Here is a 144,179-nt window from a genome sequence, read left to right as displayed (position 1 = left end):
TTTCTGATGTTTGATGGTGATTAAGATATGACTGGTACAGGTACATGTGAGGAATACTGATACGACTGCTATAGCCATAGCTGTGCATTTTGGTTGTGTGTAATGACAGCTGCTCTGGCCCTGTTGTAGATGTTCGCAAAACCAGTGAATCTGAGTTTTATTGATATGCAATGAATACACAAGTTCATTGTCAGGTTTTAGTAGGTTAGCAACTAACAGTAATGTAATAATTGTCATAACTGTAACAACTGTAACATTGGAAGATACCCAGTTAATTTGACTAACTCAGACTGCTGAAGCCTATAAGTTTCAGTGATGTTCCCCATCACTTTCAATAAAAGCAAATCAGCAAATGATGTATTAATGGCATGCATGAACAGGACCATTGTTTTAAGATAGAGTTGAACATTTTTCACCCTGTCCTTTAAAGGTGTGTCCACATCAACTTACTCTATATATATTACTGAGGAAGTCAAACTCAATGCTGTGCCCAGTTCTAACACTGACTGAGATTGGCATATACACATTTAGGTCTATATGCTTAGACTGTTTTTGAAAACTCACCCACAAACATACAGTAGCTATTTTACAGAGTAAGCATGAGCTGCACCTTAATAAACTGGATTTCAAAAATCTTTATTTTGCATGTTGCATGGCTGCACAGACAGTGAAAAATGTGCAAATGTGCATAGAGTACAAAAAGTGCAAGCGTTTCAGTCCATGTTGGACTTTCCACAGTGCAGAATGCCGCTTACACTGTGGTTCACAGGTGCACCTGGTCAGTCATCAGCAGCTTGATTAAGCACACATGAAGACAGTTACCAACAGGCCATATCATTACAGGTTCAATAGCAAGCACTACTATGTATAGTCAAATTAATGCTGGTACACATATGTACATACAATGAGGAAATGAGCACATGAAAAGTGGGGTTCTTTGGTACAGAGAGACAATAAAATGAGTCACAGAAAACAGGTCATATCCACTTCCATCAAGCCATGGGGATGGAGTGTTTTATGGTAAAATATACATCTGCATTCACATTTGAAAAGAATTAGGTCTGTATTAGCCCCACAGTGATTAGGTACCATCATGTCAATGCCACAGAATGCCAAATCTGATATAGAATAATTACCATCTGAAAAGTGTCTGGCAACAGCTGAGTTACAATCAGTCTACAATTGTTTGTTGATCCTTCATCTAAGCTGTCTTTGCTGGAGCTACATGTTATTATTTGACTTTGTGCTCTCTTTTGGTAACAAAGCTTGCAAAGGTATTAACTTTTTTTTGCAGTTAGTTCATGCACCACAGGTGTGGCAAGGAGAAAAACCTGTGGCATTGTCCCGACACCCCTGGAAGGTGGAGACTTTCTGTGTTCCAGTACCCATACTACCATACTATATAGTATGCCAGAAAAAGAGTTAGAATGTCCCAATACATAGCATGTCAAATGCAGCATGCCAAAAATACCAGGATATTGTGCTACATCCAGTCCGATTTTGCAGTATGCAAGCCAGCATGCTTTTCTGGCTGTTCTGACCCACAATCCTCTGCACAGTGGACAATATATCACATCCACAGAGCCGCAAACATAACCTGACAGCTCACTGACAGTTTATTGACAACTGTCAGAAGTCGCAGTGATTGATGACAGCACATTCAAGTAATTGATGAGCAGTCGAACAGTAATAATAGGAATATTGATTGTTAAAGTAAACAAAATAATCACAAATAGCACACAATAGCAGAATTGCAGATGTAATTTCACTGTCAAAAATAAAATATGTTAAAATCTATGCAGTTATAACTTTAAAGTTAAACTACATACACTGCAAAGTAACAGTAGCAGAGCTATCTGGATTGATCTTTGTCTCTGACTAACTTGGTAAATGGCATTTCTTTTCATTTCCAATATAATGGGTATAAAAGCAAAAGGGTCAAAGTTCAGGGTGTAATGTTATGAGGAAGTAGTATGTCCTGATTGTGTGCAAACTGCATGCAACAGTATGTACTTTTTAAGGGCAGCTGCAGTACCTACTAAAAGAAAAAGAAAAAGAATGCGATTTGGAAGACACCCTTTGTATGTGTGTGCCTATACCAGTATGTTAATCATGTTCCCAGCTCTCTAAAAAGAGAAAAGAGGAAGAGAATTAAAACTGTCCGTGCCAGTGTCATCAGCAGATAGAATATTCCAGTGTTTTTTCACATTGCATATGTCATGTCTCTCATGTCTTTGTATGTGTGATTTTACTTGCTGTGCAACTATGCCCTACAAGGACAAAATAGATTTGAAGCTAAAGTTGAAATGGTGAACAAGCAGTGCTGAATACACAAGAGAAGGTTTGGACTTTTCAGCTTTACTTTTGGTCAGTAATTCATTTATGTTGACTTCCTTGCTCTTTTTCTGGATCACTGCCGCAGATGGATTTACACTTGGAGTTAGTTAAAAGCTCCCTCATACAGACGCTAAAGAGTGCCTTGTGAATGTGTATCTGATGCTGACGGCCACTGTTCAAGCTGCTGTGTTTGTCGCCCTGGGATTGAGAAAAGGTTGTACATTCACCGGTTGTGATTCACTTGTACATGATTCAAGGTTGTCATTAATACCACCTCCTGTTTTATTAAGTTCTAAGTCCCACAAAGTTACTGTAAAAACACCTGCAACCCTGCTGACTGGACTGAAATTGTGGAAAAAATAATGGTCTTTGAGGTCCTGTCAGGACTGTCTATCTACTCTCAGTCAGGTCAGGTAGTGTCTTCACCACATCACTGCTCTCCTTCCTGCCTCTACTGTAAACATCTTGTTTCTGTTTTCTTTCGTCTTTTTCTTCCCTTCACTCTTCCCAACATTTCCTGCAGCAACCTCCACATCTCCTCTGACTACCGCTCTCACTTTAGTGTCTTCACCTTTCCTTTATGCACCACTGTCTCACCATTCTTCATCAGCTATTCCACCCAACAAGCATACTTTGCTGCTCGGGCCCTCAGGCGTTGCCTCTCTCCTGATTTATTGTCTTTCCAGGCTTCTTTGAATGCTCACAGCTCCTCCATCTGCTTCCCTCCCCTCCTGACAAGAGAGAGGAGGAAACTTCCACCACTGGGACATCACTGTACCGTTCACCGGTCTCACATCCACAGATCACTGTACAATGCACTGGGCTGGCTGATGCTTGAAGGCTTTCTTCAGTGTGCTCTGGCAGCAGAAATCTGAGTTTGACAGATATGGGTTTTTGAAGACAGAGAGGATTTTTGTACAAAGGCTACAAACGTTTCTTTTTTCTGACCACAGGGTTGTTGCATGGATAGTGGAAAACAGCTTTTAGTCAATCAGTCGATGCTTAAAGTTTCCTTTGACAACCAAACCTGGTGGTTGGAACTTTTTGAAGAAAAACAAGTCAGATGAGGAGACTGATATAAGTTTCATCGACGTGTCCAGACCAGCTCTGTGTGCACAGTAATTTCAGAGTGTATACAGTCAGCATATTTTTAAATATAACTGGGTGAATTAAAGTTTTGTTTTAATCAAACCAGAGATGGTGATTGTTGAAACAGTGGAAAAGAGTGAATTTTTTTGTTTCTGTTGACTTTGAATAAAGTGTGTTTTATGATGATAAAATCACATTTTTTAAAAAACGGAGTCTGGTGGCTTTGATGATAGCAATGTCTGGGCTGTTTCCGACAAAAAGAAAAAAGAAAAAAGAAAAAAGAATCTTACTCTTTATCAAAAAATGTCTACCTCTGTAGGGCTCCTCTCCACAATGCTGTCAGACACTTATACCTAACAATCTGAGCTTGTCAGTGGCAAAAACAAGCGGATGTAAATTGGCGGTGACTGATGACTGTGGAGGCCATTGGAGTACAGTGCATTGCTTCTTTATTTGGATAGGGACAGTGCACATTAATGAACATTGATCATACATCTCTGTAAACATGCCGGATTGTAGCAAAGCTGCTGAGTGAACTCATTGTCATGTTCAAGAAACCAGTTTGAGATGATCTGAGCCTTGGTCATAAAGGGATGGAAATGGTCAGCAACAATACTCAGGTAGGCTGTGGCATTTAAACGATACTCAGTTGGTACTAAGGGGCCCAAAGTGTGCCAAGAAAATATCCCCCACACCATTATACCACCACCACCAGCCTGAACCATTGATACAAGGCAGAATGGATCCATGCTTTCATTTTGTTTATGCCAAATTCTGACCCTACCATCTGAATGTTTGCAGCAGAAATGGAGACCCATCATCTTTAATTGTCCAATTTTGGTGAGCCTGTGTGAACTGTAGACTCAGTTTCCTGTTGTTAGCTGACAGGAGTGACGCCCAGAGTGGTTTGCTGCTGCTGTAGCCCATCTGCTTCAAGGTTCAACGTGTTGTTGGTTCAGAGATGGTCTTCTGCATACCTTTCTTGTAACGAGTGGTTATTTGAGTTACTGTTGCCTTTCTATCATCTTGAACCAGTCTGGCCATTCTCCTCTGACCTCTGGTATCAACAAGGCCTTTTCACCCAGAGAACTGCTGCTCACTGGATATTTTCTCTTTTTTGGACCATCCTCTGTAAATGCTAGAGATGGTTGTGCATGAAAATCCCAGTAGATCAGCAGTTTCTGAAATACTCAGACCAGCCCCTCTGGCACCAACAATCGTGCTGCGTTCAAAGTCACTTAAATCTCCTTTCTTCCCCATTCTGATGCTCGGTTTGAACTTCAGCAGGTCGTCTTGACCATGTCTACATGCCTAAATGCATTGAGTTGCTGCCACATGACGGGCTGATTAGCTATTTGTGCTAACAAGCAGTTGAACTTTAACACACTCACACACCAATGGAACAGCCATTGGCAGCAATTTGGGGTTCAGTAACTTGCTCAAGGATACTTTGACATGCAGACTGGAGGAGTCAGGGATCAAACTGCCTATATTTCAGTTAGTGGAAAACCCGCTCTACCTTCTGAGCCACAGCTGCCCCAAGTGGAGTGGATTGGTGCATTAGAGAAATCAGTGTCACTTGAGCATGCTGCTGTCATGTTAAAAAAATGTTGCAAATCAACTCTGACTGACTGTGATAAAAAAAAAAATGGATAAACATTGGGCCCTTTGATACAAAGTCTGGGCTGTTCTGAGGTGCATTCACATGTGCTTTTATTTTTTGTAGGTCTTTACAGCAATTCACCGAAAGAACAAAGCAGGCATGCCTTATTGCACAATCCAAGTCTTTGTCAAAACATTACACTTTTCAGCATGTAAGTTGTCAGCTCAGGGGGTGTTGTTTCCCATAGCAAAGAGGATTTGTAAACGGTAACATGCAAATAATGGAAAGAAGGGAGAAAACCGGCTGAAATCAGTGGCCCAGTGGCAGGCCTATAGCCACAGTCTATCTGATGAATCAGACTATAGCAGATCAAACTGCTGCTCTTACTTCACTGAACAAACCAGTCAGATATTCCACAACTTGGATCACCAGAGGATCTCCCACAGTATCAAAGAAATTCAGATCCCTAACATATTAGTAGACATATCCCAGAGCAGAGTTAACACCTTGGATGTTAGCTCTTTGTCACAGAGCAGCTCTGATGCAACTTACTAGCAATACTGTTTCTTAACTGTCACTCAGTGCTCCATGCATAGACTTCATTTGCTGCTCAGATGCAAGAAAGGACACAAAAGGAGCTTGAGGCCAGTTGTTACTTGTTTTCATTTTCAAAATATTTTTGAAAATAAAAGTCAGTAGAAGGTTTGAATTTGGGTTGAAGTGCAACACATGCATGCAGTACTGTTTTGTGAATTCTGCTTGTTAGGCTAGTAACCTTGTTGATGGGTCAACTGCAACACACAAAAGTTTCAAGATGAAATCAATTATTCTCTTTTTAGATCAATATTTGGCCTTATTTATTAACTTAGAGTCAAATGGTTAATACCATGTGATACGTCCCCGAACCATGAGGCTACTGGGGTGCTCTGGATATAGTTCTTAAGTAGTATCTTAACCCCAAAACCTGCCAGTGGGTTTGAGAGGCGTGTTTGATTTAATTTAATTTAATTTAATTTGATTTGATTTGATTTGATTTGATTTAAAACAAATTAGGTTACAGCATTTATATAAATGCTACCATCAGGAAACATAACCAAATCCAAGCTTAAAATAGTGATAATTTGTCAAAAATCACTTTATTCTTTATTTCTCATTCAAAGTTTTGTCAAAAAGAAACAATTTGTACTAATCAGATTCTGTAAAAAAAACCCATTAAATTCTGTGCTCCTGCATATATAGTAGAAAACCAAAGCCAAAGGATTTTGTTTAAAAAATTTTAATTTATAACTGTCAAACATTGAACGGTTAAGTTTTTAAAATCTAATAACATCTACCATGCCAAGTTGTTATTATTAGTATTATTATGGATATTATTCTGGCCAGCTGCTGCTGTCACTGTTGTGTAAGCTGCAGTTTATTTGGTAATACTGACATTATGCACATGTTGCTAATCCTGGCTGTTACCCCTCCTCTGATACGTAAAGAATGGTCCCTTAGGTTTAGGGAAAATAAATACTTAGTTAATTTAGGAAAAGATCATGGTTTGGGATGTTAGTGATGTTAACTCTTTGTTACATCAAGTACCTTGTATAGTCGTAAAGTTGGTTTCACACGGGACATCAACAGCGGACTCCTAATTGAAAGTCCATGTTTGTTAGACCCATCCACCAACCCTCCCACTCACCCTGTGCAAATTTTCTTGCTTTTTTATACATATTTTGTGTGTCCACCATGACAAAAGGTCCTCATAAAGTTTGCATTGGGATTGTTTTCATGTTGCCATCGCATAATTTTAACACATTTTGGGATCACCACTACATAATGTGCTGTTAAGACTTCGTGTTCATTTCACATGGGCCTATTTCTATGAGACCCAGCTGTACCAACACTTCTAAAGCTCACTGATTTACATGTTGTAACTCATTTTTTATTCTTTCTGATCAGTTTGTTCAGTTCACAGAGAAATTAAACATTTTGGTGACGTATTGCGGTAAACGAGTTGTGTCATTTCCGGTGTTTCTGTGACAGCGTCTCTGTACTGCTCTGGTGAATTCTGCTAGCCTGCTTTCTCACCTCAGTTGCTTTAACGCTGCTTTAACGTCTACTTCAAGTCTTAACCCACACTGGTTCTGTTTAAGCACTTATAGCTCTCCTTCTTTCTACGACTTTCTCACTAATCTCTTAGCTGTTGTTTGCACGCTCTTAGCCTTGTTAGCTACTTTAGCTTAGCCATGGCTTCTCCTTCTCCTGCTCTTTCTTGCCCGATGTGCCAAATGTTCAGTTATGCCTCTGCCTCCTTTAGCGACAGTGGTAATTGTAATAAGTGTAGCTTATTTGCTGCGTTGGAGGCGAGGCTTAGTGAATTAGAAGCGCGGCTCCGCACCATGGAAAACCATTCAGTAGCTGCGGTAGTTAGCCAGCCCCCTGTAGCCGGTGCGGAGCCACATAGCATAGCCTTAGCCTCTGCTAACTGTCCTCCGGCAACTCCCGTGCAGCCGGGAGGCTGGGTAACTGTTCGTGAGAGGCGCAGCTCCAAGCCGAAGCCCACGGCTCACCACCAGCCTGTTCACGTTTCCAACCGCTTTTCCCCACTCAGCGACACATCCGCTGAGGATAAAACTCTGGTTATTGGCAGCTCTATTCTGAGAAACGTGAAGTTAGCAACACCAGCGGCCATAGTCAAATGTATCCCTGGGGCCAGAGCGGGCGACATTGAGTCAAATTTAAAACTGCTGGCTAAAGCTAAACGTAGATTCAGTAAGATTGTTATTCACGTCGGCGGCAATGACACCCGGTTACGCCAATCGGAGGTCACTAAAATTAATATTGCCTCGGTGTGTGAATATGCAAAAACGATGTCGGACTCCGTAGTTTTCTCTGGACCCCTCCCAAATCTGACCAGTGATGACATGTTTAGCCGCATGTCATCATTTAACCGCTGGCTGTCCAGGTGGTGTCCAGCAAACGATGTGGGTTTTGTTAATAATTGGCAAACTTTCTGGGGAAAACCTGGTCTTATTAGGAGAGACGGCATTCACCCCACTTTGGATGGAGCTGCTCTCATTTCTAGGAACCTGGCAAATTTTATTAGTAATTTAAATCCCTGACAACCCAGAGTTGAGACCAGGACAGAGAGTTGCAGTCCTAAACGCCTCTCTGAGCTTCTAGTTCAGTTACCCAGCCATAGTTTTCATAGTTTTATACAAATGGTGTCTGTCCCCCGACCACCTAAATTATTTAAATCTAAAATTAAACAAAGAGGAGTTGTGCATAACAACCTCATAAAAATTAAAACCTCTTCTGTGACAGAAAGACAAAACAGGAGAATTAAATGCGGACTGTTAAATATCAGGTCTCTATCGTCTAAAGCAGTGTTAGTAAACGAATTAATATCAGATAATCATATTGATTTACTCAGTCTCACTGAAACCTGGCTGTGTCAAGATGAATATGTTAGTCTAAATGAGTCCACTCCTCCCAGTCATAATAATACCCACGTTCCTCGAGGCAGCGGCCGGGGAGGGGGAGTTGCAGCCATTTTTAACTCTAGTCTGTTAATCAGCCCTAAACCTAAACTAGATTATAATTCATTTGAAAGCCTTGTTCTTAGTCTTTTACATCCGACCTGGAAAACCTCGCAGCCACTTTTATTTGTTATAGTGTACCGTGCTCCTGGCCCGTATTCTGAATTTGTATCTGAATTCTCAGAGTTTTTATCCAGTTTAGTTCTTAAATCAGATAAAGTTATTATTGTAGGCGATTTTAACATTCATGTCGACGTTGATAATGACTCCCTGGCTACCGCGTTTATCTCATTAATAGACTCCATTGGCTTCAGTCAGGGTGTACATGAACCCACTCACTGTTTTAACCATACCCTCGATCTAGTTCTGACGTATGGAATTGAAATTGATAACCTAAAAGTCTTTCCACAGAATCCCTTGCTATCAGATCATTATCTGATTACTTTTGATTTCTTTTTACTCGATTACACGCCACTCAGCAACAGTTACTATACTAGATGTTTATCAGATAGTGCTGTCGCAAAATTTAAGGAAAAGATTACTTCGTCGTTAAATTCAATACCAATACCTTCAGTAACAGAGGTTTCCCGTGCCGACTTTAACCTCTCCCAAATTGATCATTTTGTTGATAGCGCCGTAGGCTCGCTGCGAACAACGCTCGACTCTCTAGCTCCTCTTAAAAAGAAGTTAACAAAGCAAAGAAAGTTTGCTCCTTGGTATAACTCTCAAACCCGTAGGTTAAAACAAATATCGCGAAAATTTGAAAGGAATTGGCGATTAACCAAACTGGAAGAATCTCGTTTAATCTGGACAGACAGTCTCAAAACTTATAAGAGGGGCCTCCGCAATGCCAGAGCAAACTATTACTCAGCATTAATAGAAGAAAACAAGAACAACCCCAGGTTTCTTTTCAGCACTGTAGCCAGGCTGACTGAGAGTCAAAGCTCTATTGAGCCTTGTATTCCTTTAGCCCTTAGCAGTAATGATTTTATGAGCTTTTTTAATGACAAAATTCTAACTATTAGAGGCAAAATTCATGACCTCCTGCCCTCAGATGGTAGGCCTACCTATCTAACCTCAAACACAGCTGTAGAATCTAATATATATTTAGATTGCTTCTCCCCAATTTCTCTTCAAGAACTGACAGCAGTGATTTCTTCATCTAAATCATCAACGTGTCTCTTAGACCCCATCCCAACTAGGCTACTTAAGGAGGTCTTTCCTTTAGTTAACACTCATATATTAGATATGATCAATATATCCCTATTAACAGGCTATGTACCGCAGTCTTTTAAGGTAGCTGTAATTAAACCTCTCCTAAAAAAGCCCACCCTGGATCCAGATGTGTTAGCCAACTATAGACCCATATCTAATCTTCCCTTTATGTCAAAGATCCTTGAGAAAGTAGTCGCAGACCAGCTGTGTGATTTTCTCCAGGATAATAATTTATTTGAGGAATTTCAGTCAGGATTTAGAGTGCATCATAGCACTGAGACAGCTCTAGTTAAAATTACAAATGACCTTCTGATTGCTTCAGACAAAGGACTCGTCTCTGTTCTTGTTTTATTAGATCTTAGTGCGGCGTTTGACACAATTGACCATCAAATTCTACTGCAGAGACTGGATCACTTAATTGGCCTAAAAGGTTCAGCACTAAGCTGGTTTAAATCTTATTTATCTGATCGTTTTCAATTTGTTGACGTTCGTAATGAATCATCCTTACGTACCAAAGTTTGTTTTGGAGTTCCGCAAGGTTCTGTGCTCGGACCAATCCTATTTACTCTATATATGCTTCCTTTAGGTAACATCATTAGAAATCACTCTATAAATTTCCATTGTTATGCGGATGATACACAGTTGTATTTATCGATGAAGCCAGAAGAAAGTAATCAATTAACTAAACTCCATAACTGCCTTAAAGACATAAAAAATTGGATGAGCACCAATTTCCTGATGTTAAATTCAGACAAAACTGAAGTTATTGTTCTTGGCCCCAAACAACTCAGAGACTCTTTATCTGATGACATAGTTTCTCTAGATGGCATTGCTCTGGCCTCTAGCACTACCGTAAGAAACCTCGGAGTAATATTTGATCAAGATTTGTCTTTTAATTCTCATTTAAAGCAAACCTCACGGACTGCATTTTTTCATCTGCGTAATATTGCGAAAATTAGGCCTATCCTGACCCGAAAAGATGCAGAAAAATTGGTCCACGCTTTTGTTACCTCAAGGCTGGATTACTGTAACTCTCTATTATCAGGTAGCTCTAGTAAGTCCTTAAAAACTCTCCAGCTAATTCAGAATGCAGCAGCACGTGTACTAACAGGAACTAAGAAACGAGATCATATTTCTCCTGTTTTAGCTTCTCTGCACTGGCTCCCTGTAAAATCCAGAATTGAATTTAAAATCCTACTGTTAACTTATAAAGCTCTAAATGGTCAGGCTCCGTCATATCTTAGTGAGCTCATAGTGCCATATTATCCCACCAGAACACTGCGCTCTGAGAACGCAGGGTTACTCGTGGTCCCTAAAGTCTCCAAAATTAGATCAGGAGCCAGAGCCTTCAGCTATCAGGCTCCTCTCCTGTGGAATCATCTTCCTGTTACGGTCCGGGAGGCAGACACCGTCTCCACATTTAAGACTAGACTTAAGACTTTCCTCTTTGATAAAGCTTATAGTTAGGGCTGGCTCAGGCTTGCCCTTTTCCAGCCCCTAGTTAGGCTGACTTAGGCCTAGTCTGCCGGAGGACCCCCTATAATACACCGGGCTCCCTCTCTCTCTCTCTCTCTCTCTCTCTCTCGTATTCTATTACTGCATCTTGCTAACTCGGCCATTCTGGATGTCACTAACTCGGCTTCTTCTCCGGAGCCTTTGTGCTCCACTGTCTCTCAGATTAACTCATATCGCAGCGGTGCCTGGACAGCGTGACGTGTGTGGTTGTGCTGCTGCCGTGGTCCTGCCAGATGCCTCCTGCTGCTGCTGCCATCATTAGTCATTAGTCATACTTCTACTGTTATTATACACATATGACTATTGTCACACAAGTATACTGTCAGATATTAATATATACTTTCAACATATTGTACCACAGTAGCCAGAACTATAACTATAATATTATTACTTTCATTAATGTTGTTGTAACCTACTGTCATTACCTGCATCTCTCTCTCTTTCTCTCTCTCTCTCTCTCTCTCTGTCTCATTGTGTCATATGGATTACTGTTAATTTATTATGCTGATCTGTTCTGTACGACATCTATTGCACGTCTGTCCGTCCTGGAAGAGGGATCCCTCCTCAGTTGCTCTTCCTGAGGTTTCTACCGTTTTTTTCCCCGTTAAAGGGTTTTTTTGGGGAGTTTTTCCTTATCCGCTGTGAGGGTCTTAAGGACAGAGGGATGTCATATGCTGTAAAGCCCTGTGAGGCAAATTGTGATTTGTGATATTGGGCTTTATAAATAAAATTGAATTGAATTGAATTTGTCTAGAAAGTCCCAGTAATCTACATAACCCCCTTTAAAGTCACAACTTGTTACACATTTCTGTCTGTGTGCAGAATAGATACAACATGTTAATCAGTGAGCTTTAGAGTGGCTGGTAGATGCATTTTTTTTTAACTTAGAGCAGAGCCAGGCTGTTTCCTTTGCTTTCAGTCTTTGTGCTAAGCTAGGCTAATTGTACTCAACACACAGACATCAACCTAACCACAACAAACTGTGTGGTCACTGATTTTCCCTTTCAGTGCATACAGGCTGGTGCAGCTGGCTTTTCTACTTCCAAAATCCATGTTACTTCTCAAACATGTTTCAAATTTAGGGAAGTGAAGCAACAATAGCACCTGGTCTCCCGTGTACAAACATGGAGTCAAGTTTTCTTATGAGGAAAAATCCCATTCTCCACTTTGATTGTGCTGCAGCTGGTTTAATGGCAGCAGACACTCTCCTCTGTAATCACATTGTCCACACATGGCACAGACACAAAAAGCATGCTATATGAAAACTGATGAGGCTATTTATTCTTTATCTTTGTGAGCAAGAGGTTCATCCTGTCAGGAGTGAATGTTAATGCTCCTCTAACTGCCCAGAAATGGCCTGAGGAAAGTGCTGATGTCAGGCAGAGTGCGGGGTAAACACCAGCTATCTCCACTCCACTCTTCATTTCTTAATTACATTAACAACAGATCATACTGACATTACTGCTAGGTTAACAATTCCTCACAACATGTGAAACACTGCTTTGAGAAAATGCACACTCAAGTTATTCGTATTTGTGTGCACATGCTGCAAGCTCTGCATCACAGTCTTAAGTCTGTGAGTCAAATATGCACATATTCAGTGGGCTGGATACTGTGAAAGTAAACCCAGAACCTAGAAAACTTTTTTGTTTTTGCGACAGGCAAGCAGAGTAATAGTACATACAATAAAACATACAATGGTATCTGTTCCAGTGGGGTTTTTGGTAGATAGTGGAAGGAAGCTCTAGGTTCCAAACTGCATGCTCTGAGCATGTTTGCTATTAAAACTTTAAACATGCTAAGGCTAACCCCCAATTTCCACCAGATGCATGTGGGTTGCGTCTGTGCTCCCGAACGGCAGCGGAGCCAATACATTTCAATTGTAGTCAATGTGTGTGCTTCAACCGGCTGCGGCTGTGCTGCGATCCGGCTCCGTCACAGCTGCAGCACTCCGGAGCCCTCTGCAACAGATACGCTGGACTTCTATTTTTGCCGGAGCACAATGCAGCAATTCAGCACAGAGCAGATCGTGCGGGGCAGGAAGTGCACACAAACAAAATAAAACATCTGGTTAATTTTCAAAATAAAATACACAGTGTTCACGGTGAATCATATTTCCCTGCACTACACCTTGAAAACGTCATAATGGGCGGAGGCAGGCCTGAAGTCAACAGGTCAGAGGTTTTCAGACGTCATTTCACCCTGCTGACACCATGGATGAGGAGATGTTAATCATGGAGGTGCAAAACCATAAAATCATATATGACCCGTATAATATATCATATATGCATCTTGTTATATTGCGCAATGATGCGTGAATTCGCGAGATCTCGTGGGTCCTCATGACTCCCGCTGTCCGGCAGAGCTGCACCGCTCCGCACCACAAACGCAGCCAGTGGGTGTTGACAGACGGGGGAGCACACAGCGGATAACCAGCGCAGCCATTCCGCAATGGACACGCATCCAGCGGAATTCCGGCCTAACTCTGATCATTGCACTGACAAGTCTGCTCTGCGCTTGAGGTTTCATGGGTCTTTCATGGGTTCCTCCATTGATCAACACTCACACTACACTACTTTGTATTAGTGACATATTTCATCCACAGATGTATAAGCTGCTTAGTGGCGCATGAAGCCAAAATGGTTCAACTGCCCTATATAATATTACCCAGATGATCCGGGGAAGATCGGCACAGCTTCCGTACTGTGAGACCTGTAGAGAGGACGCAGTTGTGGCGGTGGAGATAGCTGCTTCTGGTTCTGTCTTGAATGGGGATAAAATGATTCAATTGTGCAGCTTCTCTAGACTTACCAAATGTTATCGGACCAAATGGATTAAATCCTGATGGTGAAATGAGTTATTTCATAGGGGTTGTGATGCTCAAAAAATTGCAGACGTCCCTTTCGCCATGTAAGTCAATGAAGAAAAGTCTTTTCGGGCTACAGGACATCATGTGACGGTGTAATTATACTGTTTGGCCACTATGGAAATTGCCTTTAAAGCCTGGCACACTTCCTGGGGGGTTGATCTAATCTGATGTAATCTAGCTTGCTCAGGATACATTTAAATCTCAGATTTTAGGGTACTGCACTGACATCACCCCTTCAGTAGAGGAATATGGAAACACCTCTCTGGTGACAAACTTTGCAAAGATACAAAGCAGTAAAGTCAAGGTCAGACATTTTAGGGAGCATAAAGATAAGAAAAACACCTTTTTGAGAGGAGGGTATCTTTTCAGTCTCTCATGGTTTCACAACAGTGGTAAACAGAGACAGGACTGTCCTCCACATATGGCTTAATGCATGACCCCCAACCTACGAAACTCCCCCTATCTTCCACTAACAGTGAAAAAGGGAAATGCTGAGAGTCTCTCTGCTGCTGAGGTACACACAACACTGTGGAACTGAGCAGCCTGGTCATCTCTGTTCTCTGCTTTTAATTTAGATGAGGCTGCTGGTTGAGATCTTGCTTTAAACCAGCACTCATACAGGCTTTACCATTCGCAAGTGTTAACACTGATCCTTCTGCACCACCCCACAGAGAGACAGCAGGCTCTGAATGAAACACAGCTGCAGGTTTACCATGACAGGCACAAGATAAGATTAGAGAAGAATATCAGGGATGACAGCTGCGCCCACTATGGTGGAGGCTACGGTCTGTGATGTAAATCTCAGTTGTGACTGCATGGTACAGTATGTGTAGTGATTCTCTAAATACATAATGCATGTGTAATCTTTACAGCATATGTAATGTACAGTAATGTTCCTGTTTTGCCTGCTTTGTTCTGATGACAATTAACAGCCTGCACGCCTGCTTGGACTGATGTGCCACTTACATTTGATTATATCATTTTACAGTTGATATGCATTATAAATCATTTATACATCTGTTCCTAGCTCACTTCACACAGAGTCTTTCTGATGATACAATCTGTTGGGTTTGTTGGGAACATCATCCCTGACAGCTGTTATTAGCTGTGGTTTGAAGATGGCTACTGAAGACTAATGAATTATACAACGGTGTGATTACTGCAATCATGATGTGAAACCTAACAGTGACAGAGCTAATGATTGCTGTTTGTTTGATGTGATATGCTCGATGCTTTAAAGGAATTTGCAGGCTTTTGAAGACCCTCCGCACTGTGCTGCAGCTGTCTTTTCTTTTATCTGGAGTTCATAAAAGCTTTATCTCCAAAGCCCTCTGCCCCTGCAAACAGACTTTTTTTTTTTAAATGGCAGCCACGCAAGGAAGGCAAAAAATAATAACACTATCAGCTCCCTGCAGCTTTACAACACACAGTTTTCCTAAGTTTTCAGTGATTTCATAATTCCTGGCTGCATATCATTGGGCATTCAGGATTTATTTTCAGCTTATCTTGCATTCACATATTTCACTCAAAATATGCTCACTGTCACTAGCAAATCTCAAAGAGGACAACCTTTCAAGGAACTGAGTAGCACTCGCTTGGCCCACTCTGTTTTTAACAAGCCTTTTCTGCTATGTGGCTTTTTTCTGTGGTCATACAGTAAGACATTTGTAGATAATGTTTGCTATAAAAATGGCATACAAAACTCGTGAGAGCCAAGGCTTTTGCAGGACCCTGACCAGAAAACAGCTGCTCTGTACTGCCAAAACTATCAATCAGTCATTTACTAAAATCAAACAGATAAGTAAAAAAGGATATGCCAGTAGGGTTACATAATTTCCAATACAAACCAATGCTTCAATACTTTTCTCCAATCATGTTTTTGTTTTATTGACACTAACACTAGTCCTTCAAAATGTCTTCTGAAGGAGAGGTGAACAATCTCACTCCAAAGAGGAGAACCTATTTACATACTGTGTAACCTTTTATAGCTTCATACAATTTTGGGGGAGCAGTAGAACAAACTGAAATACAACATCTGACATCCTTATGAAGTCAGCGTAATCTCACAGAAATAGATGAAATGATTCAGGATGTAGTACCTGGTCAGGTTTAGAAAATGATTGGGTTTTCAATTAAAATATCTACATTTGTTATGTACAGGACGTAAGTACATCATGAAGTGACGGAAGAACGTAAAGGTGCAAGAACTCCTTTTAAAGTTAAAAGAAGTCAACACTAACTTTTAGTTTAACACGGGACAGAAACAGTGCCCCTCTGGATTAAAGTCCTCTGTTTGTTTGAGCTAGGTTGATTGTTTAAAGAGCAGCACACATTAACATGGCTAACGTTAAATGGTTAGCATTAGCGGGAACATAGCAGCAATTCAGCCATACATGTTTGAGCCTCAGTCAGACCCAGACTCAGATGAGGAGTCAGTTGTGCATCAAAATCTGCAAGGTATGCATACCTGTCAAGTTTTGGATTTGAAAATAAGGGAAATTTTTTGTCGCCTGCCGCAAGCGCCGCAGAGCACTATGAGCCTCCGCCGTATTCCTGTGTGACCCCCATTCAACCCACAACCGCCAGGATTCGCCTTTCCTTTCTGCTGCTGGTTGAAACATGATAATAGGGGCACCCCGGCACCCACTCCACTAACTTGACGTGAAAATGAGCGGTAGTCTAGAAAACTGGCGAGTTTTTTTTTGTTTTGTTTTTTTTGGAGGGCGCATGAGCGCCCTCACATAGATTGGGCCCTGGGCGGTCGCCCACATTGCCCATAGCAAAAACCGCCCCTGGGTGTACAGGAAATCTAAAATAACTACTTGTCAACCAGACCCGCTGTCGACACTAACCTCGCGACAACTGCCACCCAGGCTACTGCAGGTGGCAGTTCTCACGAGGCTAGTGACAGAGTTCAGCTTGGAGAGGCAGAGGAATGTTGTTTTTTTTTAAAAAAATTATATTACAATACGGGAGATTTACGGGAAAATACTAATACGGGAGGACGGCGGGAAAGAGCGGTAAAATACAGTAGTTTCCCGGCCAAAACAGGAGACTTGACAGCTATGGGTATGTAGTTAGCATCTGTTATTTGTTTATGTTGTTTGTTAGCTAGTTAGCTTGTCTGAACGCACTCTTTAGCATCTCTATGTGACTCACAGCTGAAACACATGGTAAGACATGGAAAATGTAATGAAATGGTCGTGGTTACATTTAGGAATTAAAAATACTTGGTTAGGTTTAGAAAAAAGATCACATTTTGTCTTTAACTAAGTACATTGGATATGTAATGTGATGTAATTATGTCACGCTACATTACTTGCATAATACTACGTTAAACAACACTGACTTTTAGTTTCACACGGGATACAAACTGCAGGCTCCTGATTTCAAGTCCAGTTTTGTTTTAGCCATCCAGCTCCCGTCCCTCTCATCCAACACAGCTGTTGCTGTCAGATGGGTTTACGTTGGAGTTCGTTGAAAGCCTGGTGTGTCTCAGACTTTGGCATAGATATCACATGCAAAGGGGTGTGACAAAGCTGCAATATTTGACACCATGGGAATAAGAATGGACTGTTACATTACAGTACCTGTGGGGTCATAACATTAACCACTGCCCAATGTGTGAACCAGGAAATTTGTGTGTCCACCATGACAAAGGATCCTAATTGAATTTCCATTGGCAGTGTTTCTGTGGAGCCTGCATGTAATTTTAACACAATATGTGCCATCAACACATCATGCGGTGTTAAGAGGTTGTGGTCTTTTCATGTATGTCTGTGAAACCAGATTGTATTAAATAGTCATAATTAACGTGTTAACAAACAGTTTGCCTGCTGAAACAAACCAGTAAACAAAGAGCAAAATCAGCATATGGTGGCATGTTTATTTCCACCTGATGGATGTACATCTCCCTCTCTTTTAGCTCTGTATCTAATTGTAGGTTAGTCATTATAAGCAACACCTTTCACATCAATCATTTGATGCATTGTTCCTGGAAAAATATTGATTAGGGCAGCTTTAAACTGTCAGACCCCCTGTGACTCAATCTGAATGCATGTTGCGCATCCAAACATTGTTCAAGCCCACACAACTCGCTTAAAATTCTGGTGGAGATCCAAAAGTTCCCAGCGCTACAAGCTATCTGTGGCTGAACTTAGTGGAAATATGTAATACATAATGCACAGACATCGAGAATATTGCAATCAGTGTAAACATCATATATCTTAAATGGCTTCATATGGTGGACGCTGCTGTTTTTACTTTAGAAGTTAATTAAAGGACACTCACTTGTTCAGCAGTTTGAGTTCCAGCTGCTAAAGAAAGCCAAAACCCAAATGTTGTGTACACGCAAATTCCCTAAAGGCCGCCCTCAAATCCTTGTCTCTCCCCCGCAGAAATCAATACAGGCATTTGTTCTCAGATGTCTTCATCGTGACATGTCTTTGCATGCTTAATGAACTTTCCCTGTTCACTGTCCAAGGCTGTATTGATCTTCAAAATGGCTGGTATTCAGCAGAGATCTCCGTTCTGTCTGGGCTGAGCTAAAGCAGAGAGCTCCATAGATCAAGGGGACAGACAGAGCGCATTATGCCTCTTTTTCTGAGCCGGACTGTTCCAGTCACTTTTCAGCCGCCAGCCATTTATCCACTGTCTTCCACAGACAGCTGGTTAAGAGAGGTGAAAAGGGGAAGCGCAGTGAATCTTAATCTAATTAAATGCAGAGAGCCGACGGGAAAGTCTCTATCAGCTGCAGACTTTTGCTGCAGATCTCTCTCTGCTGATACCAGTGAAAAATGAGCTCCAAGGTCAGCAGTCACAGAGCCACGCCTGGATATACTCTAGTCCACTTTCACCTCGCTCTACACGAAACATCACACATTCAGAATGACAAGACCAAGTCCTAACACAGTGACTTAACATTAGTCACTGAGCATTTTAAAAGTTATCAGAATCAAATTTATTGGCCGAGTACATTGACACTGTGGATGTATAAAGAGAACTGAATAAAGCGTTGGAAGTGGGACACCATTAAATTACCTTACTCATCTGCATTGTGGGGCCCATACATCAGGCGACTTTCCAAGCAGCTCGCTTCACCTGCTGAGCAGCTAACTTCCGATTTAGCCCTCTGGTAATTTGAATGGGGATAAATTGATTTAATCGTGCAACTCTTCTGAACTTGGTGTTATCTGACTATTTTTTTAAAGTTATTGGACCATTTGGATCGACTGCAAGAGTGAAACAAGTCATTTCAAAGTGGTTGTGACCATAGACCATGTAGCCCAGTGGATATTATGAACTATTGATAATCAGTTCATAAATAGCTGATAGATAAATAAGTTAAATAAATAAGATTACGTTACATTACATTACATTACATATTACAACTGCAGTTCATTTCATGGTGTTTTACAATGAATAAATATGTGTTAATATGTACAAGTTAAAAGCTTTAATGTGAGTTCATATATGAGCATGGTTTACTTGACGTTTACATGGTACACTTGTTGCTAGACTTACAGCCTACCTTGTTTGATGCAAAATGTCATTCATTCTTTTCTTGGATTGTTATTGGGTACGCCTGTAATATTTAGCCAACCTAAATCTACTCTAAGGTAGAGGGGCGGGACTAAGACCGAAGATGTTAGGTCGCGTGAGGTAAAACATCAGAATGCTTGAGGACACGGCTGAGGAAAGCTGATTTCTGTAGCCTACTGTGAGTTGTATGTACATGGATATCGGGATCAACGGCCAGTTATTCCATTGGATGTACTTACTGGATCTATCAGAGGTAACTACATGTTCCTTGTGAACTATAACTGTCTGTTGTAGTGTCAAACGAATATTGTAGCTAATCGCGGCTAGCGGTTAGCCTAGCTAGAATGACATTAGCTAACTGTGTGTTGCTTGGTAACATAAGTTGAGTGACAGGTTCTTTCTAGTTCAAATCGAAATGGTGTTGGGACTTTGTAGCTCAGACTGTCCTGTTGATTCCGGAGTCGGACAGTCGAGGTCAAGTTTGAGAGATCAGGAAAACCCTCCAGTGGACGACTAGAGACTGGTTTCCTGTCCCGCTGCTGTGCCTTGGAGTGTGATGGTTCTTCGCGCCCTGTGTGTATGCTTTTGTTTGATGCTTGTATCTGAAACAAGTGAAGTGGCAACCACAGTTTTAAGGCCCCAACGTACCCAAGCAACATATCAGGCCTGCAGCGGTACACGCGGACTGAGCTACATTGTGTGTGAGTGTGTGTGAGTGTGGGCCCACATTTTCATTGAATTTTACTGGTATATACAATTGGTTTCATACACTGGAATTGACAACAAGGTTTTATTGGAAGCTACACATTTATTCATTTGTTGAACTGAATGGGAGTTTAAGCTTTGAGCCAATACATTTGTTTATATAAATTTGATACTGTGACATTGTATACTAATTATTATTGTTATTGTCCTTTTGAGCATCCTGTTAATAAATACCTACCTTTTGGTATTATTGGATTTAAAGCAAATGTGTTGCATCATAGATATTTAAATTAGTCAATTCATTGTGGTTATATAAATACATAAATAAGTTTGATAAGTAAGTTTGGTTATAACTAGTAATTTGCAGGCTGTTCTCATAAACTGTTCATATGTTTTCCTATGAAAAGTAATGCACCAAAATTTGTACATGTCACACTTATTTTGAGTGGCTACAATCATCTGACCAATGTACTATTGAGAGTAAACAAGGAAGCAGTCACAAGCGGTCTTGTAAGGAGGCAGGTTGGGGTGGTGGATGGGTCACAAAAATGTGGACTCTCCCCCATGAACTTCCACAGGAGATACTTGTTCGGTACCATGTGAACTCTGCATTAACTTTGAGTCATTTTAAGGTACGTCCTCACCAGAGATGGGGGACTCGAGTCACATGACTTGACTCGAGTCAGACTCGAGTCGCAAATATGATGACTTGAGACTTGCGTGACTAAGGATGATAAAAGACTCGACTTGACTTTGACTTTGTATTCATGATTCGAGACTATACTTTGACTTGAGACAGATGACTCAAAAGGTTTTTAATTCAATATTAATAACATTATTCTCGATATTCTAGTTGAAACTTTATGTGTTAGAAAAATGATTGGGCGATTGCAAAGCGCATGAACCTGGCAACCTGGTAGGACGCCGCAAACCAGACCAGAGCCAAACGCACGAGACACTGCCAGCTAATGATGCAGCCATGGAGGCTCCAAAGAAAATTTGGGTTTAAAGATTATATTGTGGATGAGTCCAAGAAGAATCTGTGGAGCCAAAATAAGGGACACCACAACGACAACTTCGAACTTTATCCGCGACTTCAAAACTCACAAGAAGAGGTAACGCTATGTCTTTATAGCTAATGTTAACTTATTAGCTACGTTAGCTAGCTAACATTAATGTTATGCTAGACTCTTTACCTCAGATCGATTATGAAAAATGGAAATGTCACAGTGGAACGTTGTGACAAACTGTGACCATTTATCACATGCTGCCAAGTGCCAACTAACATTTTCACTTAGCTAACTAGGGGGATGTCAAAATATGTCGACACGAAAATAACTAGTAGCTATCGTTAGACTAGCTAGCTAACATTAACGTTACTAGCTAATCGGGAAAGCCCTGACAGGCTGTCCAGACAGGATTAGTATGGCTATCGCCAGACAATGTCAGTAATGGATAGAATAACAATTTCCCTTTATAAATTATTGTACTTCCACAAGTTACTGAGGGGGTGTGTCTGTTTGGGTGACTGAGATATGCACATTGGTCTGGCAGAGTAGTCTAACGTTAGCTACCATTGTCATTCTGACTCAGCTGTCAGTAGCTCTACTATGAGCATGTTACTCCGCTAGCTTTTTGAAATACCCTCGCTACCCTTTTGAAAGCTGTATGGTTTAGCTAATGTCTCAGAAATATTGATGTGATTACAAAGTGGACTACTGGGAGCCGTCATGTTCTACTGCACCACAGCAGACGAACTCAGGCTGCCATTGCTAGGAAAAGTTTCACAGTGGAGATCGGGATCTATGCTTTGCTAATATGTTTCAATCACTGTTTAAAGAGAAACAGGAGTCAGAGGCTAGAACATGAGTGTGTGTGTGTGTGTTTGTGTGTCTGTGCTTTGATGCATTTGCAAGATAGTTCAGGATAATTATGGAAAAATGCCGTGGATGTGACTTCAATCTTCACCCAGAGACATCCCTATGTTGATTCTGTTAACACATTTTGTTTTCACGTATGAAAATTTGAGTGGTTTGTAAAAAAGCCAGTTATTCATAGAATTGAACTTCAGTATGTGAAATGGCAAATTTCATATGACTCCATGTTACTGATTGAGTCCTAGCTAATCTATATCGTTTGCAGTACCAGGGTTAATATTAATGAAATTTAATATACCTATGTTTGAAATGATTATGTATGCAATGAAGATCATGTGGGCTAAATATTTTTCTCTCTCGCTTCTGTTTCCTGTTGACAGATATGAAGAGTACCTCCATACCAAAGTGGTTGATGCTCACCAGCCTCCAATCCCCCAATTCATCGAATCGAGGACTGTGCCACTGTACACCTCCAACCACCCTCAGCAGAAAGCCATCACAAACTCAATACTGTCAGACCTCATTATACAATACAACATGCCATTGTCCATCATTGAACATCCCAACTTTAATCACTTTTTGACAGTAGTGGACAGCAAGTATTCTCCAGTGAGTCGAAGAACAATTACTTCAAAGCTTGACAGTCTGGTGGCACACAGGCAAACAAAGCTGAAAAAAATCTGGCATTGGCAGATGACAGTAGACATATGGTCAGATTGCAAGTTTAGAGGCTTTCTTGGAGTCACAGCACACTGGATCCACTTGGAAGATGACATGCTACAGTTGAAATCCCAGTTGCTTGCATGCAACCGCTTCAAAGGTTCCCATACAGGGGAAAGAATTTGTAAAGAGTTTGAGCAAATATGTGAAGAGTACCAGGTCAAAAAAATGTTGCCCACATCATCAGCTGCTGAATCAACTGTCCACACACACAGACACACACACACACACACACACACATACATACAGCTCTGTCATTGCCCGCCTCAACAACCACTCATTAACATGTGTAATGTATGTTAATAATGTTTGTTAAATGATATAAATAAGTAGTTTGTTTGGTTTGAGAATAGCTATCCACACTAGCTAGCATCTTTGCCATATTGTTAAAAGGATATTAATGTCCCCATGAGTCAGGATTGACTGAAAATTGTCATTTAGTGACATACTAAAACCATTAAACTTAAAGAGTTTTGAAATTAACAAGAAACAGTTCATGTAAGTAGGAAAACTATGACATGAAAAGTTGTGAATTAATCTTACATTTTCATGACCAATGTCTTGTACTAGTACTTTCTTGGAACCAGACCCTACTGAAAAGAGACAGTCCGGCCAGACGTCAACTTGTCTGGCTTGCGAGACTATGTCATATGACTATTCTATTCTACAATGCATCCTAAAATAAAAACACTATGAATTGCAACCAGAACTCTCAAAAATGATGAACTAATTTATATGTAGATAAACTACCCAAGATAATCAGAATTTCATATGACTCGATTAGACTTGCTTGACTTAGAGCAGGGACTTGACTTGCTTGATTCTTACCACAACTAACTTGGGACTTGCTTGAGACTTGAAGGTAAAGACTTGAAACTTGCTTGGGACTTGCACATGTGTGACTTTCCCCTATGTCTGGTCCTCACCATGTGTCTTTTCCTAAAGCTAGTCAAAGTAACTTTACTAACCTAAACCTGAAGACACCCAACCATGTTTCTTTTTCTAAACCTAACCACATTAACTTGCTTAAACTTAACCATAACTTTACAGGAATTCTGTAACTGTATGTTATCTACAGAAAGTAATTTGTTGGGCGCTAATTTGTAGAATATCATACAAACTGTTCATCTGCATTTTCATAGATATCATATGAACCATTCTAGGAGGATACGTTGCAATGGCAGCAGCCATATCTTGCATATTTAGGCTTCATTTTTGTACAGTAGGGGTGGGTAGTGGGTGAGACACACAAAAAGTTTATCCACTGTTTCAAGTCTTTTTGGCCCCATGGGATCACATGATATACCCAGAAGTTACAGCCAATTTCCACCAGATGCGTGTTGGTTGCGTCTCTGCTCCGGCACAGCAGCGGAGCCAATAGGATTCAATTCTAGTCAATGTGTGTGTTTCCACCGGCTGCGGCTGTGCTGCGTTCCGGCTCCGTCTCAGCTCCGGCACTCCGGAGCCCTCCACAACAGATATGCAGGACTTCTATTTTTGCCGGACGCTGGAGCACAATGCAGCAATTCAGCACAGAGCAGATTGTGCGGGGCAGGAAGTCATGCACAGAAACACAATAAAACATCCGGTTAATTATCAAAATAAAGTAATCAAAAATAATCAAAATAAAATACACAGTGTTCACGGCTGATCATATTTCCCTGCACTACACCTTAAAAACTACATAATGGGCAGAGGCAGGCCTGAAGTCAACAGGTCAGAGGTTTTCAGACGTCACCCCGTGAACACCATGGACGAGGAGATATTAATCATGGCAGCGCACCGAGATGTCTTCCGGTGGAGCTGCACCACACCGCACAGCAAACGCAGCCGGTGGGTATTGACGGACGGCGGAGCACGCAGCGGATAACCAGCGCTGCCGTTCTGCAACGGACACGCATCCAATGGAAATCCGGTGTTATAGTTACTCTGTTTTGCCGTTGTCAATTGGCTTCAAGGTTCAGCACACTTCCTGGGGGCCTGTTTGACACAGATTCCCAGAGAAGCATTTCCCAAACAAAATGTGACTGTTGTGCACACACTGAAGCTGACTTCATAATCACCAATGCTACTAATAGCATTGGTGGGCAATTCAAACCACTGTAACAAGTATGCAGAGATTAGACATAGTAACTGCTGTCCAGCTGGGTCACCACGGCAGGTTAAACTACTTCTACTGGTGCAGGAAGAGTGTCTTCTGCTAGATCAACTGATGATTGTGTTGATGTTGGACTCCCACTTCAGGTCATGGGAGATTGCAGATTCCAGAATACTACGCTGTTGAGTTTGGTTGTGATGGTAATTATGAATACTCAGTTTTATCTAGTGGGTCTCTGAGAGCCACTGAACAAGAGAAAAAGAGCTTTTAGGCTAGCCAATACTAATGAAGCCTAATGACATCTTTTTTTCCTTTCCTAAAGACTTTTCCAGGATCTCAGTGGCAAACATTTTAGTCAAAGTAATATGTTAAGAAGAATCAATAAGAAGTCAGGAGAGGACACCCCAAATAAGTTTTCAAATACATTTATTCTTTAAAAAACATCAAGGGCATAACTGTAAGACACTGTCCTGCACTCAGCATCAACATAAATCAGAAGTCTTAAACAAGGGAAGTTTTTTACACTGCCAAAATAAGTGGAACATTTATAGGGAAGTCTTTTCTTGTCATCTAACAGACATCAAACATAATCCGGTGCTAACCCCCTGAGGCCCTGTGTATAAGCGCTGTCTGTGAGATCTGTATAATTTTACATAACACACCTGTATTACTGTCAAACTCAAATCTTTGTATGGAGTCTTTGGGCTGATAGAAATCAGGCAAAGTGCCTGGTATGTGAATATTCTACTCCTGCAGCAAGAAATTGAGGGATGGCTGAATCTCCTTTGTATTTCTAAAAGATGTGTTTCAGTGGAAAAGTGAAAGCGATGATGTCTGCCAGATACAGGTCATTTCAATCAGTTTGGAGCCTTCCCAATGAGCAAAGGTTTCTCCATAAGAGTTCTTTAAATACTGGACATTCTGAGTCACAACTATTAGGTCAATAAACTTAGAATATTGATATGATATGCATAAAAGTTTAAGTGTGAGATTTCAATTTGTAAAATTGACAGCACTCTATGCCATAGAGGACTAGCCAGTTAGACAGCTAACGCAAGTGAGATATATCAAGTGAAAGCTATCTGAAGAGATAGCCACAGCTAGCCGTAGATAAAGCTAAAACTCTCCCCAGCTGTAAATAAAAATGCAGAGATATCCAGGGATCTTGGTAATTCAGTTGTTATTCTACATAACAAAATGAGGAAGCAGCTAAATCCACTCATGATGGAGAAACAAACTCAGAAAAACAACTGCAAAGAGTAGCTAGTTTAGCAGAAAGGAAGTAAGCACCATCTCAACTTTTGACTCTATTTGAATCCCAGCCTGTTGTCATGCCCAGGGCGTTGAATTTGTCAGCTTGGTCAGTGACCATCTGTGTCTGATTCCAACGCACAAGGCACCCTTTTCACATCTGTGTGTACCGGGCTTTCATCTTACTACAGTATAAACTCAGTCACAGCAATGACATAGTATAAAGAGCGAGAAAGTCCGAGCAGGGTGGCAGGGAGCAAGGGGTGATAAATGGATTGAACAAACACAGGAATTTAATCCGGGAGATAGCTGTTTGTGTCCCATGTGAAACATTACATTTTTTTAATGTTGCATACTTATATCACGTGACATATGTGTCATGTGACATATGTGTCACCTGACATATGCCACATCCCGTATGTCATTAACATACTCAACTCACATAACACATAGTCATAGTTTTATGCATAGGGTCACTTACCAAGCTGCTGCATTTGACAAACTGGGAGTGAGAACGTGTTGAGAATTCATGCAATTTGGTGTAGTAATGTGACCTTTAAAAGACAAATTTAAACTTTTATTCAATGAAATTTTCTTTTAAATATTTATTTCAGCTTACATTATATATTGTAAATATTAAAAATGCATTCATGTATTTAAAATACACAAGAATGCTGAACATTCTGTTGGTGGATACTTCATTTTTCACATGCATTTTGTAAAGACTAAAGGCAAACCTGGTTTTTAACAAAAACCTTTTATGCAACTTGGACATATCAGCAGGGATGTTATTTGGGGTCATTGGGTCTTTCAACATCACCCCCCCTCACACTGAGACCTCACATGGCCTCACACTGAGACCTCCATCTCCTGTATGGGTATTCCCCTACCAGACCTCATACTTAGCCCTCTTCCTCCTGAGAATCAGTATCTGTGTCTTGTATGTGTTATGTAGGTGCTATGACAATGATTTTTAAGGGAAGATTTTTGAGTAGAAAAGTACATTAAATTATAGCATTTCAACTTTTCTACATGCTACCACACACACATTAACCAGACAGCAGCCAAAAGTTTCATTTTGGCCTCTCTTCAAGTTACTCAAGGCATTAGTGTTAATTATCTACAGCTGTCTGCCGTCTGGGATGTCTGTTATTTCATCTGGTGAAAGTTGCTGCTTAGTGCTGGCTAATGAAATAAGGAGCCTATTGCCTGGATGTTCTTAACATTACTCAAAAAAAAGAGGGAGGAGAGAGAAAAGGTTTGATAAAAATTAATTAATGTCAAAGCTTGGCATATCTGGGCTTTTCCCCAGTTGCAAGTAGAACCAGATTTGGGCAAAGGACTTGAATCACATGAGTTGGACCCAGGCTTGCCACAAAGCTAATGACTATTCTTGGCTTAAAGAAGACTTTCACCTTGACTTTGTCTTAAACATCTATCACCTGTGATTTCACTTGCACTTTAGACTTGGAATGACTTCATATCCTCCCAAAGCTTAAGATTTTAAATGATCAGAAAGTATACAGAGAATCAACTTTTTACTTTCCTGAACAACAGGTATTTATTAAATCAGCAGCCAATCATGAGCAGGAGGTTAAGGTGTGTTTGTCAGTGCAAATCAGCAGACAGACTTGGACTACACTTGGGACTTGACGTGGAGCTTTTTGGTCTATATAGAACTTAGCTTGGGACTTGTTTGTCTGGACACAGGACACGTTGGTCTAGATGTGGGACTTGACTTTTATCATTCTTGGTCCAAACTTGAGACATGACTTGGGACTTTGTGGTTTAGACTTGAGACTTGCTGGTTTTGACCTTGGTCTTTAATTGGCACTTGCTGATCGAAACTTGAGACCTGGCTTGGGACTCACTGACCTTGGACTTGATAGCCAAGACTTGAAACTTATTATTTAAACCACCTATGTCTGTTGGAACCTCACACTACTTACACCTAACAAGATGATAAAGTGTTTTTGGACCAGAGAAACTTTCTCATAGTTGTAAGAACCTTGTTTTTAAGGTTCTTTGGTCTGCAAATGCCTACTGTTAGTTTGAAGAGACAATTAACAGAAAAAAATACTAACATGGGAGTTCCTATTAGGGATGAGCAAGTACACCATTATCTGTTCAACCAACTAGATTATCTGTAAATGTACTCAGAACGGGATGAGTTTGAACCAGATGTGGGTGTGGCTTAAACTGGAAATGTGTGGCACTCAACCAGAAGTTGTTATTTTAAGCCTGAAGTTGATGAGAAGTTGCTATATTTATTATTTGTTGGAAAACTACTGACAGAACAATCTTAGGATTGAGCTTCAGATCTGTTTTGATCACAAGAGTAAGAGATTGAACACAGCTACCCAAATAAGGATCTTCCTTGTTCACCAGTACAGATATTGACACATTTTACTTGATTGATACTTGTAGTCATAAAAAGTACATTTTCTGTAGGGGATACTCCTTTTATCTGAATACTTGGCTCAACCCCAGTTGTTGTAGTTCTATACTCTATTTCTCCCCAAGTTTCTTAAATGCCATTCATGAGGGATGCTGACAGTAACATATATCAGGGTCCTAATCTGCTGAGGAAAGTTTCCCAGCATGCCAGCCTGCCATGTCCCTATTATACCCCCATGTTATGGGTGTGTTTTGGGAATAAATTGGCTGTCCCTCCAGTAGACTGACAGGTATCTCTTTCCTCATTGACATGGCCCAATAACTCCCATCAATCTACTGCAAGGCAGCTCTGCCAGCTTTTAAATTGCTCTGGCTGCTGTCCTGAGTGTTTGGTGTGGGAGAAGTATCAGCTTCAGAGACACTGGGGGAAACAGGAAGTTACATTGGGCTGGAGTGGGGCATATGTGACTGTGTTTGCATTGAAGAGGGTCATTACTGTGAGACTGTGCTTCCTCTGCTCTCAACCGTCTGTGCCTGTTATCTGTTTGAGAGCTTGGAAAAGCAATTAATGATTGACTCCCAGGACGAGGATTTAGGGGGACCAAGCAAATTGATTATGTGCATAATGCAATGTAATGTAGCTTAAATGATGGCTGTCTGGAGACTGTGAGGACGGAGTGGAAGCTGTCATCTGGAAGGCAACAGAAGCCCAGCAGAAGCTAGCTCTAGAGTTGGTAATTAACTTTCTGTTGGTTCAGAAACACTGACACAAATGAGCACAGAACCTTGTGATTGGCACTTTGAGCTGTTAACTAGCTGAGTCACACATGAGCTGATTTCCATATATATTTACTGCTGAACTTCATTTCACGCTGGCTAGCTAACTGTGTTTGTTAATCCAACAGCATATTTTCCAAAGAGGATTTCTAACACTTTTATCACTTTGAATGTGTCTTCAAATGAAAAGGCAGACTAACAGGTCCAACATTTTGCAGCCGATCCAAAACAAAACCTAACCCAGCAGTCTGAAATCAAAAATCAGACACCCATTCTGGAAGAAACCTAATTTCAGTTAGACGTGGTCTTTTTTGGAGGCTTAAGGCTAATTTGTCTAATCCTAATGGTGGTTAACCCAAACCCTAATGGAGAGACAACAGTACAGTCATTAGAGCAGCAATATGCCTTCCTCTATGCATTTAAAAATACATACCCTTTGTCTGCAATTATTATGAGTGCTGATGTATACGATAATTACCAGATTTGTATGATAATTTAATTCAGTCATTTTAAAAAGTCGTTAATGTTTGACAGAGTAAACATTACTAATGGTGTTGCCTTCTGAGGCTGCAGATTTATCAACACGTCCTGCTGCCTTGAAATGACTTTAATAAGCTGAAGGAGAAGGATTCATGGAAAAGTGCAGACCAACTTACTGACGTTTAACCTTAAAGCCCTGTTTCCACTGAGCAGTATGGTACAGTACAGTACAGTTCAATACGCTTTTTCCTGTTTCCTCTGTGATAAGCTGTGGATGGTATCAATAGAACCATTCCTTACAGTCCCCATTTTTGGTCCACCCTCTGTTGGGGTACCTAGCACACAGATCAGGTACTAAAAGGTGGAGCTGTGAACACTACAGACCGTAGCAGACGGTCACTCTGCTCAGGGCTGAGTTGTGGCTGATTTTGAGGCTTATGTAACCACTGTTCATACCATGGAGAGATTAATTAGTAAACTGTAACTATAAAATGAAAGGATATTTTGTTGCCTCTTGCAGCAGCTGCAGTCAGAGAAAAAATAACTTCATTCATTGGGCCGATTGCCAGCAACCTTGAAGGTGGATGATATGAATTAAGTATAAATTGCATGCAAGTCCATGTAGGGCAGCAGGGGTGGTGGATGGCTCAAACAAACACAAGACTATTCATCAGGAGACTGCTGTTTGTGTCCCTTGTGAAACCAAAAGTCAATGTAGTACGTGACTTTACAGACTTTACGCAACTTAATTTAATTTAAGTCCCATTCGTAGTTATTTTAACTGAAACCATAACTTTTAAAAAATAAATTTTTAGTTTTTCTAAACTTAAGCAAGCGTTTTTCATTTTATTAAACCTAACCAAACTGCAACTGTTTCACAACAAAACTGCAACTGTTTGTAATAGACTTTGCATGTTATTTTCGGTAATAATCCAAAAAAAAAAAATCCCATAGGCTTTTTGACAGAAAAACATCATCTCTGGCGGACTCTATTAGTAGTTGGTTCATGGACATGAACAGTTGGTGGCACTAATTTAAATAAAAAACATAAAATGGTGACTGAAGTGGTGACTTACGGGCTCAGAAACTTGCCTGGAACGCAGCATTAGTGTACTGTTTAGCTGTAAAATAAGGGGGTGTAAACATGCTGCATCTTTAACCGCCTGGAAAACTTGAGGTTGGGCAGTGGATGCTACTCTTGTGCATTATCTGTGCCAGCTTTAAGAGCGCTGTGGCAGGTTGCATCTATCAAGCGCCATATGATATAGCCTACTTACCTGAAATCCTGAGTGCAGGGTTGATTTTTCTCCCAGGCGCTGTTTGTGTGTTAGCCTATTGTCTGTGGGACAGATGTAAAGCTCTGGCAGCTCTGCCATTACAAACAATGAATTTTCGGACACGAAAAAACACGGCATTTGGCCTGTAAGAAAATTTGTAACCAGGCCACCATGTCGAATACATTCAAACCAAAACCAAGCACTGTCCACCAGCTGGTGCACACTTTCTAAAACTTTCTAGCAAATGCCAATAGTACATGATTTTTTTCCACAAACCATCTGTCTCATATAATCTCATGTAATATGTGGATATTGTGATAGTTTCAGCAAATATAACGAAAAGTTATTTTCCTAAAATAACTGTTGCTTTAGTAAGAGAGGACCTCACATAGAGTCCTTGTTTTTTAAAGAAAATGCTAAATTCGATGCAGAATCATCTCAAAGTCAGTTGTTTTTTTCACTGTTGTAGGTTTTTTTTTGTTCACACCAGTGCTGTCAGAGCAGTTTGTCTTTGGGGTTGGACTGTGAATCAAACCTTTGTTGTCAGTTCATCTCCTGCCTTAGTGCTGGAGAGAGAGACCAGCAGAGTGACTGTCTCATCTGAACGATGACATCTCTCTCCTCAATATTTGGAATTAGAACTTCATCATTCTGTTTAGTTTAGAGTCCAGCAGCAGCAGCAGCAGTAGTCTCCCATTGGCCTGACAGTTTCTATTAGAATAAAATGATTAGAGTAGCGCAGCTAAAAGCTATACAAAATCACTCGTGTTTTTCTCTCCACTGAATGGTTACCGTGGAAACAGAAGAAAGACCTGTTTATTCAGCTGCTCATCCAAGGTCACGTTATTTAAAAACCATCCAGTTGTATGCATCTCGTGAGGTTAAGTGTGTGTTGTTATGAATGCAGCTTAATGATGCTAATCACTCGCACAGCGCACTCACCAAGAGCAATCATGTTGTGTGATCGGCATAATCGCTTTCAATCTGTGTCATACTCACTGTGTGGAGAAAGAGCTCCTCTTTTTGTTTCCACCTCTTTCCTCCACCATCTTTTCTCATCTCCTCTCTGCTCTTGGGGGAAGGGGTCTCTGAGGAAATATCAGTTTGTTGAAGAGGCCATGTTTTCAGTCCTGTATGATACACAATGTGTGTGCTGTCATCTCCATCAGCTGTCAACTGCTCGGTTGGCAGGTTGAACAAAGGACAGGGTTTGATAGGACATATAAAAGATCAAGTCAGGCCAGCTTTTTCTCCACTGTGTTTTTCTGCAGATCACAAATGTTACATTTGTACATTTCATATGTATCATATGAACAATTCTCAAGTGACATACTGTAATATATGAGCTGACTTTGTCATCAGGAGGTGGAGGGGATGTTGGATGGCGTGACACATAGCTGCAGACTGCTTTTACAGAGACATCTCTTTGGTTTTTTTGTATTAGATTATTTTTTCTGCATTTTTACCTTAATTGATAAGAAAGCAGTAGTTTGACGGGAAAGGTGGGAGAGAAGAAGCAGCAAAGGGCTGGAGGTCTATAAGGTATGCTACAAAGAACTCAGCCTATATGGGGCACACCCTCCACCAGGTGAGCTACAGGTTGCCCCTAATGGTGGCTTTTTAACCACCAAACATGGGTGTTTTTTAGCAATACATTGCTGTGTTTTTATTGGGGAGAGTACCACAAAAAGTGTTCAATATTCCCCCAAAAGTGGTTATTTTAAGCCAAATTGTAATCTTTTTCTAACCATAAGCAAGTGTTTTTTGTGGCAGAATCTAACCACAGTGTTGTTGAAAGATAATGTATCTGACATAGCACATAGATCAGTTTTAACTCTGAATTCAATTGTGTGCCAACATAATTTTCCTGTATTTGCCTCTGACAAGGAGGATATATTCTTGGTTCAGTTTGTTTTCTATTTTTTTCTGTTTGTCAGCAGGACAATGGAAAAACTACTTGGTGGAGGGATGAAGCATCCTCAAGAAAGAACCCATTAAATTCTGGAGTAGATTCGAATCAGGGGGCGAATACACAACTTATTTTTCACTCACAACATTGCGTGATGGCACTAGGCTTTGGCAGAGGTCTGCTCATGTTTAAAGCATGTTTTCTGGTGGCTAAAATTGAATCGTTGAAGGGTTGAAATATTTCAGAATTTGGCCACATTACACATTAAAGTGCATGTACAACTTTGGTCTGGTCTTATAGATGCAAACATTGACAGACAACATCTATCATCTGTCCAACAATTTGGTCAAAATTTTCACTCATACATATGAAATATTAACATACTATAATCTAATCATGTAGTAAAATTTACTGAGCATATTTGCACTCTACCACCACTCTAGCTCCACTGTTAGGCTGATGGGATACCAGAAAATTGAATGGGTAGTAGTGCTGCACAATTCTGGAAAAAATGAGAATCATGATTTTTTGGCTTATAATTGAGATCACGATTCTCTCACGATTTTTTTCAACATAAAGATATATTGTGCTTATTTCCTGATACAAAAGGAAAAGTAACAAATATGAATAAATAATAAAAAAATATCATTAAATAACAAAGCCTATGATTGTGCCTGATACAAGAGACACAAGGCACATAATCTCTGGTCAGCAGAGAGGGAACACTCCTGTTTTAGCTTTAGTCTCTTGTCTTCTCTTACAGCTTTTCAACAATTTTAACAATAATATCAATGTTGAACAACATTTTTCTGAGGTAGGTATTCCAGGCCTGGAATTAAGTCAAAATTAAACATTTCAACACCATTCATTTGACAGCAGTATTCACCTAACATAGCCTACATATCTTTAATTATATAATTATTTATATATCTCTATGTATATTTTTACTTAAATCCCCAATATTTTATTTGCCTTTAAAAAATCCTCTTCCTTCATTCATTTTGACAATGTTTATCATATTGTATTATATGTATTAATTCACTACAGGATCAAAAAAAACAAAAAAACAAACAAAAAAAAACCATTCTGGTGAACCCTGCAGCAAAGTGAGCCCTCTTCCTCAGAGAGGATCTTTGCCTCCCACTTTGTTCCTGGCGGCAGAGCAGAGTGATCCGTCTTTCTTCGAAGAGGATCTTTGTCCCATGAGAGCAGGCAGCTGTTCTCCGTGTCCGCAGTGTAAACAACTTTCGCTGGCGATTTGACAGTCACTAGAAGCACATTATGACCCTTTGTAAAAGTTTTTGTGTGGTACCTGTGTTGTACATGAGTTAACATTAGCAGCTAAGGACTGAGAGGCTGTCCGGTATGTGTGTGTGTGTGTGTCTGTCTGAGGAGTGTCAGTACGTTAACTTGCTGTAGCCTTGCTGTTCGTCATGTTAATGTTATCGTCGGCAGCCCTGAATAGTTTGTAAAGCTTTAGCATAGTTAGTTAACACATTTGTTATCGGCCCATATGTTTACTGCTACAGAAAATTAATAAATCTCTGGTTTATTTGCACAACGTCGCCTCTCTGCCGTCTTTTATCACGCTTGCTAACGCTAAGTTAACTTTACCAGCAGATCTGTATGAGGTATAAACTGAGGCTACAGTGAGCAGTGTGTTTCCCCCCTCTCGCTGCTTTCCAAACTGCCGGCTGGCTGTCGCTCTGCATCACGTGGTATAACGCTGCGTCGTTGGGAGCCTTGTTTTCATGCAGATGATGTCCCGACTCCTGGCACAGGCGGGGCAGCAGAATCGCCGTCATTGAAAAATTAGATCTCATATGCATATGAATTGAGATCATGATTTTATTACGATTAATCGTGCAGCCGTAATGGGTAGACTACCATGAAATGTACCTTGCACATTGGTGGTCTTCAGAGGGTCCATTTTGGTGGTTTTTCTCTAGCATCAGCCTCAAGCTTGTCAATCAAAAGGATGAAACCTGCTGATTTTGGTAATGACGCAAGATTAGTTTTGGAATGTTTGGTAAACTGTAACCTTAAAGGATAATTTAGGCAATGTTCTGTATATTCCAGCCCATTTTCATGCCCAGGTTGTCAAAAACTGACGCTTTGTCTTACTCTTTGGTGTGTTATATTGACACCAAAGTCACACTGTAGTGTCCTTATGAGACACACTGGGCTTTCAGCTAACTCCCTAGTAAACCTCTCTGCAGCAATACCTGATGCTGAGAGCAACTGACGTAGTATAAAGAGAGAAAGTCGGGGGAAGGTGGGAGGGAGGGGAGGTGGATTGGTCTAACAAAATTGGACTTTTACCCAGCAGACCACAGATAGTGTCCTGTGTGAAACCAAAGGTCAGTGCTGTTTTTAACATAACCTTGCGTAACCTACGTACCTACATCCTGTTTGAAACTGTTGTTGCGATGTAATGTTACGTAATTTACATATGGTTATTGTGCACTGACCTCATGTAACAAATGTACTGTTTTTAACCAAAAACATGATTTGTTTTAAACCTAACCAAGTAGTTTTTTGCCTGAACATAACGCAACCATTGCACAACATTAACCACGTCTTACAATGTGTTTCAGCTGTGCGTCACAAAGACATGTTAAGAGTGTTTCTTCTTGTCAACAAATCCCATGAACAGAGCCAAACCCAAAGTATTAACTTACAAGTATATTGTGTTTCAAAGCCTAATGGAAAAAACACATTAATGAGCCACACCGTTGCACTGGGTGACATGTGTCTTCATTATCATGATTACACACACTGTACATGGTTCCTGCACATTTTCGTGGACAAAATTTCAAACTTTCCATGACTTGTCAATGACCTATAAAAAATTTCCATGATCATTCACAACATGTAACACAAACAGAACTGTATAGTTTACTTCATGCCAAGTATTAAATATAATATGGAAATGAACCAGAATGCTTTGCCTTTTCCAATAGCTAAAAGTCATGTTCATATTCACTTCAACTACAGGCACAGTCAATACATTGCCCTTAAAAAATATAACAATGGTTATATTATAGAACAGGCACTTTGGCACTGGTCTTCAACCATGAGGGAAAACTGACCCGATTGTACAATCAGTGCATTCTCCATACATTTAATTATAAAATTGTGTCTGGATGCAAGTCTGAAAATCTTTGCAGCAACTTAAGTATGTAGGCATGTGCTATATAAGCCTTTCAGTACAACCAATCAATATACTTTAAATTAATATACCCAGTAAGCCTTTCAATACAGCTAATAATTAGCCTAATTCCAATGCTGTCTTAACACAATGCTGACTACAGCTGCAATTTAGCTATTAGCTAATACTGTTCAGATATGTTTATCGCCAACTTTTTCTGTGCAAATTAACAAATCGGACTCACTTAACATGTCGGTTACCATTAGGATAAACGGGCTGCATATATACATTGCCACTCCAAGTGCACTCTGGTTTAGTTTTGACCCTTCTGTTATCCAGAGTGTTCAAAGTGGAATCTGGACACTATTTGAGGCTGTGTGCAGATATGGAGCAGTAGGGGTCCCAAAGTGACAGCCAACAGTTCGGTTGGCCCACTGGTTAATTTATTCAAAAAGAAGAATGCTTTTAACTTTGAACTACCACACTCTACTTTCAAAGCAGGGCAGTTGAAACAAAATTAAAGTGTACATTGGTGCCAGCTGAACACCCTACGCTGCTCAATCTAAAAAAATGCAGTAACATTTAAAAGTTGTATTTGGGGAAGCAGAGAGCCTTGTCTATATACACAGATTGATGAGATATTGGGTGTTTTGTGTTTTATCAGTTAGATAAGGGATCATTTTTTTCTCATGGTTTTGCACAGTACTCTAATCTACTCTGGTAAGATGAGTCAATAAAAGTGCATATATAGTATATTACATCGATGGGCAGCTGTAGCCTCTATGACTTTGCTGTCCAAATTTATAGTTGCACTTTATTCACCAACTAACTCAGATTCTTACAGCCACAAGGATGATATACCTGCATAATGACTGTGGATAATAAGCAGGCCTGAAGATTTATTTAACACAGTTAATTCTTTGAAGTGGTAGTGCTCTTTTTCACTCCTATTGAGAATTTGTCTCTAATGTTGGGAACAAGCGTGCATAATAAAGAATGATACATCAAAACAGCAACTAGATTTAATCTCTTGCAGGCAGAGCTTTAATTCCACCATTGAGGGATATTAAGGTTGTGTTGTAATTCTTTACACATCATACCAAAACTAGGAAAATTGTCATTCAAATTTTGTAAGTGCAAATTGGTCGAATGTCAAGTAGGATAGTGTGTAAATGTAGAGCTAGCTGTCACCAAAACATTGAGGTTGCCACATAATTTTGTGCAGCTTCACCCACAGAGCAACAGCCCTGTCTAAGGACAATTTTGGTGATGCTAGCAGCATGGCTCAAAGGTCCATCTGTTGGTTGGTTCGTATGTTTTCAGTCTTTCAGTTCACACTGCATTATCTCAACAACTGTGGGATGGACTACCATTAAACTTTGTCTAAACATTTAAGATCCTTAGAGCATGAATCCCGATGAATTGGGTGGTTCCCTTTTTTCCCTCCAGCACCACAAGCAGCTAACATTTATTGTTTATTTATTTGATAGGGACAGATACATTAACATAGAGAAGTGCATGGCAATTATCCAATGCAATGTATCACAGCATTTGTAGCTACTGCTAATTTCCAATGCCCGTATCTAGAAGGGCTTTTAAAATAACAAACATAAAACATAAAAACACATTCACAAAAGATGAAGTTTAGCAAGGCGGTACATCCCGTTGACCCTACAGGCCAATCCTGTCGACCTTGTTGGTCAATAGAAGTTGTTGGCCTGGAACGTCAACAAAATGCACAACCCGCCAGCATACACAAAAATACATAAAATACAAATATATACAGTACACATACATACCTACCCTCCCCCGCCCCTACACATGACTTAGTTTAAAGTTTAAAATGGTGACAGTTTTGGTCTGTTTTCAGTTCAGTGGGCAGTGCATTCCAAATATTAACTCCCTTTATAGAAAAGGACGTCTGGCCAAAGGAGGTATTCCTGTATGATAACTTTACAATTCCCAGCAGACGAGTTCCTAGTGGACAGTCCAGAGGCCTGCAATGGTCGCACCATGTCGCAGAGAGCCTGAGGAGCCTGGCCATGTAAGCACTTACATATAAGATTAGCATTAGCAAATGTAATGTAGTTGTCAAAACTTGACATGTTCAGGCTCCTCAGGATGTGGCAATGGTGCGATCTTATCTGCCTTTTGTCCAATATTTTTATTGCACGGTTGTACAGCCTCTCTACAGGTTTAATCACTGATGAACTTGCCTGCGACCATGAGGTAACACAGTAATTGAAGTGTGAAAAAAATCATTGCATGCATATATATTTTAGCTGCATCAAATGTTAAACCATCTCTGATTAATCTAAATGCATACAATTTGACTTTCACATTACTTATGATTTTTTTTAACATGTTTATCAAACTTCAAGTGAAGGTCCAACATTAGACCAAGATATCTGACCTCAGAAACTTGACTAATTGGCTGACCATTGATCTGTACATCTAGTTCTGTTGATGTGGGCCGTCTTCCAGAGGAAAAACATATGGACACTGTTTTTTCCACATTAAGTGTCAAGCATGAGTTTTCAAGCCAGCTGGCTATTGCTTCCAAGTGCTTTGACAGTTGGTCTGTGACTGATTTAACTGATTTTCCATGAGTGTATATCACCGTATCATCCGCGTACATCTAAAGACCAGCCCCAGAACAAGATTCAGGGAGGTCATTTATGTACAAACTAAAGAGTATCGGTCCTAGCACCGATCCTTGTGGAATTCCTGTTTTACTCTTCATGTATTTGGCTTTTAGTGAGATTGCTGTTGGATAGATAGCCATAGAGGTTTGTAGACATTCCTGGTGCCCTGATGATGAACCCTGATAACTATGGGGAACCTCTGATGTTTCCTTCAGTGCTACCATGATGTTGACATGTTGTTCTGTGGGAAATGTATCCCACTACTGGATGGATTGACATGGATTGGAATTTTGAACACACAAGATGAATTGTAATTACATTGGTGATCCCTTTAGCACCATCTGCAAATCAAAATCTCATCTTGTTAAGTATACTTTGGTTTATAACTAAATATCTGCAAAACGAATGGCATTCCATTCACATTTTTTTTTTTTTTTTTTTTTTTTACTTTTTGCACAAAGCATAAAGTAAAGCTAATGGAATTCCATTCACATTAGCTTTACTTTATGCTTTGTGCAAATTAGCATGCTAAACTGTAAGTGGGCATGGTAAACCTTAAAGCCTTGGTAGATTGCATATCTATCACCTGCGAAAAAGCCTAGTTACAGTGACTGTGTTAGATGCCACTGCCATCTTCTATCCACATATGGCTGTTGGTAGGATGCTAATGTCAAGCCTTGATGATCATCTTTTACTTTTTTTACAGTTTCGAAATTCACCCATGACACTTCAGCCTACCTGTACCTGTCTCTGTTGGAATGTAGGCAAATGTGGTTAGAATGCAAGCAGTGCCCATGACAGTGTCAAGTCCCCCTTGAATTCTGCCTCTAATGTCCCACAAAAAATATACACAGACTTGGCATGTGCAGACTCACAGTTTTAAGATATCCTAAAACCAACATTTTCCTTGATTTGACACACACTAGTAGATCTAAAATTCATTTTAATAGGTGTGGGTCAAATTTGACCATGAACAACCTCACTTGTACAAAAGTACATTTTTTAAAGGTTTTCATTTTTGCACATTTTGGATCACTGTAGGAAAGTCATAGTTAACATAGTAATGTTAACATTACTAGTAAGTGGAAATGCACAGATATGCTACAGTAGGCTAACGTTAGCCATTAGCAACTGGATGCTGTGTTGTCATCCTCTTCACATCACAGCACCATGAATTGTTTGTGTATACACCACAGAGCTTACCAGATGATGCAGCCTCCCTGTCTACTCTATGTAGTGTTAGCCTCTTTAGCTCAACACCAGCGTCTTATGTGTCCCCATTCATCCATGTCTCAGTGAACACAAGGACACAGCAGTCCCTCACTCCTCAGTGAGTGGATCTCCATTGTCGGATGTAATCCATTTTGTGTCCTGCGAGCGGACGTTTGCCAGAAGGCCGCTGGGAACAGCTGGTTTGATGGGGTTAGCTGTTAGCAAAGAGCTAACCCCCCCGCTTCCGCGTCCTGTCACAGCGCTGCCGGCGTCTTCCCTTCGGGACAGCTCCAGGTGGAACCATGGTCATCTCAGGTTATTGGTTTATATCCACAAGTGTCCCTGTTACTAGTTTATATCCATAAGCATCCCTGTTACTAGCATATTTGTTGTCTCACAGTCTCGGGTGGAGGGTGTGGGATGTTACGTGAGCGGTTACGTCTGTCGGAGGCCTCCACGTTGGGGCGCCATGTCATTGGTCCGACATCCCATTGGTCCGACGTCCCTTTGTTTTGATATGTGATTATACTAGGCTATACTGTATTTGTGTACCATAGAGCATCAGCAAACGCAACAAAAGTAGGCTACTGGTCGAGATACATTTGTCATAGAGAGGAGAGAATGAAACACCATAACCTCCTGTTATTAACTCTGGGGTCCGGGTTGTGTGGGGAGCTCTCCGCGGTGCTGAACGGCTCCCGGTGGGTGTATTTCTGCCTTGATGGTGCGCCGCGACCAGCTCTGGGTCAGCTGGGAAAGGCTTGAGGCGAAGCAGGCTCACGGCTTATGTGTTTGCATTCGGTCCAAATGCAGTCATTGGTCTGAGTTTTCTTAGAACCATATGAGAATGGTATAATTATGAGTTTTCATCTGGAATTCACTTACATTTTAGTGTGCCATCAGCTTATTAATAGCATTTTAACCTAAACAAAGAAAAGTGTAAAATTTCCAAAAAGGTAAGTATTGCTTTAAATGCCAAATCTGGTCAGATTTGACCTGAACAATGTGTTAAAGAGTTAACACATCCTCATCATTGAAAAGCACTGATGTGGCAGCATCAGATGTCTACATCATCTCGTAATGATCAGTGCTGGATTACACTGATTGCATCAATTAAACATTCAGTATCAGACTCAACATCGGCTGAGAGTGACTAGGTTGCTGTCTGTCCTCTAACTGCTGCTCAAGTGTTCAATTTACACCAAAGGTGCAGAGGGACATCCTTAAATTAACAACACAATTTCAGGATACCAGTATTGACTCAAAGCAAGAGGAGCAGGTCAGGAACACGCTGATTGAATCAGTATGGGAAAATCTCTGCTGGCTGCTCCTCTTTTATCTGCGTAATGGAGTTAACCATCTTTTAACCTCTTCACAATGTTAATTTATAGTTTGAATCATAGTAAGCAAATTATGCATGAGGCCAATGCCTTTCGAAGAGATAACTACAAGAAATGATTCTTCGCTGAATCTAACTGATCTTTATTCATAATGGCTTTTTGCCTTATGGTGATAACTGAGTGGGGGCCTCGCATTAACCTATAATTTTTTATCATGGCATTACTGCCATTAAGCACATGAACTGATGCAAAATGGGTCCGTGTATCATTCGTTCATTCCATTTTCAATTTAAAATCAAAAATCAAAAAACGGTTTGTTTTTTCATTATTCGTTTAATAATCAAATTCAAAAATACAAAAAAAAAGGTTTGTTTTTCTTATTTTTGATTTTATGCTCACATCAAAAATAGCATATCGAAAAATGGGCCATGATCAAAATTTGATTTTGATTTTTCATTTGATCCAACTTGCGTGACCCGGAACTATTTTCTACAGAAGCGCATTGCATTCACTGGATAAAAAAAAAAATTAGACACCTTATCTCGTAATTACACAATTAATAGCCTAATTAATTATATATGTGGAAATAGCCTGTGCTGTCCTTTGTTAACCATTTCACATACAGAAGTTACTCATTTCAATGCCGCTGCCACAGAGAAGGGGGTAAAATAATTGATCCATGAGTAGCTGCAGTGCGCAACAACAACCAGCAGGTGGCACATGTGGGCAGTTGAGATGCAGCGTCCAACTGAAACTGTTAGAGAGAGAACTGAGAATTAGCAGTACTGTTATATTTTCTGCTGGACCTGTACAGTATACTAACTTGTTACATAGTCTTAATTTCATAAAGGACATTTATACTATGATAATTCCACAAGGGTCAGTGTTAGGTCCCCTGTTTTCCTAATGATCTCCCTCAACAGTGTCATGATGTAGAACTGCAAATGTATGTATGACATATAGGGTATTTATGTGTATCCGCTCGCTAAATTGTGACATTATTTTATGCATATGCTATCGATTTTGTATCCTTACAGATACCATACAGAAGCCCCCCATTCAATTTAAAGCATAACTGATTTGAGTAAAGGCACGAGAGTTGGCAGTTACACCTAGAGTAAAGCTACTGAAGACCAGCAAAATCACTGTTTGTTTTCATTTATTCTTTCAGGTGGGTAAATGTCACCTAAGCACCTTCAGATTTTATCAATAGTGTACCCTTAATAGATAACTTGTTTATATGGTTTGTATTGTGCTTCGTGATATTGTTTGAGGGAACTGTAACGTAAGGTAACTGCATACGAGTGGATGCAACTGTCACTAATGCTAGTGTAGTTCCTCAGGGATTTAAGCTGTTATTACTTTCATTTTGACAATCTAACCTGTGACAACACATTAGCTAAGGCTGTAAGGACTGTAACTGTTGGTAGCTGTCGTTGATTTTGTTTAAATATGTTGAATTGTAATTTTATGGGTTATTGTTTGTTGGACAATTGAGCTTAGCTAACTAACACTAACGTCAGCTGTCACTTAGCAACGATAAACATTCACGTATGGGCTAATACGTGGTTGCAGTGCAGGCAGTTATTTGTGACAGTGTCAAGGTCCTGCTTGACCCTTGTCACTGCTGTCTCATAACGGCCAACTTTTGCCTTAAATACCTCCTCAGTTCTCCTTTTATATTCAAAATTTTGACAGTTTTTTGATGAAAAAATAAAGAGTGTTAGAGTCATGAATAAAATGGTCAACCCAATCTAGTTGTAGTACATGGTCAAAAGTATATGGGCACCAAACTTATATGATATATGATAGCTGAACATGTCATTCCAAAGGCTTGGCTATGACAGTCTCCAGTCTTTTAGTTTCCAACAGATGTTGACTGATAAGGGTGATGTTGGCTGATAAGGTCGAGTCGAGTCATGGTCAAAAAGTAGGTCCAGGTCCATTCTGAATGAACTGCAAGTGACTCTGAAACTTGTCAAGTTTGTAAAAAAACACACTTTATTTTTAAGTACAGTGAATTTCGGGCACAGAGCTTTCATTTTGAAGTGCTGTTTCCTGCTGTAGAGTGACTGACTAATGGACAGCTACTTAACAAAGACAGCAAACTAGCTCGACGACATGGCCAAGTACAAGTATGACGCTAAATGTCTAAATGGAGAAATCTGGACCCCTTGGCTGGACCAGTTAAGAACCACTGGTCAGATGTCAGTCAGCGCTCCAGGTCATCCCAAAGGTGTTGGATGGAACTGAGGTCAGAGCTTTATCCGTTAAAGTTTTTCCACGCTGAACAAACTGGGAACCACTTCTTCGTGGAGCTGGCTTTGTGTCATGTGTAAACCAGGAGAGAGACAAACACAAACTGCTGACACAAAGTTGGAAGAACACTGTTGTCTAAAATATTATTGTAGGCTGCAGCATTAACATAACCCACTATTACACTTAATTAACCCAAACTAGAAAAAAAGTGCAGGGTGTCCACTACTTTTGGCCATAGAGTGTATTTATGTTCATATATATACCAGTAGGGTGTGCTGCCACATCATACCCGAATGCCATATAAGAAGTGCTGCCATGGGAAGACAAATCAGTGCTAATAACCAGAAGTAATACAATGTAAATACATGAGGTATAAAGATATAAAGATGGTCTCAGTGCTGAAATAAACTAAGTTTTATTTTATAGAGTAGATTTCTGTGAATTCTCAGAATCACCCCAGTGGTACCAACACTACACTGTCCCGAGAAACTGAGTGGATAAATACAGTGGAGCATAAATGTCGTATACTGCAGAGAGAACAATGATGGAGTGGGGGTTATGCAAACAAGTGCGTGCAGGCGCAGCGGGAACACTTAATTCCTTCCCTTTAAGACATCTCCATTCACACTCCAGCAGCTTAATGCATTTCTCCACAGAGATGGAAAGAACTAAATTAAACATCTGTCATTCTGTTCAAATGCTGGAGTATCGGCTGGGGGGAGGTGGGGTAAATTCATGCGTGCGTGGGGTGGAAGAGTGTTTTATAACTACACCTATGAGGACCAAATTCCTTTGTTTATCTTTGTTTAGTGACATTGAAAGTTTAGAATATAGAATTGGAATGAAGAGTAGTGATGTTGGCATAGAAATAAAATGAGTTTAAAAAACACTGCGCTGTTCGCCATGACTAGAACAAAAGGAAAATGGCAATTGTTATTCATTGTTATAAAGAACACCATTTTGGTCTGTTCTTACATCAAGAGTGAATGCACAGTGGAGTTTACAGTTTGTGCACAAATAAATGCTAAGTGGAGCAACAGGGGTTTGCACTGCAGTACCAACGCAACAAGAATTAAAGACCCCTTGTGCTTTTTGACCACAGTCCAGAAGCAGAGGCAGAAATAGCCTTAATTGCCTTGTTAACTCATTGTAAAACATACTTTAAACTTGACAGAAGCAACAAAACAAAAAAAGGCTCACCAAACCATCTAAGTTAGTCTTGTTAGTGATCTCGTTAATTACTCCTCTTTTCCTTTTTTTTTTTTTAACTCCTCTTTTCCAACAATCACAAGCTCAATGTAAACCTTTAATTTATTTAATTAGATGTAACAAATTGCCATATCTCCATGCCGTGTATTCCTATGCTCTGGCTGAGCAGTGGCTCTCACTCCTTCTGAGGCGGCTACAGGACCTCACATTTCAATGAACATGAAATTTTTAAAAAAAACCCTATTTTCACACAGCAGCCCTGTGTTCCCTTCCCTTGTGCAACAAAATGTTAGTTTGGTTGGTTAGGTATAGAAAAAAAAAAACATAATGGTTTGGCTTATTGTTCATATGGGAAGCGAACAGTAGGCTCCTGAGTGCAGGTCTGGGGTTTGTTGGACCCATCCACCTCCCCTTCCACCCACCCTTTTGGGATGCTCTAGCTCATTATACTACATTGTTACTGAGGGTGTGTCAAACTGACGCCATTTGACGATGTTATAAATTGTTATAAACCTTTTGCGGTGGTATGATACACTGCAAAAGGTGCCTTTTTGTGTTGGTATCTGACACCACAATCATTGACAAAGCGGTAGTATTTGACGAGTTTGGAATGAGTGTAGGCTGGTGTATCTCACTGGCTAGCTCATTGCCTCTGCTTTGCATTGCACACGTGGTGGATACTGCTGATATCGTGACAGCATTTTCGCGGGAACATAATGCTCACGTGATTGACAGTCAGCCAATCATGAATGCTGCTCATGGTTTCAACCTGCTACCAGTTTTGCCTGTATTTTAAAATAAGAGTGCACTGTAATTCAGGGTGAGCTGAATACTCAGACAAAATGAGTATTCGGTACAGTGAATGTACTTTTACGAGTAGGTTTTGAGTAAAATGCCTCATTATCTGTAGTCTTGATGAAAGAAAATAACCCATTTAGTTAGCTGTGTTTAATCTGTTACTTGTGATCAAAAATGGTCTGACAGTCAATCCTGACATGGTGTTGTTAATATCTTTCTAATAAATAACCAATATAGCAACTTCTGATGATACTATAGCAATTTCAGGCCTAAAATAACAACTTCTAGTTATGTCCCACACATTTCTGGTTATGACCTCACTAGGGGTGGGGAAAGTAATTGATTCGTAGATGCATCGTGATGCGGACATTGCCGATTCGGCATTGAAATGTCAATAAAAAATTGTCTAAATGTTTATTGGTAACGTGATGTTGATGGAACAAAGGAGGTGGAACTCAACTGTGAGAGCAGTGCAGCACCTGGACAATCTACGGTCACGTTAAAGTTAATTTGTACTAATTTATCTTCTCATAAGGCAGCGGTTGCAAGCATAACAATTACGTATTGATAATTAATTCATTATTAATTTATTTTAAATTATTAAATTTGTAGGGCGAATGTGAAGTGTATTGTGAATAGTTTCTAAGCCATCACCCTGAGAAGATCATTAATGGAGCGGAGCAGCAATTAGCAATCATGTTAATAAATGAGACCAGCTGACCAACACTCACTGCAGCATTATACAACTTACAGAAACTCTGTGCTGAAGAAAATAACTCAAAAACCCTGCGTTCAGCCCGCTTAGCATCTTGACTTTTCCTGGAGCTAATGTGCAGCAGAGAGACAGCTCCCCACTGCTGGAGACATAACATAAACAAAACAGTGGTGCACTCTGCCTCCCCCCTATCTTGGTATTCTCATACAGGCATGAGACTGTAACATGCTTTTAAATTCATTAATGCAGTTAACTTTTTTTAAATAAAAAGGCTGCCAACCATTTACTATTCAATAGCACATGGTAATTGCATTGTGCAACTGCAGATGGATCTGACTGGTTTAAAGGGTGTGGAAGCATTTTGATTATAAGGTTGAAGGAGAAAATGGGCCTGTACAAGCGTCAGATAGTATGTATGTGATTTCTGTTTTTTAATTATGAATCACTACATATACAGTATGCTGTGTCTTAAAGTAACAAGTAGTCACGCAGTGAATAAAATTAATCCTGTATAGAAATCAAAAATTTTGATGTGTCAATAATCATTTTATCATCTAATCGTAGCCCTCTGAAATGTAATCGGAACCAAATCGCATCTTGAGGTGCCCAGATATTCCCACCCCTAAAGCCCACCCATTCGGAGTTCAAATATGGATAAAGATAATTTAATTGGTGGAACAGATACAAATAATGGTGTACTCACTCATCCCTAAATGCCATGCCAGATAACTTCATTCAGGATTAACAAATCAATCCTCAAACTGCTTTCAAAGAACCAGATTAGGATGAGAATAAACTGAAGCATTACGGCCTGATATCAGCCTGTTAGCCTAAATTAGTTAAACTACCTTTAAAGAACAGGGCCCTGGCTCTACTCCAAAAGTAGAACCAGGGCCCTGGTAGAAGATTATAATGATGGAGATATATCTGATACCTTGTGATTGAAAGGATGTATGTTGCTTTCATGTTTGCATGTAGTCTTGTGTGATGTCACACAAACAGAGGCTGAACCTCTGTCTCTTTGCAGGTGAAAACAGGAAAAATTGACCCTGTGAAGTGGATAAATAAATAAATGCTGCATTTGTGGCCTTGTATATGTGTTATTTTGTTGTAGTTAAAGGAATACCTGAAAATCCAAACAAAAACTTGAAATACATTCATGTGAAATATAAGATTCTAAAGAGTCACATAAAATAAATTCATATCATCCCCATTCGGGGACAAAAATAGTTGCTTGGGAATATTCAAAAAACATCATTCTTCCATAAATTCAGGTCACACAAAAAAATATGTCAAACAAAGACAAATTTTAGAACATGTGTATGCATCAGATTACAAAAAGCTATAAAACTATAGAGTACACACCATATGTGTCTAAACTCACATGGTGGTTTGTGAGGCTGCCCATGTGTAACTACAATCCACTTTGCTGAAAGAGGAGAAAATATTTTTCCTTTAAAGGGATACAATTTTAATTGTTTGACATCCTATATCCACTACAGACATGCTTGCATGTGTCAGCAACACTGAATAAGCAAAATAAATATGACTGCAAAACACTGAGATTAAACCCAGGCTGTAGTAAAAACCACAGGAGGGAGAAGATGAAGTGTGCCCAGCTAGGCGTGACAACTTTAGACTTTTGATGTCACCGGAGCCCTCTTTAACGCAGGCAGCATATGTTAACAGCTCCATGCTTGTTGCATCCGGCCAAGCCTCTGTTCTACGGAGAGCGGCCGAGATAATCCTGAAATAATCTGCTGGGCTCCGCTCCGGCTGCGGCTCAGCCTCCCTGTATCCCCCAAACAGTCACGGCTAAGCAGCTTCCCTCCTTTAAAAGCCAGGGCTGGATCTCAGGCAGGAGCAGGTGTGAGTGATGGATCACAGCCAGTATGGATAAGACTCACTAAATTCACACTGCTGATGCAGGATCACTGGAAGGTTCACAGAATGTTTAAATTCACTGGTAAAGCTAGAAAAGCTTTTGTTAAGTGGCAGTTGTGACAGCATTCAAACATAATGACATTACAAGGTAAAAGCAGACAGGTCAAGTCAAGAAACACCAGCAGTCAGACAATCATACAGATTGTAAACATGCCAACACGTCATCCAGATTATCTAAACCACTTTAATTCTATGTCACACGTGTTCACCTCAGATGTTGCTTATAATCCATAACTGCACAGAAAACCTTAGTACCTGTGGGGGGCTGCCTCTTGAGGGTCGGAGATTTGAATCATTAATCAGAGACCCCTCAGTTGACTGAGATTGTTTCAATTTGAGCAGTAATTTGTTCTTTTTTTTTTTTTTTTTTTTTTGCTAGTCAACATGCTGTGCAATGTACTTCTGGGGACATTTTAGTCCCAAAATTTTGCTGCGGAGTGAGGGCTTTTGAGTTTAGGCAGATTTATACTTGTGTGTCAGCTCTATCATAACCTACACCCTTGTGAGCTTTTATACTTGTGCGGTGTTGTGTCTGTCACTCTGCAGTTACACCTCCTAAACACTAGTGGGCGGTGGGGTTTTTGTGAAGTGCTGTAAAGTGTAGTTGATTCAGACCCAAAACACACATTAAACAAGGCCATCCATTTTCGTAACCACTTATCCACTTGAGGGTTGGGGGGGTCTGGAGCCTATCCCAGCTGACAATGAGCAAGAGGCAGGGTACACCCTGGACAAGTTGCCGGACTATCGCAGGGACAACTCACTCACATTCACACATACGGACAATTTAGAGTCACCAATTAACCTATCCCCAATCTGCATGTCTTTGGACTGTGGAAGGAAGCCGGAGTACCCAGAGGGAACCCATGCTGACACGGGGAGAACATGCAAACTCCGCACAGAAGGGCTCCCTCCTGGGATTGAACCAGGAACCCTCTTGCTGTGAGGTGACAGTGCTAACCACCACACCACCATGCCGCCCTAAACATATGAAGGTATTATTGGTGAAAAAGGTTTGAGCACCTGTAACAGTAGAATTTGTAGTTGTGTACAGTGATTTGAATGTGTGTAAGTATGAGTTGTGTACTTGTACAGTGATTTGTATGTGTGTCAGTATGAGTTGTGTACTTGTAGATTTTTTTTTCTCTCCACAAATACAACACAATACATTAACAAATTCTTAATTACAGGTGCACAAATCCTATTTTACAAGTCACAGATTAAAAAACTGACACACTCACATTTTTGCTCCTATTGTTGCAGTTTATTTGGTGCAAAACATATTTGTGCACCTGTATCAAACAATGTGAAGTTGTGGAAGTTGGACAAAATTTGAATATGTGCCAATCTGAATGTGAATTTGTGCAAAAAATATTCAGTGTATGTAAAATAATTTCTCAGGAAATTATTTGTGTTCCTTTAAAACACAAATACAAATCGATAATTACAACTGCTCGAATCTTCTCCACGAGTGACAGATTCTGTTTCCTTCCCCACGAGTGACAGATTCTGTTTCCCTCAACTACAAATCGTGCCTCCACTGAGATATTTGGTAAAAAACTATCTGTGCATTCACTCTATGGAGAAAAAGTTGGGTGCTGATCTGAGATTGACTGATTCCACAACCAATCAGAGGAGAGGGGCTTCTGTCCCACAGTCAATCGAAGGAGAGTGACTTTTGTCTGCATGGCGCAGTGAGAAGGAGAGAAGGCCTGCCGGTGGTGGATTGTTTTCAAACTAACAGCAGCAGAGATAGCGATTTTGGCAACATTCAAGGTAGGTTGTATTTTTAACCACATTAATAAATAAACTGTGACGCGAAGCTGAGAAATTTAGCGTCCTGTCACTTTTTCTCTGTTTTGCTAACCCTCCTCCCTGCCGTGTGCATTTGTTTTCAATGAAGTCGTTGAGAAGCTGTAATTAAACCTCTACTAAAAAAGCCCACCCTGGATCCAGAGGTGTTAGCCAACTATAGACCAATATCTAATCTTCCCTTTATGTCAAAGATCCTTGAGAAAGTAGTCGCAGACCAGCTGTGTGATTTTCTCCATGATAATAATTTATTTGAGGAATTTCAGTCAGGATTTAGAGTGCATCATAGCACTGAGACAGCACTAGTTAAAATTACAAATGACCTTCTGATTGCTTCAGACAAAGGACTTGTCTCTGTACTTGTTTTATTAGATCTTAGTGCGGCGTTTGACACAATTGACCATCAAATTCTACTGCAGAGACTGGATCACTTAATTGGCCTAAAAGGTTCTGCACTAAGCTGGTTTAAATCTTATTTATCTGATCGTTTTCAGTTTGTTGATGTTCATAATGAATCATCCATACGTACCAAAGTTTGTTTTGGAGTTCCGCAAGGTTCTGTGCTCGGACCAATCCTATTTACTCTATATATGCTTCCTTTAGGTAACATCATTAGAAATCACTCTATAAATTTCCATTGTTATGCGGATGATACTCAGTTGTATTTATCGATGAAGCCAGAAGAAAGTAATCAATTAACTAAACTCCATAACTGCCTTAAAGACATAAAAACTTGCATGAGCACCAATTTCCTGATGTTAAATTCAGACAAAACTGAAGTTATTGTTCTTGGCCCCAAACAACTCAGAGACTCTTTATCTGATGACATAGTTTCTCTAGATGGCATTGCTCTGGCCTCTAGCACTACCGTAAGAAACCTCGGAGTAATATTTGATCAAGATTTGTCTTTTAATTCTCATTTAAAACAAACCTCACGGACTGCATTTTTTCATCTGCGTAATATTGCAAAAATTAGACCTATCCTGACCCGAAAAGATGCAGAAAAATTGGTCCACGCTTTTGTTACCTCTAGGCTGGATTACTGTAACTCTCTATTATCAGGTAGCTCTAGTAAGTCCTTAAAAACTCTCCAGCTAATTCAGAATGCAGCAGCACGTGTACTAACAGGAACTAAGAAACGAGATCATATTTCTCCTATTTTAGCTTCTCTGCACTGGCTCCCTGTAAAATCCAGAATTGAATTTAAAATCCTACTGTTACCTTATAAAGTTCTAAATGGTCAAGCTCCATCATATCTTAGTAAGCTCATAGTGCCATATTATCCCACCAGAACACTGCGCTCTGAGAACGCAGGGTTACTCGTGGTCCCTAAAGTCTCCAAAAGTAGATGAGGAGCTAGAGCCTTCAGCTATCAGGCTCCTCTCCTGTGGAATCATCTTCCTGTTACGGTCCGGGAGGCAGACACCGTCTCCACATTTAAGACTAGACTTAAGACTTTCCTCTTTGATAAAGCTTATAGTTAGGGCTGGCTCAGGCTTGCCCTGTACCAGCCCCTAGTTAGGCTGACTTAGGCCTAGTCTGCCGGAGGACCCCCCTATAATACACCGGGCACCTTCTCTCCTTCTCTCTCTCTCGCTCGTATTCTATTACTGCATCTTGCTAACTCGGCCATTCTGGATGTCACTAACTCGGCTTCTTCTCCGGAGCCTTTGTGCTCCACTGTCTCTCAGATTAACTCATATCGCAGCGGTGCCTGGACAGCGTGACGTGTGTGGTTGTGCTGCTGCCGTGGTCCTGCCAGATGCCTCCTGCTGCTGCTGCCATCATTAGTCATTAGTCATACTTCTACTGTTATTATACACATATGACTACTGTCACACATATATACTGCCAGATATTAATACATACTTTCAACATATTGTACCACAGTAGCCAGAACTATAACTATAATATTATTACTTTCAATAATGTTGTTGTAAACGGTCGAAAGTTTGGCTGCACTTCACCTCAAAACATGCAGACTCGGCTGCCTGCAACAAGTGCTCGAAGGCGATATTGTGCAAGGGAGGTAACACCTTGAATTTGATTAAGCATCTGACGACGCATGGCATTTTTTTAAAAGCCGAGCAATGCACCGTCTTTGATAGCCTGCGAGACCCCACGCCAAGCACATCTTCTGCCACTATTGGAGTTAGCAGCATCCCCGGAGAAGAGAGTCCCACTCCCAGCCCTGCCAGCGTTGTTGACGCTACAGACGATGACAGCAGCCGTTCTTCTTCGGTCGAGTAACTTAATGTTGTTAATGTGTAATTTACGTCGAGTAAATGTATTGCTGCTGGTTTTGATATGCTGCTGTTTTTATTATGATAATTCTAACAGTTTGTTGTGAATTTTTATATCGGTTAATTTCTTAGTCTGTTGTATTTATATTATTTAAGGATTTTAAATTAATATTCTGTTCAACTTGTGTGTCACAAAATGCCTTAATAAAAAGGCACCGTTTTAGGACAAAGTTTGTATGTTTTCCATTCTTTAAGCACCGGTTCGGGCACCGTTTAAGCACCGGCACTGTTTCAAAAGTACCGGTTTGGCACTGGTATCGGATAAAACCTAAACGATACCCAACCCTAGTTATGATGTGTGTATTGTTGTAGTCTTATCTGTCATAAACTGTAACAAGAGATTACGGGGCGCGTGTGTGGCGCGGTCGTGGTGCCGCTGAGAGGAAAGCTGTGACCCCAGCTCAGATCGGCTCATGCAGGGTTAGTTTTCAGACAAGACACACGGAAGGGAGAGTGTCAGATTCATATGCTGTTTTACAAGATAATCCTTTGTAGGTTGAAAACATGGATCTATAAAAATACTAGGTAATATCTATGCTTGAGAGATGGTAACGTAGTAAATTGACAATTACTCCTATTCTCCTCTCTCTGTGTGTTGCTCTGAGGTTTGAGGTGGAGCTCCAGGGTTGGGTGGAGGTGTGTGGGGAAGTTTGTGCTGTTGAACGTAACCGTTGTGAAACAGTCAGAAAATAACGTGTTATTGATCTGATTCAGCGGCTTTCTTACTGTCATCGCTCCCTCTCTTCATTCACTCTCTACTCTCTACCAGCGTCAGTGGATCCGGTGTTTCGGTTTAACTGGTGACCGTGTTAACTAGTGATTTTCTCATATTACAAGATACGTTACAAGAGGTGAATGAGTCTTCTGAACACAATTTAACTTTAGCGTAACTTAGATATTAAACACAGACGTGTATGTATTTAAAAATGATTAAACTACTAAAGGCTTATGAGAACACCTATGTGAAAGTCACCATATAACACGGTCACCACTTAAACCGAAACACCAGCTCTGTGTCTACCTGTGTAGCCGCTTAGTGACGGAGCATCTCTGTCCCCCGTTCAGTGTCCGGACCTTTTATATAAATAAATAAAGTAGCAACCGGAGAGAAATGACAGTAAACTGCAACAGAGGCTAATAATAATATGATGTTAGCCTCTGTCTCAGAGGGCGGAACTGAGTCTCCGTGTTCATCAGAGACAGAGACACAGGAGGATTACGTAGAATGTGTGCCACCACAGTCTATATAAGTAATGGGAAACATTGATAATTCATTTATTTTTAGGGGTGCTTAGATCAATTTTAGGGGTGCTGGAGCAAGAGTGACAGGACGCTAAATTTCTCGCGTCAGAGTTTATTTATTAATGTGGTTAAAAATACAACCTACCTTGAATGAATGAATGAATTGAAAATCACTGTTTCTGCTGCTGTTTGTTTAAATCCAATCCACCACCAGAGGGAACTCTTCTCCTTCTCACTCCGCAATGTAGACCAGAGCCCTTGAATAGAGAGTCGCGTCATCTACGTTCACTCCAATGGGCCATTTTCTCACAGCAATGGCGGATCGCAGAGCCTCTCAATAGTTCCCGGAAGTAAGCGGCACATGCTAGCAGTGCAATGGAGTTACAGCAGAAAAGACTGGCTGTGATGTACTTTTAACGGGTAAGATGTCCAAAGACTAAAATTTTACATTATTAGCACAACTTATCTAAATTAACATGTGCATTAAAGCTTGTTAGTGGATTATCCCCCATTAAATTAGTAGATTTATGTAATGTTAAAAGATAAGATAACAGATTAGGCTAGGACACTGTACATACTGTACTTTGTGATTCTGTTGAGTATACCTGTCTATAATATGTTACAGCTCAACATTGATAGAGAAGTGAGAGGGAAGCTTGAGGACCTGAATGAGATTTAAAACACAAGATTAAAGCAGCTATGTGGAACTTTTCGTTTTCGTTGATTATAGCGCCCCTTTGGTCGAAGCGGTATGACACCCACAGCCTGGTGTTGTAAAATCTCGACTGCAACCGGCAATTACTGCATGCATTTGTTTTGGAGAGCGAGAGGATTAACTCAGGTCAGTCCAAGTAATTAGTGGAAACAGCAAAATTACTCAGTAAATTCTCCTGTCGTCTTTCTGTTCTGATCTAATCTGTTGTGTATTTTGAGCTACTAAGGCTACCGTAGTAGTGTGAGCCTCAAGTTATTAACCGTTGTTGTGCTACTGGAAACAATGAGAAGCAGCCGTGTACGTTCGGTGTAAGGAGGAATAAACAGTTAACAAGTCATCTGCTGAGTCCGCATTATTATGTGAAAAGAATACTCCGACGTTTTGGGAGTTATGCCCTTTCTCTATCATTTTCATATTGAGACAACAAGATGGATATCTTTTTGTGTCTGTACATCCAGTGGCTGGGTCTCAGCGGTTAGCATGGCACTTGTAGGGGGTCAGTACATCTTGCGCGGAGGGATACACCAGTGAGCAACAGCTGCAGCTTGCTCTGGGACAGGTACGCTAGGTCACTTGGTAAAAGCAAACAAAGAGACGACACGGACGATATTACTCACCTGACTGAAAGCTGTCCATCAGCTCCTGCAGGCCTGTTTTGTCCAGTTTATCTTAGGTACATGAAAAAAAGTTTCAATCACGCCAGGATTAGTGATTGCTGCAAAGTTTTCACTCCTTGTGATGCACTCTCTGTGGCGCTTTTCCTCCTGATGATATATCTCCCCAATGATGGTAGCACCAAATCCCATTCTGTGCAGCAAAATGGGAGCGGAGGATACAGCCTCTCTTCTTGCCTGCTCAGCATCCAACACATGGAGTTCCTCATCTGTGTACTCCGGCTCAAACAGGTATGGCTCTGGGTCTGTGTCCGCTACAAGAAACTCTTCAAAATTGCGTTCAAAGTCGTCCATTGCAGCTACTATAGTCCGGAGATATCGCTAGGCTAAATAAACAGCTGAGTTTTGTTTACAAGCTACGTCTGTGCCTGTGCCTGCTCACCAGTGTATCCCTCCGCGGATCACAGCGCAGGACATACTGACCCCCTATAAGCGCCATGCTAACCGCTGAGACCCAGCCACTGGATGTACAGACACAAAAAAGATATCGATCATGTTGTCTCAATATGAAAATAATAGAGAAAGGGCATACCTCCCAAATCGTCTGAGTATTCTTTTATGTGAAGATACACAGTGAAGACATAACATAATCCTAACACAGCAAAGCTGTTACCTGCAGCCTTTGCTTGCAAAGCTAACGCTACTAACGTTAGGTCAGTCCAAGTAATTAGTGGAAACATGCTAACATGCTAACGTTACACACAAATTAGTAGTAAAGTAAGACCTGTTAATAAATGTTCTGGTGTAGCTCTGAATTTCTTATAAACTGAGGACAACTGCCTGCTGTATATTTGTGTTCATGGTCACAGTCACAGATAATTTTACATGATGCTCCTTCGTTATCCGCCATGACATCAAAAATACAACCAAGTCCTCATAGATACATCTCTGGTAAAACTGTTAGGTGTTATGTGTTCAGCAATGCTCGTTGCGTACTGCTTACTCGAAGAACATTGTAAACACGGCTCCTTCTTCTTCTGTGGTTTAATCGCTGCGGGCTGCTGCGGGCAAGCAGAATCACTTCCGCCTCGGGTGCCGTATTCTGGTTTGCTGACTTCCGCTGTGTCTCTGACCCGAGCGAGGCTACGCTAAATAGCCATATAGAGAAAGGCTTTTTTGTCGCTGTTGGGTTCAAATAAATATGCGGATCTTCAAGGGGGGGTGATACGAACTAGGGGCAGTATTATTAATGGTAAAAAGTTCCGCACAGCTGCTTTAAGTAATTTTGATAAATGAAACATACCAGGCTAAATGGGGAATTATTCTAAATACCAAATATATTACTGTGTTATACATATGATTATGCTAAATATATATTCTATCACAGTATTAGATACGTAATCTTGTATATTTGTAACCTTCTGTAGGAGCACTGGGTGGTGGCGGAGCAGTGATGCTGCAGGACCACTGTGTGAGAGAGGACGCTACAGATAAGTGCTGAGTCGACCTTGGTGAGACTTAAAACTTAACAAGGTGTGTTTCAAATAGTTCCAGAGATAAGGAATCATACTTAATATGTATTATACTGCATTTTATATTAATTATATAAGTAATTATATTGAATATACAATATATGATATACAGTGTTGAGCAAGTTACTTTGAAATGTAAATGTAATACATTGCATATTACCAGTTACCGTCATTAGGGATGTCCCAATCTGATATTCGGATTGGCATCGGGTCGGACTGCATGGAAAAATGCCGATCCAGAACTGCGATCCAGTTTTTCATGAAGTCTGATCCAGGTTTTCTGTCCAGCCCAGCACGCCGCAATTCAAGCAGTCCATTCCCGTGATCCGCTCCAGCACTTTCTATCAATCCACCAAGCCAGCATGCAGACACACAGGAAACAGCAGCACCAGGCTGGCACTGACACTACTAAAATAACTGAAAAGGAAAGGCTGCATTATTTGTTAAATGTCAACAATGTCTTGTGGTGTTAATCTATTTTTTATTTATTAGGGGGCCAAAGCACAAGTGTGTGGAGTCTTGCTGCTATTTTAATTTCAATGTTAGACATTTTAAAGATTTCTTGTGTTCATTTATTTTCTCTTTATTAAGGGGCCAAAGCAGCCAAAGCAAACCAGCTATATTTTTTATTTAATGTTAATGTTCAAGTTTAAAGTTTGTTAACAATAAACAGGTCAGTTTCTTATACCAACTGTTGTGGATCATTCTAACTAACCCGATTAAGTAGTTGTTCTTGTTAGAGTAATATCGCTTGATCAAACCTTTTCTAACATGACTGACAACAAAATAAGTGAATATGTATAATACGCGCTTGGATCGGATTGGTATCGGTATCGGCCAAAACTCAAGGCTGTAATATCGGTATCGGATCGGAAGTGAAAAAGCTGGATCGGGACATCCCTAACCGTCATTATAATATTATAATATTAATAGGCATTATAAAATAGAAGAGGGTCATGTTGTTTCATAGCGGTGAATCAGAGCACAGAGCTTTAATTACAGTTCATTAACTTACAAATCCAGTAGTGGGCAATATTGCATAGTCTAATGAAGGCTCTCCTCTGGAGTGCAGATCTGACTGATTCACGCATTCACATACAGTGGTTACAACTTTGTATTAAAATCCCCTGCTTATATAAATAACAATGTGATGATATTAAACAACTAAATAGCCTAGACCTTTTCAAATAAAGAGATAACTGTGGACACAGGATCAAAGTCTGATAACTTATGAGATAGGGATGAATATTTGAGAGCCAGTCATATGAAACACAGTAGGCAAATGCTGAGGTTAGCACAACAAAAGCAAATTGGCTTGCCAGTCAGTCACTATGACAAGTGCAAATTAATACACCAGAGCTGGTAGAGCCACCTGCTGGTTTCCAGTGTGCTGATCAGTTACAACAGCACCCAACACTGAAATATAAGTAAACATTTTAAGGAATTATACTGCAGTGATGCTGCGTGCCTCATGTCAGGAGTGCTGCAGGATGAGGACCATTAATGTTACAGTTCAGGGGTCCGTTTCACAAAGCAGGTTTAGTGAAAACTGTTAACCCTGAAATGAGGGAAACTCTGGGTTTTCCGTTTCAGAAAGGGAGGTAACTTAAACCAGAGAAAGCGGAGTAACTCCAGCCCGTTTCAGAAAGAAAGGTAACTGAAGCTCGGTGTCAGTTACTATGGCAACTGACTCTGTGAGCCTAACCTGGTTGGGAGCAGGTTTTCTTCAATGAACCTTGAGTTTCTAGCTGTCTCCTCCCTCTTACGCCACACACGCAATGTTATTTATTCATTCATTCATTTTAGTGTGGCGCTGGTTTCAGCGAGTTTGATCATCTGTCCTCAAGGTAAAGTCGGATCCTAAAGTGCGTTCTAGTTCTAAATCTGCTTTTTTCGACCATGGCATGTCCGTTCTTGGAGGACCCTATGGACGAAGAGGCAGTGTTACTGAGGAGGGAGTTACGCATTCGTCAGGAAATTATTCACAGGCCCAGAATTGACGTATTATCATTTCCAGAACATTTTCTTTTTGAATGGTACCGTTTCACATCACAGTCCATCATTTATATCCATAACCTCATCCGTCGTGACATAACCAGCGTCGCCAACCGTGGACGTGCACTTTCATCTACCCAGATTCTTTGTATTGCTCTTCGTTTTTTTGCAAACGGGAGTTTTCTGTATAATATCGGAGATGCAGAAAATATCAGTAAGGCCATTGTCTGCAGAGCCGTGAGAAAAGTGTCCCTAGCTCTGAAACGTCTATTAAACTCTTTTGTTGTGTTCCCTGGACATAAACCTGTGAGGGTCATCACGGAGGAGTTCCACAGGATTGCAGGTGAATGATGTAGAAATCAGTTAAAATTTATGATTATAAATCATATTCAGTTAATGACATGGTACTGCAACCTCAGACTGGGATTAGTAATTTTAATTTTTTTTAGGATTTCCCGGTGTGATAGGGTGCACTGATGGAACCCACATTCCCATCATTGCTCCTTCACAAATTGAAGGAGACTATGTGAATATGAAGTCCATTCACAGCATTAATGTGCAGGTAGATTGACTGTCTCAAAATGTCAGACTGCATCACACTGCAAAAACTCAAAATCATACCAAGAATATGTGTCTTATTTCTCGTCAAAATGTCTCATTTCTAGTTGAAACAAATCACACCTAAAAGTAACTTGTTTTTAGACCATTTTCACTTGTTTCAAGTACATTTTCACTTGAAAAATAATTAGGTGGGATTGCATCTAAGTGAACTAAATTTTAGCTTTAACACCATTCCAGCTGTTTGCATCTGTAGCCTAACATTATTGTGATTGCATAAATGTATAAAATAAATTTAAACTTAGGCTACGCATTGACTCGAGCAGTAATTTTCTCCCACGCCGACTCCCATTCCTTCGCTGCTGCAGCCATGTTCTCTTCTTCCTGAAAACAGCTTCAAATTCGCTGTATGAGTGCATTAAAATATCCAACTCCAGAGGAGTAAAAAAATGCATACCTTTTCTTGTAGCTTGTTGCCATGGTGAACCGTGGTATCGGGGCTCCATTGATGACAGCTTTTTAAAGTCGTGGTGCACGCGCTTAACTCAGAGTGAACAAACTCTGTGTTGATTGAACCGATTGAAATCACCTGTTCTGAAACCCGTAACCCAGAGTCTCCCATCTCAGAGTTACTCAACTCAGAGTTCAGGGTTAGGCTCAGAGTTTGTTGAACCTCCTTTCTGAAACGGACCCCAGGAGTGGCAATAACAATGATGTTACAGGTCCAGGGGTGCATTGTGGTGCAGGGGAGCTCACAGCATGATGCACAAAGATGGTGGGAATGAAATCTGCTCTAAGCTTTGTCTTGCCCTTTTTGGTCTTGGCAAACTGGTCTGCACTAAAATGTGCCTGCAGTGACTTCCCACACACAACTCACTTTTGTCTACCCACAGACATATCCCATAGTGGTTGAATGCATACAGTATTTGGGAACACTTTATACTTACTGAACATGTATACACTCATTACATATCCATGAGACAACTTCAAACAAATTCAATTAAAACTGATGCCACTTGTCATACTTGTGCCTTATCTCACAAGGCAACGTCAGACCCAGGCATATATATACGTGTGCCTAACCATTTCTCCTCTTTCTTTTTTTTCTCTTTCAGCATAAGAACAGGGGGATGCAATGGAGCCTGAACTCACCCCGCAATGAAACACCCCCCTTACCCTGAGTCTCAACTCCCTGGGTTTTGCAGGCCTTTCCCTGTTCCTTATTTTTAATAAACCAAACACTGAGCTTCCCAATAGTGTGGTCTTTGTTTGTGGAAATGTGCTAATGCAGTAATTGAGAATGATAACTTTACATATTTTTGTTGTTGTAGTCTGTAGTGAGTCTCAGGTTACTCCTGCTGACTTTAGCCAAAAAAAAAACCTCTCATCTCTGTGTCAATGAAGAAATTGTGCATGTGTATCTCTCTCTCTAAATGATTGGAACATCCCCACACAGCACCATGGTGGAGACTGTACGAGAGGACAACACGGAAGGACGGGCACAGACAAACTGCTTGACATCTAAGTCACATTTCTGAGTTTATTAGAAATTAATTTGATATAGTAAGTAAGTACATCGTAAAAAGACAAATATACATAAATTATATATGACTGTAAGCTGCTGCTGCTAGCCCAGTGACCAATTGTGCTGTCACTCGACAGTCATTGGTAGTCACCTGTCGTCGCTCTCCTTCTGTCCCACTGAAAGTAATTAAGATAACATTAGTTAAAAATCATTACAATCATTACATTATCAATAAATGTTAGGATGTGACTACTCTAGACAACCATACAAGACTAAGGACAGAATTGAAAAAATAATTTAAAGCAATAAAAGCAACATGCTGTTTCACCAAGGTAAGGAAAGATTAACATATTTAAACAAGGCAGACAACAATATATGTTATATACACATTACACATAGTTAGGCCTATACTGTGTAATACATTTCTATCATATAATTATGCTATGTCATTAATATACTGGCTTGTATACATGTGTAAATACATATCCTTATATTTAAACTGTGTACTATGTACATACTGTGTAATATTGCTGTGTGCAATATCTGAGCTGCTGTAACGTGAATTTCCAAGGTTGGAATTTCCAAGGTTGGGATTAATAGAGTCTTACCTAACCGTAGTAAACTAACACTAATCCTCAAATATTAGCACATTTTACTTTAAAAAACAACAAAGATGTAACTGTTTATGGCGTGCTACACATATATTATAAATCAATGTAGTTATTGTCAGCTACTTACCAAAAATCGGAGTTCTTTCTCTCACTATTATGTATTTAACCCGCCAATAACTTTCAGGAACTATCGAGTTCTACATGAGTCACGTGACGCACAAGCATTTTGCACTTCCATTGTCGCGACTCTGTTATATTCTACAGCACTGATGTAGACAAAAGCCCCCCTCATTTGATTGGCTGTGGGACAAAAGCCCCTCTCCTCTGACTGGCTGTGGAATCAGTCGATCTCAGATCAGCACCCGCCTTTTTCTCCATAGACTGAATGCACAGATAGTTTTTCACCAAATATCTCAATGGAGGCACGATTTGTGATTTGTAGTTGAAGGAAACAGAATCTGTGATTCGTGGGGAAGATTCGAGCAGTTGTAGTTATTGATTGGTATTATTATTATACATACATTGAACATTTTTTGCACAAGTTCACATTCAGATTTGCACATATTCAGATTTTGTCCATAACTTCACATTGTTTGATACAGGTGCACAAATATGTTTTGCACCAAATAAACTGCAACAATAGGAGCAAAAATGTGAGCTTGTCAGTTTTTTAATCTGTGACTTGTAAAATAGGATTTGTGCACCTGTAATTAAGAATTTGTGAATGTGTAAGTGTTGTGTTGTATTTGTGGAGAGAAAAAAAATCTACAAGTACACAACTCATACTGACACATACAAATCACTGTACAAGTACACAACTTACACACATACGAAACACTGTACACAACTACAAATTCTACTGTTACAGGTGCTCAAACCTTTTTCACCAATAATGCCTTCATATAAACATGGCTTAATAGAGACAATTTCAAACACAAGTACACAAATTGGCTTCCTTATAACTTGCAGGATTCACAAACAAAACACTTTTTACCCACAAATACAACATGCTAATGTTATTAGCACGAGCCTATGGCATTTTACATTGTAGAAATTAGCTTAGTGGCTAGCAGATATGTCCTCTACTCATATGAAGCCAGGGACGACAGCAACATTTAACAAAGGTAAATTTGCAAAATTTGGCTCCATTACAGCTCACAAGGTTCACTGACAAAACAGCTGTCTTATACTAAACACGTTTTCCAACAAATATAACATGCTAACAATATTAGCACAAGCCCATGGCATTTTACATTGTATAAATTAGCCTAGCGACCATCTTTTTTCAATCAGCCATCCTCTCTTCATCTTCAGCTTTTTTACAGATGGTGTGATGTTTGCCTCCAGAATTTACTGGAATTTAACTGAATCCATTCTTCCCTCTACCTGTGAAATGTTCCCTGTGCCACTTGTTTCAACACAAGCCCAAAGCATGATCGTTCCACCCTCGTGTTTAACAGCTGGACAGGTGTTCTTTCCATGAAATTCTGCAGCCTTTTTTCTCCAAACATACCTTTGCTCATTGCATCCAGAAAGTTCTATTTTATCTTCATCAGTCCACAGGACTTGTTTCCAAAAAGCATCAAGCTGAGATGTTCCTTTGCAAACTTATGACACTGAATTATGTGGGGAGGACACAGAAAAGGTTTTCTTCCGATGACTCTTCATCTTCATCTTCTACTTACTTAACTATTCACAGTAAACAAAGTTTTGACCAGGGATGCCCCAACTTTTGCAAGCCACTGTAGATTGACATTGTGTTAGAAGGACAGTGAACTCTAAAGTGCAGGGGAAATGGAAAGTCATGCGACTGTCTGTGAAAGCATTGTCTTTGATCTGTTTGGAGTTGACTGCATTTGGTATTACGTCTGCTTATCCTCAGATCTATTCTGATTGGCTCCCTTATTTTTTTTTTGTAAATACAAATGTATGCAAGTCAAGGTGGGATTGTTAAGCTGTCTGTGTCTGACTGATCAAGTTTCTTGCCTACCACTTTATTTTGCAAAGCTGACACCTTTGGTTAAACTGGCAGGAAAACAGACTCAAGTTGTAATAAACCTGAATGATCCTCTATTTAGGTACCTTTTCTCAGACTGGGCTCAAAGAAATCTCGCATTCCTCTCATTCATCTATTTGCCATCACCCTGCTGTGGACTTAAAACTGTCATTTTAAAATCCCAGTTCACTGAAGCGCATCAAAAATGCCATTTTCCCTGTCTGTATTCTTTCTTGTGTCTTATTCTCAGTCTTTTTGTCACTCCTCTCCAGGCAATTTAAAACATGTCACTGCTATGAAGCTTATAAGACTATCAATATATTGTCTAGTGCAGACCAGAGAAGCATCCATGGGAGGTTTGATTGGATTTCATATGGTGATTCATCTTGACTGATACAAATGCAGGTCATTAGATAATTACACTCAAGATGACTTGTTCTTGAAAATGACTGTCAAAGAGCAAAATGACAAATCTGAAGCTTTCTGTTGCTTCAGCCTTCATTTCACCTTACAAAAAGAAGACAGACAAGGCTAACCATAAACTGATCATCTTGCTGTTCAGATTTACCAGTAGTGTGGCAAAAATTATAGAAAAAAAAAAAGTCTAATGGACACTCTACAAATGGAAAAGCACAAATGTGGTCACTGCATGTCATGACAACCTAAACACTAGATTTTGGTATTTCTTCTCTCTTTCTCCCAGAGAGAAATAAATTCTGTTCAAATGTGGCTTAAGAAAATGTAACATTGACATTCTAGAAGAGTTATAAAACAAAAAAAGATCCATCTGATCAGTCCAGCTCTTAGCATAATGGGAAATGACTCAGCTGGCCACGATGTTGATATTTGGTTGTATTTAGGTTGTGATGTCAGGTGACCAAAGTCAATGTCAGGACGTCTTATGTCAATGTCGTTGTGTTACATAGAATACTTACGACACTGTGCAGGACAGGGCTCTCCGGGCATGGGATCGTCTGGCTGCGCTGGGGCCTCAAATGGCACGTGGTGATTCTGTGCAATATTGTGAAGAATCCTACATGTCAAAATGATGTCACGCACCTTTTCAGGTGTGTACAGCATGGTCCCCCCTGCTGCTCCCAGACACAGCCATCTTCCCTTAAGCAGCCCAATGCAGCATTCCACTGTGGCCTGTGTGCATATGTGTGCACTGTTGTACCTGCGCTCCTGGTCAGTTGCAGGGTTGGCCAGTGGAGTAAGGAGGTACTCGGTGAGGGGATAGCCTTTGTCACCTAGTAAACGAATCACACAAAAATGTTAGTCATTTGAATACCTGTAAAATATTACTTTAATGCAGTTACTCACTGAGGAGTTGACTCCAGCCCTGCAGTGCGCCCTCCTTTAGCCGTGTCTGCTTTGAAATATGTAGGAGCCGTGCGTCCCCCCAGGCCACCGAGCTACTATGTTCAGGAGGGATAGACCGGCATCACAAATCACCTGAACATTTATTGAGTGATAGTTACGATTGATGAATGCGTAATCATTTGTGGATGGTGGCTTCAGACGCACATGGGTACAATCAATCGTACCTATCACATTAGGAAATTCAGCAATCTCAATAAAATCCCTTTTAATCACAGTTTGCTGAGCATCAGTATATGGGAATGAAATATACCGTGCGGAAAGGGACTTTATAGCCGTCAAGACTGCTGGTATGGTTCGGCTGATGGAGGGCTGTGAAATGCCGTACCTATCCCCGATCTCCCGCTGAAAGGTCCCAATGGCCAAAACCCCAATGTGGCGAGCACTTGCACCAGCACAGGTATTGCATTTGAGCGTCTGGTCTCTCTCTTCAATTGTGGTTCCAAAGTCTGGCATAAATGGAGGAGGAGATGGCATGGGAGACGAAAGCGACCCATAAGCCATTCGTCACTTTCTTGAAAACGGTCTCGAAAAACCCTCTCGCGTCTTACAGGCGCGTAGAGGTCTTCTAGTAAAGCCAGGTCTGCCATTGCCAAGGTTTGATGACTGTCCAAGCTCGTTTAAATAGCTGACTGAATAAGCATCTGACCTATCACACTGCAAATCGGTTAGGCTACCCATTGCTTTAAACTAATTGCTTGTTATGTCACCTGTAGTCTGGTCTGACAAGTAGGCTGTCTCAAAATGAAAGGGAATTAATCTTACAACAAAGGCTACATATTTTTAAGTGATGAATACATAGCATAACTTTTTTCATTATTGAGTTAATGACTTGATGACTGAACTGATAAACTAAGCACAAAACGTAGGAAATTTGTGTTTGGTAGATTATTTCTTTGTAACAGTGCTTCTTGGCAATAAATCTTATGGAACATACATTTGTGGGACGAGCAGCAGAGCTGAGTATGTGGGTTGCGCCCATAAAAAATTTGCCAAATCTTCTCTGCCAATGCCAAACAGCTTTGTTTTTATTGACTCTGGTAGCCCCAGGTGTGCGTGGGCCCTGCTACAGTGGTCAGTTGGTGTCCAAGAACTGGCATGCCACGTTTGATTGATCTGGATAGGGCCTGTGTGATAGGGCAACTTCAAGCTGGTGTTCCACAAATCCCAGTTGTGGCATTATTTGGAGTAAGCCCTAGTACCATCTGCAAACTGAACACCAAGTTCCATATAACGAGGGATGTTAAAGAGACAGGGTGCGAAGTGGGCGTCCCAAGAAGACTCCCTCACTGGAAAAAGGAGGCTTGTCATCATTGGAGGCAATCATGCAGAGAGATATCAAGATTAAATTCTGCAACCTATGGCAATCTCATATCTCCACAGTCAGGGACCAAACTCTATTCTCCAAGATGACAACGCTTGCCCCCACAGAGCAGGGTTTATCACAGGCTACCTCCAGAATTTGGGAGGGATGAGGATGGAATGGCCTGCCAGCAGTCCTGACCTCAAACCCACTGAACACTTGTGGGATCAGCTTGGGCGTGCTATTCATGCCAGAGTGACTAATAAAACCACTTTGGGTGATTTGTGACAAATGCTTGTTGAAGAATGGGATGCCATCCCAAAGCAGTGTGTGACCAGGCTGGTGACCAGTATAGGAGGAGGCGCCAGGCTGTTGTGGCTGTGGCTGGTTCTTCCACATGCTACTGAGGCTCCTGTTTGTTAAATGAAGAAATTGTTAAATTTTCAATTTGTCTTGTTTCTTCAGACTTCAATCATCCAATCCACCAAACAACACCAAACAAGAGTCAAGAGCAAAAAAAAAAAAAGCTGTTTGGCATTGGCAGAGAAGATCTGGCAATTTTTTCATGGGCGCAAGCCACATGCTCTGCTCTGCTGCTCATCCCACAAGTGCATGTTTCTTACAAATGTGGCAGCATTCAAAAGGGAAATAAACAGGATTTCCATTGGTGTAAGATTTATTGCTGAGAAGCATTGTTACAACAAAGAAATAATCTACCAAACACAAATTTCCTTACTTTTTTCGCTTAGTTTAGATTTAACCATTTAAATAACAATAATGCCTGCCCCATTTTACCTGAACATGTCATCCGAGTGAGGTAGGGGTTCTTAATGTCTCTAAAGGTCCAAAGTTTCTAAAGTGTCTGACTTGGCAACATATTTCATTTTTAGAAATATAGCAGAGAACTATAAAAAGTTCTAAAAGTGATAGAGTAGATAATCCTGTATCAATCAGTCTCCATTGTTCCTGTAAAGAAAAAAAAACAAAACAAAACAAATGTTGGTGCAACAGAAAGGTCAGGTCACTAAAAGCATTATTTCCCATTGTCTGAGGACCATAAACAACCAGAGCAAAATTCATGGCAGTCTGGCCTTTATCTGTTGTACAACCAAACACCATCACCATCATTAGTGGTAGAGATTCAATAATGACGGAGCAAAGTGAGGTGTAAAGAGATTCATGAAGTCAATGTCCTTCTGAAGCACTGTTTTGGACAATGGTATGGTGGAAGAAAGGCTTTGGAGAGCTCCAGCATACTTAAACAAGCACTCGAGCCAGTGGTTCAGGGCCAAACTCATTAGATGAGTGGGCATCTTGTAGAGCAAAGGGCTTCTTGGAGTGGCACAGTTAAATGATAATAGTCCTTAAGAGAGCGAAGCACTAGAGGAAAAGAAGGACCAACACTTCATTAGCAGTTCTTTATTTATTGTGGAAACTATTTTAACATTCTGTTCAATTTTTCTGTAACACTACTGCCTTCATCTACCTTTTAAATAATGGTCCTGTATTTATCAAGCATGTCTTAATAGAGCTGAATGTTAACTGAGGGACTAAAAACTGTCATGACACAGAAAATGCAATATTGTACCCATACACAGACAATACAGGCAGATGATAGAGTTAAATGATTTATTGCTGAGGCAAGGGTGTATATAGGCTTACAGGTGAGTGCTGGCAGGTGGGTATGGGTGACTGGGACTGGAGGGAAAGGATGGAAACAGGTGAACACGTGAATGAAGGGGTCAGATGAATAGAGCAGGTGGAAAAGTCTAAGAGTATCTGGGGACAGGTACAGAAATTGGGTTTGGGGAGTGACAAAGAGGCAGAATGTGATAGACATTTGAAGTTCAGAAGATGTGTAGGCTTTATGTGTATAGGCAAATATTACAGGTAACTGAGCTATCTAGTTTTTTTTGCAAAAATATGACGGCAAAATGAAGAAAAAGCAATCAATGGCAAGACAAATAAATGTTTATAATTTCAAATAGCAGATCATTTGGTTCAGCTGTTTATCCTAGTCAGTTCTATCATGTATTGCGTAATGTTGCACACCAAGCAGTGATGTTGTAGCCGGGGGATGTGGGCACATTACTGCAACGGGTGTGGTTAGAACCTAAAAGCTTTAATAATACTGAGCTTCACCACTTCAATACAGGGAATACAGACTGATGAAGCAACAGAGAGAGTCAATGTTCAGTTTCATAGTCCCCAGAGCTCGTGGTTGAAAAGAGAAGGCAGAGTGGTTTAGGGGGGAGCATAGGAAGCAGGAGAGTCAGGAACAGGCAGTGTCAATACCAAGGAAATGGTCTGGAAACAAACGTTAGAAAGTCTCGCATAAATGACAAAGAACAATCTCAGCAGTCTAGCAAGCATCTTTATAGTGACAGGGGTGGACCAGGGACAGGCTGACAAGTAGGTGTGGTGACAAGGCGGGGCGAATGGAGAGTTCCTGAATGAGCTGAGGAGCTGGCATGTATGGCAGGTGAAATGTGCCCACTGTGACACATCTCTATTAAAAAAAATTGTCTTCTTTTCCTCTTCTAACTTTTAGCTCATGGGATCTTATAGATGGAGGTCCTCCATCTTTCTCCATCTTTGATGGTGAAGTTATCATAGATCAGTGATAATAATGTGAGAGCAGACAGTGAGAGCAGACAGAGTGGGGCAGGAGAGCCCTTGTAGGTGATTCCTGGCCAGTGCTGCTTGCAATGTCCGTCAGGAACCCTCTAACCAGAGCCCCCTCCCTCTGGCCTGAAGCGCAGAGGAAGCCATACTACCATATGAAAGTTTTTTTTCCCCCTGTGGTTGCAAAGGTATCACCTGTTCTACTCTGCCTTTGACTAGCTTATACCTTGATATCCTTACCCTAACCCTGACCAATCTCACTCCTCTGACCTAAACCTGACCAACTCAGCCAATGAAGGTAACAAGTACTAGCCAATTAGTAGGAAAGTAGAGCGGGTCATGCCTTTGCCATCTTAGGAAAAACAAAATTGGCCTAGTGTTATGGTAGCTAGCAAGACAGGTAGCCAAGTTGCACATAACAATAGACCCCCATGTTAAAATGCCCAACTTTATGGCAGAAATAAATATGTTTACAGCCTAGTATAAAAAACTGTGTCTCCATTTATAATTTCAAAGTTCATTACAACTGTACAGGAGTGAATTTTCATAACTCACCCGTTTACATTTACAGGCTTTAAGTTATGCATAAATAAGGGTGGGCCGCTTTAAAGCGTGACAGACTGTCTGCAAATAGTGTCCTTGGCTTCTCAGTCAGGTCCACCCCTTACTCCTCCACAGCGCCAGCCACTTACACAAATGTGATCACTTCTGGCTCCAAAAAAACAAGATGGCAACAGTCTTAAAGCCAAATTTGAGGCTTCAAAACCAGAGTCTACAAACCAATGGGTGACATCACATTAGCTATGTCCATTATTTTTACAGTCTATGGGTAAGACACCTCTGGAACTCTCATAAGCATTGACACTATCTAATATTTGGTATTTCCTAACCTAAAAAAGATGATAAAATGCTTCAACTTCTAGTCATAAGAATAAGACCAAAAATGTGCCACTCTGAGCAGTTTTAGCCAGTTAGAATTGATTTCTCACTCTTCCTTAGAGTGAGCCATTTATATCTACATAAGGAGCGGATCCTTATTTATAGAGATCACCATGTTCACTGGTTCACAATGGACAAATCAAACACTGGCTCCAGACAGGGCCATTTGCGTTTTAGCGTTGGCCACTGTAATAAGACGCACATCTGCTACGAGCAGTGTCAGAAAAACACTGATTTGTAATGTGAAACTGCTTTATTCAGTATTTATACAGGTTCTAATCCCCTGGCCCGCTTGTTTAGGCGAGGAAGAAACCTCCATGGATGATTCAGACCAAACCAACAATAGATGTATCCCACTGACAAATACTGTGTGTGCATCCAAAGCCTAATCTTATTCCTCTGTGTCATAGACCTCCAAAAATGACTGAAAACACATCAGTGAGCCATAATGTTGCACTGGGTGCCACCTTCCTTGATTACCATGAACACACGCACTGTAGTTTACTTTGACTCAATCCCATACACTGCTGTGCTGCCACAAATACTCACTGGAGCACCAAATGTGGATTAATCCACTGCTGAAAATCCCCAGCATTTCCTCGTTTGAATAAGTTTTAGGAAATTACTCAAAGGTTCCCTGTGGAGTTTTGACCTCTAGTAACACCATGGAGCTGTTTTTTTCTGAGTGATTCCCTGGTTTGTTTATTATTGAATCTTTATCTATGTATTTAACGTTGTGCATTAAGTTCAGTCATATGGAAATGTTGTGACATTGTGTTGTGACTTTTACAGAAAATCGACTTGAACATGAAACTGTGTTGAAATTTTCAACACATATGGAACAAGGTGGAAGGGGGGGGGGGGGGGGGGGTTCTCTCCCACCAACATCAAGAAGCACAGAGCAATGAAAGATCATATGCTAATCTCACAGGAAAGCAATCAAACAGAAAAGAGCATACTGCATTTGTTTCCATATTAATTTGTCATGATCTTAAGTCTTAACCTTTGTTCAAGTGTGACAGAGCACACTGTGCTTTTCACACTTCCAGCAGCTGATTTTAGAGGCTCTACATTATTCAGAGGAGTGGGCTTTTCACACCAGCAACATGAACCCTGCTGGTCTGCACACTTCTAAAACTGTGTACATGCTCTCCATTCAGCTCCTCTTTGATTAAAGCCCTCCAGGACTGCTGATACGATCATTTATAACATTCCTCTGACATGCTCCTGTTGCAAGGCATGTATTTCTGATGAAGATTGCCACAGCCTGAATGAATGATGCAGTGACTTTTAGATCAATTATGCAGTGACTGTAGATCACATGCCCTCCTACAGGGACATTCGGGGCAATGCTGTGAGGGTGCCAACTTGAGTAATAAAGGCCAGTGGACTGGAGGTGATGGTGGACAAGTTAAAACTAGCACAGTCAAAGTTTCTACTTCGCCATCTGTTTTGCCTTTTCACATTCAAAGTATATAACCCAAATTTGACTATTTCAGATTTTGTAATTGTATCAGATATTCCCAAAATTGAGGCAGAGTACCAACAAGAAAATCAGAACTCTAGTTTACCCTGACAGAAGCCTGAAAGCAAGACTGAAGAGCTGTTTTGGTCTCATGTAGTTAATATTCAGCCCAACATGATGTTAATGTCAGCTTTCTGTTTCTTTATCTGTTTTTGTTATCAGAACACTGACCCACCCTCAAACTGGAAAAGTGACAAAATGAAGTATCCATCATGATTTAATGATACTGATTTCTGAATGTGTGTTGATGCACACTATTCCCTCACAATGTAATACACAATGTAACTGGAATGCAATGCTCTAGAATCTTTCAAAGCAAAACAGATAATATTTTGATGTCTGTCTGTCTATTTTCTAACCCTCTGACATAAGTGTGGACGCTTCCAGTCACTTCTCAGTCAGTTTCGTTAAATTCAGGCTCTTATCTCTATCTTGGAAGTCGTGGTGGTGCTTTTTGTGGTTGGCATTTGACAGTGGTGGTGTGTGGCTGTTAGTCACTCATCAGGTTGAGGAAATCAACTCACCAGTCTGTAAACTTTCCTGCTGACTTCTAACTAGCTGCTAGTTAGCCAAGTTGAAGTTTTCAATGTAAACATCAGTAAACATTGAGGAAAGATGGAGAAGTACAACCCGGTCTCACCCTGAAGTTGTCAAAAACTGGCACTTGGGCAGTGATTTCCAACAGCAGCCTTTCACAACAGCATGATACGTGGTCACTGTTATTGTTAAATAGAGCTTTGCAGTGTCAGGGGGCCATGTGGCGGGACAACAACGGACTTTCACCTGGGAGGCCGGTGTTCGCTTCCTGTATGATTGAACCCAACCACATGTGTGTGTTCTTATAGGAAAAAAAACATCAATTGGCGGTGTTGTACCAATTAAGTGCGTTCAGTTTGAAAAACTGTACGCAAACTGTATTTTGAAAACAGACAATGCAGGTACCAGGCTGAAGCTGACACGGCGTCCCAGAATATCAACCTTGCACGTCATATCTCAATGTGGAAAGTCCATGACCAATCGATTTTTGTGATGAGTTCGGATTGAGAATGTGTTGAGAATGAGCACCAGCTGAACTAGCATCCTGCTCACCACTGTACAGGTGTTGGAAATAAACTGGGCAAGTTTCATGCTGCATCAGTCTCTAAAGGGATATCAGGAGCTGTAATCTCCTTTGATTCACCTAAACTTGGCTAAATCTTAAACAGCCATTCAACCAGATGGCTCTTCTTCTATATGCTGATCTGACAGAGCAGAGTACTCTGGCGAGAGGAGAGGAACAGTGTGCTTTATGGTGAATAGGGACCGGTGTGACGGTGGTAATGTGAGGTGTTGACCTGTTCCTGCTGTTGATCACTGCTATACACCGTACAGAAGCGGCTGCAGCGTGGGGCCTATATATCTATCTTTATCTATATCTTTGGTAAAGTACTGTACCAATAATATAGTGTAGACATACTCAGTTACAAGATAAAGTCCTGCATTCAAAATATTAAGTATAAGAACAGTATCAGAATCAAAATCTAAATATACTTAGGGGCTGTATACATCTGCCCTCAAATTCAATGTTTTCAATATAGATGTGCGGCAGGCGTGCTGACACGCCAGAGCTGTCATGCTACCGGCTTGTTCCAGAGCTCCTATTTTTCAGGGCTCGACTACTGCACCCTGAAATAAACATAATTCAACTTTTAGAATGCAGCAGCATGCACTGCATGTCGTGGCAATCAATCAATCAATTTTATTTATAAAGCCCAATATCACAAATTACAATTTGCCTCAGAGGGCTTTACAGCATACAACATCCCTCTGTCCTTAGGACCCTCACAGCGGATAAGGAAAAACTCCCCCCAAAAAACCCCCTATGGTAGAAACCTCAGGAAGAGCAACTGAGGAGAGATCCCTCTTCCAGGACAGACAGACGTGCCAAAGATGGCACACAGAACAACCAGTCACAGCCTACAGATATCTTTCCCTTCTTCAATGAATTTTAGTCTGTGATAAATATGGAGAAGTTGATCATTTTAGAGGATGGTCCGATAAAGAGAAAATATCTAGTGAGCGGTAGTTCTTTGAGCGAAAATGGCTTGTTAATTCCAGAGGTCAGGGGAGAATGGCCAGACTGGTTCAAGATGATAGAAAGGTAACAGTAACTCAAATAACAGCTCATACAACCAAGGGATGCAGAAGACCTACCCTGGAAATCCAGAGTTCTCTTAAAAGCACAATTTGAATTTGCTCAGCGAGTCACTCTGGCAATCAGTAATGATGCTCATTACCTATGCCCATGAAACCAAGCTGCACCAATCACATCGGTGTATCTGAGGCGGGCCAGAGGCGAGCTACACAGATGACGACAGCGCTGTGACGACGATGTCCAGAATCAGTCAGTAAACATTGCAAGAAACCTTGAAGCAGATGGGCTCCAGCAGCAGAAGACCACACTGGGGGTGCCACTCCTGTCAGCTAACAACAGGAAACTGAGGATACAATTCACACGGGCTCACCAAAGTTGGACAAAGAAAAACTGGAAAAACATTGCCCGGTCTGATGTGTGTTGATTTCTGCTGCAAACATTCAGATGGTGGGGTCAGAATTTGGCGTAAACAACATGAAAGCATGGATCCATCCTGCCTTGTATCAACAGTTCAGTCTGGTGGTGGTGTAATGGTGTGGAAGATGTTTTTTTGGCACACTTTGGGCCCCTTAGTATCAACTGAGCATTGTTTGAACACCACAGCCTACCTGAGTATTGTTGCTGACCATTTCCATCCCTTTATGACCACACTGTACCTACTTTCTGATGGCTACTTCCAGCAAGATAAGGCACCATGTCACAAAGCTCACATCATTTCAAACTGGTTTCTTGAACATGACAATGAGTTCACTGTACTCCAATGGCCTCCACGGTCACCAGATCTCAATCCAGTAGAGCACCTTTGGGATGTGATGGAATGGGAGATTTGCATCACATTTGCAGGATGTACAGGTGACAAATCTGCAGCAAGTGCATACTGCTATCATGTCAATATGGACCAAAACCTCTATTAAATGTTTCTGGCACCTTGTTGAATCTATGCCACCAAGAATTAAGGCAGTTATGATGGCAAAAGGGGGTCCAATTTGGTACAAGCAATATTTGTCTCCAAAATGTAGAGGAGTAGAAGAGGAAAGTAGCATACATTTAAAATACTCAAGAGAAATACCTCAGCTATTGAGTAAATGTACTTACATTACATTACATACATTACATTACACCACTGTTAACACCCAAACATGGTTTACAGTCCCAAGCTGTCATGCTGTAAATGATGAATCTTTTGTACCTTCTGACTGTAGCTGCTTTGCATTAACAGCAGTATGTTTATTAATATATATTGAGATCATAATGAAATCCAGTTTATGTTAAGTTTTGTGATGATGCAAGTGTTCCATCAGGTTTGATTATGTGTTAGTCTGTAATTGGGTCTGGTAATGAAAGATACATTTCCATCTGGTGTAAAACCCATCTAAACATGGTTACAATTTAATTTGATGTCACACGTCTTGATGCTCTGCAAGAGAAATACAGTGCCGTGTAATTTCTGATTTGATACAGAACTAAATGATGGTTACACAGTTCCAGCCAGAGCTGCCGGCGAGAGAGAGAGATTTTTTTCTTGATAGCGCTCCACCTTGTTTTACAGCCAGCAGTGACAAGGTGACTTTGCAGGGTTGAAACCGTATCAGACACCTCACTGTGGATAACAGTTTAAAGGCACAACCTCCCTTGATCATGTCACCCTGGCTGTAATTTGTGCGGTGTGAAAGAAGAGTCACTGTGCGTTCTGCTCTCCCTCACTGAAATGAACTGAAAATCTATATCAATTCTTTGGAGAATCACTCGCTTGCAGTAAAATTCTTTTCATCTTGTCCTGGTCACAGTTGGATTTTCCATTACATGCACTTTATCAGTGTACGTGTTGAGATTCATAGCACGACGTTGCCATCCTGCTGCCCTTTTAATACCCGCCTTTATTCCTATATTTTTAAACCTCTTTACACTCTGCAACAGAAATGATCCTCCAGTGTCTACATTGGTATTTTTTTCTTTTTGTGATGTCATTTCTTGGTGTATCTTTAAATGCTTTATATTCCTAAAAAAATCCTAAAATCTAAATGGCCTAAGCTAAAAGCTTATGTAAGTCATTAAACCATAATAATTAATTTAAGTATTGAAATTGAGTCATAAATTAAAGAAAAATAAATACAAAAATCAGTCATATTTTTTCCATCAGATTTTAGATAATAAACATAAAACACACTGAACCAAAGATTTTTAAATGTAGAAACATAAACAAGATATTTCTTAACACGTAACACAATTATTTGAACTTGGTTTTTGGAATGTGATCATCTATTGCTGCATGTCTCTCCCTCCACCCCCCCCCCCCCACCCCCCCCCACCCCGCCCCCCCCCACCCCCCCCCCTTCACGCTTCACTATCCTGTCGATTAAAGGCAAAAAATCCCCTAAAAAATATCAAAACAAAAAAAAAAGAAAAAAAAAAAAGCTGATATTACCGACGCTTTTAAAACAGTTCCCATTCACCCATCTCAGTGGAATCTCTTCGGCATCGGGCGGGACTCAAAATACTACTTCGCCACCCGCCTGACTTTTGGGTGCAGAAGCAGCCCATACATCTTCAACTTAGTCTCGGCGGCCCCCTGCTGGATACTGTCAAACAGAGTCAGAATCCCCTCCGTCCTCCATCTGCTCGATGATTTTCTCCTCACAGACCCCCCTCGTGACAGCTCCGGCTCCTCTCTGTCCAAAATGAAACTGAGTTTCCGGGCTCTTGGCGTCCCCCTGTCAGAAGAAAAAACGTTAGGTCCAGATACACGCTTAGACTTCCTCAGCATCACTCTCGATTCTATTGAAATTAAAGCATCCCTCCCAGCCGAGAAATTGCAGTGCATCCGCGATATCTCAAAGTCCTTTTGTGCTGCCGACAATATCACAAAACAACAGCTGCTCTCCCTCCTCTGTCACCTGAACTTTGCCATGCGCGTCATCCCTCAGGGGCGATCCTTTATTTCTCGGTTACTGGTCATTGCGTCCTCCGTGCTAAATCTCCACGACGTCATATCTCTAGACAAAGGTTGCCGCTCAGACCTGCGCTTCTGGTCTCACCTGCTCGATCATTGGAACGGCATCACTTTCTTCTATGACGAGCTGGTGCATTCCTCTGATTCTCTCAAGTTTTTCATGGATGCTGCGCCATCCGTGGGTTTTGGGGGGGTTCTTCCAAGGCCAGTGGTTCACCATCCAATGGCCCCCCTCCTTTACCAGTCTCGAGGCATCTTCAGTGCTGTTCGAAATTTATCCCATTGCCGTAGCATGTTACGTTTGGGGTCATAACTGGGAACGCAAGGGCATCTTAGTTTTGTGCGACAATCAAGCAGTGGTCGATATCATTAACAGAGGGCGCTGTTCGTCAAAAGATATCATACCTTTTATGAGAAGTATTACATGGTCCTCCATCAGTCACACTTTCATCATTACAGCCCGTCATGTGCCAGGCCACTTCAACACTTTAGCTGATTCACTTTCCCGTTTCAAATTTCAGACTTTCCGGAGCATCTGCCCAGAAGCTAGCTCAGTGCCAGTTCAAATTCCCCCTCTCAAAGTCATAGCTCTGCATTGAACCAAGGCCTCATGTCCAGATATTTGGAATCAGCCAAATTTTACATGAGACAGGGCTTAGCCACCTCAACTCTAAAAACCTATGATTTAGCTTGGCGCATTTGCTATATTCTGTATGTCCATATGCATTCCTCTTAAATCTGTTAAAATAAATACAGTCTGTGCTTTCATTTGTTACTGTATGGATGTCAGGCACTTTAAACCTCAATACATCCGCAATTGCTGGTATCCAATTTAATATAAGATGCTACGACCCTTCTTTCCCTAGCTTATTTGCCAACCCAGCTTTAAAACTCATTTTAAAAGGCATCGCTAAAGCTTCTTCCTGATAGTAGACGACCCATCATGCTCGCTATTTTGCACAAGATGTTGTTAGCTCTCAGAAACAACATTTTTTCTCCCTTTATTGATGCCCTTCTTGACGCAGTGTTCCTGTTGGCTTTCTGTGCCCTCCTTAGAGCTGGTGAATTCACTACGCCCTCTCTCTCAGTTGACCCTAGCAAAGATGTTTCTTTAGCTGATTTAACCTTTCACCCCGGCCACTACATTTTACGCCTTAAACATTCAAAATGCAGAGGTGCCTGCTCCATAATTGTTTCCCGCATCGTAACTGCTGACCCATTTATATCCATGTTAAAGTACCTAAAACTTAGACCTAAAACCAACGCTTCCTCTCCACTTTTTCTCATCTCCGAGAATGTTCTCTTATCAAAGTCTTGTTTTAATTTCTGCTTAACGCAAGTCCTCATCAAAAGCAAATTATCCCCTCAGCATTTTTCAGGGCACTCTTTCAGGTGCCGCTACTTCTGCTGCCAATCAAGGCATTTCATCGTCATTCCTGCGACAACTGGGGCGTTGGTCTTCATCCGCATTCACCTCCTACATTCGCCCCAATACTAACACTGTTCTCGCAAATCAAAGAGCTCTCAAGCCTTAATTTTTCGGTAAGTCATCCATATAGCTGGTGGTGGCCCCGTTTCAGAGTTGTCTCATCTGCTATTCTTATTCTATGTCTAGAGCACTGCTTCTCCTTAATCTCTCAGCTTTATCTAATTCTCATCCGCTTTCACTCATGCTTAATACACCTTGGTAATCCATCACAGTTTCCTGTTTTGTCGGGGGGTTTTTTTGTTTTTTGTTTTTTTTATATCTGCGGGTCGCAAGACCTTTTTGATGCTCAAGCCCTTCAAGTCATTCTATTTTAATGCATCCCATAATTCATCCACCTCGCCCACTTAAATCAATATGCTTACTCAATCCCCCAGTCTCAGGTCCTCATGCTATGCTCTATCACTGTGTGTAGCACCTGTATACTCATGCACCATCACCCTCAGTATTAAGGATTTCATGTATGCTCTATCACGATTTATGGGACCTCCGTTATGCACTAATGCCCCGAGTCTGACCTCATGCAAATGCCCCATCATGGTCTGCAGGACCTCATGCTGTATGCCCTAACACCCATGGTCTTCAGGACCTCATGCAAATGCCCCATCATGGCCTGTGAGACCTTATGCTGTATGCCCTAACACCCATGATCTTCGGGACCTCATGCAAATGCCCCATCATGGCCTGTGAGACCTCATGCTGTATGCCCAAACACCCACGGTCTTTGGACCTCATGCAAATGCCCCATCATGATCTCTGGACCCCATGCTGTATGTTCTAACACCCCTGGTCTTCGGGACCTCATGCAAATGCCCCATCATGGTCTGTGGGACCTCATGCTGCATGCACCAACACCTAGGTCACTGGACCACCTCTGAATGCTCATCCCATGAAACACTTAATTTTCGTTGGTCGTGCGACCATTAATTTCTGTTTGTCATGCGGACATAATTTATGTTTTGTCGTCGGACCTTATTTTAATTTATCCATTTTATTTAAGTTGGTCTTCCGACCTTAGTTTTTGTTTGGTCAGGTGACCTTTTGTTTGGCCTTCCGACCTTTTATTTTGTTCTACTGATGGTCTTTAGGACTCCAGTTTGTGCACCCAGGTCTATGGGACCTCATGCTCATACACTGTAATTTCTTTTTGGCTGACGGTCCATCATTTCTGTTTGTCAATGATGACTTTAATTTCTTTTTGGTCGTCGGACCTTATTTTAGTTTAACCATTTTATTTGAGTTGGTCTTGGTGGTGGTGGAAAAAAGTTTTCGGACACCCCATGCATTTGTGAAATATTGCATTAAGAATCACTCTTAGGTCTTCAAGTGCAATTTCTTTTAGTTCAGTCACAGGCAAAATACTAAATAAATCCTAAAAAAGCCATTAAAAACTTAAAATTGACTGGTTCCATAAAAATACATAAGAAATTTTGAGGATTGGGTCATTTTGGTACCAGTGATGAAGGTCGTTCTTTTTATTAAAATACACAATTTTGTTGCCAAGCTTCGTGTCTACATAAAGCCAGCACATTTGAAAGTTCTTCAGACACAAAAATGGCTAAAACAAGGAACCTAACGCAGGAAACACGCCTGAAGATAAAGATTCTCAGCCAGGAAAGGTACAGCTGCCGCCAGATAGCCAGGAAGTGCAGATGCAGTCCTTCAGCAGTTGGATACACTCTGCAGAAATACAGACGAACCAACAGCTTGGAAGACAAACCAAGATCTGGGCGTCCAAGGGTTTCTTCAGCAAGAAATGACCGCATCCTGATCCACATGTGCAGGCAAAACCGCCGAATGACATCACAGGAGCTTCAGCAGCAGTGGTCAAACCAAACTGGTGTCCAGTGTTCCGCCCGCACTGTACGTGGCCGACTTTTAGATCATGGCTTAAGGTCCTACAAGGCTATCAAGAAGCCCCTGATCAATGAGAGACAGAGGTTAGCCTGGCGTCGTTGGGCCCAGGCACAAAGAACTGGACAGCCAGGAATTGGAAGAAGATTTTGTGGTCAGATGAGTCCAGTTTCCAGCTTTATCTTCCTCCTACTAATGTGTGGGTACGCAGAAGGCCAGGCGAAGCATTATCTCCAGCATGTACAGTACCTACTGTCAAGCATGGTGGAGGCAGTATCATGGTTTGGGGATGCATGAGTGCTGCAGGTGTTGGTCATCTCACTGTCTGTGATGGCACATTGAACTCAACCAAGTATTGTACCATTCTCGAAACCCACATGCTCCCTTCTGCGCATGCACTGTTCCGTCGAGGTAAAAACTGGATGTTTCAACAAGATAATGCCCCTTGCCACACATCCAAGGCCAGTAGAACTTGGCTGCAGGAGCACAGTATCCAGGTCTTAGAGTGGCCAGCTCAATCCCTGGACATGAGCCCCATTGAAAGTCTGTGGTGGATTATCAAAAGGTCTGTTTCAAAGCATAAACCAAAGAATTTAGAAGAATTAAAAGCAGTAATTCAAGAAGAATGGGACAAGATTACCCCTCAACAGTGTGAAAGGCTCGTGGGGAACATGCCAGCCAGGATTAGAGCTCTACTACGTGCCAACGGCAGAACTACTAAATATTAGTTTGATGATGTGATGGTTTATTTATTTTTTGTTCAGTTTTGAACACATTCTCTGTTATTTGTTGACTTTGATACCGACAATGTTGAGAACTGACATATTGAAACTGTCAAGAATTTAGTTTTGTTAGTTTTTCTTGTAAACAATAAACAAAAAAATATAATTTGTATTTGTTTGTATCTGTCTAATGCAGCCACACCTTTTGAAACACAAAAAAGATTTTTCCACAAATATTTCATGATAATATTTGAGATTGTGTAAAATTTTAAGGGTGTCCGAAAACTTTTTTCCACCACTGTATGATCTTAGTTTTCTTTCAGTCTTATGACCTTTTATTTATGTTTGGTCCTTATTGACCTTTTATTATTTTCTACACATATAGCCCAGGTCACTGGGACCTCGCACCAGTCACGTTAATCTCAGTTTGGTCATCAGACCCTTAATTTCAGTTGCTGTCATGCTGAAAATTGCTGACTTTAATTTATGTTTGGTCGCTGGACCTTTGCTTTTTCTTTTGCATTATATTAAGTTGGTCTTCTGACCTTAATTTCTGTTTGATCTTACGATCTTTCACTTACGACCTTTTATTTTTTTTTTCAACACATAGACACCCATGGCCTCCAGAATCTTGCCCCTCCCCAGCCTCTCCTCTGCCATATGACCCTTATCCCTTGCCACAGCCATTTCACACCTGGCTCCATTTCAGTGGTTAGACCTCATCAAGCCTCCCACTGCCACTTTCCTTTTCAATGCTTATCTCACATCCCTTGTTTACTAGATAGCAGCTCCCCATTTGTTGTACCAGTCTCATCCCGACCATACGTTCTCATTAAGGTCAAACTACCCCTTTCAGGAGTCATGCAGGCCATTAAATCTGCTCATTCACATTTCACTGCCTCCTCGTTTCAGTTTGTTCATGTTTTCTTTTTTCGCAGTGCATTCCCTCCTAATCTTCATTTGCTTGTTTCGTTAGAAGCCTGTTGCCTCCTAGTAAGGTAAGGATTGCCTCACGTCAAACGGTTTGTCGTCCTTCTCACTCTTTACACTGTTTTGGGGGGGTTCCCTAATTGGCTATGGATACATCACCCTCCTTATAGCTCACCATCTCCAAGAGGTCTAATCGCCAAAGACTTTTCACATTTTCACACTTCATTCTCATGTGCACTTGTAATTAAAAATTTTCTTTCCAAAAGAAATGTCTCTCCTGATTGAAATAGATAGTCACTCATGTCAATGGTGCCATCGCACGTTTTTGCCATGCTTGCTGCAAAAAGAATGAATGCTTTTTCTATTATAGTTTTAATCAAATCATTAGGATTATGCAAACAACAATCCCCCGTGGCCATAATGGTGAAGTTCTGGCGCAATCACAGCAAAATACTACATTTGCATCACATGTAATGTAAAGTAACATAAAGTGATGATGTGAAGACAGGGAAGAAGCCTTAGCTTTCTGCTGCTAAAAGAAATTAATGTTATACTTATTATGGTTCTAATTTTATATATCAATGTATAGACAGAATTATGCAGACAACAATCTCCAGTGGCCACTATGGTAATTCTCTGGGAAATTCCAATGTAATTATGGCAAAGTAATGGATAATGGAAACAACAATGTCCCGTGGCCAACACGGGGAAATACTGGCATAATTACAGTGAAATACCACGCTTGCACGGCATGTAAGGTAATATAAAGCCACCTTACCTTATCTTACATTTGAAAACCCTGACATGATGATGGGTAAGACACTTTTGCTTTCTGCTGCTGCACAAATGGTTTTTAATCTAAATCGACATGTATACAGGATTATGCAAACAACAATCTCCTGAGGCCATTATGGGGAAATACTGGCGTCATTGCACCAAATTACCATGTTTGCACAGCACACCATGTAAGGTAACATGATATCATGATGTGATGACAGGGAGGTCATAGCTCTTAGTTTTCTGCTGCAAAAAGATTAAATGCTCTAGCTTATTTTAGATCTATATGTATCAAGAATTATGCAAACAACAATCTCCCACAGCCATTACAGGGGAAAAAAACAAAGTATATAATGATGGGGAAGACAGATGCCTTTGCTTTTTGTGCGTGTATACCTACATATATATATACATGTATATATATATATATATATATATATATATATACAGTACAGGCCAAAAGTTTGGACACACCTTCTCATTCAATGCGTTTTCTTTATTTTCATGACTATTTACATTGTAGATTCTCACTGAAGGCATCAAAACTATGAATGAACACATGTGGAGTTATGTACTTAACAAAAAAAGGTGAAATAACTGAAAACATGTTTTATATTCTAGTTTCTTCAAAATAGCCACTGCTCTGCTCTGATTACTGCTTTGCACACTCTTGGCATTCTCTCCATGAGCTTCAAGAGGTAGTCGCCTGAAATGGTTTTCCAATAGTCTTGAAGGAGTTCCCAGAGGTGTTTAGCACTTGTTGGCCCCTTTGCCTTCACTCTGCGGTCCAGCTCACCCCAAACCATCTCGATTGGGTTCAGGTCCGGTGACTGTGGAGGCCAGGTCATCTGCCGCAGCACTCCATCACTCTCCTTCTTGGTCAAATAGCCCTTACACAGCCTGGAGGTGTGTTTGGGGTCATTGTCCTGTTGAAAAATAAATGATCGTCCAACTAAACGCAAACCGGATGGGATGGCATGTCGCTGCAGGATGCTGTGGTAGCCATGCTGGTTCAGTGTGCCTGCAATTTTGAATAAATCCCCAACAGTGTCACCAGCAAAACACCCCCACACCATCACACCTCCTCCTCCATGCTTCACAGTGGGAACCAGGCATGTGGAATCCATCCGTTCACCTTTTCTGCGTCTCACAAAGACACGGCGGTTGGAACCAAAGATCTCAAATTTGGACTCATCAGACCAAAGCACAGATTTCCACTGGTCTAATGTCCATTCCTTGTGTTTCTTGGCCCAAACAAATCTCTTCTGCTTGTTGCCTCTCCTTAGCAGTGGTTTCCTAGCAGCTATTTGACCATGAAGGCCTGATTGGCGCAGTCTCCTCTTAACAGTTGTTCTAGAGATGGGTCTGCCGCTAGAACTCTGTGTGGCATTCATCTGGTCTCTGATCTGAGCTGCTGTTAACTTGCCATTTCTGAGGCTGGTGACTCGGATGAACTTATCCTCAGAAGCAGAGGTGACTCTTGGTCTTCCTTTCCTGGGTCGGTCCTCATGTGTGCCAGTTTCCTTGTAGCGCTTGATGGTTTTTGCGACTCCACTTGGGGACACATTTAAAGTTTTTGCAATTTTCCGGACTGACTGACCTTCATTTCTTAAAGTAATGATGGCCACTCGTTTTTCTTTAGTTAGCTGATTGGTTCTTGCCATAATATGAATTTTAACAGTTGTCCAATAGGGCTGTTGGCTGTGTATTAACCTGACTTCTGCACAACACAACTGATGGTCCCAACCCCATTGATAAAGCAAGAAATTCCACTAATTAACCCTGATAAGGCACACCTGTGAAGTGGAAACCATTTCAGGTGACTACCTCTTGAAGCTCATGGAGAGAATGCCAAGAGTGTGCAAAGCAGTAATCAGAGCAAAGGGTGGCTATTTTGAAGAAACTAGAATATAAAACATGTTTTCAGTTATTTCACCTTTTTTTGTTAAGTACATAACTCCACATGTGTTCATTCATAGTTTTGATGCCTTCAGTGAGAATCTACAATGTAAATAGTCATGAAAATAAAGAAAACGCATTGAATGAGAAGGTGTGTCCAAACTTTTGGCCTGTACTGTATATGGATATATATATGTGCGCAGGATTATAGAAACAACAATGTCCCGCAGCCAACATGGGGAAATACTGGTGTAATTACAACATTATACCGTGTTTGCACAACACGTAAGGTAAAGTAACATAAGATCATGACATGATGACAGGGAAGACAGGGGCCTTCATTGTCTGCTGCAAAAAGAATGAATATTCTAGCTATTGTGGTTCTTATTTTAGATCAACATATATACAGGATTATGCAAACAACTGCAGCCATTACCGGGAAATATCATCATAATTAGAGCAAAGTACCATATTTGCACATAAAGTAAAATCATGACATGATGATAGGGAAGACAGAGGCCTTAGCTTTTGTTTGAGATATTTAAATACGTAACAGGATTATGGAAACAACAATGCCCTGTGGCCAACACGGGGAAATACTGGCTTAAAACAGCGAAATACCACGTGATGATGGGGAAGAAAGAATCCTTCACTTTCCACTGCAAAAAGAACAAATGATCTAGCTATTATGGTTTTTATTTTTGATCAATAGTTATACAGGAATATGCAGACAACAATCTCCCGCAGCCATTACTGGCTTACTTACTTACTCTAACACTTTTGTACATGGACATGCACATGTATTGGAGATGGTTTAGGTATATGCACTGCCCGGCATCATGTTGTAGACACTAATAATTGAGGTCATCGTAATTATGTTTGGTGTATAATATTGATTTGTTTATATACTATGTTGTATGTTATATTCCAATGGCTGCAGCATGGGTGAAGAACCCAAGACAAATTTCCCACTTTGTTGGACTATAAAGTTAATCTTGAATCTTGAATTTAAATCTATTCAAACAGGATCATGCAAACAATGATCTCTCACCGCTGTCCACAGGATGTCCGTCTTTAAAGGGTTAATATATTCTCATAAGGCGTTTATATATAAAGCATGACTTCATTACCACTGTATTATAAAGGTCAGCCTCTATAATGATGAATCACTGAATTGTATGGACTACAGTTTAATTTATCACCATGTGTTTATTTGGTTTCCATTTCACTAGCAATCTTCTTACAAGCATTCATGGAATTAACACCCCGATTGTGCCATATTCATCAACTGTTAAATTGCCTCACACGAAAAGTCAAATTGTCTGTGTAATGCAATCAATTAAGAGATGCAGTTTGGAAAGTGGAATGAAAATGAGTGTTCACAGAGAGGCTGCTCTACTCAGCCCCCCCATTTCTGTCCTTTTCTTCACTGGGGACAGAATATACTTCTACTCCATGTGAATAGACATTGGATAACTCAAAGCCTTTATTTGATGTGAGAAGCACATTACTGTGAGTAGGGGTGGGGGAAATTTCCGATTCTTAGATGCATTGCGATTCGGACGTGGACGAATCTGAATCGATTCACAAACGTCCAAATTTCGATTATTTAAATCTGTTAATTAGAGTAATACAGAAGGTTCTAAATAATGCGGAACTAAGAAGCGCGGTACGTGTCATCTCTGGGACACTTTGGGATGCGCACCTGGAGCAGACACGCCGACACACGCACAGAGGAAAACAAACATGGCTGACCGCTACCCACCTCGCCGTGAGAGCTGAACAGCTTCTTCTAATTTAAAAGCACATGTGTGGAAATACTTCGGCTTCTACAACGTTGATGGCGGAAGCGAACTGGACAAGAGCCACGTTATATGTAAGCTGTGTCGTGCTAAAATAAAATACTTTGGCAACACAACAAACATGAGAAGCCATGTAACTCGATTCCACCTGACGGAGGAGTCAGGGAGACGGCAGGCTGTTATTGCTGCGGCAACTAGTGGTGCTACCGACCAGAGAACAATCGAGGAAGCAATTAGAAAGCTGCCACCCTCATCGGAAAAGGCGAAGCGAATTACGAAGGCCATCGCGGCATTTATTGCCAAGGATTTGCGTCCTTATTCTGTCGTGGAAAATCAGGGATTTCGAGCAATGCTGCATACACTGGAGCCCAGATACACCATCCCATCCCGACGCTATTTCACCGACACTCTACCATCAAACCAAAACAGAAGTCATGGCCTCACTGTTGAAGGCAGGTAGGAACGCGGTTACATGTGATGTGTGGACGTCTGTTGCCACCGAATCATTTGTTACTCAAACTGCGCATTTTATCTTGTGATTTAAGATACCTGTTGTTACCTTTGGTTCCGTACAACGAAGTTGTAACTTTACAGTTTGCAAGCATTTCCATTTATATGTTTAATAAAATATAATGGAAATGAATTCAACTCTTTCTTATTACAAATGCACTGTTTTTAAAAATTGCAAGTGTTGAATGCTTATTCAGTGAGACAAAAAGAAATGTGTGTTGTGAAAAAGTGCATCAATATACATAAATTAAAGATGCATCAATAATCATTTTATAATCGAATCGTAGCCCCTGAATCGTAATCGTAATCGAATCGTGAGGTGCCCAAAGATTCCCACTCCTAACTGTGAGGTATTTCTGCTTGGTGAAAGGATTCCGGCCCTGCAGCCACTTGTTGGCTCTGGGTTCTGAAAATCTGCCCTGCTGCTGACTGCTGGACTGGTGCCACAACAGATTCTTCCAAGACTATTCACTCGACCACTTTTAGCCCACAGAAAGAGGCAGTTATATAGTGCTGTATGCAAAGCAGGGTCACACGCTCCAGAGTTTGTGGTGGATTTAAGCTGGGGTAAAACTGCATGACTCATCTGTAATCATGCAGACAGATGCTCGGATTTTATCGCATGTGGTGAAGCACTTTCACATCCCTTGCAAGCTATCAGTAAGCCTGATACAGTGGTTGCTATGGTCAAATTACCTCAGGACTAAAGTAAGCACTGGGTAATTACCCTCTCATTATCATAAAGCCTATAGCATGCCAGAAAAGGAAACTTACCTTGGAGAATATTTTGCACCTATACAAGTGAAATGTGACTCAGTAGACTTTGCATACAGCTTTGGACAGAATTAATGACCGCTGAGACAAATGCCATGTTTATAACCAGAAAGTGTATCTCTGCCGCCAAATGAATGCCTGCAGGAGCGCGTCTACAGCTAATACCCATTTCTCAATGCATATTTATGCTCCCAGATGCATATTTTTCCAGCTACATGGAATATTACACATTCCATTAGTGTGAATTAGTATTCTGTTTTGCATGCCGATGCAAGTTTTTGGCAAATGTCAGACTGGCCTCTGCTGTTGTGTAATCCCTTTAATCGCCTCGTAATGACCTAATTAGTTCAGTTTCACTCCGATCAATTTAAGCCCGGACGAGGGTCGTCCTCCGATACTTGATGTTTTGGGTTTAATCAGAAGGCAAATTGGTTTTGCTCTCTTGTTCATATTTGCTGTGGTGATGTATTTGTAAATCGTACAGTACAGGCAGCTGCTGCGTGCTTTTCAGGAGCCATATGTTCAAATATAAAGTGTCTATACCTGCAAATATAGTGTGCATACAGGGTCTTTTCTGGAGTTGGAAACAAAACAAACTCAACACAAGGATCAAGTATAAACCTCCATGCAGTGTAGGAAATTAAAAGAAATATTTGGGGGGCAATTTTTTCCCACACTGTCTAAAAAAATGTGAGCATTTACACACTTTTAGCAGCACTTTAAAAACGGCAATTGGTGCAAAAAGTTGTTGTTTTCAGTTTAAAAAATAAGCCCTGATTAAAATGCATACAGTAATCACCACCCTGTGCCAACATGAGTAAATAAAAAGCTTCCAAAGAGAAGTGTGCAATCATCTATATGTGTATAGAGTACCAGCTGTATGCACGGGTGGATTATCAGGCAATGGGGCCCTAAGCAGAGTCACACACAGAAATTGTGGGGGTTATGCATCTCTTTGTTGTTGTTACACATCTTTTTGTGGTTTTGTGTCTCTTTGAGGTAATCCTGTGCCTTTTTAAGTCATTTTGTCTCTCCTAGTTGTTGTTTTGTGTCTCTCTGAAGTAATCTTGTGTCTTGTGTAGTGATTTCATGTCTCCTTGTGGTTGTTTTTTGCCTTTTTGTAGTCTTTTGTAGGGTCTTGTTGAGTTGTTTTTATTTTTTTGGTCATTTTGTGGTGCCTTCTTGTCATTTTGTGTCTTTTTGTGTCTCCTTGTGGTTGTTTTGTGACTCTCTGTGGTCGGTTTGTGTCTATTTGTGGTTGTTAAATACATTTTTGTAGTTATTTTGTGTCTCTTGCATTTTTTGGATCTCTTTGTGGTCTTTTGTGGTCATTGCAAAACTCTTCCCGGTCAGTGCATGTTTATTTGAGTGATATTTTGCAAGTGAAGGCCAGGGGCCCCCAGAAACTTTAGGCCCCTGGGCCTGTGCCCGTTTAGTAATCCACCCATGGCTGTATGTGTGAGAGAACGCAGGACACAGTTCTAACTATTTTGGCTTTTATAGTAGCCTTAGTATGTGTACATTAGTTTATAGATACATTCAAAACTTCATCATAGTCCTTAAAATGAACCAGTTTATTTTCTATTTTTAACCATCATCTTCAGAAAGTGTTGAAGGTCTGTTAAATATATTTAGGAAAATAAGAGGCAGTGCTTCAGGTTAGCCCTGCAGACACTTTATGGATGAAATAAAATTAGACTTGAATGTCCAGCACTGTATCATTGGCTAGTAGACTGAAAAAATATGCTGTAAATTTGAGACTTGAAAGCTTACTTTAATTGGTGCATTGAGCTTTGTAACATTACAAGAAGAACATGTACTTTGTAATTTAAATTAATCTTAATTTGCTCTTGAGGATTAATTATGTCTTCTTCTTCTTCCTTTTCTTTTTCATACTTAGCACGAATCACCCGACTGATCATTCCATCCAGCTACTAGTGGTCAAGACCCATATGTTGGCTATAACATTAACGTTAGCTAGCCAGATGTTACTAACAATCCGCAAATTGATGATGCGTTCTTGTTTGGTGACTGCCAGCTGAATACTTCCTCACCTTCCTTGCCTTCTTTAACAAAGTTGTGATTAGCTTTTAAAACTGTTTGGGTGAAGAAAAAAAAGGTTGTGGTCAAATGTGTCCCAGACCACCTTGACAAGTAGTTTGAGTGATCAGATTACAGTTCGTCTTGGTGGTTGTTTAGATTTATATTCAGCCCTCTCCATGTGTGATCAGATCACCCAAGATGCATGTTAATACCAGGTGTAAACAGGCTCATCCGCTGTACAGGAGACAGTCCTGAAACGCCCCATAGAAAAGCTCCAGAAAAGCACTTTGATGAAGATGGGGTGAATAACCGGACGTACATTTGATAGACCAACCACTTACTCTTTAACCTTATTGTTTTTCTTATAAAACTTAGAAACACTGTTACACTACTGAAATACTGAAGAAAAAAAAGATGACTAAAAAATTTTTTCTACTCACTGACTTTGTCAATCAATGTGAAATTTGGCACAGTGGTAGAGGGTCATGGGAGGATGTGAATGAAGCAATATTACATCAGTGAGCCAAAGGGGGGCACTATAGCAACCGATTGAAATTGCAAACTTTGAATGGGCATATCTCATGCCTTGTATGTCACAGAGACATGAAACTTTGCACGGAGATGCCTCTCCTCACAAGGAACAAATTTGCCCCAAGAACCTATAACTTCCGGTTATATATTTTTTGAATTTTGAATTTTTTGAAAAAAAAAAAAACACTTAAAATCGATCTCTTCCTAGGAACTTTGACCAATCTACATGAAACTCGGTGAACATAATCTAGGGACCAATATCTAAAGTTCCCTCTTGGCAAACGTTGGAAAACTTACTAAAACTGAGCTTCTATAAGGCAATGAATATTGCAGAGAACGTGGCACATCACATAAAGGTGTGTAACATCGCAAGGGTTTCACCGATCACCACGCAATTGTGTAGGCATATGACCACACATAATCTGAGGGGAACCCTCCATTATTGACCCGATCAAACAAAATGGGGGCGCTAGAGAGCTACTTTCTCATCTAGGCCTAACCGCCATCTCGATGTTTACTAAACTTGGTAGATATGTAGAACAGGACGCCTCAAGGTGACTGGAGAAATTTAACTCTAATTGGCAACTGAGTGGCGCTATAACAACAGAAAAATGCTTAAAAATCGCTAAAATGCGACCAGTCGCTGTGGCTCCCCCTGTGGCCGAATGGTATGCTGTACATAATCACGGAAACTGTCAGTGTGTCATTCTGTCCCATGTTTTTCTACTCACTGATGTGGTCAATCTATGTGAAACTGCACATAGGCATTGAGGATTGGCATAGGTAGAAGGTGACAAAGCTACCAGTGGGTAAGGACACGTACATCTGTAATAAGGGTTTTCAAAAATAAAATAATGCCAATCTGTTCTTCCAGACAGTGGACATGGTGACAGTTTCACACACGTTCATACATAACCTGATTATAAACACTTAGCCAGTTGTGAAAAGAGGCCACATAGAGTGAAATGTGGCCTGTGTGAGAGAGGCTGAGAGCAGATGGCAGGCGGATTGAAAGGATTAGTACAAATTAGTGGAAGGCTGTTACCTATAAATGCATGAAAATACATCAAACAAATGGGATGCAGGTTAAAGTAGCAGGTATTTGGAAGCTGTGTGTGTGTGTGTGTGTGTGTGTGTGTGTGTGTGTGCGCGTGTGCAGCTGCCTCATTGAACAAGGTGAATACAGATATGGGTCAGGGGAGAGCAGATGATGTATTAACTGAAACAGGAAATGCATCTGCTTCTTCTGCAGCTTTGGGCCACAAACACACCTTGAAGGCAGAAAGCATTGAACACACCATCTGCCAGTCTCATACTAAATAACAGCCAGGAACTGAATTTGGGGATGCAGTCCACCAAAAACACAACAGTAAAATCAAGAGAAGAGCAGAGTATCCTGTTTTTATAACAGAACACCTTCAATCAGATGAACTTTGACAGTATTATCAGTATTGTATTGTTGCCAGTCTCGACAAAGATTTATTTATGGACTAATGGCCAGGTGATGGACTGTGAGCGTCAGTATTTATGAACTTATTACACACAGACACACTTCATTTGAAGAAGGGGAGGCTGATTTATTACTGGAGACCTTGTTGAACAACGCTCTAAATCATAAGGCAATCATGAGAGCATATCCTAGTGACGTCCATAGGGACAGTGAATAACAATGAGTTCTGTTATTAACACTGCATAATATTATAGATCCACATGTAGGTAAAAAAAAAAGCAAACGCAAAAGCATTCTTTTTTGCCTGGCCGAATAATCTTATTTATAGTACTAAATTGCTGATCACACTGTAGGTGCATGTAGTTACAGTATTCTGCCTTTTTAATCCGGTTTCCTCCAAGTATGAAAAATTCAATAAAGGTAAAGAATGACAGTTCATCGCCATGAAAGCATAGATTATGCAGCTTGATGAGTTATAAGGAATACCTTATCACTGAAAATGTGGTGCAAAGAATGCAAGTATATCAGCTGATAAGTGAAAAAATTTACAATATTTAAGTGGTGCCCCCAAAAATGTTTCATAGGGGCGACCAGAAAGGATATAGCTATAGATATAGCTACAGGGATGTCAGCAGTTGACCTATGGCTAAGCCCCGCCCTCAAATGCGATGAGCCAATCACAGTGCGTATAGCCATTCCCATACACTCAGACATTCTCTGCCTGGACATCCACTGAAATGCATTACAGAAAGTCAGTTTCGTTCGGTTTTATGAGCTTTTTCTGAAATTTGAGGTTTAAAAATGGTCAAATGGTGTGCATGGGGTACATGCGACACAAGGTATCCTGAGAGGCTAAACCTTTCCTAAACCACATCTCAACCGAGAAAAGTGTCTCCTTTGGATAAAGTTGTGCAGTAGACCACAACATCAACTCAACGTGAATAAGGTAAGTCAACATCGTGTTTTAGGCAACATATTGTCACTTTGCTGGAAAGAAATATAAAGTTATTTTTAACATCTCTAGCTAACATTAGCTAAAGTTAGCCTAACATTAGCTCCTAGCTGCGTTGTTCATCATGTCACCTTGTTTGCTTGGAGTTCTTTAGCCTATATTGTTCTAGTTTTTGTACTTTGGTGATTGTACATCATTGTTAGCTGTTGTCCAAAGGGCTCTAGTTAAACTAACGTTAACTTCTGGAGCTTAGCTTCATTAACTTATCTGTAATCGCAGAGATAACAAAGGTTGGCAAATGTTATGCTGAGTGATTCAGTGTAAATACTGTAGCACCAAACTAACGAAGAGACGCTCTTGGTAAAGATGGTAAAAAGGCCGTTAAACCTTTCTCATATTCTGAGCCAAAAATCTTAACTTCAGTGGCACTTTGATGCACCAAAATTTCGGCAACGAGGTGCGGTTTATCACGCTTACACTGGGACCTGTGAATTTTGGCTTGTAATTTAAGCTTTTCATCAACCTTTTCACCAATAAAATGATTAATATATCCCTCCAATGCGTAGTTTAGGCCCTTTTGGTTACTTCTCAATGACATCTGATCGTTATGTCTTCAAAAATCATCAATTGCCTCCTGCGAAATGCCGTGTACTGTGACCCCTGCCATAGCACTGGTCACTGAATATTGATATTTTGTCCGAGTGAGTGGAGGGGGGCATGGGCTAGCCTTAGGTCAACTGGTATGTGGGTTCCCATTTTGAAGCCTCAAGTTCGGCATTTTGTCTGTCACCTGAGTTAAGCAGTTTCATGAATCAGTATTTTTCTGAGTCTGCTCTACACTGCAGTGGCCGATGTGAAAACACAAATGGCCCTATTTGGAGCCAGTGTTTGGTTTTTCTGTTATGGGCCTTTGTATAAACATGGCAGTGTACATGGCAGTCTCTATAAATGAGGACCCACTCCCTATGTAGATATAAATGGCTAATTCTAAGGAGGAGTCAAAAATTGGTTCTAACTGGCTAAAAAGTCTCGGAGTGGTGCATTCTTGGTCTTCTTTTTTGGACTAGAAGTAAAACTGTTTTATTATTTTGTTTAAGTTAGGAAATGTCAAATATCAGATATTATCAATACCTAGGAGAGCACCAGACATGTCCTAACCACAGACGATAAAAATAATGGACATAGCTACCATGACGTCACCCATTGGTTTTTGGGCTCCCGTTTTGAAGCCTCAAGTTCGACATTTCAGCTGTTGCCATGTTATTTTTTTGGAGCCATGAGTGACCATATTTGGGTGAGAGGGTGGCATTGTGGAGGAGCGAGAGGTCAATCTGACAGTGAAACCTAGGTCACTACCAGCAAACAGGCTGTCAGTGTCACTCAAAGGGTTTTGCCCTTAATTATGCGTTTCTTTATCCCTTCATGAAGTTATAGAAAAATTCATCCCTCATATAGTTGGCGAATTTGCGTTTCCTAGAACAGTGAAGAAATGGCACTATGATTGGAACTGCATGTGCGTCTGTGTGACCCCTGCTGTCCACAGACATTGCAAAAAGTTTGCCTCAGCCTTAAGACAGTTTAGTTGATTTTTATTTTGTTTCTATTGAGTTTAAATTAAGTGTGTTTTATGATGAGTTAACAAGCTAATGTTAGTTAACGTTAGTCTTATTTCAGGAAAAGAGAAAAAAATTGGATTGGTGTACGGTTGTATTTTTCTATTTTATCAATCAGTGAGTGAATGATTTATTTGTCACATGAATTGATACAAGGTACAGCTCCAGTGAGATGTGAGCCCATCAGCTCCTTTCACTTGTGCACTCTAATTTAGTCTTTTTTTGCATATTCTTGCATTGTTGGCTGCTGCTTTATAATTGTCCATGTTTCGGGATGGTTCTGGTAATCCATGGTTTCTGGTTGTGGAATGATGTTCACACATCCTGACATACTGTATCTGCATGGTCGCCATAGCCGAACATGGCAGCGCCGCACTGCAGCTGTCTCTGAACAAATGCAGTAATCATAAGCAGGAACAGGACAGCACCTCTCATTCCCACCGTTACACCCGTCTTTATTCTCCTCCCAAATATGGGCAGCGCCACATTGCAGTCACCTCTAAACACCGAAGAGCGGTGATCCACAGCAGGAACAGGACAGCATCTCTCATTCCCACCATCTTACCAGTCCCTATTTACTGCAAAGCACACGCCTCCTCTTCTTCTCTCCCAGAGTCCTCTGCTCAGTCAGATCAGCATATAGAAAAAAGCCTCCTGGTTGAATGGCTCTGTCCAAGTTTTATGATATCCCATTAAAAATATGTAGCAGCACGTTCCAGGTTATTTCCAAGGTCTAAACAATGGCTAGCAAGATGCTAGCTCAGCTGATGCCTAATTTTTCTCCATATTTTCCTCGGTTTACTGATGTTTACAATTGAAAACATAAATCTGGCTAGCTAGCAGCTAGCTACCTAGAAGTCATCAGGAGAGTTTACAGACTAGTGAGTTGATTTGCTCAGCCAGATGAGTGACTCGCAGGCATATGCCACCACCGCCCAACACCAACCACAAAAAGTACCACTAACCCTTGCAAAACAGATGTAAATTGAGTACAAATTTAATGGAGCTGACATAAGATATTGGGATCGACTGTGCCAAATCATCAAGTTTGCTTATTTAATAATGAAAATAGATAAGAATATTTCCTTATGTCAGTTTGTTTTGTTTAAGAGAGGTATGAAGATATTGAAGTCTCTGCTCAAACACATTTCCCAGCTGAAACACCATCCAGGTGTGTTTTTCTCCCACCAATGTTTTTCAATTAATTATTTTTAACATTTTTGGGCATATGCATCAGTTATATGCCATTATTTATGTTCCTGTTTGTTTTACACATAATGTAACTGCAGCTTTGCACTTCAGAATGCTTGAAAGAAGTCTGATGACGAACTGATAACAGATTGCTTTACAAAAGCCAAACTGTATTTCTCTCTCGGGAGCATGACATTTTTGTTTTGTTTGTTATGTTGTCAGTATATCCCTCCATCTGAGGCGATCTAATCTGGGTCTCTACTATTTACTATCAGCATTTCAATTTGAAATTAAAAAAATGCTTTTCATGACTTGCTGATTAGGACCGCTCGATGTGTTTTGCCACAGAGAGCAAAGGACACTCGCACATTCAATCAAACCAGGGATGCAGAATCAATAACTCATTGAATCATAGTCAATTTTTCTTTCTTTCTTTCTTAGAATGATGGCTGTGTGTGTGACAACAGGGCACAGACTCACCCACAGGTCTATAAAAGATACACCACAATGCACTGGGGCATGAATAGAATCAGTCTGGTGGCTGTGTTGTGTTCAAGCCACCATTAAGACTGCACAGCTCCTGATTCACTAACAACACATAATAAATCATGTTGGAGCAGAGAAGATAGAAAGCAGTGAGAGTATCCTCAGGTCTTGTTTTAGTCTAACTCCTCTGTTCCTCTACTACACACATGGGTACACATCAACCTGATACAACACTGTTACATGAAGCACTGCATAGACATTAAGTACTGAAGCTTTTTAGGCTAGGTAATGAGTGCTAATTTAAACTGAAAATGTCCTTCTCAAAACAATAGACAATGTCATGCCATTGCTCTGCATTAGTCTAAAACATATTCCACTAAACCGAAAGCCCATTTTTCCATTATCTTACATACAGCCATAACTCTGAAGTCCCGTTTTTCCAAAAAACACACACCCTGCAGTTAGCTTCAGTTTCCCAGCGGCGTTTAAGCCACTGATCCTGGGTGTTTTTACTGACTCAGCAGTGTTCGAGCCTCCAACCCGTCCCTGCTTTCCACCAATTCATGTGCCACTATTTTGTGGGTGTTCTAAGCCAAAACATGATCTTTTCCTAAGGATAACAAATATTTTTTGTGCTTAAACCTAACCACATATGCACCACAGCATTGTTGACAAATGAAACATATCCGTGGTTTACAGAGAAGTACAATACATTTGTCTGGTGATTGGGTTGTCTTACTGCAGGCAGTCAAATTTTCACAATTTCACGTTCTTGTGAAGTGGGGTAGGTCTCTTTGTTTTTCACCTGTTGTTTGAGCCACACCAGAGGCGGATGCATTATGGATGAAAATACAACTCTGCAGTGACCATCATTGTTGACTTGTGCCCTCAGCCCTCCAAAGATTGATCTCACCAAGTTCACTTAAGTTTTTTAGACAAACGGAGCAGTACTTGTAGTAGTGGCAGAGATTTACCACGAGGCTGAGTACTACAATAGGGGCATGTTGAAATACTAATGAATCGCAGCCAAAGGGGCCCCTAAGTGCCCCACTGTCCACAAAATGGCCACAAGGAAACATAAAACGACACAAAAAAACAACAAAGCCATCCAAAACAGCTGCAAAGAGACACTAAGATACTCACAATGACCAAGAAACGGGGAAAAACAATCACAAAGTAACTAAAGAGATGCAAGGCAACTATGGAAAGAGGCAAAGCAACAACAAAGACATTAAAAATGATCACAAAGAGAAAAGAAGTATCCATGAAGAGTTGCAAAATGACTGCAGAGCAATGGAGGGCAACTTTGAAGACCCTGAAAATAACAGAGAACAAATGACTTCAAAGAGATGGAAAGCAACTAAAAACACACAAAATTACTACAAAGAGGTACTAGGTAGCAACAGCAAGAGGCATAGCAACCACAAAGAGATTCAAAATGACTACAAAAAGACACAAAATTACCCCAAAGAAACACAAAGCAACAGCAAAAAGACCCAAACTGACCAAAGAGAAACAAAGTAACCACAACAAGTCACAAAGTGGCTTCAAAGAGATAGAAAGGAACTACAAAGAGATTCAAAATGACTACAGAAAGACACAGATGACTTTAAAAAGAGGCAAAGCAACCACAAACAGACTCAAATTGACTACAAAAGAGATGGAAAGCAGCCACAAAGAGACTCAAACCAACCAGGAGAGTGCGTGGAACCTCCTAACGCGGGGTAAATTGTAACATGGACTTTTTAAGTGTTTACACAGGGTTGATCCTTTCATACTTCCAGCATTCAGTAGTTCAGTAACAGTGTTTTCGGCTGACATAAATGAATTTTTTGTCATACTTGTTTTTCGATTACTGAGCTGTCTCTGTGTAAGTCACCAAATCCAACCATCTATCATCTTAATAACTGTCTTGTTGCCTAAAACATAGCACCATTTTGAAATATGTAACCAACTCCCAGCGGGACCTGCCCATTGGTCCGACAGCCCATTGTTCCGACATCCCATTGTTCCAACCATATTAAACCCATTGTTCCGAAGTCCCGTTGTTCCAAAATCATCATGATGCCCTGTGGTTAAGGACTGGTTAGGTTTAGGCTCAAAAGCCACTTGGTTAGGGTTAGGAAAAGATCATGGTGTGTGTAACCAATCTCAGTTCTAGCTCAGTAGGGTAGACACTGGGTGGTACAGAAACGGTATCAGTGTATCACTTCACTATCACATGGACCAGTTATCAGGTTCTAGGTTCGATACGGGAGGAGGGAGTGTTTAGTAATATGCATGAAGTAGCAAGAGTAAAATCACACAAACAGGTAAGTTTAAAAACACGTTACTGTATTAATTATTTGTGTAACAAATAATAAATAAACATTTGTCACAATAAACAATGAGGTCTTTCCCTTTCTTCAACAATGTTATTCACACTGTGACCTAAAACAAAAAAAACAAAAAAAACAAAACCTATTATTGTTAGTGACTTTTAGTTCTTAATGTGTTAAAGATCTATTTTAAGTTTATCCTATGCTAATTTTAACCCTACAGTTAAGCTATGCTTTAAGATTGTCAACACAATGAGTTTTTAAATTTCTTAACGTTGAATAAAGTTGAATATCAATTTACAACAAACAATGAAATCAAATACAAATTCAACACAATAAAATTACAGTATGCTCCTTTAAAGCACGAACAGTTTCTCTCTTAATGTCCTTTAACAACAAAGTCTGCAAGAACCAAAATCCCTCAGTGTCATGGCAAAAATCAGTCCTACCAGAATGACGATGGATACAACAGCTCAGATATCTCAGAATTGTCTCATCAATAAGCTTGGCTCGCCACGACTGCTGAACTCTACTACCACTGTTGCAGCGCAGAGAAGCAGCAGAAGAAGTCCACACTCTTGAAAACACACCAATCTAGCTTAAACAAGGACAAGGAAATAGACCCGGCCTGCAATAGGCCAAAAGAAAAATTACGCATTTGCCCTTTAAACATTAACACACATCTAGAGTCTTAAACGGCTTAAATTATGGATGAATCTTACTCTGCTTCTCATTAATGTTCATTAAATCAACTATATATACATGACAACTGATCAGAAATAACATTAAAATATTTTTCTGACAAACATTTCTGCATGAATTAGTTGCTCCGACCGCACAATATTACTCTCACTCTCTCACTGCCACCGCGGTATTAAAAAAAAAACAAAAAGAAAACACGGCGGGGGGGGGATTTACAGCGCATGGCCTTACACACGGCATGTACAGAAATAATGCAAGCTCAAATTAGCATTTTCGCAATTATTTAACAGTAAACAACTGGTCGGTACCAACTAATTCACTCACAAAATTATCAATAAAATTCACTCACCAGAAAAGTTCTGTCATAGGCACACACTCCAACTTGTAAAGGAGCACGACTCACAAACTCCAGGTTTTTGTCAACTTTGCAGAGACAGGTGACATGAGGACAGAGTAAATAGCGTTTTTAGATATCTAACTTCACAAAGCAATAGCTCTTGCTCGACTTTAAACAGCTAATATGACTGCTGTTAGCAAACACAGCGGCAACAAGTTAGCTAACACTCACGTTTTCTCCTCAGCTCGACGGCGACACGATGTCTCCACTTAATTCGACGAACGGCCAAAAAGGGAAACTTTATCCACTCAACCTCTCCAGCTAAAAAGTAAAATATCAATTTCTCCAGTATAATCCAACATGTAAATCCTCAGAGCAATCCAAGATGCGTCTGTGTCTGATCCGCTCGCGCAGCAGAAAGAGTTAATCGGAAATGCAAGTGAGCTTGACACGGAGCGAGCTGGGCTCTGATTGGCTGGTGAGGAATATCAGCCCTGTATCACGCACAGATCACCTGAACTCGCCGAGTTCAGCGCTATCCTCCTCCCATGTCACCTGAATCTTTACAAACATCACAAACTGAACACATTAAGCACTTTCACCTCCAATGAAATTAAATAAAACATTTTTAGATTAGAGATTTTAACCTTTTTTAGAATGAATTAATTTATTAATGCACTAGTTTGTCTTTTTTTTAATCCATTTCTAATCTATTTCTGCATGGAAAATATGAGTTTTACCATTATCATTTTTAACTGACATTTTTGGATTACACTGTAATATTTAATGTCTGATAACCTGGGTTACATGTGGGTTAAAATGAAAAAGAAAGGGGCAAACACATAAGCCGTGAGCCTGCTTCGCCTCTCCCAGCTGACCCAAACCCGGTTGCGGCGCACCATCAAGGCAGAAATACACCCGCCGGGAGCCGTTCAGCACCGCGGAGAGCTCCCCACACAACCCGGACCCCAGAGTTAATAACAGGAGGTTATGGTGTTTCATTTTCTTCTCTCTATGGCACTTGTATCTCGACCAGTAACCTACTTTTGTTGCGTTTGCTGATCCTCTATTGTACAAAAATACAGTATAGCCTAGTATAATCATGTATCGGGAAATCGGACTAATGGGCTGTCGGACCAATGACATGGAGCCCTCCCAGCAGGTGTCAGCTAGGCTTGTTAGAAGTTACACAGTGAGGTTAGTTGTAACGTGGTGTTAAACAAAACCACCTACAGCATAACTTTTGTTCAGTTTAAACTCGTCCTTAATTAAATGAGAGATACTTTGTATATCTAATTGTCAGGTAACTTATTGACACACAATGCAACAGTCTTTTCAGTATTCATACATTAAGTACTCATATTATGACATGTGGATCTAGGTTACCCAATCTATGTTCATCTATCAGTCCAACCACTGAATATGGATGACAGACTAACAGATGGACGGATACCTGTATAGTTACCTATCCTTCTCCTGATGCAGATGGAGAGATAGGTTTCTACATACATCTGTCTATCGGTCTATCACAGATAAAAAGAGAAAATTTTACAATATCCACACATACTATGTATCTGTAATGTGTTGATATTTCCATTGATGAGGCATTGGTAGTTAGATGAGTGATGGATAGATGTATCACAGATAGATCCATAAACACTATCAACCTGTAGTATATAGATATAATTGTATGGAATTGTGTTAAACTTAAACACAATTGTGTTAATTGTGTTACAACTAACACTCTACCTGTTACAGTTAACCCCACCCATGGGGTATGTAAGAACATTTCACTTCCACCACTTCTCTGTGCTCAGACAAAAAATAAATAAATAAAAAGAGATGGAATAGAAAAGGTGGCTGAACAGCTTTTAAGTCTGTGTATCTTGCTCCTGTGGAGGAGAGGTGATGGGGCCTCCTGCATGTCTGTGCCCAGGGGCCCATTGTCTCCTAAGCCACCCATGCATATCTGCATGTGTATGAGCCTGTACTTGCACAAGCAGATGGATGGAAAACAGGTGATTTATCACTGTTCATTGCGTGAGTTTGTGTGATGATAAACATGCATTTTCTTGTACATACACACACAACAACTTGTTCTGTGCATGCTTTGATAAATGAAACCCCTGGAACTTCTGCCTAACATATGCAATATTACTGTGAACAAGGATTTGGTAGAACAAGTTTTAAGACACCCTAACAATCTGTAACCTGCATTGTTTTCAATACTGAGCTCATTGAAATTTGACCCCAGCACGGCTCTTTTGTTCACAAAGGTGAGGGCCATTTCAAACTACAGCCGTAAACAAATTCACAGCATCAGAAAGAACAATTGTCTCCTCAGCATGTGATTTTTCATAGCAGAAGAACAATTAATTCACTGCCAAAGCAGCAGAGAGCTGGCAGGCCATAATTTGATTCCTGCCAGCTGCGTGGGAGGCGGTCATTGCTGAATGCATCTCTTTCTTTAGAGGAGTCTTTGAACAGACAGACACAAATATCAGGAGGAGCTGTTGTCAACGCACAAGGGCCGCAAAACATGGGCACTCCTTTGCATTAATTACCTTAATACAGACAGAAGTATTGGATGGGATTTCAGAGATGTAATATATGCCGAGGAGGAATTATCATATAATTTGACCCTGCTGTTTGTCATTGAAATTCACTGTGCAAAAACAACCTCATAAATTATCTTTCAGCCTTTATACTGGACATTAATAAAATAATTATCAGTGCTAACAGTAATAGAAGTTCTATTATATTTTATTAGCATTTCTGTCGGTGTTGTCTGTCTTTTATGTACGTGCATTCAGGTCACATGCAGTAAATGAGGTGAAACAAAACATGAGGCTGTTGATACTATATAATACAAGCAACGTGATGATAATTAAAATAAATGGGCCGTGTGTGTGTGTTGTGTGTGTGTGTGTGTGTGTGTGTGTGTGTGTGTGTGTCCTGCTGTTGATGAATCGAGATGATCAGTGAGTCCAAGGTGAATGATGCAGCATCTGATTTTCCAGCATGGTTGTGACACTGGAATAATGTGAAAGCCATCAGAGTAATGAGGTGACCCGACCTTCCTCCCGCTACTGCTGCACCCCTCCGCCCTTCCACCCCACCACCGCACACACTGTACCACCTCTCATCTGTCTCTATTTGTTCTTCCTCACCTTTTTCATCTAACATCCCAACTGTAACACAGTTTCCTGATCCAAGCTGAGAGCTGTTGTTTTGCATGCCAAACACTCTCAACCTCATTGTGATTCAGGATTACATTTCTTTGGTAATACATGTTTTGCATCTGAGAAAACGTAACTAATTTCAAGTCCATATTTTAGTTAGTTTTGGTTTTCTGGGAGACTAATATCTTGAAAACATGAATGGGAAGGAGTTTTATGGAAACATGGCAAATAGATTCTTAGATATGTACAGGTGGAATAGGACAAGGGGATATGGCCTGTAAATAATACTGCAATATTTTCTAGGCATTATTGCTCCTCTAAACAGCTGCCTAGCACATTGAAAACTAAAATAATTGATGCCTACAAAGCAGGTGAAGACTATAAGAAGAAAGCAAAGTCTTTTCAGGAAGCTGTTTCCACAGTTAGTAATGTAATTAAGAAATGGCAGTTAACAGGATTTGTGGAGGTCATGCTGAGGTCTTGAAGACCAAGAAAACTTTCCCAGAGAGCTGCTCGTAGAATTCTGAGAGGCAAATCAAAACCCCCATTGAACTGCAAAAGACCTGCAGGAAAATTTATCAGACTCTGGAGTGGTGGTGCACTGTTCTACTGTGCAGCGACACCTGTACAAATATGACCTGCATGGAGGAGTCATCAGAAGAAAACCTTTCCTGTGTCCTCGCCACAAGATTCAGTGTCAGAAGTCTGCAAAGGAACATCTTAACAAGCCTGATACTTTTTTTTGGTCCTGTGGAAGGATGAAGTTGAAATAGAACTTTTTGGAGCAGAGGTATGTTTGGAAAAAATAGGGTGCAGAATTTCATAAGAAGAACCCCTGTCTGACTATAAAACACAAAGGTAGTTTGATCATGCTTTGTGCTTGTGTTGCAGCCAGTGGCACAGGGAACATTTCACAGGTATAGGGAAGAATGGACTCAGTTAAATTCCAGCAAATTCTAGAGACATCACAAAAGCTGAAGATGAAGAGAGGATGGCTTCTACAACAGAACAATGATCCTAAACACACCTTGAAATCCACAATGGACTACCTCAAGAGGAGCAAGCTAAAGGTTTTCCCATGGCCCTCACAGTCCCCCGACCTAAACATAATTAAACATCATTAAAAATCTGTGGATAGACCTTAAAAGAGCAGTGCATGCAAGACAGCCCAAGAGTCTCACAGAACTAGAAGACTTTTGCAGGAAGAATGGGTGAAAATCCCCCAAAGAATTGAAAGACTCTTAGCTGGATACCAAAAGCATTTAGAAGCTGTGATTGCTTAAAATATTTAAGAAATGTTTCATCTTTAATGTATTGCCTTTTGGAGATCAGTTCATCTTCTCCTTACTTAACTACTCACAGTGAACAAAGTTTTGACCAGGGGAGCCCAAACTTTTGCATGCAACTGTACATGTACAGAAAACAGTTGAAAACACCCTCCTAAAAATTAGCTTAAACAAATCTCAGTGAGTAAAAAAAATCCCCAAAAGGGGGCAAAAAAAAACATCTATTGCATTAATAAATACATTTTCTTTTCTATAAATATGTGATGGTAGGACATTAGTGACTGACTTGCTGAATGGTCTTGCTTACATGGGCAATCTTTATATCAACTCTACCTGAGAAAAAGCCTCCCTATCAGACAATTCAGCTGTATCAGGAGAATCTGCTCTAACCAAACTTATGACAAAGAAGCACATAAGTTTGACTGCAGATTCAAGGTAAAGATTTTGAAAAGATTGCACAAAAACACAGTCATGGTTTGAGCTCTGATCCACTACTTAAACATACATTTAAAGATAATCCCAAAATACTGTACAAATTCCCCTTCACTTTAAGATAAATGCAGGGAATATTAAGCTCATCCTTGCTAAAACGGCTACTACTACAACTACTGCTAATACTTCCCTCCACCTGGGAATTATCAGTGTGCTTCATGCGCTCAGTTTAACATATGAGCGTACATACACACACACCTGAAAACAGAAAAGAACAATAAAAATAATAGGTACTGTATTTGCTCCTCAAGGAAGGCAATTTGTCTCATCAAATGCCCATGTGATTTAGCACACAAAGAGCACTAAAATCTAGGTTAGGAGAATACATGAGCTGCATGCTGAATCAAGATCAGTGTAACCCAGTGGCAGCGCATTTCAAAGAGGCTAATAACCCAGTGGCCTCTCTCAGATACATTGGCTTTGAGCACATTAGATCTCTGAGAAGAGGAGGCAATTTAAATACCTTTCTATTCTAAAGAGAAAGTTTTTATATTTTTACTCTCCTGACTCTTTCATGTAGAGGACTAAATCGAGAGCATGAGATCAAACATTTTCTCTAAAATAAGTAATGGTAGTTGTATCGTGATGGGTCTGTCTGGACATTTGTATCTGTTACTTTAGACCCTGACACACATATTTCAGGCTGTTCTCATACACTTTCATTCATATACCTATGAAAAGTGATGTACCTCAATTTATGTAAGTGTATGTTAATAGCTCCAATCTTTTCCTAGGTACTAACAAAATCTACACCTGCTTCTGACTTCTCGTACTGCTTGTGTAAATAAGGATTGCACATATATATTGCTTGTCATTATTAGAAATTACAGTTTTAATTCATACTGTGGTCTGTTGTATTCAAACTATGTAGATGCCTTTGACACATGCAAGTTAAACATGATAAAAGATTAGAAATATAAATAACACGTACATCAATGTACCCTCTGAGTTTGCTGTTGACTGCTTCAGCAGAGGCATGTCGCTGTCTCCCCTGACAGAGAGGTCGCTCCGATGATACAAGCAATGCACATGTCTGCAGCAGAGAGCTGTGACTGAGAAGACCCTCTTCCTGCAGCTGTTGTGTTTTTTTATGTGTACTTGTGCATGTTTTTGCATCAAGTTTCATATTGAACCATTTTCGCTTTTTGGATGGTTCTTACAACAGAGGACACAGAGTTAACGGCACCTGTTACCTCCCTCCAGGTCCTTGATTTACCTGTCCCTGTCACACCACTACTAACTGAAGAAAATAAAATGTTTTCTCAACCCCACTTCACCTAAAATAACTTCAGTCTCAGCATCTGAAAATGTTTTCTCTCTCTTTCTCTTTGTTTCATGTTTACATGTCGACAGGATGCACATATACATAGTAATTACCACCTCCATACATGGTGGTCGCTGGCTATTCAGGGGCAGGGATGTATGCTGATTGCTGACTAGCGAGAATGCGTCAGTTTGCCTACAATCAAATCTGAGTTTCCTGCAGCGTTCTTTAATCTGGTGTAGGTTTTTAGTACCAAGGTTTTTTATGTGCAAATGTACTCACAGATTTACTAACATGTCATGAATGAGTTCCAATAACTTAATTTGCCTAAACCTTACCCACGTAACTTTGCTTGCTCAAACCTACGGACACCCAATCATATTTCTTTTCCTAAACCTGAGCTTTTTTATACTTCTCCTAATCTTTGAGCTAAGGTACATCATAATTATGTTTTTTTCTAAACCTAACCAAAGTAACTTAATATGCCTAAACCTAACCTACATAACATTACATTATGTACAAAACTTAACATTACGTATGTGGTGTCATTCTTGTGGTGCTAATTTGTCAGATATCATAGGAACCCTATAGTATGCGGATATGTCACATATTTGTGAAATGAAAATGTTTTAATTAATATAACAAGTGTGTTTTTCCCTCCCCAGGAGTCGGCCTACTTAATTTTTTTACAAGGGTGTGTCAGACCCAATTTCTGCACATCTATTGACGATTCTTTTCTGTTTTGCCTCTAAATCAATATACTGTATTTTTCAATGTAGATGACGTAGACTGGTATATGGGATATATATGTAGTGTATTTATAGTAGTATTTGGTAGTGTGGCCTTTGTAGTACTGCTTTTCTCTTTTTATTTATTTTTTTATTGTCAGTTGTTTTATCAACCTGAATGGTGCAGATGGTTGACCACACCTGCCATCATAGAGCATGTCAGCTCACTGATGTTTAAATGATGTTTAAATTATGGTGTTTAAATATAGGTGTGATTGCCTTTCACAACATTCATGACATGTAAATGTTCATCATTCAGTTTTGTCAAATTGGTGTACCTTAACAGAACAGGTAATCAGTCAATTAATTTTCTCTTATGGCCCTTTAAATACAGCTAGAGGTAAAGTAGAATTGTTTCTGTAATTATCTATAATTTGAGTCATTTAAATCTTGTAAATTTGGGAAAAGTTTACATTAATGAAATGTAAATGTTTATCAGTCAGAAGTTTAGCATCAAAATGTTGTGTCAAATTGGAGCACTCAATTCTGACCTGTTCAATAATAATAACAAATCATTGTGTTTGATGTTATGGAATAGATCCTTTTTTTTTTACTTTACCTATAGCTAAAAATGACCACATACTGACTTATAACCAGCTGCCTGCATTATTAAATTATTATAATTTATTACAACTATGAGATTGATAATATGCTACAATACAACAAAAGAGTATCAGTGAGCAGCAATTAAGAAGTAGGCTTACTATTATACTTGTCCTTACAAGTCATTATGAAATGCTATAAAATGTCTTAGGATTAGGGTTATAAAGCAATCTAATAATTTATGTGTACTTTTCTGTATTTAGACAACATATCCTCATACAACTGTTGGGATTCACAGGACCACAGATGATTTATCATTTGGTAAAATCTAAACTGGAGATTTAAAGGCTTTTTCCTCTGCATGCTCTTTGTTCTCCAAATAAAGAGAGCTATGTGACACCCATCTCCACAGGAGATCACACCTCAGTGAGACTCAAGTCCCAAAACTTGATTGGACAGGACCTTTACAGTGACCTGTGACTCTGATGTCACAGGCATCTGTAGATCTGTGCTCCCTTCCAACAGATCTCTCTTTTGCTCCAGCTGTTGAACAGCTAACACCTTTTTCCGGCTGGGCCTGGAACAGCAGAGGCCCAGACCCTTGCTCCATAGCCCCAAACCACTAAAGGGAGGGCAATTGATCACAGACTCTGTTGCAACACAAGGTTTGCAACTAGCTTTCCAGCAACAAGGAACTAAGTGAGTGAGCACCCAGCGTCTAACTCTGCTAAACCCTGAGTGACCAGCTTCCTCAGAGTTTCACCTTTGGAACAAAGGACTCAACAAAGACTGCACCTGGAACCATCTTCCCAGCCTTCTTCTGCCGGCTAAAAAAGCAGCACACCACCAAGTGACTCTTTCTCCCATCCATTCAAGGATTGGTAACGTAACAACTGGGCATAGCTTATCACAGCTTTACAGGCTAAGCAAGACTGTTTAACTTGTTGAATGTGATTTGATGCTGTTCATTGAGTTATTGTTGTGATCGTCTGCAGTTAGGTCATTGATTAGTTGGCTTCGCCAAAGCTAAGTGTTTAGTTTGCTAATACTGTTCACAAACAGATTCTTGCACACAACTAAACAATCTCTGCACTAATCTAGACCGTTTGCAACATATGTCACATTGACACAGACTCATTAACAAATAGGCTTTCACCAGAGCTACACCCAAACAGGCATCTCAAAGTTCCCGCTTCTTTTCCTTTGTCTTTGTCCTGACCACACGGTCAGACAAACACCTCCCCCGACCTGAAGGCCTTGATTCGGCCATTTTGGTAGTTCTCTGTTGTCAGCCATTTTGTTTTGTAGGCCAAACGGCTACTTGATCACCACACCTGCCTTTATCTTTCTCTTCTTTCTCTCTCTCTCTCTCTCACACACACACACACCAAGCTTGTATATAGTTAGTTAGAATTTGTGTGTTTTGGTGTGCTTTGCTAGTTTGTGAATAAATATAATTCTTTGGAATCATACCTGCTGTCTGTTTAATGTTGCACAAGAGTGAATGGTCAACCTCTGCTGCGTCAAGAACTCAGAAATCCTTCAGGTGTTACGGTTAATTTTGGTTGTTGTCATTAATTTAATTATTAATCAAAACTCCAAATTAATAGTTTAGCGTATTTTATGAGACTGATATCTTTAACTGGATAGCATTTTTCCCTTTACGAAGTGATTTAATGTTAATTAAGTCACATTATTTAACATGATTATTTATTATTAATAATAATTATTAATTATTTCTGATAGGCAATTAAATCCCTACATATTTGGTGCCTCTTGGTGAGACCTAATATACTGATCCCAACATATTTGGTGCCGCTGTGTGAAGCCCGAATTTATGTTCCCAACATTTTGGTGCCTCCGTGTGAAGCCTAATGTGTTGACCCCAGCATAACGGTTTGTATAATATCCTACGAAAATACACACACAATAGAACCAATGTTACATCTTCAATGTAACATAATTAATGTAAAGTTACGGAGGTTAGGTCTAGGAAAAGAAACATGGTGAGAATGTTCCTTAAAATGATTCAAAGTTCACACAGTTCCAAAAACCATTCTCCTGGAGGAAAGTCCTATGTTCCACTGCCTCCTTACAGGGATGGCTTCTTTCTTTACTCTCATCAGTGCATTGATCATGTGATTGCAGCTTTCCAAACTACGTGGGGCATGCATAAATTACTGGCTCATGAATACGGGGGTTATATATGAATTTTGGTGCATTACTTTTTGTAGAAAAATGTAGGGACAGTGCATGAGAATAGCCTGATTTATTCTTTATTATTTATCTATTTGCAGATTATTATGCAATATTAGTATCTTTATAATGCATTGTAGATGTGGGCTTCTTTGAAAATGCTACCTAAGGGACTGTGAAGGCGTGGTGCAGAAAGGAGGAGGCATTTCAAGTAATTTTTTGAATTAGGGGAGGAGCATACAAATTTAAATGGCTGCATTTTGTACTTATTTTACCACTATTTAAAAAAAAACAACAACATTTCTTCCAAAAAGGCATGTTTTCTTTCAAAAACTGCCAAAATTACACCATGTATCATAGCCAGAAACTATAAAAACTGAAATTAACTTTGGATTTTCAAATTTCCTCTGGTCGCTGAACACATCATATGCAACAAACGTCTCCATCAGAAAAAAAACACAATGAAATCTTAGCTTAAAATTGTCATATTTCATTCATTTTACTTTATTGTAAGTCTCATTTAAAAATGTTGCCAAAAATGAAAAGAGTTAAAAACCCAGGCTTTTTTTCCACTCCAGGATTTCGTCTTCAACCATTATCGTTCAGCTCTCAAACATCAAAGACAAAGTTTTAAAATCTAGTATTTGATTTATGGTGGGGTGGGACTCATGCATTTACTGCTAGTCACTCAGGGAGGCTCAAGAAAAAATATTTGGGGCTTCGGGGAGGGTCAAGAGAAAAAAAATACAAATAAAGTCACACTGCAGCAGCCATCCCCCTACTCTGATAAATAAACAACAGTTCCTAAATGGTATTTTATGTATTATATTGCAATGTTAGAAGTTACTGACGCTCCTTTTGCCTGGACTGTCTCCTGGGAAGGCGCAGGCAGCATTTATGCAGGAGCAACCCTGTTAATGTTTCTTTCTGTGGAATTCCAGCTGCTGCTGAAGACATTTTGCAATAAAATGCTCAAAGACCATCCTGGGAAGTGCAGCTCTTATATTATCTCACAAGGCAGAGTGAGACCCTTTACACATGCATCACATAAATACACAAACATGTAGGCAGGAGGAAAACAGATATGCATACATGCAAACCCTGGAACAATACAATAACAACACGCCCACATGCGGGCACACATCCAGACATAAGGAGCTGTGGTTTGATCTCCTCTGCCTCGGCACCTGACACCGGTACTCCTATAGACTGGCTGTGGGCTTGCATTCATAACGAAGGTTTGAAGTGAGACATATTGGAGGAGAGTGATGCGTCCTGCTTTGTGTTCTTGGCAAGCAGAGGAAGAGGCCGTGCCAGCTGCTGTGCCTCGGAAAATGACATCCCACTCTGTGAATCAGCACAGCAGAGCAGGACTAACCAAGCAAGGCACACTGTCAATCTCACTGTGGAATAGCTATCTGAGTGATGCAAACTGCCGGCGGTGCAGATGGGGAGGTTTATAATCATAATCTGACATGTCATGTCAATTATTGATCCCATCTGCGGTATGGCTGTATGAATCAATGATCATAATTATGCACACTGTGGTATTGTGTGCCTCAATGGTGATTTTCAAAGCCTTGTAAACCTCTTTTCTATTGCAAAGCCTGTTATTCAAGGTTGAGGATGAGTTGCACTAACTAGGATTAACTTTGAAACTCTATTGAATCCTGGTTTATCTCATAATTCTGCATCTACGTGCTGCAGTTTTAATGAGTGGAAGCTAAAAAGGTTTTGAGTGGGTTTTTTTTGCTAGGCTGTAATGTTCATTGTAAAGAATTTCATGATTCCAGTTGTGGTGTAGAGATGACTGCGTGCTCACCATGATAATGTTCACATGCTGATGTGTAGCATTATTTTCATCTTACGCATGGCAGAGTGAAGCGCCACCATTTTGCCATGTTCATTCTCTCTGGGATGTGAGTGAATCACGCTAAAGCATTGTGGGATAGCAGGTGATGCACAATTGACCAGGTCCTTAAATCAAAAAAGGATGACATTACCTTCAAGCTACTTTGCCACCCCTGCAGCCTCGCTGCTAGCATTACCTAAAAACCATTGCTCTTGGTGGAGGAGCTAGGGGGCTGTCATTCCGCTATCTACCATGACACCATATTTAGTTCTTTACCTTTGCAGTTTTTTTTAGGAAGTATTAAAATCCTTTACTCTGGTAAAGTAACTAACACCACACTGTAAAAATACTCCGTTTCAAGTCAAACTCCTGCATTTAAAATGTTACTTAAGTGAAAGTATGTAAGTATAATCAGGAAATATAAGTATAATTCCGCTGCGAGGGTCCTAAGGACAGAGGGATGCCGTATGATGTAAAGCTGTAAATTGTGATTTGTGATATTGGGCTTTATAAATAAAATTGAATTGAATTGAATTGAAATTGAAAATGTACTTAAAGTATTACAAATAAAAGTACTGTAAAAATGTCCCGTGACTGTTGTAGCCTGCTTCTGTATATAATCTTATTAGATTATTATGACTCAAGTATTAATGTAAAAGTAGGATTTTACTGTTACAGTTGATTGAGGTGGAGCTCATTTTGAACTATTAAAGAATTATTATTTTATTATGGTTTAATCTGCTGATTATTTTCTCTATTAATCGACTGTCAATGAGAGCACATTGCCTCACCTGATGTGTTCAACTAATTTTAACAGTTTAGACAACAGACACTTGACTGTCCTACTGTTATTATCTCTGCCAGGTGTATGTGTATGTATTTCTCTGTCCGCAGCTAATCTAGCTAACTACTAGACCAGTCAGCCTAACATTTTGGCCTCTAGTTTCCCAGCGCAGCACAGGGTAACGAACCCCGCGCAGAGCTAGTTTCCAGCAGCGCAACCCAAGGCACGCTCAGTTTGGTAGATTGGCAGACCGAGGTGCGCTGAGATGGGTGTGGCGGTGCAGCAGGGGGAGGTGTCGACAGATCCAGCTTGGCGCAGTGACAGTTTCGTGCCAAAAGGCTTCGCCGAAGGTGCGCTAAAAGCTCGCCAGCTGAAACCAGGTCTACTGTCAGCACAGGCGGAGCGCAGCCAGTGTAAGTTGAAGTTTGGCTGACTGGCGGACAGTGCGCACACGTCACCAAAACCTCACAGGCAGGTTTTCAGAATGTCAGGCACATTAACAATGCAATAAATACCCACAGAAACCACTATTCAATGCAACTATCTGCAATGAGCACATAAATGTATCTCTATATCAACTGTCTCTCATTACGCCTTCGCGCAGCGCATTTAAGGGCAAGGAGAGGGGCTCATTTGATTGGTATGATGTGAATCGGATGTGTAAAACCCACTCCATGCCTTCTCTCCTCCCTCTTTCCGACTTGGGCAGGTAGGAGGGACGGAGGTGGGAAAGAGGAGGAGCTGCGCCAGCGCACACGGTGTGCCAAACTTGCAAAATCCGCCTGGCCACACCCAGTTGGCGAAGCACAGGTGCGCTGCGCCTCCGCCTCGCCCGGTCTGCGAAACTAGAGGCCAGTGTGTTCTCATTTATGACTATGCCCAATGACCACTTGTGGTTACTGTCATTTACAATGGTTAAAATCCTGTTTCATTGACTGTTTTATACCATCATTGACTGCTGAGGAATGAGGACACTCCTCTTAACTGGCTGGTAGGGGCCACAGGTTTACCATCATCATCTTGGTTAAAATAACAGGCCTCACTGTCTGTTGCAGGCCACATTTTAGCTTTCAACATTGTGTTACGCTATCACACAACAGATCCCCTGCCAAATTCGCTTTATTGGCATGAATGCCACAACAGTATTGCTGAAGCACCAAGAACCATGAAAAGAGTACCTAGCACAGTACCGTTATACTTGCTGTGTGTGTGTTTTTCATAGGGGTGGCCAGATGGGGCCACTTAAAATCTTGGGGTGGCACACCAAAACTAAAAGCAATAATTTCAGGATTTTATTATACTGTTGTAGTATATAGTCTACTAAAAAACTATCAGAAAGACGTAAGGAAACGCCTACTGATATACTTTGGTTTATTGTATTACATTTAAGGTTACTAATGATCTAATGTGCATAGACTAATAACAGTACAGTTAACATTTTGAGTTCCACACTAATCTTGATTTATTGTGTTATGTATATGTGTTAGGCAATTCATTGTTTTTAAAATAGGCTAGTTATCCTTAGCTAGTCTTTCTGATTCTGATTACTAGGCTATACAGTATGTGTAACAAACTCTCATATCTTTGCTTAATGTAATACAAAAAGAATTAGATTTACAAGAAAAAATTCCCAAAGGTCCGACCTAGTATTTGAATCCCATTAGTCCGACCTCCCAAAAATCTGACTGCAGTAAAGTTACATTTCAGGGGGGACCAGGCAACTTCCCCCTGTCAGTAAACACAGAGCAGCGGTACCACTAAACAGCTGTTATGTCTCTGTGAGGACAGTTGCGTTTATCTCATCGATGGGAAATCACGTCATCTGCTATATGTGACGTACATGCCCTTATTTGGATAACACATCCTAGGATCTCACACACATAAAACGTGACTGGAATTAATAAACAAGCAGTAAATGCACAGTGGGGGTTATTTGTTTTCTGTATCGGCATGACGCGCTGTGTCAACTGAGTGAATCGTCTGAGCCGGACACGTGTTAATTTGAGTTTGTTTTAATTTAATTACACTAAAGTTGTTGAGTTAAACTAACCATACGAGTCCTTTTCGTTTTTATACAAGTTATTGCTGCATTTTGAAAACAAAGAGTTAAGTTTTTTGGGGGTTTCATGTTATATCAGGGGTTTCAGCTTGACACCGTGAACCTGTGCCTCCCGTGACCTGTAAAAGTAGCGTTGTGACATAAGCCTCAGTTTCTGTTGATGGCGAATTGTTACAAGCTGATGAATTCGCTGGTCAAGGCTAGGCAAAATGTTAGTAGCCACAGATGAGATGACAGACGGATGGATGGTTTTTCTCTAACAAAATACTTTCTGTAGATGTGCTGCAAGAACGGATCAATGCTTAATATACATCTGCAGCCAGAGCACATTGCACTGTCAACAGGCTTTATGTGACCAGGATGTGTTATCCAAATAATGGATAGATAAACGCAGCTGTCCTCACAGTCCATGCCAGGGCACAGTGAGGGAGAAGTGCACAGACTGCTTCATGTTGGAAGTGCTGTGGTCAGACTAACTGGCGGTCGGACTACTGGGTATGAAATCCGACGGTAGGAATAATGGCATTAAAATGGTCGGATTAATGGTCAGTCGACATTATGGGACTAAAAAATAAAACTCGCCGTAGACCTGCATGGTCAGATAGGTAGTCGGAGTTATGGGTAGTCGGACCTATGGCAGGTCGCACTAACACCTGGTCCCCACTGGGGAGTGGGATGGCCATTGGGGTGGCCAGCAAATTTATAGGGGGGGCCGTGGCCACCCCTGGCCACCCCCTGGTGGCGCCATTGGACGGCGGGGGATCCGTTGTGTGATAGCGGAGTGGAGAGTCAGCAGCTGAATTTTGCACCCACGGTCAGTACTATTAGTAGGTGTATAGGCAAACAAACAACAACCACAACGACCATTATTCATTGTATTATTACATTTGTGGGAAGTTAGTACAATAAAGACTTTCACTTCCCCACAAATGTAATAAATCCCTGCAAACATAATAGTTATTACATTTGTGGGAAATCGTGTATTACGTTTGTAGTTTGTGGACATTATTACATTGGCGGGCATTACAGACATGGCTCAGAAACTGACATCCATAGAAAAGTTTGGTCTCATTTTGGACCACAGCATCTGCAGATTGATTCCATACCCGATATGCTATGATGCTCTAAAGTTAGGCACAATACATGATAAATTAGTCCCCGTTTCTGTTGTCTTTGCTGCCATCTTGACTCTAAGGGAGCCTGGGGGGATAATTAAAGCAGGCACAGACCTCCACGATCTGCCTATGACCTGATTTTGTTCTGTCTGCTGCCCGGTATCTTACCACAATGGGAGCATTTCAGTATTTTGTAGACTTGTAGATTTTGTTAATCTGGTGATATTTGTGATACTGAGTGCACTTTTCTAGGTGCAAATGAACCAAATGCCTATTTTGTCCAATTAATAAAAGAACTGGCAGCAAACTTTACACTGATAAATCTGTCAGAGTCTTTACTAAATGACACATGGAATTCCTTTTCTATCACACATGACTAATCAAGATGTGAACTAACCACAAACACTTCCCTTGTTCATGGACTCATGGAAATGTGCTGCTACAGTTCATATTTAGCTTAAAAAAAAGCTGGTTACAGAAGTTAGTTTTGTATGATCATTATTATGGTTGAATCGGTGTCTTTTATTTTAATTGTTGTATTTACTTTTATTAAACCAGATTTAAATATTAAAATGTGCAGTACAATTAATTCATAATATAAACCTGGTTTTAATCTAAATTAAACTTTAAAGGTACTTAAACTACCCATGTGTTAAAGCCACTTTGTGGTGAATCAGTTTTCACTAGGACTGTCTTCACAAATGAGCAAAAAAACAAAACAAAACTACAGCCAAGAGAGTCCTTTGAAAGACTCTATAATCCTTGAAAAAAAAATCAACCATAGTAGCTTTAAATCATCCATGATGCAACTCACTGTAAGATAAGAAACATTTAGGCATTTTTTTTGTTGGGTAAAGTGGATTTATTTTTCTAACTGAGCAGAATGAGAGCACTTGTAGCTATAGATTAACTTAAAACATCTGACATTTTCATCAGCATGGGATGAAAATTGCACAACAAATGGGATTCCTGGAAATGTCAGATGCAAATGAAGGCTGCTGGTTCTCGTTGAGGCTTTGCACCTCTTAGTTTGACAAGTGATGTTTCATACCCTTATTCTGACTTGAGGACCTCTTCAGATCTCATTTCCAGAGCTGCTGACATTCCTTGATGAGGGCTTCCATGCACTGCCCCCCATACACATCAAAGACAGCGATGGAGTAGGTACAATGAGTTAAAATACTGTTGATCTACCCATTTTTATTCGCATACAAAAGCGTAGCATTTTCTCTGGCTGCCTGACTATAAAAACCTCCTACTGGTTCGCCAATGAAATAATGTGGATTTAACGAAATGGCACCGTATGCATCTAGTAGACATGAGCCAAGTGTAAATATGTATGTAATAAATTGCTTGTTCATAAAATGCGTGTTAACTGAACATTTTTCACTGTGCTGCCAGATTTCTTTGTGTGCCCTTAAGTTTTCCACTCCTTGGGGATAAAGTTACTGTAGAACCCTGAAATAACAGAAAAGAATATAAACATTACTACATTTTGCTTATATCACATTGTTTGACCCACCTATACAAAAACACTGGGTAAGCCAGCTGTCATCTTAGAATGACTGCCTTTCAGGTTTAAGTGTCTTAGACATCAGGGCTTCAAGGGTTGGTAGAAGAGTGCCATAGATAGTGTTCCTTCCCTTGTAAGATGCATAAATGTATAACAGTAAGGGGCTTAATGATAACACAATATTCTCAGAGGAATATGTTCTCTTTGTTCTCCAAGTCTGACACACAGACCATTCAAGTTACTGATAGGGATCTCAGTGACTCAGGACACTGCTTCATAGAAAGAATTCCACCTCTTGGGTGTAGGCACCAGGATCTTTCTACTACTCGCGTCCCTCACAAGCTCAGACACCACCGTCGAGTGGCTTGCCTTGTTCCAGGGTGCTGTGTACTTGGCAATACCACCTCTACAGATAGCTTTAGTATCAGGACCAGCTGACAACCACTTTCTAACATCACTGGTGGAAATAAGGTTGATAGTATGTGATGCACATCTGTGATGTGGGGCCGTCCGTTACATCCCCGATCTCTTTTTATCAGATATAGCGCCCCAAGACGCACCTTCTCCTGTGGATACCGACTACACTTGATCTCTGAAGAAGCCATCCCCTACCCATCTTACCTGTGCTGAACAGCAGGCCTTCTCCTGAGCCCTCGCGGCTCTACCCATGGCTCTGTCTACCAAGGCTGCTGCACTGAAGAATGAACTGAGATCCATTGAGCAGCTCATCGAGGACCTCCTCCAGCAGCAGACAGTGCTGAGCTCCCAGCTGGCCGGTCTCGAGCCAGCAGGTAGTCAGCTTCCCCGGGTCTCGACTGCAATGACTGCTGCTGTTTCCGGCCCCGGCAGTTCCGCGACTTGGGCATTGGTGGTCAAGGGCCGAAAAAGACTCTCCCTTCCTCTCTACGAACCCTTCGGCAGTGGTGGGAATGACATCCCACTAACAAACTTTTTCTCTCCGCTGGCTGAACTTCCTCCGGAGCCTGTCCTTTCCCTCTTTACAGCTCCTCCTCACGGGGTAGACCGGGTGTGGCCAGCCACCAGAAAGCGCTCCTTGCCGGCTAGTTGCGTCTCGTCCCATGGCTCTTTTTCTCCTGTGTTGGATGTTGGTACAAATGACGTCATGTCCAGATGATCTTTTAAACCGCACTATGAACTTGAATCTCTAACCTCCGCAATTGAAAGCCTTGGGAAGAAATGTGTCTTGTCTGGTCCAATTCCCACTATGTCCAAGAGGTCTGAATGTTTTAGCCGTCTTTTTAGCCTGCACCTTTGGATGCAAAACTTCTCCACTGCCCCTGGACTTGGTTTTATCAGTCACTTTGACTCTTTCTGGACCAAAGGGGAACTGTTTAAGCAGGATGGGTTACACCCAAACAGAGGTGGTACAGATAAGCTGATATGGAATTTCATTCATTTTATTGCCTTTAGTTCTTATTGGTGGTTTGCCCAGCAAGACCCCATCCAGCATCCTAACTCTATTTTGCACAGTACTGTCTTTGACAGTATGGGTCCTGCTGGTGCTGCTTGTGTTTCTGGTTCCCCCACTGACACTGACACTTTCATCTCCGTCAGAGTCACTCATAGGCAGTATACAACAAAAAATTTATTAACAGGGCACACAGAAACAATCTGATCACAGTTAAAACTACCTCTTTCAACCTTGGCAACTCAAATCTCTCACCACAGTCCTCTCTGTCAAGCTTGGTTCCATCTCTTGCTCACAACTCAGTGTTTTTTGGTTTACTCAACATCAGATCACTGGCAAACAAATCTATCTTCTGTAAAGATCTCATTGCATCAAAACAGTTAGACTTCCTCATGCTCACTGAGACTTGGCTAAATCCAGGTGACTGTGTTGCTCTGAATGAAGCTTGCCGCCCAGGTTTTAACTTCTTTCAATAGCCTAGGATCTCAGGACGTGGAGGCGGAGTGGCTGTGATTCACAGAGAGAATTTTAAATGTTCCCAGTACTCACTTGGTAACTTCTCTTCTTTTGAATCACTTGGTTTTACAATTAATGCCAATGCTCCTTTATTGTGTGCTTTAATCTACAGGCCCTCCAAATCAAACTCTGGTTTTATTCAGGAATTTTCTTTTAGGTGATTTTAACATACATGTGTGCTGCCCCTCTGGCTCTTCTTTTATCATGGATTTTATAGACATTGTGCAGTCTTTTGATCTGACCCAGTTGGTGGAGGGCCCAACTCATTCAAAGGGTCACACCCTGGACATTGTGTTATCCTCTGGGCTCATTTTTGATAGTGTGGATCTCTGTGAGGCTAGCTTATGTGTGTCTGACCACAAAGCTGTTGTTTTTAAGATGGCACTTCCTACGCCAGCTCCCATAGCAGCTACCTATGTCTCCTCACGTGCACTCCATTTGGGCTCAGCTGCCATTTTTAATGATACTTTTACCTCTGCTTCTTCCTATACCAATGACCACAAAAACTGTTCTACAGAAGGGCTGCTAGCCAACTTTGACTATACCTGTAACTCAATACTTGATACAATGGCACCTATCAAAACCCAGAAAGTCAAATCAACCATCAGTATGCCATGGCTTAATAATCACACAAGAGATCTGAAGAGAAGATGCAGACAGGCAGAGTGAAAGTGGAAAAATGACCGTCTGGTGGTCTATTTCCTCATCCTGAAAGAACTATTGTCTGCCTATCAGAAAACAGTCAAGGAAGCCAGGTCCTCATACTTCTCAAATATCATTACAGTGAATTGAGGGAACCCTAGAATGCTCTTCAAAACCATCAACTCCATTATTAAACCTCCTCCTCGTCAGTACACCGAAGCCAGCCCAATGAACTGTGAAAAATTTCTATCCTTTTTTACAAACAGAATCAACGAAATTAAGCTCCAATTTGACCCCATCATTGGTGACCCACCTTCTCCAATTTGTTACCCATCCGCCCTGCTAAACTGTTTTCAGCCACTCACACTTTAAAGGACATTATAGCTAAAATAAAACCATCAGGGACTGCTTCAGATATTATGCCTTACAGATTTCTGAAGGAAGTTTTTAACAGTGCCGGGCCCTCAATTTTAGCTATTGTTAATGTTAATGTTAATGTGTAATCTGTGTGTCCGAAATAAAATCCTTGATGTCCCACAACCTTCTCAGATTAAATGAAAATAAAACTGAAATCATTCTCTTCGGTCCCCCAAAGTCAATCCCTGTACTACACGAACATCTTGGTTCCCTGTCTGCCAGTAAGCCAGGAACCTGGGTGTGGTCTTTGATGGTGACCTTACCTTTGATAAGCACATAAAAAGTGTTGTTCAAGTGTGCTTTTATCAGCTCAGGACCATCTCTAATTAAGTCCTATCTCTCTTTGCCCAATCTTGAGAAGGTTATCCATGCTTTTATTTCATCTCGCCTGGACTATTGCAATTCTTTGTACTCAGGGCTTAACCAAAAACTGCTCTCGCGTCTTCAGCTTGTACAAAATGCTGCTGCTCGTCTCCTAACAAACGCTAGGAGACAAGAGCACATTACCCCCGTTTTAGCCTCTCTTCACTGGTTACCAGTCAGTTTTTAGAATTGATTTTAAGATTTTACTAATTACTTTTGAATCACTTCACGGCTTAGCAACTAACTATATTGCTGAGTTACTCCTCCCCTATGAGCCTGGGCGCAGCCTCAGATCCTCGGCCAGAGGCTGGTTGGCTGTTCCTGAGTCCCGGCTCAAGACTAAGGGCGACTGGGCTTTCGCAGTCAGGGCTCCTCAGCTCTGGAATTCCCTGCCCGAGGATGTGAGGCTTGCAGAATCAGTAATATCTTTTAAATCACTTCTAAAAACATATATTTTTAAGAAAGCTTTTTATTCATTTAAACACATGGTCTACATCCCACCATGTTTTAATTGTTCTTACTGTACAGCTCTTATTTTGGGGGGTTTATCCCTCTTTCCTTGTTTGTTCTAATTTTATGCATTTTGTGTATTTTAAGTGTTATTTTATTCTGTAAAGCACTTTGTAACTTTGTTTTGAAAAGTGCCATACAAATAAAGATTATTATTATTATCATTATCAATAAATGTGACATCATCTTTATCCTCAGTCAGGTCTTCCTGTTCAGGTTCAGAATGAGAGTCAAAAGGTTGATATATTTTAAAATGTTTTACAAAGTTTGAGCCATTATTGGTTACAGTGGCCGTCACCTTGTTTGAACGTCCAAATAATGAATGGATCTGTTTGATTTTGGCGTCAACAACATTATGTGTCGCCCCATGATGTTTTTGCATTGATCCAATGAACTGTCATCCAAAGAAAGCTTTTATAGTATTCCAGATGTCGCCAGGTGTAGAGACATAGTCTATCTCTTTAGATGCTTTCTTCAGCTCAGCTTCCATCAAAGTATATTCCTTGTCAAGATAGCTTGCAAATTATTTATATATTATTATTAATTATAATATTAGTACTTTCATTAATGTTGTTGTAAGCTACTGTCATTACCGTCTGTCCTGCATCTCTCTCTGTCTCTGTCTCTCTCTCTGTCTGTCTCTCTTTCTGTCTCATTGTGTCATATGGATTACTGTTAATTTATTATGTTGATCTGTTCTGTACAACATCTATTGCGCATCTGTCCGTCCTGGAAGAGGGATCCCTCCTCAGTTGCTCTTCCTGAGGTTTCTACCGTTTTTTTTCCCTGTCAAAGGGTTTTTTTGGGGGGGAGTTTTTCCTTATCCACTGTGAGAGTCCAAAGGACAGAGGGATGTCGTATGCTGTAAAGCCCTGTGAGGCAAATTGTGATTTGTGATATTGGGTTTTATAAATAAAATTGATTGATTGATTGATATTTTTTACCTGGTGGTCTTCTGTTGCCTGTGACCAGTATTTTGCCAAAGATCTGTCTGAAAGACTGAGAGATAGACGTGGAGACAGTCAAACCTTCATCCATATCCAGCCACAAGCTTCAATAGGTCTTCGTTGTTTATCGGCAGCTGTCCATGATAAACATCCAGTTTTAGTTGTGCCAGTGCAGGGCTACAGCCATCCTCCATGACTGAGGAGGGCTCACCTTCGGTGGGGTGTATTTCCACAAGCTTCATGTTGTACTGTCATAGTAAGTGTTTCAGGAGGTTTGGGGTTGTGTTTTTTGCAGTGGAAAGAGTCTTAACCTCAAAACACAGTTTGGACATTTATATCTGTTATTTTCATTTCAACAGAACAAATAATTGTGGACAGACAGAGGGTTGCTGCCCTTCTTCTGCTGCGCCATAGGCTAAAATCAGGAAATAAAGGATTTCAGTGCACTCCATCTTTAAATGGAGACATAAACAAGAGGCATACCACAATCTTGTCCAGGGAGCACTGTCTCACTCCAAAGCCATCGAAATCCGGCACTTGGACAGTGACTTTAGGCATTAGAAACCAATGACAAAGGCATGCTTTAACGTTGCCAGGTTGCCGTTATAGTTTAAGGGGAAATGCAGTGGGGCAAGGACGAAAATTAAGGCTGCGAAAGGAGTGGTGGATGAGTCCAACAAACACCGATTTTCACCCAAAAGAGCGGTGTTCATGTCCTGTAAGATTCTAAAGCCAAACCCTGTTCTTTTTCCCTAAACCTAACCATGTGCTTTTGTTGACTTAAACTAATCATGTTTTTGTTGCCTAAACCCAGCCATGTGTTTGTTGTCGAAGGAGAAAAAAAAAAAAGTCAATTCGCAGTGTTGTACCGATGTAGTGCGTTTATTTTGAAAGAGACTGTATGTAATCGTTAAATTTTCTGTGAAAAATGGAAGTGTGTCTTGTAGGAAGAGAACTTAACACAGTGTCCCAGAATGGCAACAATCAACGCACCCAGGGTACCTTGCAGGTTGTAGGTGGACATGGAAAGTCCATGACCCAAACGTCAATATTTGATGAGGTCGGAGTGAGAATGTATTGGTTCAGGAGCTCCAGGCCAATACTGAAAGACACCATAAATACTTTTGAATGAGTGCAACTGAGATGGACAGAGTTCTCTTAATAATTGGACTTGACATCACAAAGATGGAAAGAAGCCCCTCGAAGCCAAACAAAACTTGCATTCACATTTAGGAAAGACTTAAATGTAATTTATAAATAATATAAATAAATTAGAGAAATAATGTGCCCAGATCTTCCTTGAAAAAACATTATCTGGAACAATTAAGATAAAATAATCTGTGTAACGTTCGGGCACATCAGTGCTACTTTGTAAACCTTTTTTGTTTTAAATAACACAAAGGTACATCTTATAATTGAAAACAGAGGCTGACATTAAAGCATTATGAAAGCTTTATGAGTAATTATGTGAGGCCCTGTGGCTATCTCATAATCGCTCATGATGTGGTTGCTGCTCTGCGGCTGGCCCTCCCATAGATCTTTGATAAGGTGGCATATGTTAATGGTTTGAGGTAAATGGTGGATGCCTTGCTTCCCACTGGTCTGGCATGACAGACCTGGATCTTTCATATGCCAGGGATGTGACAGGATATGTCATGGGTCTACCACCCTCTTGTGATATTTCTAGGTGCTTAGTTTGGCTTTAGTTTTATTTGTAGCACTCAGTGTCTCCATTTGAGGAACCAAATTTAACAACAGTTCAGATTCATTTTTGGGTGGCTCAGGTGTAGCTGTAGCTGGAGCTGCATCCTCCTGCTGCTCTTGTGTCACCTCTTCCTCTGTGTCCCGCCGTAGCTCAGAGGCCTCCAAATTACCTACTGCACTAGAGGTAAAACAACTGCAACTGCAAATTACTCTTAAAACATAAAAACATGATAATGAGTCTCTCAGCGACCACCTAACAATCTGCCACTGTAATGTGAAATAAGTAACACATGTTTACAGACTAGTATCTCCTGGTTTACAGGTATTCAGCCACAGGAGACTCAATTTCCAGCCTAGCATTCAGCTACCTTTTAGGAAAGAGCACAGTCACCAGTGTAATCAAGGATACTTGTGATGCCATACATTGGAGGATGATGGGAACGTACATGCCATGGCCAAGTGAATATGACTGCAGAGGAGTACGATAGACTTTTGAAAAGTGGAACTTTGCTAATCACATTGGTTTTAGCCTCAGTTTTATTCTGGGTCAGTGGTCGATCCATCGCTTTGGTCCAGACTGAAATATCTCAACAACTGTTGGATGCATTGCCATTAAGTTTGACACAATGACCTTCAATTCCCCCCAGAACGAAGAGTAATGGCCCAATACCTACAAAACTAATGAAATTCCCATCTGCCTCAGCTGCACTAATTAGCAAATGTTAGCATGCTGATGAGCTAAACTAAGAACGTGAACAGAGCAGGTATACCTGCAAAGGTTTTATTTGCTCCACCTTCTCAGTATTGTACCATCGGTAAGTGTAAATGGACCTGCAAGTCTAAACCTTTTTAGTCGTACAACCACTAAAAGCACTACACTACATGTCACATTCACCTATTCACACACATATTCATACACAGATGGCCAAGGCTACCATACAAGGTTCCACCTGCTACTCAGATTAAACATTCACACACACTCACACACATTTGAGGTTCAGTTTCTTGCCCAAGGACATGCGGATTGGAGGAGCTAGTGGACGATCTGCTTCATTGAGCCACAGCCGTTCTCATTGGCTTTTTCTCAGCTGACACTGAGGCAACAGTGCTAACCAGTGCACCTTGGACGTGCCATTGTAATGAGTAGCCTAACTCTTTTGAGTAAAGTAAAACAAAATTTTGGTAGGCTTTGTTATGTACTGTGTACATGAAGCTCTAGTGAAAGTTCAGTTAGGAAGACTATACTTTTACATGCTTGCAAAATATTTCTCATAACACTCACTCATTTTTTTCTGTCATTATTGAGGGCTGTCAATTGAGACATCAGCTGTTATGTCAGCTAATCACAGTTAACCTACAGCACAGTGACATACCTTCTCTGTTAGCCTATCATCTTACTGCTTCTTGTTTTATATATGATAAATATGATCTCTTTTGGCTCGTAGTTTTTTCATGCTGCAGTTGTGCGCACCCTCCACCTTCCCAATCACTGCCGAGTCTTCGCAGATTCATCAGCCCCATCAGCCCCATCAGCCCCATCAGCCTTCGGTCTCAGAGTCATCAGCCACCACCATCACCAGTGTCTGGACTCCATGGGGGATTTATTCTGCTGCTTCTCAGATGCCACTCAACTGCAAATTTCCCTCGGGAGTCCAAGCACCAAAGACTTTCTGTCAATTTATATTCATCACATCATCTGTTCATCTGTACACCTCCAATCTGCATTAAACAATCATCTTTACTTGATTCAGCTGGTCTCTCCTGATTGAAAGAAGTATACAGTCAGGTTTGAAATCAACAAAGTAGTTACCCACAATATAAACCTGCTGCTTCTCTTTAAAGTCAGCAGTGTTTTGCTCCTCCAGGACCATTTTAAATCTTTAATCCAGAGCAGTTTCACACACACAAAGCTCCATTTAGCACCTGTCTGTTTTCTAATCAACCTCAGCCTGTCTCTGCTGATCATTTGGAAAGTATGAACACGTCTGTGATCAGTGCAGCTTATAAAGCATGCCCCAGCTGTCTCTGCCAGATTGATCATCCTTCTCCTCCACTACTGGTTTCCAATTACTTTGGTGGTTCTGGCCTTTGTTTGCTATTGTCCATGAGGCACATGCTGAGATTTTCAATGAGGAGCAAACTTGTTATGATTCATACTGTAGCTTTTCTAACTGTGCTTTCTGGGGCTGCTGTTAGTTTGGGTCCCACCTGTGCTCTATTTCAGCTGGAAGTTGGCCAATCTAAGTTTCTTTTGTGTGTGTCTTTTTTATGGTCAAGTTTTTATTATATGTATTTTTTATTTTTATTTTTCATTTGGGGGATAAGCATGTCATGTCCCAGCACTATCGTGGACACTGGGAGATGACATCCTCTGTTTCTTTCTAGGAGTTTGGTGGCTATGTCACAATCTGTAATTGGGGAGAGTCTATGACATTGTTTATATTTGCTTTTTTTGTGTGAACATATTGTGGCGTGTTGCACCAATTAACTCTACCCAACACAGCTGTGGTGCATTCCATATCAGTGAAGACACACTGGTATGAGGTTTCCCCAATCAGTAGCCGGCATTCTGATTGGACTGAGGAATTTATATAAGGCCAGAGGATCTCGCACAGCGGCGGTGTGTTTTTTTGTCCTCGGGTAGCAACAGAGAGAGGAGACTGCCTGTGAAGAGCAGCCCAGCCGGTGAGAGCAACTGCGGGCATACGGAGGGACTACGCATAGCCTGCTTCGAGCAGAGCCATCCCGGCCGGAGTGAAGAGGCAGCCAGCTGAGGGCGCAGCCAGATTGAGCTCTACGGACCTGATATGCTTCAAGCCTTATTGGCACCAGGCGAGTGTATCTCCAAGCCAGTTCCCTAATTTATATGATCTGTTATTGGTGAACACATGGGTCTTTTCTGATCTCAAGCTGATAGGAGCAGTCACCAGAGATCCAGGGAGAGAGAGTGGTCTGCAGACGGGCGGACCTGATATGCTCTAAACTCGTTGACACCAGGCGAGTAAATCTCCAGCCATCTAAATTAACATTGCTTACTCTTGGTACACACAAGGTTGTTCCCTCTATTCCCCAGTTTCACCGCGGGCTCAAGAGATGGTCCCAACTCAGCCACGTACAGCCACGCACTCAAGATTCCCTCCCCAAGGACGCATGGAGCTGGGATTGGCCAGTGCACAAAAGTATAGGGGTAGTACCAAGGACTGTGCACTGGTGCCCCTGCTGGTTGTCCCAATACTAGACATTTTCTTAATTCCCTTTTTCTAGTTTCTAATGATGGCCATCTTTTAAAAAATAAACTGTACAGTGATTTTACGTCTTCGTGGTCCGTGTATTCTTGTGATCCAGAGATCTTCAAGAACCTTGTGACAGCTACAGTCTACATTCTACAGTAAAAACATACAGATTTCAGTATTGTTTTGACTCAGTGTATTTAATTTAACAACTTTTAGGACAACCAATATAAAATCAACAAAGTTTTTATTATTTTTCTACTAGAATTTTATCCCTGGCAGTGTGCAGGAGGCTTTGAAACAACACTTTAATATCACTGCAGGAAAATAAAATTGACAGGAACTGTAGCTTAACAGTTAAAAGAATAAACTGAATACAAAAAGAGACATTCTGTTTGTTTTTGGCAGGTGCATTGTGAGACTTGGCCTCATTACTGGTTTCCAAAAATCCTGGCTACAGGCTTGTGTTCAAATATCACACAGAACAGAGATAAGTAACATAATCATGCATCAATGTTGCAGTTTGTTTGTTTTTTAAAGAAAGAAAAAAAAATACAAGATAATCATTACAACACATTGTTTCTCAGTGGCTTTAAGAACATCCCATGTTAGCATTTTTTCTTTTTGTAAAGATATGTTTATTGACAAAATTTCCGTTTTACCATTTTACATGACAGAAAGTACAAACAGAAAAACAACAGTACAAAACACAGAATACCCCCACCCCGGTATGGTAGAAATTTATCTCTAGCTCTCACTTCAATGATGAAAAGTATAAAAAATAAAATTAATTAAAAGATTAGATATTTGTCTAATAGACTGTGAGGTCCCAATGAGTATGTTGGGGCCCCGTATTTTATCATATGTTGCCGGTTTCCTCCTCACACTATAGAGGATATTTTCGGGTGTGCTATAGGAAGTTAGTTCATTTAACCATTGTTTCTGTGAGGGGGGAAGTTCAGCTTTCCAATTTTGTAGTATACACTTTTTTGCGGCTGTGCCCGCGAGTAATATTAATTGTTTTTTATTGTGATCCATGTTAAGAATCTGAATGTCGCCCAAGATCCAGACCCTAGGGTCAGATTCTATTTCGGTTTTTATGACATCTATAGTCGTTCTGATGATATATTTCCAAAATTCCTTCAGAGAGGAGCAACACCAGAGCATATGAAGTAGGTCTCCAACACAGGTTTTACATCTTTGGCAGTTGGGAGAAACATTATGGAATATTTTGTGTAATCTATGAGGTGTATAATACGTTTTGTTGAGAATATTGAACTGGATTTGTCTATGTTTGGTTGAAATTAAGATAGTCTGAGACATGTTTTGGATATTACACCACTCAGCATCATCATAAATGCATTCCAAATCCGATTCCCATTTTACTTTTTTGTCATTCTTCTTATAGACTGGAAGGTTATTGTTTAAGATGGTATAAATAGCAGATATCAGTCCTTTCGCTGAATGCAAGTTTTTACTAAGCAGATAACTTTCAAGTGGGGAATCTGGTGGGATTTTCGGAAATTCTATATAGCTGTTGTGAACCCAGTCTCTGATTTGGAAATATTTGAATAAATTATGGTTTGGCAGTTTAAATTTTTGAGCTAATTTGTAAAGTTATCTTTACTGTATAAATCTTCAACTGTTTTTATGCCGCTGTTAACCCAAGCTTCTCCATCTGTAATCAGATGTGGGATGCTGGGATTGTCCCAGAGAGGAGTTTTCCGAAGACATGTGGTGTTTAAGTCAATAGTAGCATGAGCTTCTTGCCAAGCAGCAAAGGAGTTCAAAATTATGGGGGTTTTGGTAATATTCAGAAGCGCCTTTTTGCAGGGTACGAAAGGAAGAGTCTTCAAGGGTACATCCTTTAATAAATGTTGTTCAATGGAAAGCCACCTGGTCTCATTGTCCTCATTATGCAACCAGCACCAGACTGAACGGAATTGGGCTGCAAGGTAATATGATTCAAAATTGGGTAGATTCAATCCTCCATTGGCATATGGGGCCTGGAGATATGAAAATTTAACTCTGGAGGCTCTACCTTTTCATATGAAATTGGATATGTATTTATTTAATTCTCTAAACATACCTTTTGGGATTTTAATTGGAACACAGTGGAATAAATCAAAAATTTTGGGAGAATACTCATTTTAATTAAATTTACTCTGCCAATTAGAGATAATGGCAGATCTCTCCACTTCTGTAAATCCAATTGGTCTACTAATTTGATATAGTTGTCTTTGAGAATTTTGTCAGTGGATTTTCTAATTTCTATGCCTAGGTACTTAAACCCATTTGGGCACCATTGTAAAGGCTTAGCTAGGTTTTTATGTTAAATGGCATAACTTCACTTTTTGAAAGGTTTAGCTTGTATCCAGAAGCAGCGCTGTATTGATAAAGCATTGCATGAGGGAGGGAAGTGAGTTAGATGGGTCGGACAAGAAAACTAAAAGGTCGTCAGTGTACAGGGCTAGTTTATGCTCAGTTGTGCCAAATTTAATACCACTAATGGTGACGTTAGAGCGAATGGCAATAGTTCGATAGCTATTAAGAACAACAGCGGGGAACTTGGGCAGCCTTGGCGGATGCCTCTGGACAACGAGAAGGCACCCGACAGGACTCCATTAGTTAGAATTTGTGCTCTAGGGCCGTTAAAAAGTGTTTCAATATACTGAATAAATTTGTCCCCAAAATTCATTGCTTTAAGAGTCTGCAAAAGAAAACTGGGTTCGATCCTGTTGAATGCCTTCTCCGCGTCCATCGACATTATTAACATGGGGTCTTTGTGCATGTGGGCTGCTTCCATTATATGGAGGAGTCTCCGAATGTTGTCTGCTCCATGTTGGTTTCTAATAAAGCCGGTCTGATCAGCGTTAATAATTTTAGGGATAATGTCATCCATTCTCAGAGCAAATAATTTTGACAGGATTTTGTAATCTGAGTTAAGGAGGCTAAGGGGCCGATAGGAAGTACATTTTTGACGATCTTTCCCTGGTTTTGGCAACAATGTTATTGTTGCCAGTTCTAGAGAGCTTGGGAGAGTTTTATTAGTCAGTGCTTCTTTGAACATATTTGTTAAGGGAGTTAAAAGTTTATCAGAGAAAGCTTTAAAATAATCGATGGGGAAGCCATCTGGGCCTGGGGCTTTGTTGTTCTGTAGGGTATCATGGCGATGAGAACTTCTTTTTCAGATATGTCGGCGTCAAGGAAGTCTTTGTTGTCAGGATTTAGTTTAGATAGAGTGATTGAACTTAATAAATGAAATGCTTTGGTGTTTTCTGTGGCGTGATCTGTCTTGTATAGTGCTTCATAAAATGTCTTAAATTCTTGATTGATATCATGTGGGTTGACAAGGGTACTGCTGTTATCTGCAATAATTGATTGTATAGATCTATCAGTCTCCTCCTTTTTGATTTGCCATGCTAAAAGTTTACCAGTTTTGTTTCCGAATTCATAATAGTGATAGTTGGTTCTAGTCATAACCGCCTCAGCTTTATTAGTACACAGATTGTTATACTGGATCAGTTTTGAAGTCAGTGTGTTGCATATAACTTCGCTGTTGGTATGAGCGTATTCTTGTTCAAGATTTCTAATTTCTATCTCTAGTGATGCAAGGGTTTTCCTTTTCTCTCTTATGAGTGCTACATGAAAGGACTTGCCCTCTCATATATGCTTTTAAGGCCTCCCATATGTTAGCATGGGAAGAGGAGTTCAAATTTATTTCCAAAAATAAATCAATGTGGCCGTTCATAAATTTCATGAATTCGGGATCCTTTAACATATGTTTTAAATTTCCAATTATGTGATGGTTGATGTGTGGTATCCACCCCCAAGACATCTTTAATGGGTTATAGTCAGATAGTATAGCCGCTAAGTAAGAACATTCAGTGATTCTAGGAATCATACTTTGAGGTATTAGTAACATGTCAATGCTGGAGTAGGATTTGTGGACATTTGAAAAGAAGGAAAAGTCCTTTACATTCGGTTTAGTTGATGCCAAACATCGCACAGTCCCATATCCTTCATACCTTGGTCCAAAATTGACGCTGCTCTTGAACGGTTAAACGTTTTAGGTGAGGATCTGTCCATCGTCGGATCTAAGACCACATTGAAGTCACCACCGACCAAAGGTTGACCCTCTGCTGATGCAAGTTTTAATATCAAATCGTTGAAGAAAGCAGGATCATCATGATTTGGGCCATATACATTAGCTAGCGAGAGCCTGATCCCATTCAATTCACAGTTAACAAAAATAAATGTGCCATTATTGTCTTTTTCTGTTGATAACAATTTGAACCTCAATTTTTTATTAATCAATATAGCAACTCCCCTTGCTTTTGTTGTGAACAAAGAATAATAGACGTGTCCAACCCAATCTTTTTTTAGCTTTATATGCTCTGTGTCAGAGAGGTGAGTCTCCTGGATAAGTGATATATCAGTAGAATGCCCCTTTAAATATGTAAGGATTTTTTTTCTGCTTGATTGGAGAGTTAATCCCCCTCACATTCAGAGAAATTATTTTAAGTTGACTAGTCATACCTTAGATGGATGAAATAAGTATTAAAATAAGGAAAAATAAAAATGGGTATCTCAAAACATATGGATAAAGTTACCCCAAATAAAACCCACCCATAAACACCCCACAGACTAAACATCCCCTGTGGGTAGGCTACTCTCTCTGAACTTGACAAGAGCTCTCAACAGTAACAAAACTGAGCATTAAACCACATTATTAAAGGATTCTGGATTATAATTGTAAGTGACAAAGGATATAATGCAGGCGCTTGACACCTGAATATTACATAAATAGTGCTAGTATATGCAAATGATTAGTAAAGTAAACATTGTTAGTCAATGACATTTTAAGACGTTATGATTAGAGTACTTGTTTGCCCATAACGTATTTTAAATTATAAATGTAGCTTGAATTGTGAGTTATTGATTAGCAGTACTTGAAAAGACACTACGAGTCATGTTCACCCATTCACACACATTCATACACTGGTGGCCGAGGCTACCATACAAGGTGCCACCTGTTACTCAGTTTTAACACACTCACACACCGATGGAACAGCCATCGGGAGCAATTTGGGGTTCAGTATCTTGCTCAAGGATACTTTGACATGCAGCCTGGAGGAGCCCGGGATCGAACCACTGATCTTTCGATTGGTGGACAACACGCTCTACTGAGCCACAGCCACCCTGTGAAATAAATTTAATACATTTAAACAAAGACCAGTATAATGTAATTCACTGCACTGATGAGCCACAAAATAAATAAATAAAAAGAATACAGATACAGAAATTAAAGCTCAGTATTTTCACTCTAGTCCTGTTATCCAGGAATGAACAGTCCAGCAGATGCAATAGGGACAAAGTCAAAGCTGCACATAATAATTAAAGCGTGATGTCCTCAGCTGGTTGTGCAAAGCGTAAGAAGATATTGTGCCCAGGTTATCAGTTTACGACCCAACAAACAACAAACTTTTCGGGGTGTCCAACAGTAATAATTATAAAACAGTTGCATAATAACAACATTTCTCCATAAAAACAACAAATGGGCATTGTCTATAGATTGAAACTTACATCTCCTCAAAGCGGCTTCCAGCAATCTGCTGTGTACTAAGTATAAGTCCAAGGATTGTCCTCTCCAGAATTACGCACCATCATTTCAGCATCACTGCACCCTGTCAGTTGAGCTCAAATAGGAGTCACTCAGTCAGTGTGTGAAATGTCAGGGCATTCTGGCGCTCCTATCATTATAATAGGAGATAAGGTGTTCAATTGTCTTTGTCCAAAGTTTTCAAATAATCAACTGCTGCATCTGGTGTGGTAAACCATTTGGTGTTTCCTTGATGCGTAATCCGGAGTTTGGCTGGATGGGGCAGAAAATAAGTGATGCCTCTCTCCCGCAGGCTTTTCTTAACATCCTTGAAGGCGTTTTTAAGGCGCTGCAGGCTCGGACTGCAATATGTAAATCCTGGTGGTTTCATAGCGAATCTCTCCTTTTTGCCTGGCCAGTCACATAATCTGCTCTTTGGACTTGAAGTTAAGCAGCCTTGCAATCATGGGTCTCAGTCTCTGCGGTTCGCTGCCGTCGCTGGGAAGCCTTCCCAGGCGATGCGCTCTCTCACAGGAGATGGGACTGGGAAAGTTTGCGGCGCCGAGGAGTTCAGGTATGAGTCGGTCAATAAATCCAGTTGCGTTGCTGCCTTCACCTTTTTCAGGGAGATTAAGAATCTGGATATTATTACGCCGGCTCCTATCTTCCAAGTCATCCACCTTGTCTTTCAAAAACCTCTTTCTCCAGTTTCTCGACATATGTGGTGGCATCTTTTATGTTGTCTTTGTTAGCAGATATCTGTCCCTCCATTTCCTCGACTTGGTCAGCTAACGTTGAGAGTGCAGCATCTATTTTAGTTAGCAAGGATTGGATAGTAGTTGTTTTTGTGTCTATTTGCTTTGACAACTCTTCCTTGCTTTCTCGAATGGTGATTATTACCATCTCAAGAGAAAGTTTTTCGCCTTTTCCCGAGTCAGACGCCATCTTTGTGGAGCACGGAGGTCCAGCTTTAACTGTAACTAACAGAAGTGTATTTTGAAAAGACATAATGCATGTAAAGTGTAAATCGACATGCCATTCCAGATAATCAACAACAGACGCAGGAGGATACCTATTGCGTCATATTTAGATGTTAAAGCCACTGAGGCTACATTTGGCAAGTTGGGGAAAAAAAACGCTGTTCCACTTTGTTCACCAGCTAGTCTCACTGTAGTCAGCCATTTACTTGAATATGGTAAATACTGACTGTGAAACAACTTTTTTCATAATTCAGAACACACAACCCTTACCTTCTTCTGCCCACCTTATCCCAGGCTGTGTTTTTGATCATATTAAAATGTGTTAGTGTTTAAAGGCATGTTTAGTTCTGCTTGCGAATTGGTAAAGCAACACTTATAAAGATCTCCTTTTTTTAGAACTATAATGACCAAAAAGAGGAAACATTTGGCCACCCTTTCTTTCTTTTTCATATCCCCAAATCATCTGTACTATGTCATAGATTCATAGATGTTTGATGCACTCTGTACTTATTCCAAAACATCTTTGGCTCCTAGTGACATGCATCAAGCAGTTGCCCCTGCTATTTTCTGTGTAAACACACACCCACACACACGGCAGTGGTGGCTGCTGTCCTAGTTTTCAGCATCAGCATCCCAAATCCTGAGCACTTCAGCCCCATTCCTTCTTTTGCCACTGGTGTTTTAACTTTCACAATGAATGAGGAAATGTTTAGATATAACTAAACCTCAAAGAGACTTATCATCAGGTAAGAAATTAACAAAAATAACCGCCAAAAGATCCCTGAAGTTACATTTATTATACTATATTTGCTGTATATTATTCGCTTAAGATGCAATGTGGGCCTATTCTGTTTGCTAGAGGCTTCAAATGAAGTATTAAATGTTGTGTTGGGGGGGGGGTTGCTAGTAGTGACATGTAGGTGTCCTTGTAAAAGCCATCTCAAAACAATTTTAAATTGTCTGCTGAAATTCACTAGTTAATATGATCATTAAACCAAAACACTGGCAGCTCTTTGTTTACTCTGAGTTATTTTTTCAACAAAACTCAACTGTCAGCAGATAGCAGCAGACACTACTGGTGCATCTCAAAGTCAAGGATGCTTCATTGTAGGGATGCACCAAAATAAAAATTTGTGGCCGAAGCCGAATAAAATTAAACACTTGGCTGAATACCGAGTACCGAATACCGAATGCCGTTGTTTAGTTCTTCATTAGTTTTTGCAGATGAACACCCTCCAGATTATTGTTGTCATGGTACCAAAATTGGGACCCACGGTACGATACCAGTGAAAATATCATGGTTCTGAGTTGTATCATGATTCCACAGCGAAAATGAGGCAGATGTGCCTTTTGTCATTTATAGAAAGATAAATCACTTTTCGATAATACATCAATGATATTTCAATGGAATAAATTACTTATTGACTTATTCATACTTCAAAAACGGTATCAATAAGTGATTAACATAGCAGGGATCGAAATAAAGTAAATAAATAAAATAAAAATCAACCAAAAATCAACCAGCCACCCTCCTCCCCTGACAAGTTAAGAACAGTCCCTTAAGTGCGGTGAGGTTTGTGGACCGTTACCTGCCACAAAGAGAGAAATGTGAACGGCTCGTTTCTCCTCTGACACGTCACATACCTGTGTGCCACCACAGCTCGGCTGTCCAGGTACTTTTGGGCAGTCATGATACCAACAAGAGAAAATTATTGGACCTGGAGCCCAGACTTCTCAGTTGCCGGTAAGCCGTTATCTTGCTCCGCGGAGCACTATGGCCGCCGTATTTGACAGGACTGTCTGTGTCTGTGACCCCCGTTCAACCCACAACCGGCAGGATTCGCCTTTTGTTTCTGCTGCTGGTTGAAATCTGTACTCGCACAGCGTGCTCCTGAATGATTTATTTTGCTTGCACAAAACTATGTTTAGTCGCAAATGCAAGTAAAATGTTTGCACCATAGAACTCTGTGGAAAACAAATCACTGTAGCATATGTAAACAAATCTAACCTCGAAACAAGTAAAAATAAATTAATAGTAACTTTCACTGCTTAAAGATACTCAATAGCTCAGCTAATACTGTCACTGGATACAAACCACTGCAGCGGCATATCGAGTGCCAGGTGGCCAGCGCGCGCCGTTATTGGACGGCCCATGGACACTCACCCTCTTGCGATTGGACTTTGAACTTATCCCACACTAGTGGTACCTGAGGTACCGTAGTACTACGGTACTCTAACATTATGGTATCATATGTACCGTGGTGTTTTAGTACCGCGGTCTAGCGTTGGTACCAGTATACCCTGCAACACTACTCTAGATAGTTCAGTATTACATTCTTTACAAACCGCTTTTCTTCTATCACTCTCCAACACTTTGAAATATCGCCACACTGCCAACATTTTACTCTGTCCGTCACCACGTCCTTTTTGATTTCGTCATCAAAACACGCCGCTTTTATTCGGCCTTGCTTTTCACTTATTCCACTGAATACCGAATGTGTGTTTTTTTTGCAATATTTGGCCGAATATATTAAGTTACCGAATATTCGGTGCATCCCTACTTCATTGGTAGGATGGGTCCTTCCAAGGCAGGTCCTACAGAGGCTAAGCAAGGCTCCTTCCTAGTGTTCAATGAACACATATTGGAACAGGCTGGCGAGTGCCCAGATGTGCATCACTAAAAAGGCCCTGCCCTCAATGCCAGCAAATTGTGAGCTAAGAATTGTGGGTACTTCATGCCCACTGAGGATACACACATGCATCCTCAAAAATTATCTGAAGGAAGGATTCTGTCTTGGGTACAATTCGAAGGATCCTTGACGTTGGAAGTCTTCGGCTGGAATCGATGTAGCTTCCCTAAAATTCAGCTGTTTAAGGATCCTTCCTTGACTTTGAGAAACACTATGTGACATGCCACCGCAGAAATGGCGGAGTGCAAGATGCTGGAACAAACAAAGTGGTCCCCAACATTGTGTATGTTTTTGTTAATAGTGCTCTGTGCCCCAGCACATTAGATTTGAAATGACTTTGAGACCAAGTGCAAATAATCCTGAAATATTACAATGTGGGTCTACCAGTCAGTTATCAATAAAGTCAATATTTAAATATATATACATATTTTTGTATATATATTGTTTTACCTCAAATTCAAGGTGGAGTACAGAGCCAAAACTAGATCCCAACAAAGCTTACAATGAATTTCTGTCAATCTTCACTGCTTTGTATGACAAATATTGCCCTTTAAGAACTGTTAAGACAAATAAATATGCAGATAAGCCTTGGATTACCAAGGGTTTAGAAAATGCTTGTAAAAAGAAAAACCTTTTGTACAAGCAGTTTATAAATTCTAGAACTAAAGGGGCAGAGGCTAAATACAAGAAATACAAAAACAAATTGACCAGCATAATGAGACAACAGAAAAAGGATTATTATAATAAACAATTCATTCAGAATAGAAATGATATTCGAGGTACTTGGAAGGTGTTGAATCACATAATTAAAGGGGAAGCAGTTAAACCTGACTATTCTGATTACTTTAACATCAATACTCAATCTGTCAATACAAAAACAAAAGATACTGCTAATAAATTTAACGAATATTTTGTCAATGTTGGGTATAACTTAGCCAAAGAAATTGGTGATCCCAAAACTAAAGAGGATGAAAATGAGAACACTATTAAGGTAAATTTAAATTCTATTTTTCTAAAAAGAGTCGATGAACTTGAAATAATAACTGTTGTTAATAAATTTAAAAACAAAAAATCCACTGATTATAATGATATCGACATGAATTTAGTAAAATATATTACCCATAGCATAGTAAATCGAGTAGAGAGACAGGCACACTCCTTTTCAAATTATCGACCAATGTCCTTATTACCACAGTTCTCAAAAATTTTAAAAAACTTTTTGTTGACAGACTCGATCACTTCCTTGAAAAGCACAACATACTCAGTGAGCATCAATACGGCTTTAGATCAAACCGATCCACTACGATGGCAGTCATAGATCTCATAGAACAAATATCCACAGCAATAGACAATAAAGAATATACAGTTGGCATTTTCATTGACCTAAAAAAAGCATTTGACACAACTGACCATAGACTTTTAATGAACAAGTTAGAAAATTATGGAATAAGAGGGATAGCACATAAATGGATCAATAACTACCTTGAAAATAGACATCAATATGTTCAAATTCACAATAACAAGTCTGACCTGCTGCAGGTTGTATGTGGGGTTCCACAAGGATCGCTACTGGGTTCAAAATTATGCATATTGTACATAAATGATAATTGTAATGTGTCCAAATTATTAAATTTTGTCCTGTTTGCAGACGATACTAACTTGTTTTGTTCTGGTAAAAACCTTGAACAGCTGCTGGATACAGTGGAAACAGAATAAGATATTTTGAAACGTTGGTTCAGTGTCAATAAATTGTCATTGAATATAAATAAAACCAAATATGTAATTTTTGGAAATCATAAAGTCAATAAGAAGGTTCAAATCATGATAGATAAAATTGAAATAGAAAGAGTTTACGAGAATACATTTTTGGGAATTGTCATTGACCATAAATTATGTTGGAAACCGCCTATTGATTATATTAAAGAGAAAATATCAAAGTTTGTCACAATCTTGTATAAAGCAAAATAAATTCTTAATACAAATTCATTAAAAACATTGTATCATTCCTTCATACTACCATGCATTACTTACTGTGAGGTTTGGGGGAGATCATACAAAACAATCACTAATCCAATTCTTTTGCTTCAGAAAAGAGCGATCAGAGTTATCAACAGAGCTGATTATCGGGAACCAACAAACAAATTATTTATACATTGTCACATGCTCAAATTCAATGAACTTGTAGATTTCAAAATATCACTGTTGATGTTCAAGGCATATAATAATCTGCTGCCACACTGTATCCAGAAGTTGTTTCAGAAAAGACAAAGTGTGTATGAACTGAGAGGAAGCTGTATGTTCACAAAAACAAAGAACAGAACGAATGTCAAACAAAGATGTGTTTCAGTTTATGGGGTTAATCTGTGGAATGCCTTGGAAATGGAAATTAAAGAGTGCAGTACTTACCAAATATTTAAAAAAATATTGAAGAATCATTTGCTCAACAAGTATAAATATAATGTATGGGTGTATTTGTAAGTGTCTGAGTTTGAATTGATAATAGGTCCATGTAAAAGTATATTTAATGTTTTCTTTTTTGGCTCTACTGCTCTGTATACAGTTATGTAGGAGCTGACAGAAACTGATTATAAAAGGGTAGGCGTAATAAGCTAAGCTTCAGCCTACACCTTTTCGGTCTCGTTTTGTTTGTTTGTTTGTTTGCATTTTGTATTTGTATGTATTTTGGTGTAATGCTATATTAGCAATGACTTAAGGTTTATTTGTTGTTTTCTTTTCTTCTCTGTTGTATTTGAGTCTATATTTTGAAAATGACCGAAATAAACTAAACTAAAATTGTCTTATTGACACTGGATTGTACCCTTAGAAATAGTTTCTGTTAAGTTTTACAGTATACTGCCTGTTTATTTGATACTACTTTTACACTGGATTGGTTAAGTGGCCAGATTTATGGACTTGAATTTAAATTACCTGCACTGATTAAAAGAAGTACTGGATTCTTGTATTTCCTCTGTCTTGTATTCAGGCTGTAACCTGGTTTAAACAGTTGTGGAATGGGTTTTGGCGAGTCAAAATTGGCAAGGTTCAAAATCCGCCTCCTCTCACTGCTGTTCTGTAAGAAGATCAAACTAATCAGCTTCTAATACGAGTGAAGGCTGTTGTTATTCTGTGTCACTTTCCCTATTAACTCCATCTCCTAATCTTACAGCTAATGACCTGACATCCTGAGTCCCTGGAGGTATAAAAGGGAGGAAAATATTCCACTTTTACCTGCACTATATCAGTGTCCTCTTCTGACCCCATTTGCATTTCACATTTCCATTTCTGTGGAATCTGAGGCAGATAAGGCTGAAGACAAAGGGGTCAGCCTGCAAATACTCCAGAGGTCTACTGCACCTGAATGGGCCTATTTCTCTCCTGTTTTATAAGTCTAATATCTTTGTGAACTCAGAATCTCCGGCCATCAGATACTTGTAGACAGCCAGGTGTGAAATAGAAAGTAGTAAAAGTTAATAGAAATTCAATACACAAGGGATGGAAGGGGTTTAAAATCCAACAACGGGATTATGAAACAGGTCCAACAGTAACCCATGGACCAATACCGGTGTAACAAATCAAATAAAAGAAGATATGAGGGTCATTTTTTGTAAATTCAGTGAAATAAGTCTTTATTAATATGTCCAAAAAGCAGTTTTCATAGCACTCCAGGCTAGGATGTTAGGTGGGTGGGGACGGTTAAAAGAAAGGTCAAGTGACAGGTAGCTAAGAGGATGTGTAGAGGGAAGACGCAGTCAGAGTGGGTGAGTGGATGGAGTAGAGATGTTTGAATGAGGTTCGTCCAGATTGCTCTAGAAGTGCAGAACACAGTCCTCGGACACAACTAAGTCTGAAAGCCTTGGCAGCCTTAAGAAGAAAAGAATGAACATGAGTCCGCATAACTTAAAATGAAAATATGTATGAATGTACATCGTTAGTCCGTCATTGTTGTTGATGTTTCGGATGCATGCTAATTACACAAAGCAGCAATGGGCATGGATGTATAGCAGAATGATATGCCACATCCCTGTGTTAGTGCAAGCCAGTCTGTGTCACCTTGCTTGTAACTTGGCTCGTGAGCCAATCATGCAGGAAGGCACTCTACAAAGGGAGGTAAGGTTCATGTCAAGGTTCATGTCATCTCCCTCGTGCCCACTTCCTGGTTGCCTCGCTTCCTTCCTTTAGTCTGCAATTGTTGCAGGTATGTTTGCAGTGACTGCATTGTTTGCTCTCAAAATGATCCTTTTGATCTGCTGTTGCATTTGTCCTTTTCCCTATTTATAGATATCTGCATTGTCGACCCCCTGTCTGGTGGAGTAAACAACTAACAAGTTGCTGCTGGTCACTGCCATTGCAGGACGAGCATTACAACCCCCCTGACTCCCTTCTGTTTTCATTCTTAAAGTATAAGTTCAGCATTTTGAGTATTGAGTGAGCCGGCAGCTGCAAACGAGCTGCAATGAAAGCACATGGGGCGACTAAACATCATCACTGTATGTCCATTAAAAGTTGTTATTTATGACACAGAGCAGCTCAGATTGTTATTGTAAGTGTTTCAAGTGTCTCTTTACCTTTCACTTGATATGGTCTGTTTGTTACTGCCTCATTAAGCAGAGGTCTCCCTCTGAAACATCACGAGATATCAACAGATGTGTGTGTGAGATTTGGAGAGAGCACAATAACCGGAGTAGTTTATAGAAAATGTATTTTAGTGTTGTCTGAAAGATCTTCAATATCATGGATGATTATTTACCTGATTTCAAATGTGTCTCAGGCCTTCAAATTCTATTGCTGCCGTTATTTGTGACGGAGTATGGGCATCAAAGGGCACCAAGTGGATGAGGAGGAGAGCGAGGAAAAAAGGCATCAGAGATTTTTTATTTTACTGTTTACATATTAATTTCATCTTGCTGATGCCTCTTGTTATAACACTATCCTCTTTGCTCCTGTAACACCAAAAATTTCCCTGCTGTGGGAATATCAGATGATTATCTTATTAGAAAAGACTGTGTACAGGGGCTTGTACAATAAGAAATGTTACCATTGTCACTCATAGCCAGTAGGTATGTCTTTGATGTATAGGAAGGGCAAATGTAGGCATAAAATATAATGAAAATATATTATAGGTTGTATAATACCAAAGCATAAATCTATTTTATATTTTTCCACACGCACACACACACTGTGGCAGAGACAGTGTCAACTTGTTGATATTACTAATTTTATTATTATGAATGTCAGCTGGTGAAAATGGGTAATCAATCTATATAGATTTCTTGTAATCAGTGCTGAATCAGTTGATATTTTGACATTTATTGATTGATTGTTTTTGCCGTTATCCAAAAGTGCTTTCATGTGTTAGCTATGCAATGTCAACATAATCACATTAGCTAAATCAGTAGCCTCCCTCCAGTCCTCTGCAGCAGGTAACAGCAGTTTTTTTTTTTAAGGAAAATACACTCCAGTTTTCTTCTCCTCTGTGACAGGTAGTAGTCATCCCTGTGGCCACTGCAGGTCTGCAGGCACAGTGTATGAACAGGAGTGTTAAGATCCATTAGTGGCACAACTAGCCAAAACTTTAGCACATCCATATCCAACAAAGTGTATGACAGCTGCTCCAAGTGTAGCTCCTTATGTCACCACAGGTTGGAAATGCACAAACACAAACCATTCTTTATAAAATATGGATTTTTCCTCTGGGAGCAGAGGGTCACAGCAACTCCCGAACAGAAAAATGCCAGAGGTATGCTTTAATAGTAATATAAGTTTTCTTCATGTGTGATAGGGACTGTGGGCCCAGCGTCTCCTCTGTTTATTGGGAGCAGCTGTGGCTACGCAAATTGAAATACAGAAACGCTGCTTTGTCTAATGCTGCTTTGACTACCACTGCTCCCCTGTGTTTGTTGCTTCACCTTCAAAGCTGCACATTTTACTGTGTGATTGTGTGAACAGTGGGGTTAACTCCCTTAATATGTTCTGAGTTTTGGACTGTGTTTGACCATCCCACATGGGTAATCTACTTTAGTTTCTTTCCTTTGTGAGCTGGAGGCCGAAACGGCGTGAGGCCGAGGTCCCACCCAACGCTAGATTTGGTGTTTATTTTCTTGAATTAATACCATTTTTGTTTGGTTTATGGTTAATTTTTTTATCGGTTAATTCACGTGACGGTTTTGTTTATTTCTTGAAATGATTTAAGAATTATTCTATTTCAGCTGAATTAGGTGGTTGCCTGTTTCCTGAAGCTGATACTGTCGCCACATATGACTTGTTTTTTCATTTAGATTTTATTAAAGGCGGAAACCAGAAATCCAGGATAAGAGATAACCCAAGGCTTGGCCTAGTCTAGGCAGTACATCCTGGCTTTGTGCATTTCACGATGGCCAAGCCAGGCTGAGGAGGTGCGAGAAGCCAGGTGTAAGTAATTTGGATAAATGCGCATTCATGGCTTTAGACCATAATGTTGATCACAGATTTACAGATATTGAAATGGAGAAGACGTGTGCCGTGTACTTAACACTGAGTGAGCAACAGCTAATAATGGAAGCTAAGGAAAGACGTAATGACCCACAGCCGCTGCAATAAAACAGCGAGAAAAAGCATGGCACAGAATGGCGGACCACCTAAATGTGTAAGTACCCTATAAACATACATTTACTAACCACTGTTGTTATCTGAAACCATCCACCTCCATCCAAGGAGTTACTTGTCATTTGCACAAATGTAAAGTGAGCAGTGGAGGTTGATATGTTACTCAGGAAATTTACCATAAAGATTAATTACTACCTTGAATCCACAATGGAAGAATAGGCCTATGAATTATGACCATAATAACTCCAATGCGCATTGTAAGCATTACTAACACAATATCATGTTTATTTTTCTCTCCCAAGCTGCCAGCAGCAAAATTAAAGGTCCCAGGAATGACCTGATTAAATGCTTGAGAGGGAAGTGCAGAACTCAGTGATGATGACATCACTGAGTTCTGCACTTCCCTCTCAAACTTAAGAGTCTGGTCTAAAGAAAAAAAAATGCAAATGTTGCTCAGTTTGTTTTTGTTTTTTTAAACATTAGCTCTGGAAGTGTTTTACTCGTTCATGTGACATTCATTGGGCCTTTTGTCATTTGATGTAATTAATATTCTAATGTGATCAATAAGAGTTTTTCCTTGCTGCCTTCTTCTGGTGAATTTATGTAAAAATCTCAGAGGTGACAAGACAATATTTAAGATGAGACTTTCTAAATCAAACATACCCAGATTAATTTCAGAGCACTTGAGGGTGTCTCAGATATGGATCAGGACTCCCCCTCCTTTTCCTGATTCTCTGTCTACTTTATAACAAGCATCCACAGGAACATCAATCATAGCCGTTGGAATATTACTGTTCAGCCTAGTTTCATTCAGAGCCAGGAAATCCAAATTAGAGTCTGTCAATCAATGCTGAGCCTGATCTCTCCATTATTGTAATATTCCAAATACTTAAAAAAAAACAACTCCAAGACTTCACATACATCACACTCTGATCTGACAAAGTCATGAGCTAGATCATCTAAGCAGAGGTCCAACTTAAAATTCTGCCTGTGAAAATCACAAACTTTATAGCTGACATAGCACAACCTTGTGGAATCATGCCAACAAGGGGCACGCTCGATTTATTTTGCCCAGAAATAAGGGACAAAGCGCTTGTCGCCTAATACAATGCCCAGATGGCACACAGCAAACCTGGCATCTCATACTGCCGACTAACAAGACAAGACATAGCAAGGAACACAGTTGCAGGCCCTTTAAGTCTACAAAACACGCTTCCATCCTTGTAATCCATATCCTGTATACAATACACGAGCTATGTCTAAACATCCTCACACAGGAGAATGCATTTTTTTCGGTTGGAAAATTTTTGTACACAAATCTAGAAATAAATGCATCAACTGACTTTCAATAAGTTTATGAGACTGCTTATTTTCCTTTTCCCCCTTTCACTGGTCCTGGCGAGCCACGGTGTTCCCAGCAGGAAGCCCATGGGCTGCTGGGTTTCAGTCACACACTGTAGCAGCAGAAGCAGCCCTGACTGTATGAAATTAAACAGGACTAGCCATGTAATTGCTCCTGCAGGGACTGCTCTGCTTCAACAACACACTTTGTGATTGGGTTTAGGTTCAGGGAAAAACTGCCCTGACAGTCAAGGCAGAATAACAAGAGGGGAGGAAGCTATTCTGGTCACTCGCCTTGTGTGCGACAACAGTACAGAACCCAGGGGGGAACAGGCAGCCAGATGTGGCCTGTGCTGGTTATAACTGCATACGTACATACACTCTAGGTTTCACTCTTAACTACCAGCACCCTCCCATCGAGCACTATTGGAGGGATAATTGATCAGACATTATCAGAGGTGTCAGAAAGTGCTGGGTCAGTTGGTCCCTTCTACAGTACTCCCACTGGCCATCATGTCTTTCTTTCTGTCTCTCTTTCTTAGCAAATATTCAAGGCTGCAGGACTTCTTCCTCTTCTCTATATATTCTATAATATATATAGTGTGATAGAAGGCTACATAAATTAATAAATGTGGATTTTTTTTTTGTCCATTATGTCTATCAGTAATAATTGTAGTCATTAAATTAAGAGGTTAGATGACCCAACCCCCAACGTTCCCCCAAAGCAGAATTGGTTACATTCTCAGCAGAGAGAGAAAAAAAAATGGATGTAAAAGCTAAGCAAGATTACATAATGACTAGTCTCTATATACAGACTCTACATTGAGTGAATGTAGAATCTGTAGGCAAACCCCGGAGATCTTGCCTCTGGAAGAAGAGCGGAAGAGCGCTGGTTTCCGGTTGTAGGCTCTGATATTGATCAATCACGTTTGAGCTGGCTGTAGTTGTTGCCAGGTTAAACGGTCCGTGCGGTGAACTAACGAGGCGCAACATAATTGGCGTCACTGCAAACTCTGAATTCACCGCAATGGTTCAGCATATTTATTTATATATAAATGGAAGTAGAAAACGGAAATTCGCCGCCTCTGCCCAAATCAAACCGGAATGCCAAAAAATCGGGGGTCTGCCCCAAGAGGCTGTATCGCCATCTGCCGGAAGTCAGACGCCGAATACAGCTGATGGGTTCCGAGAATGCATAATGACTAACATGTCCTCATATGACGGTTTGTATGATACCTAATGACTTAGGGCCCCACAAAGTACCTTTTGTATGTAAGTTAGGTTAAGGAAAAAAAACATAGTGACACATAGCATAAATTAACTTAGGGTTCACTTGATTCCACACATTTCTGCCTGTGTTTTGTGGCCCATCTACCACCAGGAAGTGCGTTTTCAGGGGTACATAACATTATGCCATTGGGCCCAAAAATACTTTTTCCCATAGACTTACATTGCTAAAGACTTCTATAAATCTGTGGATACATTTTTTTTTCGCTTGTTGACTTCTTCCACCATCAAGATTTAATCCATTCAATCCAATAACATTTGGAAAGTCTACA

General features: G+C 40.4%; 1 long non-coding RNA gene and 1 pseudogene across 3 annotated transcripts; one reads left to right on the top strand and one right to left on the bottom strand.

Moving 5' to 3' along the window:
- Window positions 1-43,768: 43,768 nt before the first annotated feature.
- Window positions 43,769-98,994, bottom strand: LOC117249087 (uncharacterized). Of its 3 annotated transcripts, none has more exons than XR_004500955.2 (5): window positions 98,825-98,994; window positions 98,606-98,679; window positions 64,538-64,610; window positions 64,296-64,371; window positions 43,769-43,854 (listed from the first exon to the last, which is right to left on the bottom strand). It is a non-coding gene; the product is annotated as an uncharacterized LOC117249087 (long non-coding RNA). The 3 variants fall into 3 exon arrangements; XR_004500954.2 differs by having other exon boundaries at window positions 43,769-43,850; XR_004500953.2 differs by lacking the exons at window positions 43,769-43,854; window positions 64,296-64,371; window positions 64,538-64,610 and adding an exon at window positions 97,568-98,182.
- LOC144461807 (uncharacterized) lies at window positions 76,860-78,262 on the top strand (annotated as a pseudogene).
- Window positions 98,995-144,179: the final 45,185 nt, after the last annotated feature.

The sequence above is a fragment of the Epinephelus lanceolatus genome, chromosome 23, assembly GCF_041903045.1.
Source record: "Epinephelus lanceolatus isolate andai-2023 chromosome 23, ASM4190304v1, whole genome shotgun sequence".
Classification (NCBI taxonomy): Eukaryota; Metazoa; Chordata; class Actinopteri; order Perciformes; family Serranidae; genus Epinephelus; species Epinephelus lanceolatus.
Note: the sequence above shows the minus strand (reverse complement) of the source record. Positions and strands in the feature narration are given on the sequence as shown.